At 47.8% G+C, this 144,179-nt stretch overlaps 2 protein-coding genes across 2 annotated transcripts in view; one reads left to right on the forward strand and one right to left on the reverse strand.

Moving 5' to 3' along the window:
- The window catches only part of LOC144146292 (membrane metallo-endopeptidase-like 1), an 11,681-nt gene extending 958 nt beyond the window's left edge, over positions 1 to 10,723 (forward strand). Inside the window, exons 2-3 of the mRNA XM_077678253.1 lie at positions 8,954 to 9,859; positions 10,304 to 10,723. Coding sequence (XP_077534379.1) covers positions 8,954 to 9,859; positions 10,304 to 10,723 — 1,326 coding nt within the window. The remainder of the gene's footprint in view (positions 1 to 8,953; positions 9,860 to 10,303) is intronic.
- Positions 10,724 to 42,978: 32,255 nt separating this feature from the next.
- LOC144146293 (endothelin-converting enzyme 2-like) lies at positions 42,979 to 70,260 on the reverse strand. The gene is made up of 7 exons (XM_077678254.1): positions 70,191 to 70,260; positions 67,362 to 67,593; positions 60,527 to 60,698; positions 50,636 to 51,025; positions 48,884 to 49,768; positions 47,229 to 47,537; positions 42,979 to 43,101 (listed from the first exon to the last, which is right to left on the reverse strand). The coding sequence occupies exons 1-7, from the start codon at positions 70,258 to 70,260 to the stop codon at positions 42,979 to 42,981; spliced, it is 2,181 nt and encodes a 726-aa protein (XP_077534380.1).
- Between the last annotated feature and the right edge of the window lie 73,919 nt (positions 70,261 to 144,179).

A 144,179-nucleotide genomic window follows, 5' to 3' on the forward strand; every position in this document is an offset into this window, starting at 1 on the left:
TGCCTTGTAGCCAACAAAGGGGAACCAGTGTTTATTTTTGTAGCTCGGCAAATAGTTTTCTGGTGTCAGAATAAGTGTGTTTCTGCATCAGAATTACATGGAGCATTCCACGTATATGCATTATTCCATTGTACGTACTCGCGCGAAATATAAAGAAATACGTACTCACCCAGGCGAAATATAAATAAAGCTTTAAAACGAAGCCACCAGAAACGTAAATGTTTACGCTGCACAGCGCGCCCCAACAATAATCAGATGGGCAAACACGAGCCCCAATTAGAATACTCACATCTAAATTTTTATTGATATGGCACTCAAATATCTAAAACATATGGTCATGTAAAACTTGTAGTTTGCGTTTCTCCCGCAGTAGTTCCAATGAACCCGCCGCTGTGGCTCAGTGGTTATGTCTTTGGGCTGCTCAGCCTAAGTTCGCGTGTTTGGTTGCCGACCACTGCGGCGACTTTTCTTGTGGAGGCGAAAAGCAACAACGCCCGTGTATTTCAGATTTCAGCGCACGTTAAATATCTCCCGGCGGTTTAAATTATTCGGGAGCCCTCCACAACAGCGCGCCTGATAACCTCTGTAGTTTCGAGGGGTTAAACCTCCCAATCAACCAATCGATCAATCAGCTCCAACGAAAGGAGTTCAAATGAAGCATGTTGCACAAAATATTTTTTTTGACCAGGTAACAGGCATGAGCACAACTAACTGCGTTGGCATGTAGTTACAAGAACATCATGTACAACTCTATCAGCTTTGAAACGATCTCTGTAATTCCAAATGGTATTTTTTTTCATAGGAACTACGAATGCGGCGGAAACCACTTGTTCAAAAATATAGCTTTCGTTGTGCGCTCTACCATGTCTGAGTCCGTGTCTATGTCCAGGAATACAATGGTAAACAACAACTTAAATAAACGTATCAAATCTTTTGCGAAATCTTCTTCACGGGCATCTACGTCCAAAAAGATTCACACGTTACGTACGTGTTTATCAACCTATGAACGCATTAAAAAAAGCTTCAAGAGATTTTTTAGCCCGTCCAATTAACACCCATCGTAGTTTCAGCAATTTTAGGTCGTTTTGCTGCGCAGTTGTATTTAAAAAAAAACCTGCATCTACAAACCTGAATCTGCCGGCTAGTGAAGCCGTATGTCGCAATATACACGCACACAACGGACATCAAATCCCTTCGTGGCATCCAGAAGGCACAGCGAAGTTTACGCAGGAGAAATTCGCTACCGCAAGTACCGCGAAACTAGCGTCTGCGGCCTTCTCTTCAATAAGCAGGGAGCCCACTGCTGGGTTATGCCGTTTATGCCCTCATCAGCCTCTAAAGCTGAACAAACAAAATCCATCACAGTGTTGCCGCAGGCGTTTCGATTAAGGGGGCCCAGCAAAACACGTTACGTGGTGCAGATATCCTGGGGACGTCAGCAATCGACATTGCAGATGCCCAGGAGACGTACCGTTGGGGTTGAAATTACATATATTCAACGTTGCTACAATTACAAAAAACCCATCCAAATCACACGAAGGATAACGTAGAATAGACCTCTCATGGTACTTTTATATGCTGTTTACGGGATGTTATCTTAATGGTACAACTTACGAATATTGTAGTGGTACGTATGCAAGACGTATATATATGTCTGTTCTACTTTTTTTTTCTCTTTGGCACAAGCATTGGTTTGTTATGTTCATGTCTAGTGTACGTATGATATTGTTGACATGAACCTGTATGCTTGAAATTTACATTTATTATACTATATTTGGGAGTTTGACAAGCCTCTTTTCTAAGGTTTCCTACGTGTTGTGGGCATTTATACTCCAAACACAGGTTTTTCTAGCTATTCAGCACTGTTTGCTGTTACTTGGCCCGTGGTTTTTAGATTAGCGTGTTTCCATTTTTGAAGTGCTGCATACGGCATGAAGTCTCATATGTGAAGTGCCAAGCTGACCACACACTCTTGCAGAAGCACACGAAGCACAGCTCTAAACAAGAAATGTCTCATCGAAAACAAGTGGCAGTAAGTAACAGCAAACCAGTCCTGATCAGCACAAGCGCCCTTGACACTAAGGAAACCACAGTAGCGTCATCGAATTGTACCACACAGCACGGCGGTACAAGCCTTCTGCAAATAAACTATGAGAAACAATTCAAAAATTAAACTAATTAAAATGATAGTCTTGCCAACCTAGCTGAAAGTAACTGCAGCTGGGTAGTAAGAAAGCTTTCAAAGTACACATAAAACACAAAAGAGTTCATGTAAAACCGTTTATATTGACTTCCAAATTATGTAATTTGCTTTCACAGCACGACTTTAATTTTGATTCCTATCTGCCCTGGCCTACAGGGTGCGGATTGTATAATTACAAGAATAGTACAAATAAGTCACACACAGCAGAAAGGTTGACAAAAAATAAAAAAAGCAAACATGTAAACCCAGGTTACAAGCACAAGATCTCTATGCAACTTTAAATATCTCACATTAAGTGAAATGGGTGGAAAACAACGCAAGAAAGTGTGGAAACAAAGAAATGATTGAATGGTGGTTACAAAAACAAAGAATATTTACGAAACTAAATATTTCACATCTAGTGAAAAGTTTGGGGAACAATAAAACAAAAGCACCTTGGAAACTCAGAAGTGGTGTTGAGTGGTGGTTGTGAGTGCCATACAAAGTTAAGCTACTTTATTCATGCCAACATCTAGGGAAATGGTTATGAACTCTAGAAAAGGTGGGCATACAGAAATGACTGTACGGCGTTTACAAGAGCAGTAGAAATTTACGTGATGAAATGATTCACACTAGGTGAAATGGCAGGACAACAATAAAACAAAAAAAAACTTCAGAAACAACTCATTGAATTGTGGTTAGGAAAACAATACAAAGTTACACTATTTCAATATTTCATACAAAGTGATATGACTTGGGAACAAAAGAAAAAACGGCGAACACGGAAATGATTGAATAATAGTTACAACAAAACAGATTTACACGACTACGTAATTCACACCAAGTGATACGCTCAGAGAAAAATAACACAAAATAAAAATGCATGGAAGCACGGAAATGATCCAATGGTGGTTCAATGATGCATGCCTCCATCATCAGTTATGGTAATGATTCTTGAACAGTTTGCGTTCTTCGCTGTGGTGCCAGAAACTGCCAAATAGTTGCAGACTGGATTGGTTGGAAAGTGAGTAAAAATTTCATGGTCCAAAGGCTGAAAGAATTTTAATAGCTTTTCTAGCAATAAAAACTAAGAAGCCGCAGGTTGTCGACAAAGCTGTTATTTGCACGGGATGTGACTGACAATAAAAATCTGGGAAAGCATTGTCTGGCGAAAGAATTTGATGTCTGTAACTACACGAAGATATCCAGTTACACACAATGCAGGATGCCACTCGGAGGTGGAAAAAAGCGTGCTTCTCTTTTTCCCAAACCAGGAGATTTGCTTCCCCAAGTTGACCGTCAAGAGTAGCTTGAGCAGGTGCGTTGTGCAGACTGTTGAAGTAGCACCTCCCTTGCAAGCCATTTCTTCAATCTAGGTATGGGTACAGGAAGATATGTGTTGTTAATACAGCTTTAAAGACTGGTATAATACAGAATGGCCGCCTACCATTGTCCCTGAAAAAGGCAGTGTATGACAGCTGCATCTTACCGGTACTCACCTACGGGGCAGAAACTTCGAGGCTCACTAAAAGGGTCTAACTTAAATTAAGGATGACTTAGCAGGCAATAGAACGCTAGATGATGGGTGCAACATTAAGGGGCAGGAAGAGAGTGGAGTGGATATGATTTAATGTCAGCATTTGCACTACTAAGGCAACCTTAAAACTAACTATGACTGCTAATGTGATGTACCACTATTTATAAGAAATATATTTCGTGAATGGGGACTCTGAGGACATTTTAGACCAGCTACAGGTCACATCTGAACTTGGAAAATGTTTTTCTGTGTCTATTCTAACCGCTTGGTTGATTTAAGTGACAATATATACACGGATGAAGCCATGCCTACAAAATCTGGCAGAAGGAAACGTGCACAAACCCGGACAGGGTCACTGCCATGGACGTAATCCTGCAGCAGAATGGCAAGGTGGGCTATTTGGTATATATGCATAACGAAACCATCAAAAAGCACATCACTAAAAAAACCTGTCCTGTTGTCCGGATTCTTGTCCAGTTAGGCCTACATTTTTAGTTGAAAGATACGTTGTACAGCAGTAAGCATCAAAGAAGTGCATGAACTTTTTACTGCACAATCACATTAAAACATAGCCTTCCCTTCATTTAAACTCTATGTAAAATTTTCAGTGGCCACTGTATTCGAATTGCCGACGTTAAAATTCGATTGTAGTCAGTTGTTTAGAGAGGCTTTCATTAAATTAAGTGCATTTTGCTTATAGTCTTTCAGTGGCCTTTACGTTTAAACAACGGCCATGTGACGGGGGTGGCTGCGGCACTGCTAAAAAACCGCGTGGGAATGAAACCAAAATAATAGATTCCCCCACTCACTTTGGCTACTACTGCACCTACTATACCCTGATCCCGAGCAAGCTGAATATTTTAGCAATTCAACTTTGCATCAATGCACAGTTATTGAGGCGTCATAAGAACATCTACCGCACAATTCCTACAATGCAGTGCAGGGTGGGGCATGAGATGGCATTGGCTTGCACCAGGAGCAACATGGGGAAAACAAGTTAACAAATCTTTGTTTCAGCAATGAAGCGCGTGCAAAATATAAGGACTTGGGTGGCATTTAGGCAAGAAACATGACTGACAGACGGAATAATCAGGACGCAAACAAGATGCACGTGAAGTAAAACATGATACAGGCAATCTGCAATTGATACTGGCTAAATTTTACGGCATAGGTGAGGTGACTTGACTGTATAGCATGCTATTCGGGGTAGGTCTTCCCCAAGTAAAAGTTGGCAGTCAGTCTTGTTACGAATTTGCTGTTGCATTTGCACTTCAGCGCTAGATATAAAAGAGACACCAACTTGTGCGAAAACAAGGTTGCTATATTCATCAGAACGGTGTGCTAAACATAGAAATGTCACAATTGCATTCTTTTAAGCTGCTTATGGTTTTTAAAATGCTGAAGGATTGAAAGTGAGTCATCATCATCACCAGCCAATCTACGCCCACTGCAGGGTAAAGGCCTCTCCCATTGATCGCCAGCTACCCCCGTCCTGCGCTAACTGCGACAAATTTACACCCGCAAACTTCTTGATCTCATCTGCCCATCTAACGTAATTTCTGCCGCCCCCTGCCATGCTTGCCTTCTCTAGGGATCCACTCTGTTACCCTTAATGACCAACGGGTATCTTGCCTTCACATTACATGCCTTGCCCACTTCCATTTCTTCTTAATTTCTACTATGACCTTAACACGCATTCGTTCCCCGATCCACTCCACTCTCTTCTTGTCGCTTAATGTTCCACCTATCATCTGCCGTCCCATTGCGCGCTGAGTGGGTACCATCGCACAAATTTTGTCATTCTACAGATTCTCCGCCCAAATCGCAGAAATATATACACGCAGGATAGAAAAATGGAAATGCCTGTCACTCGTGTTTATTACATCACTGCCACGCATCAGGGTTTCCCCGTTCTGGTGAACACTCTCTCGTTCTGTTTTTTTTTTACTGACTGTACAAAAGGCGCCTTCTATGCTGCGAACACAAACAAATCCTGAAGACACATCTAAGGCGTTGTGCATTTACGCACGAGTGGGAAACGAGGCTGCGCTAAAGAATATGGACAAAACATCCACACAGCTAGGCCACTGTGGCAAATCAGCATTGCGCCGCCAGTAGGAGCAACGGGTGTAGCTGGCAGTGCGCGAGATGATGTTTACGTCAGATGGTGTTGCCATTCCTATCGGATGTTGCCCGGTTGATGTCTTTCTTGTTTGAATAAAACTCAGCAGTTCAGCACTTGGTACTATCTTCTCTTCTTTTATGTCCTCGTCTACGTGCGCTGTTAATCCATTGAAGACCGCGTCGCCAACAACGGTTTTTGTTGAGGCACGCTTCACAAGCGTTTGAACTTCGGCTGGTTGGTACATAACTTCGAGAGAAGGCGGATGGGGCGGGAACTAAAGAAACAAAGCGCAAGTGTTTATCAACTTATCGCTCCGTCCCGTCTGTAACGCCACCGCTTTATTTCGAAGGCACGTTTCACACAACGCCAGCAACAAAGTACAACTTATATGCCTCTTCACAGATATTCTGGCAAAACTAATAAAGCGTGATATTTTATTAGTAATGACGTTGAAATGCACAATACTCCCGAGGGGAAGGCGATGAACAAGGTCCCAACAGCAACGGTCTAAATAGCGTTGCATCGGTGACAACTGTCGTCGCGCTTTCTACTCGCCGAGCTCTTGCAGACGAATTGAGTTCACAACACGATTCACACGGCTGCACACAGTCTTCATTCATTCACAGTAGTAACACCAGACATTTGAATAAAATTCGAGGCTCTCACCCTGCTATACACTTAAACTGAACTGCGTAGAACAAGCGTGAAAATAGCTCGTCGCTCCGAAGGTAGCATAGAGTTTCTTAGTAAGTATGCTAGAGAGGAAACTGCGCCTCGTAAGCCATGTCGTCGTGGGGGTTCATGGGAAGACCCCCTTTTTGGCTTGGGCTTGGCTTGACAATTGACTTCTTCAGCGGTTTTGGGGATTTGCTTTCTTCACTATGCATTAACACGTTTACGAGCTACAAGAAAGCCGAAATCCTCCCTGTTCTGTGGTAGCAGTGTTCGGTGAAGCAGCAGGCAGTGCGTGATCGCTCCTGACGTTGCTCATGCCGCAGTCGAAGGACGCACGACTAAGCGGGTAATATGCCGCTGCGAAATTTGTAGCCGACTAAAAGAAGAAACAAAACGTAGTTTGACGAAGACAAGATACGACCACGGGGATACGAAAGATACAGACGCTTGTATGCGTCCCATCTTGTCACCGTGCACGACTGTTTAACGCCACGTTTTCTTTTTTCTTGTTAAAATAGTTGCCGGTTGGTGCACCGGTTCACCACGAAGGCAACGTTTTAATAGGCACGATCAAAAAACTTTCCAAACTCTTCAAGTAACCTATTACTTGCAATAATGGTAAAATTAATAAAATCAGTCTCTAATGAGTCCCCCCCCCCCCCCCCCCCAAATATTGACCTTGTGCGTAACTACAACCTTGGGTTGCGGAATAGCAGTAACAATCGTTCCGGCAGAAATACGCTTTACTTCCTTTTTTTTAAAGAGCCTGTTTTTATTTTCCACTTACGCAATTGCACACTATTCTTCGCGTTTTTGTGGCACTTTGTTTAAATTTGCGGTCTTTAAAATGTTTCAATCCAAGCCAATGATGCAACTAAGGCGAGCGCAATGTATAATGGCGGTCCATGCCGACACAGACGGCCTTGGTGTGAGCCGCATAGACACTAGCGCCAGATTCCTCTCTAGTGTATATTGCAAGAAACTCTATGGAAGGTAGGGTGGCTAGAATACCGAAGGTCATGACCAGTGGATTGGATTGGCTCATATGATCTGGCTTAATAGCACCGTCGTTATTTTTCGGTCTCAAAACAACACATCAAACAATGTACTTTTCAATTGTTCAAACTGTAGCGTTATTACACATTTTGTGCATTTTATGTAGTTTTTATCTTAACAACGGGAGGAATTAATGCCCCACTTTGTGCATTGCGGGTATAATGAAGGAGAGGGTGCTCATGGCTCTGATACAAATAAATGAACATTGTTGGCCGCGAACCTCGAGCCTTAAGTAAAATCCGTTCTTTATAGAGAATTTTGCTGACTAAAATAAAATAAAGATGATTTATGTGCCTAAATCTTGCATTGCAAATTCGAGTAGCCCAACATACGAAAATGGCGCGAAATTCAAACAAGAGAATCAAAAGCGCGAAGGTTGTATGTTTGATATCTCGAGACATTACGTGCGCATAAGTTTAAATAGAAAATATAACACGTGAAGCTAACGTATTACTTCATAAACCAATTCTAGGCACGTCCATTTCCTATCCCAGCAGCTTATTAAGCCTCGCGAACGATCCCGACTGCAGCACACGTTCTTTTTTTTTCTTCAGGGAAGTGCGCTAGCTTCATTATCGGCTACTTTTGCTTTTAGAATTTGTGAAACAAACGCGTATGATGCTTAAGAATGTAGTACTTTTACACTGACTATTAAGGCGCAAAAGAACAAAAGGTGTCAGATTTTGGCGAAACACACATGGACACTCCTATTTTTTTTGTGGCAGCATAGACTTTTACTAAGCCATGTGAAATAGCTGAGCCCAATGCAGGGAGTGCATGCCGTCTTGACATGCACTTACCATAAAATGTTTGCTTCACCTCTTTAATAAGTGACCACTCCAGTTTGTGACGGAACATATTTTAATATTGGAATCAAGCTAAACAGTGGCGCACAGTTAGAAAACTTTAACACTCACACGGAACAATTTCAAGGATAATTAGCTTTCCAAAGTTGTGGTAATTATTGTGATGCTCCAGAAGAGGAATAGTAAAGCTGAGGACTAAAATTAACTCCATCGAATCATAAATGCTCTGAAGTTACAATTTTCACTGAATAAAGCATTACTTGCTGTCGGAGAAGCACCGGGGGCAGTATAAAACACAAAATCTTCCGAAAACAGCTAAGTTGTATTTTGTCTGCAGGGCCCGTTTAAGGTGGGGGTCAATGTCGGGCATATCCTTGTCGGTATAGTTTCGTGGTTTGTTCTATGTCCAGTTTATATTGTGTACATGCTTTAAGCTGCTGTTGTCGCGTGAGTGGTGTACGGGGACCAGTAAACACTCGGAATTTTCCCAACATTACATCTGCAGGTGGGCTGCTAGCTATGGCACAGTTGTATCTGATTTCGGTCTGTGTGGTCTCTTGTTCGTCCCCAAGGGCTTCGAGGAAGGCGCAGCTAACCAGGCCGAAGACGCCGCCATGGCGCTGTCCGCAGACATTCTGGAGAGCCTGGGGCGGCCGCTGCCGAGCAACCGACTGGTCGGTACCCTCGTCAGGATGTGCGTTGAAAACAAGGCGGGCCCACCAGGCAGCGCCAAGGGGTTCATCGACTTCGCCAGGGCACTGGGCCTGCCTGTGGACAAAAGCGATGCGTTCAGGGGAAACCCGGTCGCACAGTTGGTGACCCTGAGCACGCGGTGGAACGTGGACCTTCTCTTAAGTCTTCAGGTGGTAACAGGCAAGCACCGAACCGCGAGCCCTTTCCTTCTCCTGACGTCGCCCAAAAAGCAGCGATTACGCGAGGTTCACGAGGCCGCGGGCCGCTACGCCGAAAGGCACCTCAGAGGTCACCTCGACGCCTTCGTTGACTACTCCCCGCAACGGCTGCGAGCGGTGCAGAACGATCTTCTCGAGGCAGCCTCATTCGAGTTCGAAAAGCAAGAAACACTGCACCTAGCGGATATCGCCATGAGAAATTTTTCCGCCCGGGAGTGGTTATCCTTGCTAAACGATATTTACAACCCTGAGTTCGTCTTTGGCGAGGACAGTATTATTGTCTTAGAGAACGGTGGTGTGCTAAGTAGGCTCGACGCCGTCTTAAAGAAGTATACCCGGAAAGAGGTGGTGGCAACTGTGTGCTGGATGTTCGTGCACGATTACCTCTGGCTATTGACGGACCTTGACGTTGGCGGAGTGCGTGATACCGGCAGGAGCTCCAGCGCGGGAGAAAACGACACCAGCCTCCTGCTCAGACACAGACCCGCTGAATGTCTGCAGTATGTGGACACCTTCTTGGGAATTATCAGTGGCGCCAACTACGTTCAGGATGCGTTTTCTCCCGCCGTGAGAAGGCAGATTGATGCACTTTTTGGAACGATTGATACAGCTCTCGTTGAGGCCGTTCAATCTTCTCCTTGGATTGACGCCGACACCAAGACGAAAATCGGGGCTAAAGTTCAAAATGTTACGAGAGATGTTTGGCCGGCTAACACCCTCTACGACACTGACGTACTCCTCACACTGTACCGGGATTTGTCCCTGACAAGTCGGGACGTCACCGCAAACTTTTTATCGGCCACCAGGAAGGCAAGATCTCTTTTAGGAAGTGAGCTGTATTCGGATTTGTTCTTCAGGAGGCTTGCGACGACACCGTTTGGCGTGACTGGTTATCTCAACCATGCGAACCGCGTTCTGGTCGCGGCGTCAGCCCTGGGAGCGCCTTTCTTTTATCCGGACGCCCCCAGTGCTGTAAATTACGGCGGTCTTGGTGCCTTGTACGGCGCCCAGTTGGTGCGCCTTCTAGAGAAATCGGGCGTCGCATTCGTCACAGATCAATATAGGGTTCCAGTATGGCAAGCAAAGAGCCGTGCCGAATACTACCAAAAGGCGAACTGCAAGATGGCCGATAAAGACGCTGCCGGCCATGCCGCCATATTTCCAGCTCTGCCAGCGCTGGTGATCTCGTACGCAGTTGCGACGCATCAACGGGACTTTTACCGTGTCGTCAGGGGAACGGGGCTGAACGCCACATCAGGCCCCCAGCTGTTCTTCCTCAGCTACTGCTACGCAATGTGCAGTGCCAACGGGAGCCGTGCCTCCAGCCAATGCAACCTCCCCTTGCGTCACTTCAGCCACTTCGCGAGAGCTTTCCGTTGCCTGCCGGGTTCCGCGATGACAACTGAAGGGTGCACGTTTTTCTCGGCGTGACTTACTGCTTTTACAGTGTCCAACGTTCTTTTTTTCTTATCTTTATTACTGCGTGGCTACTGCTTTTTCATCGCATTGAAAAAAAAAATCCTCCTTAAAGATTACCTTGAAACTAAGTTCTTGTGCGTCGATTTTTGTTTGCCACAAGTTGCCTTATTGGCGCTCAAAATATGTATGCACACGTTTGCTGTTTGTCTAAGTTATGAACATTTAGGGCACACGCAGTAGTTTACGTGTGCAGATTGAGGAGTGTTGTTTTTATGACTTAGAGAATCTTTTCTAGTAAAAAAATATGTTTCCAAGAAAGTCAGCACTTTAGTGCCAATATTTTCAGCCCCGAAATTACATCATGGCACTTCTGAAGGCCGTGTAATTTTTTTGAGCTGTTTTTTCGGCATTGTTTTCACGACGGTACATCCTCCGTAGTGAGCCTGAATAATGCATTTTTATGCCGTTTGCTGGCTGCTTTTGTAACTTTACGCCTTAATTTTTTTTGGAAGTCTGTTCTGCAGAGAGAGCTGATCTGTAGAATTTATTCCCTTTCCCTAGGTAATTCATGTGGGACATAATAAATGCCATAGAAGAAAGAATCTCTCACTATCTCTCGTTCCCGTCTTAAGCAAATGGGCCTTTCTCAAAAGTACAGGCAATAGGTACATTGTATACAGTTTGTTCTAACGTGAATATGAGATCAGTCGGTTTATACGAGGGATTTTAAACAATATTGTTCTCTCCCTTTTTTTCATTTTTTAATTCCTGAGACCAGAGCGTCGTCTCGTGTCCTTACTTATTTTGTTGTGGCGTCTACTTTTTTGCTCATATACCTGTAACTTTTTCATACCCAAACTTATAAGAACTACGCTACAATCAAACCAATAAACACAATTCTCATTTTAATATGCGAAGGAAAATCCTTGCACACTCCAATTAGTATTCTGGCGTATACAGGCCGAAGTCGGCCCTTGAGTTTGAATTGAAAGAGTACAAAAATTATCATCTGGGCCACTTTGTATTCCCTTCTATGACCTTATTATTGCCGTGCAGAGGCCCTGCTGAGCTGGTTGCCTCGTAATTGCCTAAGCCACAGTATTGTTAATTCTTTTTTCATTTGTTTCCGCATATCCGACTGACTTCGGGTATGGTCGTGGAAAAGAGCCGCAGCTCATGAGTGCGTGATGTGATTTGAATTTCAGGGTCATTTTATTCAGCTGGCGCGTGATAAGTGCAATATATTGTAGCCTGACATCAATGTTCGTTTCACATTTGAGAACTCAGTTGAGACCGGTGATATTCTCGAGGACCGAATAAAATTGCGGTGCGGTGAAATCGCCGTGTATTAAGATTCAAGCGACTGTAGAAAGAAGGCACGTTTTTGTTGAAATGACAAGAGGTCGCTCTTGGCAAATGATCTATTTCCTCGATGCCACAGCTGGCTACTCTCTGGAATGCTTAGGCAGAATCAAGTTTCACTGCTGTTATGTCAACTAGAGACTTGGAAATTGTTAAGTGTGCCAGGGAAACGAAGGGACGGGTACAGCGAGTGCTCTCATATCACAGCTTAGGTGCCCGGTACCACCCTGCTCTGGGGTTGGCTAGTCGCATGCAACGCTAGGTTGTGATTAAAATACCATTTTGGGAACAGGCTGGGGCCTATAACAAACAACATTTACTGGCAATAGAAGAAGAAAAACGACGACATGAAAGCAATTCTCCTGTATCCGCATTTTATAAAACTGTCGGGCAGTCTATCGGGGAGTAATCAAGCCACAAACATCCTGGATTCCGAATAAAGAGAGTTTGCAACTCAAAGTAAGGATTAATCGCAGAAGAGGGCATATTTTCAAACGAAAATGAGCCTGAAGCCCCACCAATATGTTCGTCCAACATATCAATGATAAACGTCTAAATGCGTGCAATTAGCTGACTTAATTACTAAGAAACGTGGTGCGGTTAAATGGAAGCGTATAAATGAGGAAATAGATCTATAAAAATAACGATAATGCAATCATTCACCCACACTCTAAGGATGGTCCATCCAAAAAGCAGGAGAAGCGTTTAAAACAATTTTTGTCCCACTGGTGTCAGATATTCTGCAGAATTCCTTGCTTTGATCTATGACGTGGATAAAATATTCGGGCTACTTCCGGAGACTTCATAGAGCTATTTTCGATGCATGGAAACCACAGGAGGGGAAATCAACATTTTACTGAGGGAAGATCGGTCCATGGTAAGAAAAAAACCATCGGGGTTTGGTTTTAGCATACAGTGTCGTTGAAAACTAAAAAAAAAAAAACACAGAGCAACACAACGAAGAAAGGGCGCTGACAAAAAATAAAACCTGTGAGTATGTTGAGGAGGCTACATCGGAAGCTTGCTGCAGCCTTCTTTCTAGGTCCCCGTAACTGCCTCCATTCGCCCAGATTGTAATATCATTTACGAACCTTCCAAACAGGAAAGAAGAAAAGTCCCAACCATTAAAGTCTACGTACAGGCAACTTGATACCACGCGTAGAGGGCATTCGCGATCTTGGCCCCCGATCATGTTCAAGCAAATGAAGCCAACACAGCTACTACGTCGACGTTGAGATCTCGTGCGGAGCAAATTAGCCGACTTATTGCCCGCATAGCAAACAAACACCATGGCCTCAAGGAGGCAAATTTACTGCGCCACGTTCATGCTTTAATTATAGGTCGCATCATATACCAGGCTCCTTTTCTGAAATTCTGAACTTCCCCAGGACAGAAATATAAAAACTTCCGCGCATCATCCGGAAAGCCTACACGCAAACTTCAGGAATACCCGCCATGGCATCCATGGAGCGCTTCCAAGCAAGAAGGTACACAATATCCTGGAAGCGCTAGTAGAAGCACAAAGGATGACGCAGCCGCACAGGATCTCGTGCAGCGAGACTGGCCGCGTAATTCTAAGGTCCCTGCGCATCCTCTTCGCCTCTTAACACGATATCAAATGCTTTCTGGATGACTGGACTAGATCCTACATCCCTATTCTTCCATGCCACGAAATATGCCACCGGATGATTATCAAGACAGAAGAACCGCCAGAGCACTTCACCGGCAGCTGTGAACCCACATGCCCTCTATGTGGATGCTGCCGGCTAGACCATATATCCATGGTACACCAGCAAGGAAACGCATTGACCTCTGGCACAATCTTGACGACGCACCTGTGGGTGGCAGAAGAAGCGGCTATTGCGTTCGCAATAGCTAGCACGGAAGCCAAAATTATTGTGTCTGACTCCAAGACAGCAATAAGAAACTTCCTGGCCGGACGAATATCTCTTCCAGCGGCCAAAATCCTGTCGACGTTTTGCAACAGATGCAGGCACGTTCGCCTTGTATGGACACCGGTACACTCGTCCCTGCAGGAAAATGAACCGGCTCACGAAGCAGCACGAGGTTTCGGCAACCAGGGTGACTTCAACGGAGACAGCGTGCATACGTTCACGTGGAGCAGAGACAGGCTGATCCCGTACAGGGAGATTACGCACCATTTACAGGCTGAGCCGCCTCAAGTACCCTGCACCGCACTCTTCCCTCGACAGATGGCAGTCGGTTGCGTGAGACGAATACAGTCAAACACCTCCATCCCGTTCTCTACAGCCGATATTTCCCTGACGCATATATCGACAAGTGTTGTGCAGACAAAGCCGCCCTACAACACATAATATGGGCATGCCCACAGAAAATCTACTCACATAATCGAGAATTAACGTCAGGAATCCAGAGCAATGGGAGGCCGCCTGGCCCAGCTCTCACCCCGACTCACAGCAACTACTCGTCCAACTTCCAGAAGATGCGACTGGGGCCCATGGGCTCATGGCCGTTATCTAACGGGGAGGGCCAGGTGACTTCCTCCCTGTTGCCCGCTTCCTTCTACCAGTTTGAGCTTAAATAAAGCTTCTTCTCTCTCTCTCCCTCTCTCTCTCTCTCTCTCTCTCTCTCTCTCTCTCTCTCTCTCTCTCTCTCTCTCTCTCTCTGTTTTGGAGAGGCTCGGAATCGTTTTAGCATATGCTTCATTGCCTGCTTCCTTCTACCAATTTGGGGTTAAGTAAAGTTCCTTCTTTCTCTCAATCTCTCTCGTGGGGAGGGTTGGAATCGTTTCAGCATGTTTCGTAGTGCTGAAACCATATGTGTTCGTTCCAAGCGCGAGACAATGCCCGAGCGGCGAGAGCACACGATTGGCATGCGACTGATCATGACGACGGTCGCACAGGACCGGGTTTCGCGTCGTGAGCTAGTCGTACGTACTTCACGACGTGCTACTGGTGAGCCAGATGCAATCGTGCGATGGTTGCGACCACCGCAACCAAGGAGAGCATGAAGATGTCGTCATAATGACGTCGCTGAGAAAACTTCTTTCAAAGCTTCGAGGAGGCGCTACTGGCAGTTCCGAGTATTTTAGGGGGAGCAGTGCGGGGCGCATTCGCGCGCTTTGCGGCGACCCTCTTCTGTGAAGGAAGAAGGGACGGTCCATACAGCGATTCTTTTCTGCCTTTTACATAGTTGTTCAGGAGTGGTTTGTCTTGGTGGGTGAAATGGCTTATCGTTGCGCGAAGTTGGCGGTGACAAGAAGCTCCAGCGAACACCCCAGAATGGCAGAAAAGATTGAGATAATACGGCACGCCTAGTGCATCAACAGTGACAATACAACTGGTAGACACATGTTGCCAGCTGTACCAACAGCACACCCGAGTGGAATCATGGGTGCTAAACCTTGACACACCATTCTACTGCACATATAAGATGCGGTGGATAAAGTAATAGCGCTATTCATTTTTACTTCAACTTAATAAATGTTTCCTTTTCATGCTAGTATTTCTCTTGCACATATATAAATCGACCGGAGTGGGCCTAACCGGGAGGCAACCATGGAGCAAAAACAGTGGGCGGAGCGCCGCTGACGAGGCATCGCATGCACACATCGGAGAATCTGTCTAAAATTGACACGTACGGATAGTCGCGGCAGCCATTTTTCCCACCAGTAGAGCATCGGCATTGGACGGCTCCGCCGTACATGTGTCTCGCGTTTCAATCCAGTCAGGAACAGCGCTGCTTAAAGACGATGCCTCAAGCCTTGATGCATCCAATATGAACCTGAAACATTTTTCAAAGCAAAGCTTTACTAACCTAGTGAAGCTAAGTTTTACTTTTGTTGGCAATTTCACCTTCATTTGACCACAGCTGTACCGTAGACTTGGCAACGCTTCCCGTGAGTCCCCGCGCCGAGCTCTGCCACCTCCGCCGGCGCTTGTGCATGCGCTCTCCGCATCCGGGTCGCTTCCTGACCATGTAACTCGCATCACACCTGGCTAAATGGCGTAGCCTATAAAGCGCTTTCTGCCCGCCAAAACGCGCACCGCATGTTACAGGCGAGCTGACGCAGCCGTGAATAGCATCCGCACGGTGCGTGCGGCCCGACAAGCGGCGGAAACATGGCGTCGGCAGTGCAGTGAAGTGGTGCAGGTAGCTCCGCTTCTAAGCGCTCGTTTAAATGTGGCACGAGGCGCCAATGAAGTTGTTCATGCCAGAAGAGAGCAGATAGTATGGTCTAATAGCGCTCTATGAAACGTCATCCGCGGCGATTGTGAAAGCGTCCACCAAAAGCGCCGCGGAAGTAAGCCTAAACATCTCTGGCGTGGTCAGCCGGCTGCCCCGAGCGCTTCACTCCCGCCACAAGGAGCGCATATCCCCATTGGCGAAAGCCGACAGGCTCGCTCGGCGCAGTGCCCACGTGCGGGACCCCGACTCCTGCGGAGTACCCGTCTGAGCTCATTCTCTGCCTCCAACAACCCTATTTTCAGCAGGCTGGAAATAGGCCGCTTCAAATAAAGTTCTCCCACTGTCGCGCGTGTAGCGGTCATTGTTTATGTTCGCCGTTGTTTATGTTCGCGATACAACAAGAGGAGGGAGGGATATATACTCCTTTACAAGATCTACTACTGAATCGTGTAAGGCTGAACGACCGATTCCTTAATTAGCGGTGTGACCCTGCTTTCTCACGAATGGCGATGTTGAGAGCGACAGTTTCCGAGGATAGGTAATGTAGTGAATGAGCGTCATGAGGACCGGAACAAAATGTGTGCTAAATGTTGCGGGGACTGCGCCATGCCTAACAGTGCTGGAGGGCCGGGAGGTTTAGTATTCGATGGTTAGAAAGGTCGAACGGCAGCGATGTATGGTTAGTTGAATTGAATAAAATTTAATTAATGATTACGTGATGGGCATACCTTATAGCTGCAATATCTAAGAACGCCTATATGTTCAGTTGGATTGAGATACATTCATTATTGAATACTATGCATACGCTATACAAAAAAGCAAGAAAATAAGCTTGAAGAAATAGTTCGACATATCCTGCATGGTACCCTTAGTGGACGACTTGCAAACAAGCAGCTTGTTTGCAAGTGGACGACTTGCAAACAAGAATCGAAAAGCAATATCAATACGAAAACCCATTATCAATACATGAAGAATTCTACGACCTATAAAGTAACAGTCTGACCTATACAGTTACTGCATGATTTATACAGTACAAACATCAAACAGAGTGCTTAGAATAAAACCGAAGGTGACACTAACTCAATTTTCGCAGCACCATGTTCGTCTCCGTGTAACACGCAAAAGCCCGTAAAATTCCTCAATGTACCCCGTTTACGTATTCGTTGTTGCAAATAAGTTCGTGCATATTTATTTTTGCGTATAAAGCTTCACTCAGCGCGCCCTCTCGTGAGAGGTCTCTGCAGCTCGGGTAGCCTTCACTGCGTGGACACCAATATTTGGAGAAAAGATACACGAAATTTATTAACTACGCTTTAAATTCCCAATCGGCAGTGATGTTATTTTCTCGCTACTAGGAAGATCCAAATTTTAAAGCCTTTTGATAACCTCGATCATGACGCGACATTGATGCCGATTTTTCGTTCAGACTTCGAGACCGGGAAGGAGACTCATAATCTGAAGACGTGTATGCCGACCGCAAAGGTTTACCCACGTCTGCCATTCTTCCCTGCGTGGTTTTCCTTTCACGCTACAGTAATGTCAGCTGGAAGCTAAGAAGTTGCCTTAACCATTAAATCTCTCATCATCTTCAACAAGCAGTTATCGCCAGGAAAAGCGAGAAATTGGAAATGGAGCAACTACCGAGGACAGTTATGTTGGAAGCAAAAGAAAGCCAGACTTGTCAGTTAAGGCACTGTGAGCGATTTCCGTAGGAGCAAACAAAGAGACCATATGTAAAACAAAAAGACTGTTAGCCTTCAGTGCGAGGCAGCGCGAACATTCACGCTTAGAGCACACGTTTGGCTGCAAATGCCCCCGCATTATCGGTAGTCGGCGTGAAAGGATCGCAGAACGCTTCGGCAATTAGGGTCATTAAGAGAGCGCGGTGCAAATGCTCCGCGTTGCTTGTATATTTGAAAGGGACAGTGTTGGGCTGGCCACACGTCGCCATTCACTACCGCGGCATCTGCAACTGCCGACGGCAGAGAGATGAGAGAGAGAGGAGAGAGAGAGAAAGAGGGAACCTTGGGGAAGCGCTTTAAGTGCCCGGAACGGCATCAGTCCGGTAAGCGTAGAGGTTTAGTTTAGGATGCCATTTTGTTTATTAACTAAGATCGAGGCCATGGGAAGAGTCTTGCGCCCGCTATATTTCTGTGCTGTTAATGTGCGTGCTCATTTTAGATCCCACACACACGGGATTAGGCCAGTCAGTTGTAGTTTAAGGAAAAGCAAGGTGGTGATTTGGGCTAGTTGGTGCACTTGCATCTTGGGGAACAGCGCGAAATGACGGGGACACAAAGAAAGAAGTGAACAGGAAAAGCACTGCCGACGTTTTACGATAAGGTCGGTAATCTCCCACACTATGAGTGAAGAGCACACGAGTTGGTCACTGAGTTGGTGGTGTTTATTCTGCGAGTCGAGAAGTAGGAGTCACGTAGGAATGGTGTGAAGTACAAACGCGGTGCCGCACATTGTAGTTAGTAGCTAGTCAACACATTCTCCAGTGGCACAGCTAGCACATCTCGATCAAATTCCCGCATCGTCCTCTAGCACGTTTTTTAAGTTAATGTGCATGCAGGGAGTCCCACATTTCGTCGCAAAGATTTAGCGGAATTTAGGCTTCTCGTAGGAGTTTCTGCAGATGCGCCGCTCCTGGCCAGTCTCAAGCTTCTCCACACTGAGTCGCACCTGCAGTTGGAAGAACCCAATCCTGCATGCATTGTCTGGAAGCACGCGAGCCTCTTTTCTCGTGAAGCGCCTTGTAACTGTGCAAAACAGATTTGACTCTAACGATGACTCCGTAGTCGCACAAGTCGCTGTGTCCTGTTGGGTCGAATCATAGTGCCACCCATACTCCCAGCCGCGACAAACTATTCCCGAGATGAACAAAGTTTCCGTAATACAAACAGGTATTTTGTCGTTACGTAATGTCCATCCTCAAAAAGCTGCCGAGAAATGCCGTCCTCTTTTGTCTCCAATGGTGCATCCGCTGTCTTCGTGCAGCATTCACCACAGCCTGGCGTCGCTAAGGCGAAGCGGATAACAAAAGTGTGTGTCCATATTACCGAGTATTTCCAGTGTTTAAGTAATGTGGCTATTATTTGAAGCTGATGCCGGGCAACTTTGAATGTCTTCGCATCGGGGGGTGTTCTCAGATTGATTTGGTTCCTACCTTGGGTTGGTTGGATGTTTGTTGCTTCTGGTAGCGACAAATTCGTTTTCGTGATGGGTGTCAGGTCAATTCACTGTTCTGCTGCCTCTCTAACAGGACTTACTGTTTCGTCACAATTACTCAAAATGATGGGCAAAAGTGGTTGTACATACTGCCGCACTACTTCAAGGATTCGCCCTAGCCGGGTGTCAAAAAGTTCCAATAATGATTCACCCTTCATGAATTCAGCAACAAAGACATACTCGAACTCACACGGTGGAGGCTGTATATTTTCTATCACGTACTGGACTTCACGTCTTTCTCCGTCGGCTTGAAGTGACGCTGAATCATCTTTGTCCGCGACTGCGTAACCTTAACCTTCGGTTCTTCGAGCTTGTCGTCTGTTCGTCCTCTTGACGCTACCTCATAGCTAGCTTCTGCTAGCGCATCCTTGTGTTGAGCCTTACTTTTGGCATTTTGGAATGGTGAAGCCGTGGATGCAATGACCGCTTGTTCCCCGACGTAGACTTGATATATCAATAAATTTGTCTTAACCGCTTTTTATTTTTGCTATAGGGGCAGGAAGCACTCCCTCGTAATGCACGTCGTGGTGGATGAATCGTGGTCTTTGACCGCCATCCTGAAGCAGTTGCACTCGATAGGAGCTCCCGACCTCACGCTAGCCTGTCTCGAGGTTGCGGACGTCGGAGTGTGCGCAAAGTAGTATCATCTGTCCTTGGCTTGTTCGATCTACGTCATGGACGTGAACGTCAAAATATCTGCCAGCTGTGCCGAGGGACCATTGATTCACAGCAGTTAGCGCTCCAAGTGCTCTGGAGTGATCCTTACGGTGGCGTTGACAGAAAAGCCCGTGTTGCCGTGGGTCGCCACGCCAAAATGGCTCCCAAACCCATGCCATTCATGTGGTTCACCGTTGGCTCTGTAAAGCTGCAGCTGAGGCAGGACCACTCGCAAAGTCGATGTGCGTGAGTCGCCACGAGAGTCGTCGTCTGGATGGGCGGCTGGGAAGACGCCGCTGGACACGTTAATTGATTCTTTAGCTTAATTTGGATTGCATGAAGTGCCATGTGTGGGAAGTGTCATGCCGGGCCTCTTCGGGTAGTTCAAGGCATAGTGAAGGCTGTTGAGGGCACACCATATGATTCCTCGCTAGGCCAATGCACCAAAGTAATGACGTTCAACGTTGTCGCGTTCACGCAGCTCAATGATTTTCCTCACAGTTAGTGATCGAGCAGTTTAATTCCTGTAAGTGGGATTTAATTATAACATTAAGTGTGAGCTCGATACACCTAATCTTTGAACATGTGCTGCCGGAGGAAGATATTTTCACGCTTTTAAATAAGCCGTTGCTTTGAATAAACAACAATATCACAAGTAAAATGCTTCAAGAATTTTACAAAACACAGCTGGTTTGAGGTCAGCGGGTGAGAAAGATATAAATTTTAGTAGAAATAAAAGAAACTGAAGCTATAGGCAATGCTTCAGAGCAGCGTGTAAACGATATTTTCCAGCACCCGTAGCGGTTTAATAAATACTCCAGTGTTACATTAACACACGCAAATTTATTTTCGAGGGTGGTCATCTAATGATGCAAGGCTGATGCCGTGCTAATGTGCGAATGCACAAGTAAATAGTAATACCCCACAATAAAATCAACAAGGCAACAGATCTTCATACCAAATATGAACAAGATATATTCAGGGTCCACTAGTTGATTGACCGTGAATGTATGGATTTCAGATGAAACAGAGAGTGTAGAGCCTGTCGTTGCTAAGCCACTGACGCATAAGCTAGGTAGTTAAAAATGGGACTGCTCATCTTCGTTGAGTGACATTCTACAATTCAGAGCCCAGCAGTACAATAAAAAAAAAGATGAGCCTGGCATACTTGTCCTCATTTTATTATAGTGTGCGCATAACCCCGACCTTCCACCCTTTCCTACCCCCTACCCCTCTATGAACTGTGGGCGATTCTGATTACCAGCGACCACTTTGACGTCCAGCAACTACTGGCATCTGTGGCGTCGGTCATTGGTCATCACTTGGATTCCCAGACTAGGGAACCACTCCTACTTTAAAAGTCTCTTTAAAATTTTGTACTAATACTACTACTACTACTACTACTACAGAACAATCTAGCACATATATGCACCGGTGTTTATGCACATATACCACATATAGGCACATAGGCACATATAGCACGCATAGGCACATATGGGCACAGATATACAACACAAATTTTGGTTCTCGTGACAGAGTCAAGAGAACCGAAACCTACTGTATCTGCTATGCACCATTGCCAGCTGATATGGCTCTCGACGGTGCAAGCCCTCTTTCCCTAACCTCAACCTGGGCACTTTTCTATGCTGTACGCAGTCTATACTGTAGCCTTCTATCAGAGTTGCCAGACCTGGCGATTTGTCGCTAAACTGGCAACTTTTCGAGAGTCGTGGCGACGGAAATTTCAGTGCGGTGGCTTGGCTACTTTTTCCCACGTTTGGACATTGGTGATTTCGTATATTTCCAGGAACTTCCGACGCCCCAATACTCAAAAAAGGTCTTATATGACCTTTCAGAGCATTTCAGCGGTTGAGACAAACTGAACAAACAGATCAGAACAAATTTTCAGGCAGACCACCGTGATCTCTCAAAGTGTAGAATTGGCCCCAACGAATCAGTCACTCAAACACACCATCGTACAGCGCTACTTATCGGCACAAATTGAAATTGGCCTTAAAATATCGACACTTTTGATGAAGGCCCAAAGCGGATACTCCCGTGGGTACAGATTTTGGCGCACGTTAAAGACGACCAGGTGGCCGAAATTAATTCGGAGACCTCCACTACGGTGCTCCTCCATGCCCAGTTGCAGCAACGTTGCGTAAAACCCCCAAAATTTAAAAGCACACGCCACCTCTTCCTTAGCACCAACTCAATGTCTCAGGGCTGAAAAAAACGGCTTGTAGGCCACTTTCGTGCTCAAATATGGCTCATTTTTTTCTTACACCTTTCTTTGATTTGTTCCTTACGCCTTCTTCCCCGCATGACTATCAGCGCCAAATATTAATCCTTGCTACAATTTTTGTCGCACCATAAAAACATGGCAAGAGTCTTTGTTCTCCTAGAAACGTCCTTACTTCAAAAGTATTGTTTTTGGCGGGAACGCGGGAAAAGCCCTTTGTGGGGCGTCAATTAGAGTAATGAGTTTCGCAGCGCTAATCGACTTATAATGACTCTATCACTGCTCAAACTTACACCGCTACCAGGAAAGGGCCGACGAAGGGGACAATATGAAGGTAGGGCGCAAGAAAATTGAGTTCTTGCCCGCCCTTGTTATTTTTGCTAAACTTTCCCTTTTTTACTAATTAGTCCTCCTATACTGAATGAGCGGCTTAGAACACCCAGTCCTTGATTTTATTTTCCCCAACATGAATTCAGGAAACTCAAGGTAGTCCGGTAGTAACACTGTTCAAAATACAATTTGCGCAAAAAGGTATAATACTTTCCTACCTCGAACTCTCGAAAGTTAACCACAACATTTACGAGTGCTACATTTTGAAACAGTTTTAAGCATATGTCAGAGCATATTTAGAGCTGTGTCAGAACGCAACCTATTTTACGTTTTTCTAGACTAATATTGGTATTCAAAACAAAACGATCGTCGAATTTTTCATTTAGGCAACTCGGTTTTCTTATCCGCTTTGATTGATTGATTGAATTGTTTCCGCGAAGGTAATCCAAAAGTACTTACTAGCATCGCCTTGCTGAATAAGGCTGCTTTTATGGCTCCTTTTCAAACATTGACTTTGAAGTGGCGAGCACGGCCAGCATCTCTGTTTCGCGCATCCTCAAAACATCGTGTACTTGATCAAGGTGAACATTTATTGCACTTACAGGCAATAAATTTGATTGATTGATTGATTGATTGATTGATTGATTGATTGATTGATTGATTGATTGATTGATTGATTGATTGATTGATTGTAGGGTTTAACGCGCCCACGCAACGCAGGAGATGAGGCGCGTCCTAGGAGAGGGCTCCGGATTAATTTTAACCAACTGGGGACCTTTAACGTGCGCTGAAATCTGGTACACACGGGCGTCTTTGCTTTTCGCCTCCATCAGAAAAGCGGCCGCTGCGGCCGGAAAGAGATAAATTTCGTTCGTATTGAACGGATCTTCCCATACGTTCAAACTTGTCGTGGTCGACGTGGCCGCAGGCGGCTATCGCGGATCGCTTGTCGGAACATTTATTTCGCGTTGCCTAAACAGGGTAGGCATTCATTGTATTTTCAATACACTACATCTACCACGTCAAATCATGACAATATTTCTCAGCAGAAATTTTCTCTGGTGCTGCATGATAGCAGATGGTTGAGGAACAGCATCATTTCATGGCACGAATCAGCGCGGGCTGCCAATGTAGACAGTATGACTGCGCTTTGAAGAACAGCTGAAGTTCGAGAATTTGAAGTGTTGCTGTGAATAGGAGCAGACCATGTCGCTGCTTTGGCTGCCAGCCTCTTGGGCGCCTTGCGCGCATCCACAATACCCGTCGAATGTACCTCTTTGGAGACGCAGAAGAGTCTGATGCCTCTGATTTTGCTCGCACGATTTGGGTAGCCGAGAGCAAGCAGGCTACCGGCATCAGAAAAGTGAACACATAAACGAAAACTCTACTTTTGCACGGGTCTAATGCAGCCTAATTGCATGCGAGCCGGGCGCTGGTCTGAATATTTTGCCAACCACCCTCCCGGCCACACCTAGCACGTGCGCTCGCCATGATGTCACGGCCACGGCGTGACGTACCCCGGAAGACGTCCATTTGAAACCTATGTTTTAAGCGCTGAAATTGTTTGTAGGTAAATTGGAGGTACAAAAAACATGTACACGAGCATATATTTCAGTGGTGGATGTAAAGTTAAACACGGCCAGGCAGGTTTACGACTGCATATTGTTGCTTGGTCACGTTATCAAGAGGACCGGAATAAGCAGTCGTTGGCACAAATGAAAATCGTCCTCCTCGGTATGATAGAAAAATATATATAGTTCCTACACCTGGTACACAACTACCAGGCATGAAGTCGCCTGCCTGGCGGGATGCCTATCTGGCTGCCTACCAGGATGGCTTCCGGCTAGCTGGTAATCCCTCTAGTTATGCCGCCAAAGGCTAGATCCCATAGCACGCTATCCAGATGCGTCGCAGAATTAGCAGCAAGCACTGGATCCTCAAAGCCGCAAGCCATAGGTTATCCAGGTACGGGTGTCCAACCACACTCGGTCTAACTCAGCTGAACCTATACGTCGTTCCTATGGCATGCATGGTTTCCTGAGCGTAGTTCCGGAGCTTGTTGCGAAATTCAAGGTTCATCTACTTCCTCACGGTTATTGCTTGGCAATCCGGAATCGATTACGTCGACCAACTAATGCTGCTGAGGTCCCTAGGAGGATCTCAACGAGCATAGCTAGGCAAGATATGTGGCAGGGATTCCGCCCTACGAATCAAGGCATTCGGCCAGCGTGAAAAGTACCGTTTGTTCCCCCATGGCCCCTGACAGACCCCTGGCGGTCGAAACGTGGGAATCGAAGCGTGTTCTTTTTTAACGCGTAGCATTCTTTGCCGAGGAACTCCACACCGAGGACGTTGTAAGACCCTCCATTTCCACAAAAATGGAAGTATCGCGGAAGTTCCACCTGTAATCGATATGATAGCCTAAATAGAGATAACTGGCCGCAAGAAATTTTGAGAACGTAAAAAATTAGAAAAAATGCGGAAAATGTCAAAACGCATAACGCATGGCATTTCCACAATAATGCAGACATCGCAAAAGTTACACTTGTAACCGTAATGATAGCGTAAATGGAGAAATTCGTCGGACAGGATTGGGAAAACCAAAGAAATTACGCCATGTTCCCGTGGGGGAATCCTGAGCAGCGCGAAAAGCAGCAGTGGGGGTTGGTTGGTGTGTAAGTAGAGTTGAAGTAGCGTCAGTAGAGTAGGTGTGTGGTGTTAGAGTAAGGAGCTCAGCGTTTACGTTGTCGTTCAACCATAAATAATACTTCACCTTCATACTTGACCTCGACGTTGCCTGGCACAACACCTGCGAGAACCTCGGCTCGGACCACCACGTGATCGGTGTGACTGTTAAGTTCGGGCTCCGCATGTAATTAATGAAGGCCGCCGGTGGCCCATGTATTGGCGTCGCCTCCGCTGGTGGCTACTTTCCCGTGCCCCTTTCATGTAGCCGCGCGGACGCCAAGTTCGGAGCCGTGGAGAGCTGTTGTGCCCGTTCTTTTGTGTGTCAAAGGATGGGGGCGATTAGCCTGAGTGCCTCTGTCGCGTCGAGGGTGGCAGGGTCATTCGGCATAACAAGCTGACGGGCGGCCAGATGATCGTATCTCTTAGTGTTGAAAGCGCGCGCGGTGTAAGTTTGGAAAATCTTCGATTCCGGCGGCGGGCGCTCTTCGTCGACGGGTCGTTCGCCTCGACGATGGTCGCCTCGGCTGGCAGCGTCTCTCCCCGTGGTCTGTTCAGGTGGCCGGCGGCGCCCCTTTAGTCTGGGAGGGAATTAGCAACCCTCATTGTCACGCCGCGCGCGCAGACGCCCGACGTCGTGGGAGGCGTCGCGCGGAGGGAGGTCAGCCGCGCGGGGACCGCTCCGGGCCCTGGGCTCGGCTGTTGTTTGTGCAGATGCCGCCCGCTGAACGTAATGAATGGTTCACTTTAGGCCGCAGATGTCCTGTGTTTTCTGGCCGGGTGCAACAGCGTGCGTAGGAAACGCACTTTGAGTGCATAAGAGAGAGGGTTGGGTCACGTGACCGCAGGTGGGGACGTGTGTGTGATTGGCTGATTCCTGTGGCCAATCAATGGTTTGTAATAATTGTTTTGAAAGGTTTTTCTCTCTTTCTTGAACGCCCCCTTTTTGGAGGCGGGGTTTTTGCTATCAAAACCGGAGTGTTGGGTTTTGTCGGGGGTCGGTCGAGAGGGGATCTAGTTCAGCATAGATCTCGGCCGAACAGGCTGCTGCAGTCAGAGTGACAATGTAACCGTCACTCTGACGTGATGTAAACTTGGAGTCATGTAAATAATGTAAATAAACCTAATATCCAGCAAGGAAGGCAGTCCTCATCCCTCACCTGCTCCAAGCATCGGTCGTCGGTCATCGGAGCGAGTCGAGATCATCCTCTCGGATCGCGCATCAAAAGAACATCACTATTTCGCCTCCATCAGTTCGCCAAGAAGATGGAGAGGCGAAATTTAACTGGCGCAGCCGACAGGATGACCACGACCATCGGCTGGAGCTGGTGGGGCATTGCGGAGAGACTCCTTCAACGCAAGGTTCGGCTCCGACCAACGACGAGCCAGACTCCAAGCATCGACGGGGCGACACCTCAGCGGGAGGCCTCGTGAGTTCCGGCTCAGTGCGGCAGCAGCCGCGATTCAACGGCAACGGGGCGACACCTCAGCGGGAGGCCTCGTGGGCTTCGGCCCAGGGCGGCGTAAGCCGCGGTTCAACGGGGCGACACCTCAGCGGGAGGCCTCGGGGGCTTCGGCCCAGGCGGCGTAAGCCGCGGTTCAACGGGGCGACACCTCAGCGGGAGGCCTCGTGGGCTTCGGCCCAGGGCGGCGTAAGCCGCGGTTCAACGGGGCGACACCTCAGTGGGAGGCCTCGTGGGCTTCGGCCCAGGGCGGCGTAAGCCGCGGTTCAACGGGGCGACACCTCAGCGGAAGGCCTCGTGGGCTTCGGCCCAGGGCGGCGAAAGCCGCGGTTCAACGGGGCGACACCTCAGCGGGAGGCCTCGTGGGCTCTGGCCCAGGGAGCACGGCCCCATCCCAGCGGCGAGAGCGGCGCATCGGGTCCACGAGCTGCTGCACCAGCGACACTGCGACCCGGCCGAACCCGGAGCGGGCACAGGTGGGCCCTGATTTGTTTTCTCCGGGTTCACCATGGCCACTATGCTAACGGGATGTCGCGGCACCGACCGGAAGGTTAGTGCCATTGTGCTCGAGATCGAGGAGTTGAGAGCTGAATTAGCTCTCAAAAATGCCCAGCACGCTTTGGAAAAAGCAAGGCTAGCGGGTAGCAGGGGCGCGGGTAGCCCGTCCGTGTGGACGGGTGAAGAGCTCAGTGCTCAATTAGCGCAAGGAAGAGCGGAGATCGCTTACGAAAAAGCGAAGCTTCGCAGGATTGGTAGACTCGAAGACGATACCAATGTTTTTACAGTGTTTGTTCCCTCGTGGGCGCTTCGAGCGCCACAGGATGAGGAGAGTGGGAATGTAGTGGAGGTGGCCGAAGCCACCCCAGTTGTTGAGCGACACCGTAGCATTCCCACTGCTACCGATGAGATCGTGGAATCTCGCGCGGCAGATGTCTTAGCTGCCGAACTTCTTTCTGTGGAGGCGGACAATGAGCAGCCGTCTGTCGCCGAGGCAGCACAAGGGGCATGCAAGGGCAGCGGAACGGCGCGCCCAATTGTTGAGCTTCCGTGCGCAAAGCATGAAAGTGCAGGCGGCCCGCGGCGTCTTGCGCGTAGGGCAATTCAGACGGGCCCAAGAACGCGGAACGCGGGGGCAGGTGTGGCGGCGCAGGTGCGACATCGTCGTAGGCGTTACCGCCGGGTAGGGTGTTCCTTCTCTCCCGGGAGCAGAGGACACCGCGAGCCAAACCAGGGTTCGTGTAGAATCAGCTGGTGGCGCACGAAACGGAATCAGTTTCCGTGCGACGGTCGGTGTGTTCCACCGTGGAAGGGGGGTTGCGCTGAATAGTGTGCAGTGCTAGGCAGAACGGGTCAGTGTTGTTTGCCGCACACGTAGTTGTTAGCGTTTTTTTTTTGTTTTTTTTTTAGGTGTGTAGGGTTCACCCAGATAAGGATTACTGTTAACTTTACCTGTACTGTCGTTCTTCCCCTTGTTATTATTCTTTTGTGTATGCGTATGTTGGTTGCGTTCAACTGTCGTAAGACGTGTGCTTTGCAAGTAGCGCAGCTGGGTGGTTTTAACGCTTTATTCTTGAGGAGTAGAGCCGCTGTTACAGCGCGGTAGGGAGTTTACCTCTGGGTACAATGGCGAGTGCATTCCTTTATTTGCGCTCGTTGGCATGTGATCATGGTGGGCCATGGAATGTGCAGGTAGGGCCCCCTTGTGGCGCTTGCGTGCGAACTAGTGTCTGAAGTGCTGAAAAGTGAACTTTCAGAACATCGCATATGGACAGCAAATGAACCGCAACCGGGATGAACAATCTGGTGCATTCTGAAAGAAAAGGCGTCTGCGAGTGCGTGAAGAGGCGCTGAACTTCCTTAAACGTTTTTTTATTTGTACAGGAGTGGCCTCTTTTGGTACGTTTGGGTTTTGTTCGGGTGTTGTTTTTTTTCTTTCATTAGAGTGAAAGAATGTTCCTACATGCGCTGAACGGTTAAGGATGGATGGTGTCATTCATCCAGTTGTCAAGTTGTAACATTTATACCCTTCGTGGGGTTGGTTGCCTTTAATGGTAGAGGGTGCCACGAGTTTGTTCTCACGGGCCACGGGCCCTGTAGTTGAGCGTCTTCGTTTATTGTTTGATGTTGCGCAAGCCATGGCTAGGCAAAGGAACTGAGTATGCCGTGTTGTATCCGTTTTTGGTGCAGTTGGCCGGCGCGTTGTGCTGTTTGGGTAGGTGTGTAGCGGGTTAAGTTATTTTGATGTACTGTATTGTACCCGCGTTGTATTGTACTTGCGTAACGGCTTGAGTGTGTTTTTTTTTAGTTCTGACTCTGCCGTAAGACATAACCTGCAGGAGAGTTGATGTTGTACGTACAGCTAGTGTACGGACAACATTCTTAGTGCGGAGGTGTTAAGTTCGGGCTCCGCATGTAATTAATGAAGGCCGCCGGTGGCCCATGTATTGGCGTCGCCTCCGCTGGTGGCTACTTTCCCGTGCCCCTTTCATGTAGCCGCGCGGACGCCAAGTTCGGAGCCGCGGAGAGCTGTTGTGCCCGTTCTTTTGTGTGTCAAAGGATGGGGGCGATTAGCCTGAGTGCCTCTGTCGCGTCGAGGGTGGCAGGGTCATTCGGCATAACAAGCTGACGGGCGGCCAGATGATCGTATCTCTTAGTGTTGAAAGCGCGCGCGGTGTAAGTTTGGAAAATCTTCGACTCCGGCGGCGGGCGCTCTTCGTCGACGGGTCGTTCGCCTCGACGATGGTCGCCTCGGCTGGCAGCGTCTCTCCCCGTGGTCTGTTCAGGTGGCCGGCGGCGCCCCTTTAGTCTGGGAGGGAATTAGCAACCCTCATTGTCACGCCGCGCGCGCAGACGCCCGACGTCGTGGGAGGCGTCACGCGGAGGGAGGTCAGCCGCGCGGGGACCGCTCCGGGCCCTGGGCTTGGCTGTTGTTTGTGCAGATGCCGCCCGCTGAACGTAATGGATGGTTCACTTTAGGCCGCAGATGTCCTGTGTTTTCTGGCCGGGTGCAACAGCGTGCGTAGAAAACGCACTTTGAGTGCATAAGAGAGAGGGTTGGGTCACGTGACCGCAGGTGGGGACATGTGTGTGATTGGCTGATTCCTGTGGCCAATCAATGGTTTGTAATAATTGTTTTGAAAGGTTTTTCTCTCTTTCTTGAACGCCCCCTTTTTGGAGGCGGGGTTTTTGCTATCAAAACCGGAGTGTTGGGTTTTGTCGGGGGTCGGTCGAGAGGGGATCTAGTTCAGCATAGATCTCGGCCGAACAGGCTGCTGCAGTCAGAGTGACAATGTAACCGTCACTCTGACGTGATGTAAACTTGGAGTCATGTAAATAATGTAAATAAACCTAATATCCAGCAAGGAAGGCAGTCCTCATCCCTCACCCGCTCCAAGCATCGGTCGTCGGTCATCGGAGCGAGTCGAGATGGTCCTCTCGGCTCGCGCATCAAAAGAACATCCCTATTTCGCCTCCATCAGTTCGCCAAGAAGATGGAGAGGCGAAATTTAACTGTGACCCTCAAGGAATACAACATAAAGGAAATACTGGGTCACTCCAGCATCAGGTACTGGGACAACCTGCGCTCAAAACCTGTAACAGAAGACGAAGAATACGAAAAAATCCCCGACGAAGTCAGGAGGTATCGGGCGGGGGCTGAGAAACAACGCGAACTAGTCGAGAAGTACACGCAGAACATAGTCACGACAACGCAGGTTCCCTTCGTGGACACCAGGCTCACCCACATGTGGACGGCCAGGCGCGGACTCACCCGAAGGTGGAAGAGGCAGAGTCAGAACGAGAAGCTGCGGAAATGGATCCATGACATCAACAGACAAGCGGCCAAGTACGCGATCCAACTATGCAGGTAGAACTGGATGGAGATCCGCGACTGTTTCCAGGACATCCTGTGGACGAGGAAGATGTTGAAACTGCTGAGGCACCTAATAAACCCACTGAAAACAAGAGCTCGGGCGCCCGTATCTCGCCCAAACGATCAACAGCTACGGCTGGGACAAACAGACGCGGAAGTACCTGAAAACGAAAAAGAGTGGCAAAGGGATTCTCGAGTACGACGGGCGAGCAACAAAGGCATGGACTCGGCCTTCACCGAGTTGCGGCCATAGACGAAAGCAACCAAGACAGCACGCCGAGCATCAACGCCTTTACCAACAAGGTGCAAAGAAACATGAGCGACAAGAGTCGGACGGAACTCCTGGACCTCGCCAACGTAGCATGGGAGAAGGGAGTGGAGGTGCGCTTCATTCCCAAGTAATGCAACTTCGGGGAAGCCACCTCACGTCAACAACCTGCTACCTATCTTTCTCACGTTATGCGTGGGGAAGATGGTCGACCGCGTGGTATTTAAGAGACTCCAGAGGCACCTAGACACCACCCACTCGATGCCACCGACCCCGTACTGTTTTCGAGGGCACCTCAGCACGCAAGACGTCCTAGTGCAGCTGCGTGAATTGGTGATCAAGAATGCCAAGAGGAGAGCACGACACCGATGGCGGTGCTGGCACTCGACCTGAAGGGTGCGACCACCTAACCCACGGCAGCATAGCACGTAACCTGCGAGAAACGGTATGCGGCGAGCGATTTTCCCAGTACGTCCGGCACCTTCTCAGCAACAGAACAGCAAAGATCAAGATGAGGCACGGGTACTCACAACCAATAAAGTTTCTTAACACGGGCAACCCGGAAGGGTCGGTTCTGTCACCCCTACTCTTCTACCTGGCGCTACTTCCGGTCCCGGCGCAGTAAAAGCGAACTGTTCCATTCCTTTTAAGATGTGGCGTACCTGGTCAGCCTCGGACATGTCTTTGTTGATCTTCCGGCAAAGACCTAATACGTCTTCAATATACAGGTATCCTATACAGGTATCAATATACAGGTACAGGCGAGTCCTAGGATTCCTGAGGACTCGCCCCTCTAGTTTCTTCTTCCCGCTGTCCGAACGAGCTGCCGACGATCCGAAAATTCGGTGGAGGTGAGCGACGAAATCGGCCCGGTCGGTGATTTTATGCTTGTGATTAAGATAAGAAGTCTTGGCAACCTCGGTGTGCTAAAAAGAAACGTTTAGCTGCTTGAGGTTGTCATCGTTGCGGTTGTCATCGTTGCGGTTGCCATCGGTCTGCTACTATGCAGATCTTGGTTAAAATGCCATCTGTTTACAGGTGTGTCTTACAGTGACTTGAGGCTTTCACTTTAACAAAGATAGTACAAAACCCAGGTGCCTCCGCCGACGACTTATAGCACAGCAACTAGGGAGGATTTATTACGACCCTAAAAGAAAACAGGGTCATCCCAACGAGCAATGGAAAGAAGTATGCTAGGATTAACGCTTGGAAATACAAAATGAGCGTCTTGGGTTAAAGAGCACACTCTCGTGGACGATAATCTTAGCTCAAATTGGGAGGAATGGAGAGTTGGGGTTGACATGGGATCGACATCGGATAGCTGGTGACCGGCAGATCGTTGGGGAGGGGGACTGCCAACCGAGTGGTTGGGGGAGAATTGGGGAAAGACTGATAACTAGATGGGGTCGGGTGGGGATGAGATATGGAAATTCTGTGGCAAAGAATAGGAACGAGAGTGAGGCAGTCTTTAACATTCCAGGAGCACTCTAGGTCAAGAGGGGAAGGGAGAGTGTACGGTAGGGGTGTCAGTGGTCTAAAGCTTCTTGAGTTCTACTGCAGTCCCTGCAGTGAATCAGGTGGGCCCCTGAGAAGGCCGTATAGGCTGTGTGGGGTGAAGACCGCCGACTCACGGCTCTTACCTTCTTGCGCTAGACCGCTCTCTAAAGGTAGTGTGAGATAAGAGACACCGTGGAGGGGCTGAATGTATGAGGATCGATGTGCGAGACAAGCATAGGTACGGACAGCGCAAGATAGGAGCAGTTGAAAGTCAATGGGAATGGCTTTGATCCTGCAGTGGACATTTTAAAATAGGCTGATGCCGCCGCCGCCGCTACCGATGATGATCATGACCCGTTAATACCTGTTAGGAGCGGTTGCTTCAAAATGGTGACAAATATAAAATCTGTAATAAGAATTTCTGTACGATATTTTTGTAACCTGTATTCAAATAATAAAACGCGGCAAAAACCCCTTGCTTACGCATCACACCCCCTGAGGACAGCAAAAACTTATGGCTTGGAGGAGGGTGTGGCGGCGAAATAACCGCGGAAGAATAATGGTTCGGGAAATAAAACACGGGGCGAGTTTCACGGAGATTTTTTGCTTATTTGCATCGGTAGGGGGCAAGAGAAGTTCGTTTTTAGTAATTTGGTCGCAATTCTTCAACCAATCAGGATGTATTTTATTTAATGGTGGAGGATTGGTTAACTGCACTAACTGCGGCATCCAGGGCACACAAAATGGCCGCTTGCCCAAAGTACAAAAACAGGTTAATGAACGCTCGAAACGTCACTAAATTTTAGAGAGAAGCTCTTATGAACAAGGTATCTCAGTAAGTTTAGAGAAAATCGGATAACTGCGGTAATGGGTGGGGTTCGAATAATGTTCCTCCGGAATGCAGTACGAATACGGAACCCCTTGAGCCCTCACAGGTCGCTGATTCTTTGCGACTTAAAATGGTCATGGTAAATAGGCTGTGACCTGCTACTCAGAAATGAATTTAAAATATTTCATGACAGCTCATGGAAGCTGTCATGAGGCTCACCGGTACTTCCCATAGGAACACAACCACATACCATCCGCAGACCAACGGTTTGACTGAGCGCATGAACAAAACGATCGCGGACATGCTCTGCATGTATGTAGATGTCGAGCATAAAACTTGGGATACCATTCTGCTGTACGTAACTTTCGGATACAAGGCGCGACAGGAGACGTCCCGAATGTCGCCCTTTAGGTTACTCTACGGTCGCGAAGTGTCGACCATGTTGGACGCTATGCTACCAGATGCTGACAGCGGCGACCATGTCGACCCGGAAGAGTTTACACGGCGAGCGGAAGAGGCACGGCAACTTGCTCGCGTGCGCACAAGCAATCAGCAACGCCATGACGCCAGCCACTACAATCTCCGTCTCAGGCGCGCGTACTTCCAACATGGTGACCGTGTGTGGGTGTGGAGTCCTGTTCGTCGCTGCGGGCTCTCAGAGAAGCTGCTTAGACGATACTTTGGACCATAGAAAGTTCTGCGTCGGGTGAATGACGTTACGTATAAAGTTATCCCGGTCAGCACTGTACCCGCAAGACGTCGTAAACTTCAGCCTGAAACCGTTCAGGTGGTGCGCATGAAACCCTACTATTCAAGATGAGCCAACGTCCACGACGTCACATTCAGGGACTGTGCCCATTCTCTACCATTTTCTGCGTGTAGCTACTACCCTGATCATCCGGACGATGCGGGCAAATGTCATGAGTGCGTCTGCGATGAGGTGGAGCCGCGAAGACGACGACAACTAAAGGCTCCTCCGCGTGGCGCGTGTAGGAGAGTTCGTGAAACGGCTCGTGCTTTAGAAGGCTGATTTGGCGGATAGGCGCTTCGCGTGAGACCACGTCTTTTTGGTGGCTTTCTTTCGGGAGGCACAAGTTTCCCTATATAAACATCCGTTTGTCTTTGACGCCAACTTCGCCTGTTGCACGTCTTGCAACGGAACAATATTCTCTTTCAACTCGGTGTGAACAAGTCTTGAGGCAGGTAGCGAACGCCAATTAGTCTGCGCGAACCGAACCAATCGCTGTTCAAACTCCGATACTTTTTTATTGCGCCATTTTGCCACAGGGCATAGGTATCAGGAAAACGACGGACAAAGCAGAACAGGGGTACGACACAGAAGGAAAGCAAAAAAAAAGACCCCACACAATGTGATGCGGGCGGAATACACAAAACTATAAAGTCCAGTTGCGGAAATGAATTGCGACGGATTCTTGTAAATTGGGCAGTGCGTCCCACGATGAATATCGGGAGGGTGCCCTGGGCTATGCCCTGTGGGCCCGATGTTTCGAGCTCGGTCTGGTTGCAGCCCTGGACGCGTCCCTAGCAAGTGGTTCAATGTCGCCTCAACAACAGAGCAGGGCAGAAGGGGCAGGTCGGGAAGGGATCCGCTAGGCTAGAAGTCCACGTTGCTCGCACAGCTCAGACATCAGTGCGACGCAGAGGCGAATTCTCCGAAGCACGACCTCTTCACGGCGGGTTAAGCCGCCAGGAAGGACACACCCACGCGGAGAGAGAAGGTCATGATTGGGGCGCCGAAGAATATCTTTCTTGGTGAGTAGGGTGTCTTCCAGTAAGAGCTGCAGAAACGGGAGTGGGTACACCACTTGCTGCGGGTGAGCGGCTGAGTCGGCGAGAGCGTGCGTGGTCGTCCTCCGGCGGGTCCAGAGGACGCGAACAGGGCACGGGAATGATTGGAGTATCTGGTGCATCTAGCATATAATGCCCAGTGTACTGTTTGCGCGCAGGAGCTCTTGAGAAGCCGGTGTGGAATCGGTGTATAATACCAATCGCGGTGGTGGGGTAGCGCAGAGCTCAGAAGCTAAAGCACACAGGCCATCACGAATGGCAACCAGTTCCGCCAACAGACAAAGAAATGGCGCCTCTGCGAAATACATGCATGCCTGGTTGATGCATGGCATAGTGGGGCAGGCAAGGCTTGTGTGGAGGATGCCGTCGGCTACCCCTGCGTTCATGTGCGCTTGAAGGCCCTCTGGCAAGTCAAGAGTTAGAGTTAAGTTGAGTTGACTTGCTTCTCTGCGTGCTGAATGCTTTTTATGCACCCTAGAGGACGGCTGTCCGTAGCTTGAGGTCGGTGCCATGGAGGGGGCTCCACTGAGCGAGGCAGCAGAGGCGAAGCACGATCATAGTAGTGCTGCCGCGGCGGGAAGCGATTGCATTTTTAAACGACGAGCCGATCGACGCTGATGTACAATTTCATCCAGCGTGTTCAGTTGCGCCTTGGCTTGAAGTGCCCGTACAGAGGTCATGTGAGGGAGTTCGGTGATAACTGGTATTGATTTTCTATTTTCAGTTTCTATGCGATTCTAGTCGCGCAAGGTAAGGTGTTGAAACTCGGCTTGGTAAACGAGTCGGGGCTGGAAGATAGCAGGCACTAGCGTACGCATGACTCCAGAGGAGGCACCCCTTGACTTCTGGGCCGATTCGGCGGAACAAGTGTAACATGGTGGTAGCTTTTTGCTGGTGACCCTTGCGGATTCCGGCCCAGCTGCACTGATTTCCAGCCCAAGCATACGCATATGATTAGTGGCGGCAAGGGTTTCACCATTCAAAAACAGGGATATCGGTGTCTGCGACAGCCGTTGTTGACCCTTTCAATTTGTGATAGACATGGTTTTTTGTGGAGACAATTTCAGGCCAGTAAGTGAACACCATTGTCAGGTAATGTCCATGGCAGCCTGTAGACCTTCTTCTTCACGAGACAACTTGTCGTGCACCGACCACACAGTTATATTGCCCGCATAGACGTGGAAAAACGTGTCCAGTATGCTATCCAGCTGCCACGCCAAGGGTAATAGGGCCACGTTGAACAGCACAGGCGACAATACGGAGCCCTGAGGCACGCCTCGCTCCGAAACAAAGTGTCCCACGCGCTCCTTGCCTCTGTGGATAGAAAACGAGCGGTTGTGAAGGAAGGACTCCACAAAGTGGCATACTGCTGGCGGAAGGCGGAGCCTCTGCAGCATACGTACCGATGTGAATGTTTAGTGTGCATCGATATTTATATTTCGTCATTATGGCACCGCTAGACGAATCAACATTAGACACTGGATTACACGCGCCGGAGCATTGCGGGAATCCGATTATAACCTCAGGCGCTCGCAAACCATGCGAACGAAACCGAACGGGTTGTCAGCGAATCGTTTGGTGAAGTCACAGTACGCTACTGCGAAAGGGGCATAATTTGCGGGTCGGCAGCAGTCTTGTGGGTGTCCTTGGTGAGGATTACAGGTGTAGTCCTGAACGAGCTGCCGACGATCCGAAAATTCGGTGGAGGTGAGCAACGAAATCGGCCCGGTCGGTGATTTTATGCTCGTGATTAAGATAACAAGTCTTGGCAACCTCGGCGAGCTAAAAAGAAACGTTTAGCTGCTTGAGGTTGTCATCAACCTACTTGAGGTTGTCCTTGGTGAGCGGCGTCGTGCTTGCGGGTTGCTTAGGCAAAGGTGCGACAACATTGGTCCTGCTCCGTGGCGTGTACGCCAGACGCTTGCGTTGCGCCGAGATGAGCTTGTGGAACACGGCGTCGGCGTTCCACAAGCGGAGTGGCGTTCCACATGGGTGGAGGACGGGTAAAAACAGCAGTTTTCGCTGCTACACATGGCCCTATCGAGGCGCCAACTATAGGCGCTCATTAGCGTCATGATGCACTGCTTCGCTTCACCTCTCCTGGACGGCGGCACCATCTGAATGGACAAGTTAGAAGGAGGGACATAAGGCACGTTCGTACAGGTACCGGGCCATGACTTCATGCCTAAGTCGGGACAGCGTTTCACACCTCCCGTTGCGGCCAGAGTGATCGTGGGCTCGTAACCTAGCGCCGCCGCGCCAATTTTTGTGGTGATGTCATTTGCGTGACGGATACGACGTCGGTGAGATTTGTGTACCCCGGAATAAAACACTTTCGTGCTAAAAGCTAAAAAAGTTCCACGGAGCTTCAGAACTACCTTTAGCAAGCGTGGTCAGGTAAGGGGAGATTTATCTTATGTTATGGACGTTTTGCATTCAGTATACTAACGGGAAAGCGTTTGTTTTCACTGGTTTCGGTAGTCGGGAAAGTCCAAACAGTCCAGCACTACGATGGGAGGTCAGCCGACGGGCGGGTCATTTCTCAATTCGCTCATTGATTGATTTTAGGGTTTAACGCGCCGACGCAACGCAGGCGATGATGCGCGCCGTGGTGGAGGGCTCCAGATTATTTTGACCACCTGGAGATCTTTAACGTGCGCAGAAATCTCGTACACACGGGCGTTTTTGCTTTTCGCCTCCCACAGAAAAGCGGCCGCCGTGGCCGGGAGTTTAACCCGCGACCTCGTGCTCAGCAGCGCAACGCCTTAGCTACTGAGCCACCGCGGCGGGTTCTCAATTTGTTGAATAAGTGGTGCCGAAAGCGTTAGCGTGCCGCTACGCAAAATTGATCAGACGCTCTACTAAAACTCCTCTCGCAGTTTTGACGTAGCGTGAAGCAAAAACTTAGCGTTCAGCGTACGCAAAGGCAGCAAACGCTATACGCCTCGAGCGCGGCCTGTAGGGGCGCCACTGAAATCCCCCTAGCGGCCCGTTTCGAAAGCAGGAGCGGGAGTCCCCGGCCTGCTCCCCCCTGTCGCCGTTGCTTTTGGGGCTCGTTCAAGACAGCGATTTACCGTTTGTCCCCGTTCGAAATACCGAATAACGTGGAGCAGGCACTCTGTTTGCAAGCCTGGTGGGTTCACGAGAGTATAAACGTTTATGACGCGATCTTAGAAAGATCTATATGAGCGCCGGGCGTGTGTCACAGGCCAGCGTCCCGAAGCGAGCATTTGCATGCAGCTGATTGCAATTCCGCTGCCCTGAAATTTAGTGGCAGTGTCTCTGTAAGCAGTGTTTCCTCCGATGGTCATGTTGCGGCCATACACACTATGATGTAAATCGACTTTGTGCACTACAAAATCTAGCGGAGCACTCATACCTGACAGCACGCAAGTTACGCCTGCCAATATCACATATCAGATATTGCTCAGTACCCTGAACAAGCCAATGCGGCATAAATTTCGCAAACATTGTACCAAAGAAGTACGATGGATAATGCAAAATTACACTCCGGAGTCAGCACACGACGACAAATTTAATGCTGGGTCGTCTTGTCCCGAGGTGAGCGCTCGCAAAGATTCATCTGTTACATTTATCCTCCACGAGAAGCGAGAGTATGGGCTTATAGAGTAATCCGCGACCGCGACCAAACGCTTCTTCGAAACATCGTCGTGTGACACAGCGAGACTGCAGAATCTAGCATAAACCGAAATCAGAGACCCTTATCATATACGACACTCTCCAAACGAGCCCGTGTGTACGAGATTTCGGCGCACGTTAAGGATCTTCAGGTGGTCAAAATTAATGCGGAGCCCTCCACTACGGCGTGCCTCATCGTCTCCGTTGCGTCGGCGTGTTAAACCCTGCAATCAATCAATCAACTCTTTCAACGACACCTCGTATTTCTTGTGAACTGCCTACCCTGTATTCTTCGAAAAATGCGTCCGCCGAGTGATCAGCCGATCGTTGAAGGCGAAAAACAAACGAAAAGTGAACACGCAGCTTGTGTGTGTGATTACTAAAACGTTCATTCGTTGATTTCGCTCCGCATTTGTAAACAAACGATAGTTGAGCGCCCTCCTCCTCACCCCCCCCCCTTATGTCTAGCGAAATATCAGTGCATTTCGCATCTAGTTGGTCTGGTAAATACTACCTTGCTCAAACAAACGTCTTTAGCATTTCAGAAGCTGCTCTCGGTTTTTTTTTTCATTCCCGTACGACTATTCTATTTATTCCTGACTTGCAGACCATTCATTTTCCCGTGGTTTCATTATATACCTTGGTTCTTACTATACGGCATGAGTGGGCACATATCTGACAATGCACAGCCTTTGAGTGTACTTAACATTTTCGCGTGGCTTATATTCCCATAAAAGGCACAAGTTTTTGTCAGCTATTGGGTTATCACATCCCCGAAATATATTTTTCTACGACGTACATATTCGAAGCAAAGCCGCATTTGTTGTTTGCGCTGCGAAACGAACCAACCTCTTACAGTGCCAATGTCAGGTCTAAACGAGGTGACAATAAATAGAATTCACTTGTGCTGACGTGTTAGAAGGCGACAGCGGTGATTGCTGCTGCCGTCGCCGACGACCGCAAGAGCGGCCAAGAAGCGCGCAGAACCGCCTCCCCGGGTAGCTCTTGTTGGCGTTCGAGCGCTCTACCAAGACGCAACTGTTTTTTTAAGCGCCCTAAACGTTCAGTTAGCTTACAGACGTCACCATGACAAGTTATTTAGTGCGCGGTAAGGCAAAAAGAAGCGAAAGAGAACCAAAACACTGCATGACCACCTATCAGCCACGCAGCGCTAATCCCGCAAACGCCGCGGAGAAGCGGCGGCAGGCGGCGCAGCGATCGCGAATCTCGAGGCGTATACTAAAACTCGCTAATGTCGTTCCCGTGTGCGAACCATAGAGTTTCTTAGTAAGTATATTAGAGAGGAAACTGCGCGTGGTAATCCATGTTGTCGTGGCGGTTTATGGATAGACCGCCTTTTTTTGGCTTGGGCTTGGCATGACAATTGGATTCTAAAGCGTTTTTGGGGATTTGCATTCTTCACTATGCATTGCTACGAGGAAGCTGAAATCCTTCCTGTTCTGTGGTAGCCCTGTTCGGTGAAACAGCAAGAAAATCGCGTAATCGCACCTGACTTTGATCATGCGCCGCAGCCGAAGGACGTATGACTGAGCGGGTAATATGCCGCCGCAAAATTTGTAGCCGACGAAAAAAAACTTACTTCGACGAAGACAAGATACGACATATACGGGCACCTGAATCCGTTTTATCTTGTCATCGTCCACGAATGTTTAATGCCACGATTTCTTTCAGATGCGGAGCAGCTTATGGTCACGCCTGTTCCTACCGCCGTTGTGCGGCGTCCAGACGGTCCAGACCCCCACTCCGCATGCGGATCCTCCTCCCTCTCCTCTCCTGTCCTTGCCTAATCTCCTCTGCTCTGCGCCGTTCCTCCTCTCCTCTCCGAAGTTCCTCTCCTCTCCGGGATTGCGCAACGAATGGCAACACCTGCGGCTCCACGCGCGATCATGCGAAGCAGCTTAGGGTTAGTAGCCGCTGCATACTCCGCTGGGGGCGCCACTGTAGCTCCGCGGTATAAATGACGCGCGCTCGTGCTCCGCTCCCCTCATTCTCCTCCCGCAACGCCGCCATCGAACTGAAAACTAATGGGAACTTGAGTCGACCCCATGGCTGCTTCGCATACTACTCAGGTTTCCCCATTTTTTTAATATTTTGCCATGTCCCACTATTTGTAATCAGAAGTGTTTAGGCTATATGGCTTATCTACTGCGCACCTGCGAAATCCCTATGGGGCTGCAGCATATAGTAATGAAGTATCTGATCTCCCCACACGAACTTATTTAATTGGCCTCACTACATATATTTTTGCCATGAGCTCGGCAATTTAGACCAAAATCAAGGAATTCCAAATTTCCTAAGCAATTTTATTTAACATTAATCTGCTGTGCACACAATTGTTTATCATTATAACAATGGTCGCCAGACTTCGAGCTCACCCAACAACAAGAATCAATGCAGTGTTCTCAATCTCGTTTGTTTAAAACATTCTGCATAGAGAGCACCAGAAAGGTTGGTACACTTTATTATGTGCTTGCCGTCCAGTTATAAAAATTCATTTAGGTGTTGTGGTTCTGTACCAGAGAAATATGCAACATTTATGAAAATTACTTCTACATCTTAAAAGTTAGGGTATTTCCTCCATTTGCATCTCTTTCAAAAAAGAAATGAAACACTTTACGTTGCACACGGTACAAAAGAGCTCAACCGGAAATATTTTTTAAATTCATTAAATTCATTAAAGCACAAAAGTAGAAATCAAATAGTTTGTAAACAGCTCAGTTATTCAAAATACGCATACCCTGCATAGAGGCACGAATGGCAGACGTAGAAGTGCAAGAGATTGATTGATTGTATGGTTTGGCATATATTGTATGGTTTGGTATACATTGTATACATTGTATGATTGTATGGTTTGGCATACTCATCGCCTGCGTTGTATGGCAACGCAGGCGATGGTTAATTTGGCCACCTGGGGATGCGCCGAAATCTCGTACACCCGAAATCTCCCGAATCTCCCGAAATCTCCCGAATCTCGTACACACGGGCGCTTCCTCTTTTTGCCTCCACCAGGAAAGCGGTCGCCGCGTGGGGGAGTCGAAGCAGCGTCATAGTGCAGAAGCACAGAACCGCAACAATAGCAGTTACTGAACGACGAGATCACGAATGCGAGACTCTAAAGCGAGAGACAAATTAAATCATTATTGTTCCACGCATTAATAGGCGTAACCAATAAGAACGAAGAAATGCAATATCTCTCAACATGGTTACCCAATGCATAAAACACTATAGAAGAATAACGAATTCACTGGTTCTGCGTAAACAAAACCGCCAACACTACTTGCATAACCGGCGCAAGCATGGGCAGAAGGGGTACGAGGGTTCTTCCTCTTCTGAGGTAAAAAAGCTGACCTGGTTCCTGACGCTAACATATTTTGAGGTATAAAGTTATGACACCTAGGAAAGCAAAGGTTAGGAGAGACCATAACGTTACGTTTTGTCAAGCCAGAAACACCGTCCTACGGCCGTCTTGAGTGATAGAGAGTGGTTTCCGCTGGCCGGCTCACGGAAACCAAAATGTCCCGTAATTCCCGTAATCCAGTAAAATGTACTGTAAGAGAGAGAAAGAGAGAGAAAGTGTGTGTGTGTGTGTGTGTGTGTGTGTGTGTGTGTGTGTGTGTGTGTGTGTGTGTGTGTGTGTGTGTGTGTGTGTGTGTGTGTGTGTGTGTGTGTGTGTGTGTGTGTGTGTGTGTGTGTGTGTGTGTGTGCGTGCGTGCGCGTGCGCGTGTGCGTTTGCGTGTGTGTGAATGCCTTTGATACATGCAGGAGAAACATACTTATCCCACATTTGCGAGAACACGAAGCAATATATACATTACTCATGATAATACCATCAGTGCCCACACATAGATAGGAAAAATGGTAGCACGCTGGCGGGCTCACGGAAAAGAAAATGTCCCGTAATTTGTGCTCTCACCAATCATACTGTTAAGAAAGGTAAAATGTTTGGGTATATGACCTCTGTCCGGCCATGAACATTTAAAATAATCTTTTACATGAGGGTGTACACTTTTCAAGAAAGAAACGTAGGGCGGAATGTTTTTCGCGGCGTTTGTGTGTCCATAAAACTGTCACCAAAAAGGGGCGGGATCGCCAGGTGCCCAGTGACCACCCTCGTGGGTCCAGTGGTGGTACCGAGAAAATGCCATCCACTGAAAGACACCAGCTGGGAGTATTCCCCAGCGGTACTTCCTTCAGCGGCCTTCGCGCGCAGTCTTCCTCCAGGTAAAGTTGGACACCAGCCGGTGACGTTTGGTGCACCGGAAAGCCCTCCGGAAGCCTGGCGCCGCTGGTAGAGCAACGTTGCAGAAGGTCCTCTGTTGAGACGCAAAAGCGAGGAAATCGTCGCGTTGGTTTAGAGGGTGCACCAACTCTCTTAAGCGTCGACTGAAGTGAAAATTTCGACGGATAATGGTGTGAGCGTGAAACTCACATGCCTCTTCTTAAGGCGACAGCTAAGCATTGTGACGAAACTTGAACGGACTCACGCATACGTAGACAGACCCTTCCCGTGCCCCCAAAGTATAACGGGTAAAAAACATTTAAATTGTATGTTTGGATATAAAGCCGAAAACAAATGTAAGCAAGTTAATTACACCTGATAATTTCACAGAAAATAACTCAATACCGAACACCAGATAAATATGCAATATCTAAAAGATATTATCGCGTTATTTACCGCTGATTTTGTGTCTGCGTGCATGTGTGGGAAATGGTGACAAAATATTCGAGGGGTGAGTATTGTAGAATATTACCGTTAATTGGGATTGTCATTTCTTCTGAAAGTGTAGTATTTCGGTATTTTTATTAGCTCAGGTTTTCTTCTTGCGAGATTATTTGAATAGACGTTAAAAAGTTGCTCTCTGTGGTCTTTTGCTATGCGGCAGTCCTGTGAACAGTGGTCGGAGCTGTCTGCTGGTAGGTTACATTTACATTTGTTGTTGTTTGCAATGACAAACCTGTGAAAATAAAATGCAAATCTACCGTGCCCACTCACACACTGCGATGTGTAATACCTTGTGGGGAAACTGGGCCGGAATTTTCTGAACATTTTTATCCATTTAGAATGCGTACCTTTGATTTCCTTATGGTTGCCACACACAACATTAAAATCTTTTCTTACGTTACTATCGAGATGTTTTTTTTAGAAATTGTAGTAAAATAGGCCAGTCGATCTTTTCTGCATATTTCGCTGCTTTTTTAGCCATTTCATTCACCACTTATTTACCGACATTGCCACTGTCACCTTTAATGTCACCTAACATTATTTTGACCTGGTTTTCTATTTTGTTTAGCATTTCTTTAATTATACGTATAGTTGGTTATTGATTATTTGGATTGCTAATTGGTATTAAGGTTGATAGGCTATCAGTATACAACTGTACGTTGCCTCCTTTGAAGCTAGTTTGGAGGTATTCAATTGCTTTTAAAATCGTTATTCCTTCTGCCTCATAGCTATTGTTGTACGCCAGAAGATTGTATTGTTTGGTTTCTAATATTTCGACTGCTTTATCTAAAATTATGAAAGCTGCTCCTATGTCAGTTTTATCTTGCCAGTAGTCTGTAAAAACCTCAAGACTGTCTGTGAAATTGGTTAAGTAAGGCACGTGAATGATTTCTTATCTGCTGGATGCAGCTGTCAAATATCTCCTTTATTGCTTATCTGGTCTCTGTAAAAGTATGGTTTTCCAAGGGGAACATTCTTCCCGCAAAGAGTGTGTTAAATCTTAGATTTCTTTTTCGATCGTTACATGAATTGGTGGGATATTAGTCATGACGTTTAATGCCGGATTGTATACTGTTTTAAATGCTTTGGTAATTTTAATGAGACTTGTTCTTTGAATACTGACTGGCCACTACTGCTTTTATATTTCGCCTTCGTTTATGCACTGTGGCCATCAATTATCATCACATCATTCTTCAGCTTTTCTGAAGCACCATCATCACCATCATCGGAATTTATCCTGTTCTGGCTAGTGTACCACTCGCCGGATAAGCGTGGTCCGTCAAACATGGTTGAATTGCCTCAAGATTTTGAAGCCGAAATTGAGAAGGGCGTGGTCATTACGGTGAGGCTGAAATGACGTTTCAGACGGCCAGCGGGAGACCGATCGGCCAACAGCTCGGACAAAAGCGCGCACGCAACGTGTTCCTGTTTCGGTGGTTGTTTGGGTGTTCCCCGGCAACGCGTTTTCTTGCCAGGGTAGCATATATGACCTCGTTTGAGAGGCTTCATACTCCGACTGATCTAAACTGCCCAGCAATTCTGTTTCTTGAAAGCTAAAGATTGTTTTGTCCCCTCAAGTTTCGGGCGCACTGCGAACAGTTATGGCGAGATCGTATCTCCCTTTCACAGTCCCCTTTTGATCAGGAACTTTTTGTTTTTGTTGTGGTGGACTATCCTAGCTGTACGTCGCTTTTATATGCATTCTAGGAGTGCGATGTAAGTATCCACTATTCAACGGTCAAACTCACTTTCTTAGTCTATAAATGCCATGTTTAAGGGCTTGATATAGGGCGCAAAGTTTTATTACTTGATTGATGACACGGATGTGATATATTGTACAGCATCCTTCCCGAAACCGAGCCTGTACTCGGTGTTGTTAAAAATCAAGGCTGTCGCTTATGCGGTTAACCATTACCTTGGTAAACAGCTGTGTATACCCCAAATTAGGTGAATGGGTCTGTATTTTTTTAAAACATTGGTATGTACCTTCCTGGGAATCAGAAATATGCTACCGTTTTTTTCAGCTTGTGGGAACCTTTGACGTTTTTTTGCATTTGGATAGTAGGTCGGCAAACGTTGGTAGTACAATTACTATTCCTTCCTTTGAAATACACACAAGTATGCCTTCGTCACCCAGAAGATTTTCTTCATTGATTACTTTGACGGCCTTTTCTACTTCATCTTTTCTTACTAGTAGGACATAGGTAGCTAAGCTTGTAGGCTCAGTGATTTCCTCGGGTCTAACTTCATTGGTGTAATATGTAGTGTAGAATCGTTCCGGTAGTTTTATTACCACGTCCATGGTGTAGTAAGGCTGCCCTGTTGCTGTAGAAGTTATAAAGTTTATATTTTCTAATAACTAGCTGTTTCTTTGTTGCTTTTGAGCTTCCTCTCCTCTCTAGAGCTTCCTCAATCCCTTTCATGTTGTGCTCTAGATGTCGCTCGTTTTACTGCTGTTACTCATGTCATAAGGCCAAATGACACAAGGTGGACCACCAGGGAAACAGAGCGGATAAAATGAGACGTGTCTAAAAGAAGGGGAAGGTAAAATTTCAATAGGGGGACGAAATAAGGAAGTTTGGATACAAAGAATGGACTCTAGCAGCGCGGGTCGGGACCGGTGAAGGCCAGTGGGAGAGGGCTTTGTTCTGCAGGCTCGAGAAGAAGAAGAAGAAGAAGAAGAAGAAGAAGAGGAAGAACAAGAAGCATTCTTTAATTAGGTGGCCTTGACTTAGGGGCTTCAGATACGACAGTCCTGATTTTATGAGGTGGGGTATGTAGTGCGCCCTGATTAAACATTTCCTCTTCGCAGAGCTCTGTTGTAAGGAGAATTGACATGAAACGGCTGTGGTTAAGCAAATTAACAGCGAAACTGAGGGAAGCGGACCGCCCACTTGCAAAAACAGGGCTGTGCGCTGTTCCGCTAGGTGTCATGAATGTCTTAGGAAAACATGAGGGTCCACGTTGACCTGTGGGGCCATTCGACCACTCCTCTTGTAGCTGGATTATGTGCTGGATTATGTACAGTACAGCATGCAGCTTACGTTTTCGCAATGTCTTTTCGCACAAAGGCAATGTCTTTTTGTTCAAGAAGGCCGAGCAGTATTTTGTTTTTTGGGGTTCTGGCAGACTCGCCTAGTTGTTGTACCGAAATATTTAGTCTTCAATGCCTGCGTGACATAACCATGGTCAAACACCCAAGTAAATAAACCGCAATTCTGTGTGGAGACGCACTAAAGTTTCCGTTTGGCAAAAAGTAAAAGAAGCAGATAAGGACACTAGTGAATATCTGTGAACTACATTGAAAGATTGTCGTGACGCCGATATGTTCAGAAAAAACTTGGCAGTCAAGAAAAAATTGCTCTTTCAAACATTTCTCACATGGCGACATCCTCTGTGCATGGACCAGCATGATCATGGTGCAGTTGTCACTGTTATTCACCGCATCGCGAGTACGCCATCACTCGAGGTTTCTGCACATTCGTACAAGAATTTGCAAGTAAGCCTGAAAAGCTGCAGCAAGGGTCTACACCTGTCTTTCGCACGAGGGTATCGTTGTAAAACGGGTACGGACCGGGGTGCGGACCGGTCGTACCGCTCGTACGGACCGGGCAGCACGTGTTAAGACATTATGACAACAATCATAATATGCACGTCACAGCCTATTTTGTTCTCCCGAAGTCTACCGAGATAAGGAGGCCACAAGGCCATGCTTGCCTGCAAGAGGAGCTGCCGTCCTGTGGCACCGCACTTCGTGTAACACGTGAGTATGAAGAAGAGCCGGTCGAGATCGAATTTGAGGAAAGCGGTGACCCGGCTCTCCTCCTCGCAGGCCTCGCTGCCGGCTGGAAGGTCCGCGAGAGCCAGAAACGCAGCGTCGGCGGCCATGCTGCGACGTGCCATGTCCTCAACCTCGGTAAGCGTCAGCTGTTTAGCAGGAGCATATCGCCGTAGCAGCAGGGCGAACTTATCAATGTCCTCCCGCAAGGGCGCAATCTCTTCTGAGTTCCTGTCCCACGAGTACGCCTGCGGTTAGGGTTGCAAGAGGATCACATAAGGAACAGGACTCTCCAAGGATGGAACACTTGATAACAAAGAAGAAATGTCAGGCAGATTGATGCTTTCGTCGCACCTGATTGGCTACCGACCGTGCCGGCGTAGCAAGATAGTGATAAGGTAATGTGACTCAAGCATCTGCGGTTTTATGGACACAGATGCTTTCAGTTCGGGACGTACCCCTCGTTTTAAGCCATCATTTTGGCTTAGCCATACGGAAAAACATGGCTAGAAGCCTGTATGTTCTATGCGGTGTTCACGACTCGCTGGGCACTAAACGTGGCCTGCTGCACACACGCAAGGCTGTGACGATAACGAACTGCTGGGCGCCCTTACGAACGGGCGGGCGTTCTTCAGAAGAGCTATGATGCGGGCTATCAACACAAACAGGTGGGACCACAGGAAAAGAATTCTCCCATCGACACATCAAAGCGGTGCTTTGGAATAACGTCTTGGAATTAGCAGCCCGGGCCTGCATGCATACTTTTTTGTTCCACAACTGAGTTGAGTGATGCGGCAAAAGTGGGCAACGGTGTGCCCTCTGGAACGTCCCGATATTGTAGCTGTCGCCCTTAGGTTTACTACACCGCTGTTTCCACAATCTTTGTTTACTAAAGTGGCTTCATGTAGTTACGCCCTAAATATTGGCGCCTGACCCAACTACTGCTCGCCAAAAAAAAAAAAAGAAATGACCCAAAAGTGAGAAATGGGCACTTTTTAAAGGGACGGCGAATCGATTTTTGGGTAGTGTCTACTTTGTATCCGAAATGTAAGGGCATGATATAAAGAACACGTGCACCGAAACTGTGTTTCTGTTGTAGCCATAAGACGTTTGAATGTGGCGTTTTTAGATCTACCATGTTTAGGTATGGCGCCAAAACAAATCCTGGCAACCACCGGGGTCAGCCACGCGGCAACCTTCATTTAACAACGTGAAATAGATGTATCCCGAAATTTGCACCCAGCTGTAACAATAACAAATTTCAGTCTCCCATATTCCTTAACGTGGTTTTGGAATCTCGCATTAAAAGTGCCCCAGCGATTCGTGTTCGAAGAGTCACGTTTAAACACTACAAGGATGGGACGCACGATCGATGGGACGCACTTTTAGGGACGATTTGACTCACTCTTAGCTTTCGCGCTTCTCTCAACTTTCTTTAGGGAAGGGATGGTAAATTTGTTCAGTGGGCCATCACTTGTGAGGAAATATGATTGCTATTCCAAAGCAAGAGACCGGCCCTGAACGAAATTTTTTGATGTGCAACTGTCCTGCAAGACGCTCCTTTTTAGCGTATCTCCGCAGATGAAACACTCACCTGGAAGCGTTCGTCGGAGAGAAAGACCAGTTGCAGCAAGGTGAGCATGTGCTCCCCCAGGGAGTTGCCAATGGCGGCGACCACGACAGCTATCGGGTGCCCCGGATCGGCCATTGGAGGGGCCATGTAGGAATAGGGCATTATGACCTCACGGGTTACCAAGAGCCGGTAAACGCGCTGCGCCGAGACGCCCGTAAGGTGAACGAAGCTGTCCCTGGGGGACCGTAGTGACTGCTTGTGCTGTGCCACGACGGCCCTTGCAACTGCTCTGTAGAGGCTGTAGTACCCCTGCTGCAGGTCACTCACGGGCACGAAGTCGTAGATGCTGTCCAGCAACTCGTCCGAGATGCTCATGTTGAGGACGTTTAAGCCAAGAAGAGAGATGATTGGCTTGGCCTTAGCTGCGAAAGCTTCGCTGTAGGCGGCCATCATTTCGATCATCGATTTCTTGACCATACTCAACACGCGGTGCCCGTAGTGTCTTCCCGGCGTGAGGTCAGCCTGCAACTTCCAGCTGGCCGCTGGCAACAGGGCATAGATGTTATAGAAGCAGTCCTCGGCAACCCGCCTGAGTTTGTACCGTACCCCGAAATAAGGCCCGCTGTAACCAAGGTCATCCAGTAGGGACGAGGCTAGGTAGTCGGAAGCGATAGGCGACAGCAGCCAGACCATGTATGCGCCAAGGTACTGGACGAACTTTGCGCGGTTATTCTCCGACAACAAGAACGTCTTGTCCAAGGCGGCGAACAAGCCTGGCTGCATGTCGATTACTTCATGGTTGGGCCACAGCTGTGAGTCGTCCGGTAGGTGGCTGTTCAGAGCCCATCGTAGCTCTCTGTCTTTCATGCTCACGAACTGAGGTTTCTTGAAGATTTCCCAGCATTCCTGCGATATCAACCTAGTCAGTGGCACCCACAACGAGATACACATTTAAACAGAATATAAAGCTTGCCATATAGGTACTGCTCGTGCGGAACACATTTCTGACCAACTACTGGAATAAATAGTCAAATAAGTGTGAAAGGACATGTATTTAGAAGGTTGATTTCAGTTGGATTTCGTAATGTAGACCAAAATACCTGCAACTCTCAGCGTAGGAGGAGTGCGTGGCAAGGTCGAACTATAGCTGAGGGGAGTAGCCTTCCCTTTTGATCCAGTGTGAGAGGAGACCGGAATGTCAAGTTCCGCGGTGACTGAGGTATACCGCGCTAAAGTTACAGTACCGTAAATGTCACTACGGTACCAAATGTACGGCACTGTAAAGACGCCATGCTACACTGCTAAAAGAGGCGGGGTGATAAAGGACTGCAGGTACCACCTGGTGAATGCCAAAACCACGCTGTCGTGAGCTTCTTGTCGCGCTGCTTTTATAGTACCGGTGCTTAACCAAATAGTTACACGCCAAAATTAACTTGAACAACATACTGTAGAAATAGGATGTCTTAACCGAGACTGCAGGGAACCCGAGAGGAGCACATCGCGCCTAGATAGAACGGAAGAATAGAAGGCCCGGGAGATATGATAACCCTTTCATGTAGAACTAAACATATGGGCTATGTACATGGGCCGAGAGGCAATGAAGTCAACAAGACGGTAACTACATTGCGATACCACCAACCCGTAACTGACATCCGTTCTTTCGACGGGAACACATTCTCTGTATTTTGCGGTTTGTAAATAGCGATGATAACGGTGACATCTGTGTAGGGTACTCTATAAAAACAAAGTCCAAGTATGCCGGTATACACGTACGGTGACATGGCGGGAGAAGTTCGTGTGCGATTCCCACACGTCCTCTATCATGCTCCGGTAGGACTCTCCCTTGCCTCCGATCACCTCTGCACAGCGGCGCAAGTAGACATCGAGCACGCCTCGTTCGTCCAGTCGCTGTACGTCTTGACGCCACTGATCCCAGCGCGTGTCGAGCGCCATGTACAGAGTGTTCTGCGTGGGCTCGAACGGGTGGCGTCCGACCATGAAGCTCCACATGGCTGGGATGCCGACGTCCAGCGAGAGCTTGGCCAAGGTGTTCAGGACATGGAATCGGCCGATGGGGCGTCGGTCGGGCCAATACGGCAGGCCGGCTTCCACGAAGAACTCCTTGATAGCATCGCCTCTCATACTGCCTGCCCGGCTGAGAGTCTGTGGGCGTCATAAAGAAGCGACATGTCGATGAGTCTCAAACATGTTACTAAGAGGCTATCGTTACTAGCAATCATAATAATGCGTAATCTGCAAAATTAACAGCATATGAGCAGTATCTCAGCCTACCGTCTACTGCCCGCCGAACCATAACCCCTTTCATTCACTACCTACCGCTGCGGTTGTGCGTCAGCGGAAGTCATTAATTCTACCGAGTTTTCTTATTCCATCGGTTCATTACATCTCCCCCAACTTCCCACCACGTTGCTACACAACCATTTTGCTTCTCAAATTGTCGCGTTTATCAGCCTTAACTTCGGTGCGTGGAATCATTGATTCCGTATTAGCATTTCGAATGCTTTGGCAACGCAATCACGGTTATTCCGTAGTAGCATTAGCTTTTTGATTACATATACCTGTCCGGGGAAATTGAAGAAAGGCATCCACATGAGCGTAGTCGCAGTGGTTGTAGGGATCGTAGCAGTAGTTCTAGTAGTAGTAGTAGCAATAGTAGCAGTAGCAGTAGTAGAAACTTTGTAGCCAGAGAGACTAGTTGGTCAGGGGGCTCACCAGGGGCCCCAAGTTAGCTGGTGACCAGAGCAGCTCACTTAGTGGTGGTGTCCTTGGCCTGCCCTGCCCGAGCTACCTGGCGCTCCCGCTGAATTCTGTCCATTTGTGAAAGCAAGAAAGTGGGTTAGGGGGCATCCCAATATGCAGTGGTTTTGGGGGTCCAGGAAACCTCAGACGTTTCAGTGAGGGGGATACACGGAGGGGCATAGAGAAGGTGGAGACTGTTCATGGAAGTAGTAGTCTGAGTCTGAACGGCACGCCAGATGTGCCCCAGAGAAAATAGGTATTAGCGGCGGCCGAGGCTGGGGTGTAATCTCTTGAAAAAAGAGGAGCCGATCGCAGACTGAGTTGGCCCATGGTGACTAGCGAGGTCCGGAGTGTCTCGTACGATGAGATCTCGAAAGGCCAAATGAGCGACCTCATTGTCTCAACACCGGGGGGAAGTGGGAGGATCATGCTAGAGAATTTCCAAGAACGGAGCTAAGATGAAACCTTTGACGCAATTCCGAACGGCCGCCTGTGAATCGAAGAAAATAATGGAGGGGGATGGTGTGAATGTTAGTGCGGGTGTTTTAGCCGCCTCTTCCGCGGTCACCGAGAGATAGGAAGAGTGGCAGAGTTGCCGCATTGGATGACCGCAAGTGCGTAGGCGTCATGGTGGCGGTAACTGGTGGCATCTATGTTTAGTGTATGGACCTTCTGTGGGCTCAGTGATCATACGGCTCCGCTGTTCCCTGACTCTCGGAAACGTAGGTGGTGAGCATGTTTTGGGGTGTAAATTGTACCATGTAGGGATCGTGGATGGAGAGGGATGGAAACGAAGGGTTGTATAGCCGGGTGAAGTGGATCGGTAGACGATCGAGAGTATAGTGGCACACTGTCGGTGGATGGTATTCGCATATACTAGCACGTTATATGCGTTTCAATGAGTACAGCAAATGTATAAATTATCAGACAAAGCGTCTCTGGCAGCAAGGAGCGCTGTGGCACGGCCACTCCATCACCACCAAAGGGGGAAGTCATATGGTCTGTAAGCTCTGGGGTATCTGTGAGCTGGTTCAAAATTTTCATACGACACGTAACATCTTTTGAAGATTCCTACCTGTAAGTTGAGTGTAGGAGACGGAGAAGTGGTACGGCTGATTGAAGGGACACTAAATGGGGAATGAACTTTCTTTTTAATGGAAAGATTATACGTTTTGTAGCTTTCTCGCATTTTGTCCGACGAGCAACGATGCGTTATTTGCTGAGAAATAAGTAAATAAAACTGGCATTACACCCTCCCATTTCTCTTTCATTTTTTCGTGACTAGTCATCCCGTCACAAAGTAGCAGTGAGGCAGGTGAGCGGTCTAGAGCGTAAACGATTGGCTCTAGGCGCTCTCATGCTGGCAATGGTAGCTTTGCAATCTCCAAGCCACGGTCGACATCGACAACGTTTCTCTGGCTGAGGGGGCTGGATTGGATTTTCATGATTTCATCCGGATGGTACGAGAAAGGCTTTTTGATATATTGTTGGTGCCCATGAGAACGACACCGCATCAACCACTTCCAAACTTCACGCACCTGGGAGGGGATACGTGAAACGGGTACGCCGCGCGAGCTATATTCGACGCAGTTATGGCGAGCTCCTGGTGGCGCTTTGCCGGTTCGGTAAACAGTGCGCCAGTGAAAAACGAACAGCTGCGACCGCGCTCTCCGCTTTGAGCAGTCGATTTCAAGAAGCGAACACTGGAGGCCCTCTTTTTGTACGCTCTTTGAACAAACCGCCGGCCACATAATACGGCCTGTGAATATTACAATCTAGTAGTCCTGCCAGGCTCCCCGGGGCACAAACATCAAGGGTAGATCTATGCGACGCTTGGGGATTATTCATCAACAGCGGCTTGCGGCACAAGTAATAACAGCCTCCCCCTTTCTTTCCGTAACGGTAGAACCGGGCGCGGGTACACTTTACCCATTGCAGCATCCGCGCGCGAGGAGGGAAGAGTACAAGATCAGGCTGTGTTCCTTTCCCAGCTTCCTGCCCCCGGGTTTTTTCTTGCACAAGCACGGGCGCTCCCCGAAGTCGATTATTGACTCAACTAATTTTGCACCAAGGTAAAGCACGTCTTTTTCAAAGCGAAACTGAAAGCATGATGGCCTACTCTGAGGCGTTAGGGAGACATTGTCTCGCTATGTGCAAAAGATGTAGTCGGTAACACCTTGGTAACACCTTGGTAATACCTTCTATTGGTAACACTAATAGAAGGTAACACCTTGGCGAACCCCCTCGCTGCTCAGCCCTGCAGTAGCGTGGTGGAGTAATTGACCGTGCGGCATTGCTAGACACAAGGCGTCGCACGAGGCAGCCACCGACCGACAACAAGAAGAATGACCGCCTTAACCACAATCCGCAACGAAATACTCACGGGGACCACGCCGCCGTATGAGGAGGCAACGAAAGGGGAGACGATACCCTCGGGCCTCAGTGCTCTTCACGTGGTTACAAACCCCCGAATTGCTTCAACTGCAACGAGCCAGGACATATTACGAGGCAGTGCACCCGTCCCAAGACTGCAGCAACTATCCGTGCAGTAGAACGCCGATGCGGCAGAGCCAACAATCAAGGTTGACGCAGCGGAACGAGAAGGCAAGCCAACTGTTTTCTGAAATCTACGGCAGGAAGCTTGCCCATTGTGACTGGTTTCGTCAACAACCACCCTGTTCGTGTTCGCATAGACAGCGGTGCCAACGTGTCTATTTTGAGCGAAAGCGCTGTTAGCCCAGGCATCCGTTCACACCCCTGGACTACCGCGGACGAAATACAGCTGCTCAATCACACGATCAATCTGGAAAAAAGCAGCGACACTCCTCATAGCCGTCGTAACCACACACGTGCGTCTCCAGGACGTGGTGATCACGCCTTTGCCTCGGGCTATGGACTTCATTCTAGGATCCGACTGGCTCCTCGCCGTGAACGCCGAGGTAACGTTTAACCCCACAAACGACGTTACGCTCGTACAAGTCGGTCGGAGGGCAAGCAACGAAGCCCACGGCGAACGCGGCTCGGCTAAACCAGCTTGCGCGGAAGAAACGCTGATATCAGCGTTTCGCAGCCGCCTTTCCACTGACGACAGCACTGCCTGCGACAATGCGTGTCCTGATGGTGACTTTCACCAACTTCTGGATGGGGCCGTTGACAAGATGGCAAGGGATGCCAGCCCGCGCCAGTGAGAGGAGCTTCGCACAATTTTACTACGCCACCACGATGCCTCCACGTCCAAGAACGACGCATCGGGACTGTGCTCGCACGCAGAGCACAGCATTGAACTCCGATACGACATCCCGGTCACTTCGAGACCCAATCGGTGTTCGCCCTTGGACCGTCAGTTCATCAGGCGCCAAGTAGATAATTACTTGTCCCACGGCATCATCCAGCAGAGCGAGAGCGAGTATGGCGCTCCCACTATCGTGGTGGACCAGCCGCACCATCCAACAACGCCAAGAAGAATGGTACACGACTACCCTAAACTAAACGAGAAGACGGTCAACCCTCCGTTCCCGATGCCAATAATGGAGGATGCCATTCACGATATCACGAGAGAAGGCTCAAAATATTTCTCTGTCACTGACGTGAAGTCAGCGTTTTTGAAAGTACGAGTAAAGCCGGAAGACCTCCACAAAACGGCGTTTGTGACACCTGAAGAAAAATGCGAATATCTTCGAATGGCGTTCGGCTTCTGTAAGGCTCCACAGACCATCGAAAGAGTCATACGGCATGCCTTCGATGGCCTGAGGGGGACTTCAGCCTACATGGATGACGTCGGTAAACGTTCAGCAACTTAATCGCAGGCTCTGACTTTCCTTGACGAGGCCTTGAGAAGGGTTGTCATCAACAGTCTGAAAATTGACATTAGAAAATGCCAATTAATGCGAGACATAATCGCTTTTCTTGACTATATCATCTCATACGATGGACGAACCCTGTACGACGCGAGGGTCGCTTCCATCCACTAGTTCGAATCACACCTCATTATCAATTATTACCGCAACTTCATCCCAGAGTTATCAAAGCTCACGCACTCTCTACGAATACTCGTCGCGAGGGACGCGCCACTCGTCTGGTTTAGCGATCATCAGGATGTCGTTGACAGGCTGAAGCTCATGCTAAAGAACCCCCGATACTGGCTAACTTCTGCTCTGACTGTGAGACCCACGTGTACGTACGGGACTGGGAGCTGTGCTGTCTCAAGTACAGAATGGGAAGGAACGAATCATCGAGCGATCCGATAACTGAGCAAGCACGACAGGTGTCTCTACTCGAACATGCTAGAATGTGTGGCTCTAAGCTGGGGCCGTAACTAGAGAAATTCAAGATATATCTTCGAGGAGGCCCACGTTTCACGGTCCACACGGACAATTTCTGCTTTTCGTACTTTGTTCAAAAGGGAGCGATCAATCGCCGGTACGCAAGGTAGACTCCTGACCTCGAAAAGTACACTTTTGACGTCAAGCACCGACCGGGACGCAAGAACGTCGCAGCAGAGGCCCTCTCCAGGCAGGCAGACGACACCGAGCCCCAAAGCAGTGATGAAATTTCTCCCTGCAACCTGTCCTGCCTAGCCGTCATTGTGAGCAGGCACAGTCGCCTTCAAGAGCTCCAAGAACAGGACCCAGACTGCCAGTGGTTTCGATCCGAGGGGCCTAACGAGAGCTATAATTAAGAAATTGATAACGGCATCGTGACCAGGAAATTCATTGAAGGAGGTCATAGACGCAAGAGAGTCGTAGTTCCTGCCGCTCTCACGGGCAGCGTCATGACAACATTTCATGATAACGATTGTCATCTCGGAATCGAGAAAACGAAGGGCTTAATCCAGACGAAATACCGGTGGACATCCATAACTAGCGACATACGCCAGTATATCGAGTCGTGCAACACGTGCCAGAGGATCAACTCCCGCACCACACAAAGCGAACGATGCCTGCACCAAAAAGAGGTCCCCAATGAACCAAACGTAATGATATCCTTGTACGACATGGGACCGCTCGATGGCGCTCACGGCTACGTTCTTGTGTCCATCGACCACCCTACAAGGTACATGGACGCCGTCGTTGTGTCAAGCATGTCTTCAGTGCATTACATCGACTTCCTCACGAAAAGGTGGATTCCACGATTTGGAGTGCCAGCTGTAGTCATCACTGACCGAGCCAAAAGATTTGTGAACAAACGGACAGCGCAGATTCAGCATAGGCTGGGAATTGCTCATGTAAACTACACCCCGTGCCAGCCCCAGTGAAACGGACTAATCGAAAGGATGGTTGGAACTCTCAAGCAAGTGCAGAGGAAAATCATAGCAAACGGCAACGCATGGAAGAAGGAACTTCCCAAGGCAATATTCGTGATAAATGTAGCAAAACACCGCCACGGAGAGCACAGCCCCTTCTGGCTCATGCACGGTTACAACTTCAGGACACCTGGATAATTGAACCTTGGAATGGTTGAGGCCGACATCGAGGAAGGATAGCCACTCCACGAACTCGCGAAGGTGCGCGATAACATGAACGAAGGCATCGAGAGCAGCCAGCAGCAGGTTACTAGCCGCTACCACACCAGGCGTTGAACTCCTGAATTCCGTGAAGGAGATCTCTTACTCCTCCACATTGGCGCGCGAAGCACTCTCGACGCTTGATATGAGGGCCCATACAAGATAACTGCCTTAATCGGGACCAACATGGCAGCAATAGCTAGAGTTCCTAACATCCAAGGGAAACGCAATGAGAAAATCGTTAACGTCCAGCAACTGAGGACATACAGAGAAAGTGACCTCGACACGGGTGAACTAACGCCGTTCGACGCGGACGTACCGGGCACAGTTTTAAGGATGGACGTGTCAGCCGTCTCCGAAGCTTCGGATAATTCTCGCGCCCAGAATTCTCGCGCTAAGAGGCGAAAACGAAAGCAGGCGCTTGCTTTCAACAGACGCCTGCTGAGGGGACCAAGGCCGAAGCACGAAGCACTTGAAACCACCACCGCAACAGCGATCGCAGCCGGATGTTTATACTATGAGCGTGCATGAAGCGAGCTTTGGACTCTTGCGTGGTGCGTGTGTGTGCTGCTCGCCCATGCCAGTCGCCCTAGCCTGTGCAGCGTGTCAGGCGTTTTCTTTCACCGTGCTCCACTTTCCTGATAAACCGTAACCTCAGTTTTCTCAATTATTCAACCTTTTAAACACTCAAACCCAAGTTTCTCCTACTCGATCTTCATTCGAGACACGACCTAGCTGACACACAAAAATGCAGATATCGCCGAAGTTCAACCTGTAATCGTTATAATAGCGTAAACGGAGACGATTGGTAGAACGAAAATTTTGAAAAATAAAAATATAACAATAAATACGGAAAAGGTTGAAACGTGCAGCGCCCTACATTTCCAGAAAAATGCAGATTTCACGCCAGTACCACCTGTAATGATTATAATAGCGTTAATGAGCATAATTAGTCGAAGGAAAGTGTGAAGAATTACAAAATAAGAAAAGTATAAAAAATAGCCGAAAAAGGCAAACTGTATATAACCCATGGCATTTCCACAATAACGCAGATTTGGCGAAACTTTCACCTGTTATCGTTATATTAGCGCAAATGGCGATAATTGGTAGAGCAAAATTTCGAAAAATAAAAAAGTAAGAACACCGTAAAAAAATTGCGGAAAACAGCAAACCGTACATTGCCCTCCATTTCCACAATAGCGCGATATTTGTGGAAAGTCCCAGGAGTAATCATTATAATAGCGTAAACGGAGATAATCTGTCAGACAGGGTTTAGAAAATAACAAAAATTTGACTGTAAACTCACACTCAAGACAAGCGCATAAGAATGGTACGCATTAGTATATAATGCTCTGAATTGCTGCAGAATTAAACAAAATACCAGCTCAGGTAAAGTTTTGATTTACATTTAGTGCACATCATTGACCACCTAATAACTGTTTATGTCAGGAAAACCGTTATATATGTGCTTCTCCAATCAGCTCTCGCCGTGCACAAATTTTGTGACGTAATGAACCATAGTACCCAAAAGTGTATGGGTGTCGAAATCTGTTTTTCTTTAGTTTCAGGCACCTTCTCGTTTGTTAAACAACTGCTAGTTGCGACAACGGTGTATTTAGATTCCTGGCGTTTTTTAGCATTTTACCCTTTGGTGTCCGTTTAAGAATATTTCCACCAGGCACAAGCAGTCCGCCTCTCGCAAGTCATGACGTTGATATGATACGGGGCGGAAAAGGTTTATAGTATGTTATAACACTCCCTACCGAAACACGACAGCTGCACAGGATGCACAGAGAATGAGAGCGACGACAGCGACCTCTGGGTTCAAGCTTATGTGGCCTCATCTCCACGCGGGTGTGCAAAGTATCACTTCTATAGTCTCACAGTTATTAGTTGAAGAGAAGTAACGTGCCAAGTTCTTTGACGGTGAATATGCTGAGCATCGCGCTCGTTGAGCTGAAGAGTGTAAACAACGCTATGCTCAACGCGCGAAATTTGAAACCATAGTGACGACTAAACTAATGAGGAAACAGGGAAGGAAAACATAACCAATACAATACGAATCTCTCGCCCCGCTGGGTCACCCCCATTTGAATTCACTTCAAAGTAAAGCGACTCTCTGGTTTTCTTTTGCGGCATCCAGGTTTCGGAAAACAAACGCGAACGCTACATAAGGTAAGACACCGATGAGGTGTGGCCGTTGGAAGTAACGCTGCCCACTAAAATTTTAATGGTTCCTGTTGCGTGCGCAGTCGTTCTTTAACTGCTGTTAACAGCAGTTAAAGAACGACTGCGTAATTACAAATTTGTAATTACAAATCCACTCTGTGGGCGCCTGTTGATGCGGTGCGCGAGCTTCGACAGCACAGTGAACTATCACGCGACGAGATAGATAATTTCCCACACAGCACGGATGGTCGAACGGGAGGACCCCTTGCGTCATGTGCCTCCGAAAATACGGATTGGCTGGAACCCTTTTGAACAGCCGTTTGCGGCGGCGCATACGGCTGACTTATCACCTCGATCCCTCTCTTAACAGTCTGCCCTCTTCAGCAACAGCATGCACCGGGCATGTGGGGCGCATCACGGGGCTTGTGTTTAATGTTCCTTTTTTAAAGTGCGAATGCACTTCTTAAGCGAGCCTGAATCGTCCGCCGCCGTCGTCCGCATAGCAACAGCTGCGGGTGCGCGCGCTCCTCGTCTTCCTCCTCGTCTTCCCTAGCAACGGGGGGAGATGGGCGCGCGCTACTCTCCTCCTCCTATCTCCGCTCAGTGACTGCGGGTGTTGGGCGCCTCCTCTCCACTTCGGGCGGGAGAGCTCTCGCTCGCGTAGCGGGCGCTCCGCATTCCGACGCGTGAGGGCGCTCGTGTAGCCCTCGCCGTAACGGCGGGCGCTACTCTCCTCCTCCTCTCTCCGCTCAGTGACTGCGGGTGTTGGGCGCCTCCTCTCCACTCCAAGATCACGATAGCCACCGTAATCGCGCAATCAACAACCGTGCATTCGCACTTACACACTCTCCCCCTCGGGGAAGTGCGAGGGAATTTTTCTTGTCATGCGCGAAACTGGAAAGGTTGTTTGTTGGCTCTTTGTGTTATAAATACGCGTTCCCCTCGAGCGGCATTTATTCAGTCGGAGCCATTGGATCCTCGCGCTACCCCGCTCGAGTCATGTAAGCATGCCAGGGTGCGGCTCCAGTAATCGTGGCTTTCTATGTCGCCATCCAGTAAACCTATTAAGTTTCCCTCTGGGTTCATTGTAGTCAAAACCGAGGCAGCTCCACTGATATCCGCTCGTTCCCCACGCTACCATTACATGGCGCAGGCGACGGAGCTCGCTACGGGACGCCTTTGCCAATGTAACACTGGGTAACAGAAAATGCACGGGAAAGACGGGGCCTTACTTCCTTAATGCAGCGCAGAAGCATGAAGGAGATCTTGTCGGACGCCTTCTTCGGGTTGGAGAGGATGGGACGTCGAAGAAGGTTCCAGAAGAGCAGTTCGCTAATGTGTCTAGTGTAGCCTGCGGTTGTCGAGACACCGCTGTGGTGTTCGTCCCAGCGCCCGCACACGTGTCTGCAATGAAACATTCTTGAAGCAGGACACTCAACGGGTTGAGCCTGCGCGTTCGCCCGAAATAGAACCAAAGGTGGAAGATTTAACGTTCAAGCTTATTCTCTTTCTGTCTGCTTACTATAATGTATATATATATATATATATATATATATATATATATATATATATATATATACATATAGGGAGCAGTAGAACTTTGAAGATGGTAGCAAACACAAGAGAAGAAAAACTTCGAACAAGGTAAAAGCCTGATTGTGGCCTACGTTTCCGCAAAGAGAAATATATATATATATATATATATATATATATATATATATATATATATATATATATATATATATATATATATATATATATATATATATATATATATATATATATATATATATATATATATATATATATATATATATATACAGTAAAAGCTCGTTAATTCGAACGTGTCGGGACCCAGAACGGTTAATTCGAACTGGGATCCCTTGTCCATCGATACTCGCAGAAGAAGTCGGCCCCGAGTGATTACAATGTGTTGGATATCCAAGCCACACCAAATTTACTAGACATGCATGCGAATCAGCGTGGAGGCTGGATGTTGAAGCACATTATTTCTCAGCAGATGACAATTCTGACGCTGTGCTGGAGCTCTTCGGCAAGTTCCAAGCGATGCACATAGAGTAGGGGCAGAAGAAATGCAAGGCAATGCATATTACCGGTGAATTTCATTTTGATTGCCTCGACCCTGCATAGAAAATAAACTCGTTTTCGCGCATGGACAGGGTGATTATTTCGACATTACGGCTGAATGCTCGCATGAATGCAATGTGGGTGCCTGTTTCCGGCGTATAACTGACTGATTCATTAATTGAGATTGCTTTTTAACTATATTTTAATATTCAGTATATTTAACATTTTTTAGTAATCCACTGCCACAAACGTGTAGTGGCGCCTAATTCGCTACAAGTCCAGAGGGGGCTTCTGTGTGTTCTTCCCGCGCAGTGTGGCGCGATGTCAATTCATTCTAGCCCCCCTCCCGCTAATTCAAACTCCGCTTAATTCGAGCAGGTTTATGGTCCCCTTCGAGAGCGAATTAACAAGTTTTTACTTTGTGTGTATATATATACACATGTATAAATGAGCAGAGAGATCGAAAAAAAGAGAGAGAAGGAGGGAGAATTACAAAGACATGTGCAGGGGACAACGCCATCACCGTGGCGTTACTAAAATAAATTTGTACCAGGAAAGTTAGCAGAAATATTCTCAATACACCCCGGACCCTGACGGAACCACTGGTCTGTTGAATTCCCGTACAGTTCGAATAGAAAAGAAGGTTGATGCCAAAAACCTTAAAATGACGATGAAGACAAAATTCGGCTTTGTTGAATTTGAAAGAACAGGAAAATCGTAAATCGTTAAGCTCCATTAAAGCCATAAAAATGCTTCATTAATTTAAAAAAAAACGTGGAAGATATTGAGACACTTAAACACTTTCAGGTTTCGTGTTAGAGGTACGTATAATGGGCAAGAAAGACGTAATGTAGGCCAGCACTAAGAACGAAGTTATCAGCGTTTTAACTGCACGCGAGCAGTCACGTGATATGATAGGCCGCACTAGAGGCTCCTTTACAATCATCCAGCCATGATATCTCATAGCGGAGGTTTTAATCAGCGGCCGCCTGTCCCACAAACAGGATTCTGTGATGTCATAGAAATATTTCCGAAAGTGGCTGGGAGTCACCACTGCTTTATCTGTTTTCTTCAACATGTCTATTATTCCTATCAAATTTGGGATAAGATTGGTATTATTGTCACCGGGAGAAAGGAGGGTTTTTAATAACCACAAAGTTATCGACTTATCTGCCTACTCTGGGCTGTATGCAAGTTGTTTACAGAATATTTGTTAACTGCATAATACTTAGAAGCTCATCAGAAACAGATAACATTTATGCCATCAATCTGGCAATGGCGGAATCCGCGGTGTCTTATAAAGCTTTTCACATGGACGGCATAGATAACTAAAAAAGTTGATTAAACAGAAACTTCAGTGGTGAAAGCACAGTACAGAAAGTATGTGAGGCGTACATATATACGTCTCCTTAGGATATGTGCAAGAAATTTGCGGCAGTATAATGGCTTAAAAAAAGCGAGGGAAGTTCACTATTTGTATGTTCGACACTCAAGATCACGCAAGAAAAGATATTTAGGAGGTGTGATTTGGGGCGTCGCGGAAATGGAGAATACCTGATCGAATTAAGATTTGCGGATTTTATTGTATTGTTCACTGATTCCCGACGAGCCCTGCAAAGAACTCTCCATGAACTGCAATTGGAAAGCTTGGTCGTAGGTTCAAAGAACTGTACGAATAATTTGAAATAATGAGATCACTTCGTGAGCCTAGTTTGTGAATCATCCAGAAGGTGGATTAACACGCTGTGAGTGCCGATCCAAACCACGGGGAAAAAATGAGACTTACCATTGCTGTTGACTGCAAGGAGCTCGGCAAGCTCTCAAAAGTACTGAATAGGCTATTGTCAAGTAATGGTATTCAAAAGTAAAGTATTCAAAATTATTCAATAGACTATTGATGTCATTAAAAAGGCAGGTATTCAAACAAGGCATAAACCACGCGTTACCTTTTTGGCAGCAACATAAGGACTCACTGCCCCGCGCCACTTCAAGGAGGGATATGAAAAATCCCGCGACAACAGCAACAAAAGATGATGATGATGATGTCCTCAAAGATTTCAGCACGCACCCACAAGGGGGGATTGACCAGGGCTAAATCCGGTTGTTCCACTAGATGGTTCCACGTACTGCTTGGAATGCACGTGGACCACGCCCACACGGTTCTATAAACCTTGAAGTCGGCCGCCTCGATTCACGCGCGTCACCGCCGTACTGCAGCGCTGGCATCGAGGAACCCGGCTTGTAGCAGTGGAACGCGGTACATTCAAATAGCCTTGAGCAAACCCTTGGTGTGTTTACCTTGGGATGAGCGCGACGGTACAGGGACAGCAGGAGAGGTGAGCGGGAAAGTAAAATGGGGCATTTCCTTGGCAAATGTCTACAAAGACTGTCGTCGTTTGACGACATTTGCAACGAAAGGGAATTGGCTGCGTATCTGCTCCTTTCTGCGGCCTGCTGAGTGGCAGAAACGCAAATTGACCAGCGGTCAGCGGATGCAGCAGCAGCCTGCCGAACGGGAACGGCTGGAACAGTGAGCGAACTGGCCAGGCCAGAAGGCAGTGACTTCTACTGCCGCGTGCGGACGCCTCAGCGGAAGGAGCAGGATCACCCCTGCAGCCCCGAGAACGAGAAGGCCGCCGGAGCCACGTTGATATGGATCGCCCCCTCCACAGATCCAGGCCATCACAACAAGCACCAAACTGTGCAGGTCAGTGCCTCACTTGATCCTGGTTGTGTGGCTCACCATGACATGTAGGGGGTACTTTATAAGCAGCCCTGAGATGATTGGGGGCGGTTAGCTAGGTGTGGTGAGATGGAGCTGGGTGTGAGGGCTGACGAGGCAGCGAGCCTCAGGATTAGGTCAGCCATGTTTTTCGCTGACGAGATGGCCCTACGGCTGGCGAAATTGAAGATCGCTGAGACGGATTTCGCAACGGAACGTCTAAGGAGTGAGCGTTTGAGAAGCGCTAACAGCTAGATCGATGGGAGATTAAATTGCATGAGCATGATGCAAGGGATGCTCGTAGATATGCCCTCCCAGGAAGCGCTTTTGCTTGATTGGTTCGCTGGGGCAGAGGCCAGGCTAGACTCCTACTCTGTTCCGCCAAAATGGCGAGCAGGGGTAATTCTTCCCTACTTGAGCGAGAGGGCTATAGGGTGCCTAGCTGGACTCTCGGGGGAGCAGCGGAAGGACTATGCAGTTCTTAAAGCAGCAGTACTGTAGGGGCTGAGGCTGGCTTCAGTTGAGCGTGAGCCCGTCGTCGCACTGTGCGGAGACTGAGAACATTCCCTGAGCGTGGGCGAGCGGCAAGTTGCTTTGCAGGATGCAGCAGGACAGGAAATGCGCGAGGAATCGGACGCAGTTGGTGTCGCGCACATTGTGTCTTGTGTTTCTGGAGATCCCCAAATGTCGTATCACGAAAATGTGATTGCCATGGGGAGCTCTAGCGAATTGAGAGAGGAAAGTGTAAATCACGGTACGGCCGCTCAGGCAATGCAGCCCCACGCAATTAGAGGGAGGGCTGCAGGAGTGGCTGATAAGATAGCCACACCAGCATTGCATGTCAGCGTTAATACCGCTAAGCAGCCGTCTGCTGATTACGCTGACGAACAGCGCGTAGTGGAGCACGGCGCACCGACTCAGGATTGGCTGAACTGGGGTGTTCAGACAAAAAGGGGAGGAAGTGTCAAACAGCTTCACCGCAGTGCAGCACGGCTGCAACGCAGGCCGACGAGGCAGCAGCGGTCCTTTCTCGAGCGAGAAAGCGACGAGGAGAGGGGCCCCTGTTACTGTTGTGCGATGGGGTGTGCCGCAATGCAAGGGTGTTTTCGGACGACGACGGCCGGTGCGTACCGCGTTCTAAAGGCCGCTCGCTCTGAATGAGCTAGGTGAGGATTGTGGATATATACGTCGTCATGGTGACCTGCAGCCAGGGTCATGAGGCACTGGCCATGCTGATTGTTGAGTCGCCAATTGAAGGAACGATGGAGCACGCGCGAAAAGTGTGGGTGGTGTGTGTGTTTCGTGTGTGAAACATTCGTGAAGTTATTTCACAGTGGCGGTGGAGGTGTCGGGCGCTTCGACGCACTAACTGGCGCGGGCCGTCGGAAGAGCAGCGCAAAAATGGAAAGAACGTGTTGCACGGCGCTTTCAAACGCCGCGCATTCCGAGAAAGGCCCCGCCTGCTCGCACCGGATGTCCTAATGGCCACCATATGCGGATGGACCCCGACAAAAACGACTCGCTTCCCCCCCCCTCCTTCTCCCGGTCCTCAGCGGCAAGAGGAGGGGAAGATTAATACAAACGGACGCGGTCCGGGTGCTGAGAGCTCGGCCCGTCGTCTCCGGGCTCTGCCCGAGCACTGTTTCTTAGCCGCCCGCTGGGCTGTAAATAAATGCACAGTTTTTGTATCGGAAGCTGAGTTTGTCGGTTTACGATACCCGGGGTCAGATCGTCAGCACTGCTGCGGCTTGGAGGAGAAGCCCCGGGGAAAAGAACATCGTGAAGATAACTGTTGGGCTAGGTTAGGTTAGGTTAGGTTAGGTTAGGTTAAGTTTGGTATAGAAAGCGCCGTGAGAAACTTCTTTCGGTACTAATTCTGGCGCCACCCCTAGAACCGAACCCCCCCCCTTAGTTTATAGTTTATGTAAATGACATCATAAATATAGAAGGTCCGCAAGAACTTGTAATGTATGCGGATGACACTAACGTTTTCTTCACATCTGGTAATATAATTAAACTTCACTCAATGGTAAATGTTTACTTGGAACAATTTTCAAATTGGTTATCAGATAATAAATTGCAACTTAACGCTACAAAGACAACTTACATGATATTTAGGCCGTACAATAAAAATGTCGAGAAAGAAATCCCCATTATATTCAACGGAACCAAGTTAAACCGAGTGACAGAACAGAAGTTCTTAGGTGTTTGGTTTCAAGAACAACTTTCGTGGAATACGCATATTGCTCATTTATCATCCGAACTCTCTAAAAGTATGGGTCTCATATATAGAATCGGCCATTTGATACCACTATGGTTGAAGCAAAACTTATACAATGCTCTCATTTATTCGAAACTATGCTAAATGATTTTGGTGTGGGGGACCACAACTAAAACTAATTATAACAGGCTCATTGTATTTCAAAAAAGAATTTTGCGTATATATTTAGATTATCGTGGCTGTTACGCAGATTTGAAGACAAGTCCTTTATTTACGGAATATTCAATGCTTCGAGCTGACCAAACCCATTACATGAAGGTTCTGCACACCATTTATAACCAAAAGACGCACAGTCAAGTTAACAATAAATCTTCTGGCTACCATCTCAGGCCTACAATACGGCCCACTCCAAAAGTAAGAACGAACTATGGTGAGCAATTTTTCCTGTACCAGTCAACTGAAAAGGACAAAATTTACACTTCGACGCCAATGAACTTACGTTTAAGAAACCGGTCAAAGAAGTGTTACTTAAGCAAAACGCCGGCAGTACTGATATATAATTAAGGGTTCGAAGTATATGTCTACATGCTCCCCTAAAGGTAGAAATAAAAACAATTACAATCAAAATACATTCATACGTATTTGTGACATAGTAGTGTAACTAATGAAAGTTCATGCGCACGAATTACTGCGTTTATCTGTACATTGTGATCCCTTTGTGAATTTGAGACCTATGCTTTGTATATTACATAAGAAGTGTAGTAATGACTTTGCTTTGTGCTATTTCTCTATTGCGATTGTGTTATCATGCTGAAATTTGTGAACAGACGTGTTGTTATGTACACTGTAAATCGGGTGGCTGAGGCCTCTGTCGGCCACGTTCGCCTTTAGCCTCAGCCTCGCCTTGGTTTTTGCCAAGAAATAAAACTCAAATCAAATGCAAACGCAAAAAAAAAAACCGGCGCAGCAGAGTCGACAAGCATGTTCCCTAAGTGGCGTCGCTGGGCGCACGCAAACGCTTCCTCGTCGCTCTCACCCGTAGAAGTCGTTGCAGGGTTCCACGCTCTGGTCAAGGGAACGCTGTAGGTCCCTCTCGAGCGAGAAGCAGCCCTCCAAGACACGGCACTGACCGGGGTGGGCCCGGAGGGTGGCGGGAACGGCGGCAAGCGTCGCGGTTAGCGCGACGGCCAGGCTCACCACGAACGCGACGTAGCGGGGCACGCTGTGTAGGCCGGAGGTGTCCTGCAGAAAAGTGGTCGGGCGGTACCCTGGAAAGAAAAGCCTTTTCAAGGCTGAGCGGAAGGGACCCTCTGTGAGAGTTGGGTACGACATTTTAGAACCCCGACGACCACAGGGACGACGACGACGATGACGATGATGATGATGTCTTATGCCATCGTCTTTGTTTTTTTAAGTGGCTTTAAATTGGATTCGTCACGTTCTGATTTTAAAGCGGAGCGTTAGTGTTCTCACTGATGGTGTCTAAAACGCGAAAACGTCCTGCAGGAAAGCCACCTTTCTCGGACGATGATGATAAATGGTCGTGGGTGAAGTGAAAGAAGAAAACGCTTCAGTGATCGAATATTTCTTTTTCTGGTACGTGTAGTATCGGTTTTTACTTCAGTATGTTATAGTTTTTTTTCTTGTAGTCTCAAAATTGTCAAGATCACTTCTCTCACATTCTCCACAGCTCTATTTTACCCTTAGTTTGAATTCTTAACCAGTTTACCTAATCTGACTTGGCCAATCCCCAAAAGTGGGTACGCGCCATTGATTTTTGGTACCAACCAACCAACCAACCTGGGTCTCTCGCGTTATGACGCCGGCGTCTACCCGATTACTTCATTTCGACATGGTCGAAACTCAGCCCCAACTCAAACGAAAACAAAACAATCCGTAAGGAGCAAGATTTTTCTTCAACTATCTTGATCGTTAGACGGAATGATGCATAACATTTTTTTTCCTATGTTGTTCGGCTTAACCACTGTAATACATTGGTTGTCCGTTTCCCGGAACTCTACTGCCTTAGTGTATCTGTAGCGTGCGGCAGAAGAGAAAACACGTACCATGCGGCATACTCGGCCGACGCCCCAGCTACACTAAAGACTTCATATCTATTTACAGGCGTTTTCGTGCTATGTCAGCATTCCAAATGTCGATTTTCATCTTTTTCATGTTGTTACGAGTCAGTTGTGTTATGCTGCCTCGACGCGGCGCCTCTGCTTCAACTGCGCTCAAAGCGGCTCCGCGGTGAACTCTGCCACAAAGCAGGACTCTGTATCCCGCTGTTCCGATTTTTTATGACCATGAACCAACTAACCCGCACCAGACAGTTCCCGTCTTTGCCCTACGTGTTTTCTAATCCTCCGTCCAGTTTCATTTGCGCTCTGATGATTTTTTTCTCCCACAAAGGCTTCAGGTTTTGCGACTAAGCACAGCCACGGCACCATGCATGTTTATTTATTTATTTATTTATTTATTTACTCTCAAGGCCGAAGCATTGCAGAGAGGAGCGGGTATACATCGTACAAAAAATCAAGAAATATAGCAGATCAAAATTGTATGCACACAATGGCAGACTGAAAACCATAAAAAGAAAGACTGCGTGATGTAAAAAGGAGGCAGGGTGGTTGTAACAACAATGTTCAACATGGTTGCGTCTTTGAATGACGCGCACACACAAAAAAAAAGCTAACAAGAGAAAACACAGCGTAACTGAAATGGCGAATTTACGCGAAATGGTTAGAGAGGGAGTTTTTAAACAAAGTGACGTCAGTGATAGCAGCGATAGGGGCTGGAAGGTGGTTCCACTCATTTGCAGTTTTCGGGATGAATGATTCAAAGTACAAATTCGTGCGGGCGCTAGGAACGCCCACTTTAAACTGATGGTCGTTGCGTGAGGAAACGTACGATGGCGGCTGGAAAAGAATGTTGCTAAGAGACGGGATAGAATGAAAAATCTTATGGAACAGGCAAACGTGAGATACTTTACGCCGCAGTGAGAGAGTGGGTAGGTGAAGATTGGCTTTCATCGAGGTAACACTGGACGTGCGATGGAAGTTTGACTGTCCGGCGTCGCAGGAGGCAACGAGGCTACGGCATGGCTGAGGGCCCCTAATCCGCATGCGCGCAGGCTCAGAGTGACCCTGAGTGCCATTTGCTCTTGACTCAGTGGAAAGTGTTTTTTATTGTGTATTCCCTACATTTCTCTGAAACATGGGGAGGCATTCTCGACCGTTGGGATGAAAAATATAAAATGTTTACCCTTCGGCGAACCATGCCTACGTTGACGGACTCGGCTAGAGGGTGTTACCCATTCGCATTAATAAGTTGTCTCATTCTAGTGTTTTGCATAGTCGCCTTTCTCTTTTCGCCGTGGATTAAACAGTTTAAGTATGGCCTCCGTGGCTACTGTCCTAGTTGGAACGGAGGCAACTGTCATCTGCAGGGCGCTCGCGAGGAACCCCACCTCGATGAGACGGACCTTCTCGTTCGAATCGGTTTGATAGTGGTTATACGGTATTGTAAACTTTATGCTTGCTCGTTAGCAGGCTGTGCAAGTTACGCGCGAAAACTTTCCGTCAAATTTAACCCCACGTACTTCCCAGTGGGGCGTCATGGTTCGAAGTCTGCAATTCGTCGGGGAGGGTGGAGCGAGCATTATTTCTTTTGACCTATCCCGATTATATTGATTGCTACACAGCATTCCCGAGAAAGGTGGCCCTGTGGCAAGGCCGACAAAGGGGAGGAGATTAAAATTTTATGCAAAGGCAAAACACGGCCTGACGATATTGTTATGCTGTGGCAGGACAGAAGGGACAGGAACTATGGTTAAGAATAATGAGCCATCTATTTCATTTATTACGAGGCAGGCATGAGAGCGCCAGCGCGAGGTACGCGTCAACTACTTCTTCGTCGCTGTGGATGGTGGTCATGGCACCACGAGGCACTGTGCACCTGTTCCCGTGACGATATCAGCTCTAGCCAGCTATTCTGTGTGTGGGAAGGGGAAGGAAAATAAATCATAGATAGACGAAGGCAGGGATGAAGGTGGTGGAGAAATGAAACAGAAAGGCTTTATAATAAACATGTCCGTACTAATACAGTTCATGTGTTTAAATTCAGCAAGACGTGCCTTATCAATACAGTATCGCTTACAGGTCAGTGCTTCGTAAAAACGCCAGCGCTGCCTTGAATGCTTTGTGGGCACGCTGCGTGTCTTGCTAAGGACCCAATAGTACTTCCTCAGACACACCCCAACAGTCGAAACTGGCCATAGATCTGGCTAATTGTTCTCAAGGATGCGCGTAGCGGGACAGCTGCAGAGAACATGTGGAATAGTCTCTAGTACATGGCATGTTTCACACTGGCGTCACTCCCAACGCCAATGATGCTAGTAGCGAGCCTACGTCGAGCCTTAGTCGGTGAAACAGCGTCGCGTGGTTTGACTGAATACCAGGGGAAATCAAAACTTACGGTGTGGGTCAATCCAGTGTAATCTCTATGGGGGTTATCAGATTGGGAGCAGACTCAGACTGGTCCCACCAGGACTGGTCGTTGCGAGGCCTGAAATTGTAGACAGAAGTGCGGTCGTGTCCGGCCTTGCAACAGGTATACGTGCAGTCATGGACAAGCGAAACGCGAACACACAAATGTGAACAAGGACACGCAAAATTAAAAAATCCTCTTCGTGTGGCCGAAATATCGGCGCGCTATTGGCATTTTTGGAAAGCTAGATTTCCCAACTTCCTTACTGTTACTAATACACGTGTGAAGTTGACCTGTATGGAAAGAGAGAAAACGCTATTACTGTGTTCTGGTTCGTATTTTCGTGATCGCGTTTCAGTTGTCCATGATTGTACAATATCTGCATTTGCAGAAACCAGCTTTGTGCCCGCGTCAGCGTAAACCCGAATTTTCTCGAGAATTTTATTTACCTTTTTATTTAAACACCCTAACGTTGAAGACTACACACGAAGCTTGGGCTAGTATTCTGTTGCTATAAACGTGCACACACGTATATTTTATGTGCACAGTGCGCAAAAAGCGAAATCTTCCCGTGTTTACCAATCCAGGCTCGTTAAAGCAATTTCACCTAGAAAGTCAGAATGCCAGACTGCCTTCTGGAGGCTATTAACCTAAGAACTGGGCGCAAAGCAGGGAATGCGCTCGTGCGGAATTCAATTCAACAGAAGGATTTTGTCGAGAGCCGCAGTGGAGCGCCCCCATGGAGAGTATCAGTGTGCAGGCTTTCCAAAATCGGGCTGCCCCTGCTGGGCTGGTGCACCAAGAACGTGCCGCTCTTCCTTATTTTCCTCGTCTTTCGTAGCCGGCGCCAAGGCGCCAGCTTAGAGCGTTGACGAAGGGCCGCTACAGGGCCTTCCGCGCAGACAAATGCCGAATCGCACATGACGGCGAGGCAGGAGTCAGGTAGTTTCGAATATAGGCAGGTGGGAGGTTAGGGCTGTGACTTCTGAGCGGAGTTCATTGGGGGGCGCCTCGATGTAGGCTGGTTCGACGCGGTCAAAGGAGACGACTTCTTCGTGGGTATTGGACATGGTGATGGCGGGTTTCGGCGTCTTGTTATGTGCCTGGTACGGTCCATCGTAGGAGGCTCTAAGGGGCGCCTGTACAGCATTTCGCCTGAGGAAAACTTGGGTCGAAGACGCAAGGCCGGGATCCACAAAGTTGCTGGGGTCAGAAGATCGAGGCGGGACCGGACGCAGTTTATGAATGCAGTCCTGCAGTCATGAGAGGTACTGCAGCGGCTGAGGCGCGAAGGCCGAAGGGACGAACAAGTCAACAGAAAGTCCCAGGGGTGCGCCGTACAACTTCGGGTGTTGAACAGCCCGGATCCCGAAGGAGGACTCAGGCAGGCTAAGAAGCGCTATAGGAAGGGGATCAACCTAGTGCTCTCGATCTATGCGCGTAGTGAGGGCAGCCCTGAGCTGGCAATGGAGCCGCTCAATGACGTCGTTGACACAGAGATGGTATACCGTGGTGCGGCATGGTTTAGTCCCCAGCAGGCGGTTGAGGGACGTGGAGAGATCCCATTCAGATTGCCTGCCTCGATCCGTGGTAACAATGCCGGTGCAGCCGAGGCAGTTAACTCATGTTGAAACAAAGTGTTTGGCGACATTTTATGAAGTGATGTCCGGGATGGGCAGTGCTTCGAGCCAGTTGGTGAAGCCGTCAATCATTGTCAGAATGCACTGGGATACCAGTCCAAAAATGTAGTTATGATGGTTCCCTGCCAAGTTGTGCTCAAAGAAACAGCTCGAGCACTGAACGTTTGCAAGGCTAACATGGCCATGTGTTGAAACATCAATGTTTTGTTTGAAAGCTACTATGCTAGGAAATAATGGTGACTAAAGTATAGTTGTACGTAACGTAATAAGCATACTGGCTATCCTGCTGATCCAAACGCCACTTTTAAATGTCGCTACAGTCGAACCTCGTTAATTTGAACTCTGAGGGGATAGGAAATCTGTTCGAATTAGCCGGAGTTCGGACTAGCTGGGGTCCCTTTGATCGGTGGTACAGCGCACGTTCGAATTAGCCGGAGTTCGGACTAGCTGGGGTCCCTTTGATCGGTGGTACAGCGCACGCTACCAGTATTAGAAACGCGTGCGCGATAAAGTAGACGGTATTGGACGTCCTTCGGTGTGCACTTTCAATAACGTGCTGTCAAAGTACGGCATACGCAATGGTCAGTTCAAGAGGCGAACCCGAACAAGCAGACGCGCACTTCCGGAGAAAGAAGAATAGCGCGCCCCCGCAACCGCGCGAAGCGAATTTGCGTCGTTCATGCCAGCTGCTTCAGCGGACGCAGAGCAAGCACTCGGTTACGGGTTCGGGAAGCTGCGGAGGCTAGTGGCGCATTGAATTTTGGCCTTCGGCTTCCAATTACATCAAAAGTAGTCTCTGCTGACGTGGCGGTTATTACAGAAATTAGATAACCGTTTGCAAAGGGCGCATTCCCCCCAAAGTGGGTAGGTGCCAAGGTTGTGTGGGCAGCCTAGCTAGCCGTCAAGAAAGAAGAAGACGCCCTGGTGGACTACCGTGCGCAATAGCAGAACGACCTAGCTGCCTGCCTGAATCTGCCTTGGAAATTATCTTAAATAGAGTATATTCTCCGTTTTACTTGTAAATAGGCATTTTTCCTGCTCTGCAACATCTGTGGTGGTGGTGCTACCCAAAACGGAGCTTCCGAGTGGCCACCGCATCCCAGAAGGAACGATGTTGACTTCTGGAGCCTCTGGATCTGCGCCACCGTTCGTCATCATCTCCCACCCTCGTGAACCTGGCTTCCTCTCCGATGGCGTCGATGTCCAGGATCGGCTCAAGATGTATGATCGCGTCAGTGCCCACAACAGGTTGGACCCGACAATCATGCTGGCCAACGTAGGATGTTGCTTAAAGGGGACACCCCGGTCTGGTATGAAACGACCGAGCACATGCTTACCAGCTGGGATGATTGCAAGTCCCCATTGCGGGAACTATTTGGCGAACCAGATGATTGTCGAAAGCGGCAAAAAAGCAACTGGCGACGCACGCACAAACAACCACCGAGTCCTGCGTGTCCTATATCCAGGACGTGCTGTCCCTCTGCAGGAAGGCTGACGCCCAGATGAGAAAGGCCGACAAAGTAGGTCATGTGCTCGTAGGAGTCTCGAACGACGCCTTTCACTTGCTGCTCTGCAAAGACTGAACCACTGTCAATGCAAGGAATGCAAGAGGTTTGAGCTGGCCAAAGCCGCCGCATCGTAGTACCGTTCACTGAACTGACGAGAACAGCTCAGACATCTTCGTGAGAGGACCCCGTACCGACATTCCCCGACACTCGCCGACATTCCCCGTGTGGCGTTGGCCGAGATTCTCCTGAGGGTCTGACGCGCGCCATACAACGCGAGGTCGAGGCAATGGCACCAGCCTCCCTATTTCAGCACGCATCTGAGAACAACCACACGTACATCCCGCTTGTACAAGCCGTGGTTCGTCAGGAGATCGAAAACCTGGGCATACGCTCCGTCTGTGCTGTGAACCATCCCAGCAGCCACGAAACCCCTTTCCAAACGGCTAACCGAAATACTTATCGCCCGTTCAGTTACAGGAATCCAGCTGAATTGAGGACGGGGGACGACAGGGCGATCTGCTTCAACTACCACCGGGTTGGCCATGTTGCTAGCTACTGCCAAAGCCGTCATCTTCGGCCTACCCGCCGCCCCTACCCGGATTTATGGACGGGAGCGGAATGGTGTCGCGCACGAATAGATTTGAACATCTCTTCTCAGTACGTTGCGCAGAACCTGAAGCTGCCAGGGACGACACGGAGGAGGACCACGAAGCACCGGCGCGGACGTCGTCTCGGAAATGAAGGTCGGTGGGAATGCCACCTGTCTCTTCTTCAGTTTTGAAGAAGGGGATCAGGAGGCGATGCATCCGCTCGTTAGACCGCACACTCCTGGCTGTTGTCTTCAAACTGCAATCACGGACGTCCTCAAGCATAAAATTGAGTCACAGTGTACGGTGGTTATCCTCCACTTTCGCTATTTCGAACTTTCATTAATTTGAACTGAGACGACGCACCCTTGCGGTTCGAATTAACGAGCTTTTGCTGTATACTCATAAACATTCATTGAGAAACGTGTGACCAGTGGACTAAAAAAGATGTGAAAACGATCAAATGTAACCAGACGATCTGCTGGCTCGGCGGAGGGAGGGGCGGACTCGTGTATATCACTGCGACTTCACTGGCTGCCATCCCACCTGGACATCATGGGCAAGGAGGTTGCAGACGCCCTGGCCAAGGGAGCTGCTCGGAAGGCAGGGTTCCCAGCCTCCCGGGGCGTGGTGTCATTCGACGCTGCAAGGACTATCCTGGCCCGGGTGGTGGAGGCCCTGCATCCGGATGACCGAGTGGTCAGTGGGCGGGCCCCACGGGTCCTGCCCGGACGCATCAGCAGAGATGCACCAAGCCACAAGCTGGAAGGCTTCCTGTTCCCAACGGGTCCGGAAGCCTTCCGACGGGATGTCTTCCAGCACCTCCTCAACTTCCTGGTTGTGACAGGACTAGTGCATCGTTTGCAGCCTTCGCGCCTGGGACGAGACGAACGCGGCATAGACTGTCCCCCACTCACCTACTTCTTCCCTGTCTTCCTCTCTTCCTATCCCGAACCCCACTTCCTTTCCCTGGGCTGGGTTTTATAAGGGTGAATTGCACGACTGAGTTAATATCCCCAGTTCTTTTCTCTTCCGCGCTTTCTTAATAAATCAGCACCACCACCCCACGACCCGTCGTTAATCCTGCAGAACGTCGTCGACGGGTACGCAGCTTTACGTACTATGCACTTGGCGTTGCTTGGTGTGTCATTAGGCGTTAGCCTGAATGATAAGGTTACTTAACTTACTGAACGTCGGCGTAATAAGAGAGATTATCCAATGCCTTCAGTCATACTAAGGTATAGAAGAAGGAAACGACGCAAACTAAATAAATTATAATCATGAAATGTCAAAATGTCGTCTGTTAGTGGTCACTCCTGTTTCGGGATATCATACACTCAGCAACGCGACAGGATGTGCAAAACGAAACAAGAAACGGCTACGTATTCTTTCTCTAGCGGCGCGCTCAAGAGGAACCCATTTAAACATGTTGGTCATGCAAATAGAGTAATACGGACCGGAAAAACTGGCCGTTGGTGAATTAGAAGGGTGGTGACTGCACAAGACATCGCCAAGCTGCTGCGACCCATCGACTTTAACGAGGCGCATGCATACTTTTTCAATTCTCAGCGTGTCCGATGACATCAGCTCCTCGTTGCGTTTGGAGGTAACTCATCACCCTATTGAAAAATACTATTCAAAATCAAACGTCGGGAAATTGCAGGAATGAAATTGAACTTCGAGGCCATTCTAGAAATTTGATTGGGCAAATTTCGGGATTCCGCGGAATATGATGTAATTTAATGGCGGAAAATTCTAATTCCTCTGAATCGAATGCGAATGCAATAGGTCTGCCCACTCTGCAACACTGCTCTCGGATTCAACTAGCTTGGTTCCCGATCAACGGTCGAAGTTCGTTGGCGTTTGGTTCGTGGCACAATTGTGTTTAATTGAAATGCATATAACATTCATTTCCCGCACACACAGCTGGGTTTGAGCTGGGAACGAAGCAATTCCACCCTGAGTACTGCGGATATCTATACGCGAGAAGCTCGTGTTGATTTAACGCGACTTCATTTATGATCGAGGGGAATGTGACGCACCTCGGGAAGAGTTATGGGCCCTGAGCACGCCATGTATTCGTTTATTTTCACCCGGGAGCCCATGAGGCATGCATGTATCTTCGCTCGGGAACAAGAAAAACAATTTCAAGGCGGGCTAAAGCGAACATTTAACAATGGGCTCCCCATGATAGCAAGATGTGGATTGCGAAAACTTTGTAATTAGTTCTTGGCACTGAGTACTTATTTGATGCGTGATTCTGAATGAAAACAGAATTGCATATTCAAAAAATAGTCTCCATTGTGGTCCACCCCATTCCATAGGAAAATTTCTAATACAAATAAGACGGGATTTACGGGAATTAAATATGCCCGCATGAGACGTTTGTGAGTTTACCTCCCCCCCCCCACTCCTCCTTTCCCTCATTTTGCATGATAGCGTAAATCTGGTTGGAATTATTTGTTGCTTCAGATAAAAAAGGGCCCATCCGCGAGGGGGACTCGAGTAAATGCGTCGCATAGGGGCTGGGTGTAATGCGTTAACGTTTAGTGTTTGGTGAGTTGGTGGTAGTGAATGCGTTGTATCAGCAGCTTCTTGACGTAGTTTGAATGAGTCAAGGATATAAGGCGCGTTCGTAGCCTTCCATTCTGTGTCGGCTTTGTGGCGCAGTGGGTAGAGCACCATGTACCTTGCGTTCCGCCCGCGGGGTCGTGGGATCGAAACCAGGCGCCGGTAAGTATTATTTTTTTATATAGTGTAGGGGGAGGGGTGCGGACCTGTTGTTGAGAGCGAGGAGGGTAGCGTGATGCGGGAGAGGAGCAGTGGGGGAGAGGGTGCACCTGGAACGGCTCTTGCGGACGCCGAGGCACGCCAACGCCGACAACGCCGGGTGACATCGTGAGTTAAAGAAATGCTCTGCATTTAAAAAATGCACGGCTTTTTTGTTTTAGTTTTAGGAAACTATTTCTCATTTGGCAAGATGCAAAAAGATGCTGTGACCTTTGCTGAGAGTGTTCCTCGCTTTGTTTATAGTGCCGAAATTAAAAGCTAGCAAAATGCAGTAATCAGGGAAGAACTATTCGCGCACCCGCCACTTCTTCTCAGAGCACCCCAATTAAGAGGTGCTCAGGATTCGGGTACCACGTGAAAGAGAAGCGACAACGGGTGCCATCTCGTAACGTTTCGAGAAAAGGCGATTAACGATTAATCTCGACCTCGTCCACCCACTATGCCGCCGTGTCGAGTGCGGCCTTTCTTAGTCTTGGAGCGCCAGATGACCGGCTGAACCATCTGCCTCTCGAGTAAGATCAGCATGCAGGGGGATGTCGCTGGATTTGTCGCAAGGGTGCCCCGCTCATTTCCATTTCATTCGTTTTCACCCGCCTTGTGATTCGACCTTAATCGCGATTAGGAAAGACCAATGAGTTTTCCTCGGAGAACTGGTGTCATTCGTTAGCGTGGCTTAGAAGTTCTCATTTTGCTTTTGCTTTTGCCGTTTTCGTCCTCGAATGCGTTTGTGCGTCTTCGTGACGTACATTTGCATGCATGGGTTAAGTAGGACATCGAAGGCAAGGGTAAGTACTGTAATTAGTGCGATTTCGGAATGCGTTTTGAAGGGCCAAGAAAAAATTCGTCTCAAAGGCTTTTAAAAGATGTACCGCAACTGCATGAGCACCAAGTCATATCAATTAGACATAAGTTAGAAATCAGCTGCTAAAGCTCAGCTTGTATCTCGCGTGCTTTTGCTCTCTTCATAGCTCATAAATAGAAACAATAGGCTGCACAAGGTATGTTCAAATTTTTTTCACGTGTTTTGTATTAGTATTTATCAATATAACCCTCAACATCAAATCTGAAAATGTGAATTTTATTTTTATACCTATCTACAGGCGGCTTCCTGGCGTGGACCAAAGCTTAAAAAAAACACCGCATCCTTTAAAGCGACTTCAAGATCAACGACTTCGTCGACAAAATGACTTCGATCGATAAACGAGAAATTCAAAAATCCGGGGGGAGGGGGTATTTCATGAATTCGTGTTTCAACCGTAGGATGTTCGCGATGTGGTTTGTGGCTTTAAAATTATAGTAGAAAATTTTAAATCTCCTCATGCTCGACACCAACTAGCCCAAATTTTTGCCTCATTTCAATCCAGTCACACAAATTTCTGCTTTATGTGAACAACCACCATAGCTGTCTTTCGCATCCACTCAGATTCAAAAGGTATTCCCGTATCTCGTATACAACCCACCATTTCGGCTAGCTAGCACTTCAGTGCACAAAGTATAGTTATATACAAATATATTTCGATAACTGTACGCGTAGGCATCTACCCACGCGTAGCGCCTACTTCGTTTTAAAAAGCGAGTCGAACAATTCCTTAAGTCTTAATCGAACAGATTTAGGTGAAATCCCCAAGGTGGAGTAAGTTTCTGTAAAGGAAGTTTTACATCCACCTAAATGCAGCCATACGGCTACAAAGGAAAGCTATACAGCTTTCTCAGAAACTTCGCAGTTGCAGCAAAATTCGTCCTGGTCCAGGATTTGAACCCGGGGCCACCGCTTAACTGGAGCAGTCGCTCTACCAACTGAGCTAACCAGGAGGCTAGTCGTTTGTAGCGCGAGAGCGAATTGATCAACAACTCAAAGTGGACAGGAAAAATTCGTCCTGGTCCAGGATTCGAACCCGGGACCACCGCTTAACCGGAGCAGCCGCTCTACCAACTCAGCTAACCAGGGCTCTAGTCGTTTATAGCGCGAGAACGAATTGATCAACAACTCGAAGTGAAGGAGTCGTTTGTAGCGCGAGAGTGAATTGATCAACAACTCGAAGTGAAGAACAGGTCCTTCACTTCGAGTTGTTGATCCATTCGCTCTCGCGCTACAAATGACTAGCCTCCTGGTTAGCTCAGTTGGTAGAGCGACTACTCCGGCTAAGCGGTGGTCCCGTGTTGAAATCCTGGACCAGGACGAATTTTTCTTCAACTGCGAAGTTTCTGAGGAAGCTGTATAGCCTTCCTTTGGAGCCGTATGGCAGCATTTAGGTGGATGACAAATTTACTTAAGTCTTACAGCTACCCTGGTTCTCGAACGCTCGTCTTCACTCGGTCGACCCTGATTTGCAGCGCCACCTGCCTACTAATGTGCCACAATCGGACGTCACCTTACTTCGTCGCCTCCGGCTAGGTGTTGGATTCACCAGTGCTTACTCCTTCACGATTGGCGTGACCGACAGCCCTACTTGTGATGTGTGCACCACCGAAGAGATCATTGAACACCTTCTGTGTCATTGTGACCCATTAACAACTCCCATGCAACACCTTTCCACAACACTTCGCATACACGACGACCGCCCCGTTACAGCACAGGCTATTTTCGGTCATAGGCGTTGTACACCACAGGCCTTAAAAGGCTACAAAAGCCTTACTTCACTTTTTGAAGGACACCGGCCTATCTCAACGATTGTAGGGACATTACTACACTGCAGCGTCCTTAGTTCGTCAATTTTGTCGGTGTACCGCCTTAGTTTTGTGCATTTTCTTGTTTTGTGTGCGTGCTTTGTACTCGCTTTGTAATTGCCGTGGCTACGCCTTCTGTTTTTCTTCCTATTCTTCTTTCCTTTATTATGCACTGGGGTCCTTTATTTCTCTTTCAATTATCCGTATCCCCATCCCCATGAGTATGGTAGCCAACCGGACAGTACCCTGGTTAACCTCCCTGCCTCTCCCGTACTTTACCTTTCTTCCGTATCATGCACGTAACTGCGCAAAGACCTTGCAGGATGCAGCAGCCGTTAAAAAGAGGTCCTGTCGTCCAGAGGATTATTTCAAAACCTGAAGTCAGCGGCACATCTTTCGTTGTTTCAGGGGGACGTTTTACCTCGCTACTGGATTTGAAAAGGCTACTACCTAAGAACCTCTACTTGCACGCCTCATTACTATTTGCTAGGTTCCTGACAAACGCTACCAAAAGATTGCAGAAATCCCAGCCCAGGGCTAGTGCTGCGTCTCACAACCCCACTAAAATATTCACTGCCTTAAACCTGGTTAACGACGGAAGTTTACCCTGGAGTAGAAAACTTTTTTGTCGAGGTATCCAGGCAGCTATTTGCCCTGGGGCGTAGTAAGACAGGCTTGAAAGGAATGCAGAGACACGTCCCAAGGCTCAGAAGACGAAACAGGCAAAGATTCCTCGCTATAACGTTCGCAGGCCAGAATCTTCTCGCGTCGCCAACGGCAAACGCGTGCGTTATGCTTAGTCGCTGCCTTGCAGCTGGAGACTACTCTGGGATGATGACGTGCCCTCTTTATCCCCACTTGTGTACCGGATTCCTTAACTCGTGCAAGCTGCGCGCGACTTTTCCTTTCGCACTTTCGTTTATCTCGACGCGCGACGCACTTCAAAATCTCGTTACCCAAACGAGAACCAACAGGCCCCGTTTCTCTCTTGATAGCTTTGCCGACTGCTATGCTATGGTTTTCTGCTTCGGTTCATCGTCTTTTCTCTTTGAATCTTGCTCATTTCCGCCTGTACGCGTTTTGATGCCGTAGAATACTTAAGAAAATCCATAAATTCTCGCTTTACTATACCAGCGTGGCGTTCGCGCGAAATCATAATTACTAGGTTACTTAGAGCGTTTTTTTTACGTTTTATAAAGTGCAAACTTCATTCGTGTAGTTTATGGCATTATGGCTACGCGCGTAAGAGCTGCGGTACCCTGAGAGCATGTCGTTATACGGTTTCCTACGTACTCCTTAGCAACGAAGCGTGCATATTCAAAGCGTCAGCAGGCAGTTTATGCCCTACTGCATGACATTGCAAGTATGCACTTTTGTGCACTCGACATCCTCCCCCCAAACGGAAGCCGTTGAATTATTTTTAAATTTCGCCCCAAACGAGACGGGAGCTGGGTTGAAGGGAAGAGGGGACGATTACTCGGAAGAGAAAAGCAAGGCGTGGAACATGTTCACGACGAATAACTATAGTACTATTCTAATGAATTTATTCATTGCGTTGTGGGCACGCCATCGCCTGAGATTTGATGCAATTTAATATGGTGTGGGACATTGCAATGTACAGACCGGTGCCTGGAGGCCTCCCCGACAATAAAGCCAAGCCAAACCAAACTAAACCGAACCTGACTTTTACTTTGTCTTTTTTTATCAGCAAAGGCAGCAGGGGAGGGGGAGGTACTTCAAGGGTTACTCTAATAGTTCACAAGCTTCTTCCTTGCAACACTACAATGACTAGCTGAGCAGTCTGTCGCTACTCTAAATAAATTGCGACGCTAGTTGGCGAACTGCACAGCATATTCGGTTGTTCTTTCTTTGAATCTTGTAAGACTGCGTCACTGGGCTGACGCCAGCTGTAGTAACCGGATAAAAAAATTCCCCGCATTTCCCCGAGGGGAAGAATGTGAAAGTGCAAATGCACGAGTTGAATTTGCGCGGTTCGGTAATGTTCGCGAAAGGGAGATCACACACACACACACACACAACTACAAAGAAAGAAAGATGCATTTATTCACAGACACCTATTTGTGTTGTCGTTGTACTTGATTGCTAGAGCGGATCTCAGCTTTGAAATTTCGTGTCAGTACTCCTTTAAGCGGGTGCATTAGCCCTTCTCACGCCCGATTCCTGGCCAATCCCCCACGTGGGTATGTGCCATGTCAGCGGCCAGGCAGCGCGCGCCCATCTCCCCCCGTTGCCAAGGAAGACGAGGCGATTCCTGGCCAATCCCCCACGTGGGTATGTGCCATGTCAGCGGCCAGGCAGCGCGCGCCCATCTCCCCCCGTTGCCAAGGAAGACGAGGAGCGCGCGCACCCGCTGCTGTTGCTATGCGGACGGCGGCGGACGCTTCAGGCTCGCTTAAGAAGTGCATTCGCACTTAAAAGCCAACTTAAGAAGAATAGACATCAAAGGCCCTGCTTGCACCAATACCACGGTGTCCTTCCCTTCGAATCCTTTTCTTTCGTTTGTTTCGGTGCTACGACACGCTACATGTGGAAGTCTGAAAACGCTGTCTTTGTCCCTACAGTTATCGGTTTGTTTCGAGGCTTTGAAGTGCCGCACCTTGTTGCCGCTCAACGCGTGTCTCTCCGGATAAAACAAAAGCTTGGGCGTTGGTCTCGGGGCTTGTTTGTACGGATGGGAAGGCAACGGCACAGGAACAAACAGAGTAGTTATAGAGGAAAACCGTGGATTTTCGCAGTCTACAATAAACATTGCCACCGGCACAAATAATGCTTAAAAAGTCATGCGGAAACGATGCTGTCAAAGAAGGCGGCTAAAAGGCACAGGCGAAAAAGCAGAGAAAATCGCTTTCTTTTTGTTCATCATCTTTGTACATACGAGAGACGCTAGAGCTGTCTAACGCAGTTTCGAGAAACATATACGTTCTGCTAGTTTGCTCTTTCAACTCATTAGGTTTAGGGTTGAACCTAAATCCTTTGTGGCATATTCCAGAAAAATGACTATCAGTTCAATCCAATTTGTAGGATAAGCAAAAAAAATGAAACAGATGACTTCAAAGTTTCAGCGGAAAACTCAAAAATACGATAACAATAAAAATTAAGGTTGATGCTTAAAAGCTTACAAGAACATCCAGGCGAAATCCTAGTTGAACCTTGTCTTGATCTGCTGTAGAACTTTCGGTTGTGTTGCAATCATCGAGGCGCTGGCGCAAGCAGCGTTCGGCAATCGTGCGCCTCCGCGTGGGCGCTGTGTGGACGGCTGAAAGCACCGCCTGGGGCTGGCCGACAGCCCTGCCTGCCAGCACTGTCATGCAAATGTCCAGTCCCTGCCGCACCTGCTCTTCGAGTCTCCCGAGTATGCGGCAGGGAGGCCGGAACTGCTGGCCGCCCCCGGAGGAAGAGGAGCAGCGTCCACGAGGCGCTGGGCGGCTACCTGTATGCCTCAGGCGTATGCCTGGCACTACACTCCCTTGCTCAGTGACTTTCTACTTTTTCTTTTTTTTCCCTGAACCAGACTTTGTGCGTGTGAGTGTGTGTTAACTTGTAAATATGCGCCTCCTTCCCCTGAGTTCTGTAAATATGTCACCTCTATCCTCTGTCTCTCCTCTCTATGAATCTGTCATCCTCTGCCCCAACTGCCACACCAGCAGGCGTTCCGGTGTCCACCCATAGGTGTGACAATTTACGCCTGCTGGTGGTCTTTCCTTTCCTTTTCCTTGACAATAAAATCATTCATTCATTCTGGCGCAGCTTTCTACTTAACCGCTTCCTTCCGACAGTGTTTACGATATGCTCTTCCGCCGTGATATACTTTCTCGGTCATTCCTGCCCACAACTAGACCCGCTAGCTGAACTCAGTTTCTATCCCGTAGCTGAACAAAATCCGTGACACCCTGTGAGTGAACATCATAACGAATAGCCACTTTATACGTACCTTGTGTAAGGTTGTGGTCTCTCTACCTCACAATATGCATAACCCTAGCATTGCACAAGGCAGGCATTCATGCACACTGCGAGGAACCACCGTGGGTTCGAGCTAGTTGAGCACGCTCACGAAACTGAAACGCCGTCGTGCCAAATCAACACCGCCTCTGTTGGGCAGGTGGAGAAAGGGGCGACAAAGGAATATGCCCAGGGTACGGAGGGAAGAAGTTTATTTTATACTAACGTTCTAGTCACATATTTTACAGTCCCAATTACATAATTTACAGTACAGGTACGCACTTCCCTTGAGGTGAAAGAGGCGATGGGGCGCCACGCGCAAGTGTGCGCGTCGTCGGCGCAAATCCAGTGGGCTCTTCGGTCAGGGCAAATTCCGGGGTGCGCGCACGTTGTGCGCGCACGCATCGCCGTGCTGGCCAGATCGGCTCGCAGCAGCGAGGGAGACGGGGCCCATTCGCTCACAGGCGCGTACCGCACGGCGTTTTTGTCGAGTGGTAGGTACGGCCTTACTTATGCAAGCCTAGGGACAATAGGAGCAGCCTTAGGCACGGGCCGCAGCCGGAAGGGCTGGTGGGCTTTCGCCGGCGCAACCGGCTGGTAAAGAAAGCGTCACATACCTTCGGCCAACGCCTTCGGCGTCCTGGAAGCGTCTCCCCGAACGGACCCCCACGCAGGGCGCGCGTTCGCGTCGCGGCGAGAGCGGGGTTCGGGAATCGTTCAAACAGGCCAATGAGGTGAGGTTAGCTCCCCCACTAGGGCGGAGCGCCCGCTGCGTGACAGTGTTTTATCGCCGCAACGGTCGCTGCAGCCTTCACCTCAGTCAGGAGTTTGAGAAGACGAGCGGCTCGGCTGTACACAGTGGCGCCGAGACGAGCCGGCATTTCAGGGAGAGAGGGGAAAAGCGCCGCGCAATGGCCCAAACCTAGCGATCGCGCAATGGTCTGGGAGCCAGGGTCCCCAGAAGGTTTTTTAAGCATTTAACCGCTTCAGTCTTTTCAACGTAGTAGTCGTATGATGCGTGACTTTCCGCCGATATAGTAACTGCGACGGCTGAAATTCGTAGATACGCCGCTCTCTTCCGCCTGTTAGTCTTTTCCGCATTCGAGCTAGCAGCTGCTTCCAGCTCAACCGTCTGCCCTCTTGGCTGCCATTCCGGTAGACATCATGAGAGCGCGCCGAAAGCGCTTCACCTTGAAGAATGGCCACGGGCTATACATGGCTCAAGCCACGCGGAAAAGGCACTCGGAAGAGCGGTCACTGCTGCGCTCCGAATTTACAGTTTGCAAAAAGCACGCAGCGTTAAAGCGCTTCTCCGAGCGAGGATAAGTTTTGAGATCCGAGCCCATGTGTCAAGCCCGGAGACACGGGGCCATTAGTATGCATCGTTCTTTACGGGCTGAGACTCCCGCTCCATCTGCAACACCTAGGCATCTTCCCGCTGCAAGGCCAGGCGACCAGAGCTGGCTGTAGCTAAGCGATGCGCGTTCAAGTCTCGCGAGAAGCGAGCACGCGCGCTTCTTCAGCCATTTTCACCGGCGGCACAAAGAGGCAGGCCTCTCCACTTTTTCTCTCGCGCCAGAGCCATCCGTCCTAATTGAGTTCCGTTTTGCGTGCTCTTGTTCTGCGGTGCTGCCGGCTCGGCTGCCACCGGGGAAAGAGCCTTAGCCTCCTCTTGGCAGGCCATAAAATACTTCTGCAAGGCTTTGCGTGGAAGTGTTGGAAGGTGCATTGCTGTCTCGCGGAGAGGTCATTCATCCGCATTTGACCACCGTTTCGACCAACTCGCTTTATTTACCGCGCTCGTCAATTTAAATAAGCGCCTTTTTTATTTATTTTTTTTTCTTTTTGTGCTTGGTGCCCTCGTTTCCATGCTTCATGCTTTGAAAATTTAGCGCCAGGCAGTTATAATGCGTCTGTAATCTGGACATGTGTACAGCGATAAAGGGTGTTTTCCTTTTTACTGAGTTATTGAGTCATTATTTACCATATTTTTAAATGTGACGAAGGGAGAAGAACTGCCTGAAGAAAATTCAACTCGTGCGTTCTGGTTTCTGCTTATGTTTAGTGTGAGCAGGTGAGCCTTTGTACGTGAAGTATTAACCTATTTGTACTTTGCGCGCCGCTACATATGAGTGAATACTGTTAAACCTGGACGCAACGGAGTTGACAAAAGTTCGCAATTTTTGTTACATACAGGTTTTCGTTACGTGCAACTTTCGAGTTAAGGCTCGCGGGAATGAAACAGCAACCAAGACGAAATTCTAGACATCAGTGAAGGTTAATTCACCCTTTATACATTTATTTTACAGAGAAAAACTGCGTTCGTGCGCTTCCTGCTTTCGAACGAGCTTACGCACTACACGGCGCTCCAAAGAAGAGAGAATGACCGCCTGAAGAAAATTCAACTGGTGCGTTCTGCTTTCTGCCTGTTTTTGGTGTGAGCAGGTGATGTTTTGTGCGTGAAGTATTAACCTATTTGTACTGTGCGCGCCGTTACATGTGAGTGGGTACAGTTAAGCCTGGACGTAATGAAGTTGCCAAAGTTCCCAATTTTCTTAACATCCATGTTTTCGTTACTGCAGGTTTCGAGTTAAGGCTCGCGGGAATAGAAACAGAAAGCAAAACAAAATTCTAGACATCAGTGAAGGTGAATTCACCCTTCACGGTTTTATTTCACAGCGAAAAACTGCGTTCTTGCGCCTCCTACTTTCGAACGAGCTTAGGCACTACACGGCGCTCTAAAGAAGCAAGGTCGCCTACCACCGTATTAACAACGGTAACTTAAGTATCGCTTTTGCCTATTGATACGTTTCGCCGTCTTAACGCGTTACTTTGCTCTTTCGCTAATTTCATGGTCTTTACCGCACTCTGTTGAGAAAGGTCTAGATGGCATACAATACCTGGCGGTTGCATCCTTCTTTCTTTCCAGCGGAGACGGCATTTAAAATCGTAACCTTTTCGTGAAAAGACGCACCTATTCGTTTCCTAGCACCAGCACTTATCACCGACGAACCGATATCACAGATAGAAGCCGAGACGCGCACTACACGCCGACAGTATGGCCTGGCACTTCAGAACTTAAGTCTCAACCACACTTACACGTGGAAAGGCACGGTAGTTCGCGGTGCGGGCGAAAAATTAAAAAAAAAAAACGTGATGTGTAGTTCTCTTGCTAGCTGGTATGGTGTGGTACACAAGCGAAACCAGAAGTCAATGCTACGTTAGCCATGAAATGGTTCTAGCCTCTCCGTTCATCATCATAATAATAATAATAATAATCATCATCATCATTATTATTATTATTATTATTATTATTATTATTATTATTACTATTATTATTATTATTATTATTATTATTATTATTATTATTGCGGCAAGATGGCGCCCAGCAAGGATTGCTGTATTCTATGCTCTTGTGTTTTTTACGGTAAACAAAAGTTTTTCCGCTGCCTTTCCTGTAACAAACGCGTGCACGCGAAGTGTGTTGTGTGGCCGGACGCTGAGCTTCAACTCCTGAGTTCTGGCGCTCGGCCGTTCAAGTGCAACATCTGTGAAACGGCTGAAGCGGCGGCTAGGCCTAGCGGAGCCGGCGACGACATCGGCACGTCCGCAAGCGGGGCTCCTTCCCCCTGCTCCCTTCGACGAGACTCGCCGCCCGTCGTCGAGAAGGCCACGGCCCCGCCGTCCCAGCCGGTTGACCTTGACGCCGAAGCTTCCGGTCTTCGCGCACTCCTCATCGACGCGCTTGACGGAATTTCTTTCCTCAGCGACCAAGTGGCCCGGCTGCGGGAGAACAACGATCTCATGCGCCGGGAAAACGCGCTCTCTTTCGACCGTCTCCGCCAAGAGAGGGAGGGAGACCGCGCCCATTATGCGAAGGTGGTTAGTTCCCTGCGTGAGGAGGTGTGCTCCTTGCGTGCCGAATTGCTTCGCCGCCCCCCTGCCTTGCAGGATGAAGCACGTCGCAGCTTGGAAAAGCCTTCTTTCACGCAAGTTGTCTACAAAGAAGTGTCGCCGTCGGCTACGTCGGCTCCGCTGCAGTCGGTGTCTTCGGCTTTTCCGACACTGCCTCCCACTCCGTCCCCACTTTCCCCGGTGCAATCTGTGTCTGTGCTTGATCGTAACCCTCCTACTACTATTGAGAAGAAGCGCCGAAGCCGTGCATGTGTAGGTGCATCGGACACATGTGGACTCGTAGTCGTTCCGCAGCCGAAGCGCCCCAAAGCTATGTTCGTCTCAAAGCTTTCCCCATCCACCACCTCTGCTAGCCTTAATGCCCATCTGTCAACCTTAGGTGTCTCGTCCTTGAGCTGCCGACGACTGAAGACGAAGTTTGACACGTACGCATCCTTTTATATATCCGTCAGTGAAGAGTTTTTCGAGCGTTTAAATGACCCCGCTGTTTGGCCGAAAGACTGCCTCTTTAGGGAGTTTCGAGGCATGTTTCGCGAAGGCATGCTTCACAGCTCTGAGCGCATCCCGTAAGAAAAGCAATGATGACTAGTACTTTGGATGTGTTTTATCAGAATGTGCGCGGTCTTCGTACCAAGGCAACTGACTTCTTTGGTAATGTTCTGGCTTCGTGTTTTCCGTTAATAGCTATCTCTGAAACTTGGTTGTGCCCTGATATTCTGTCCAGTGATTATTTCCCTCAAAATTACCATGTATATCGTAGTGATCGTGCCTTGACGGGAAGCAAACAAAAAGGGGGTGGGGTCCTTCTTGCCGTCGACAAATCTCTCCCGAGTGTGCTTTGTAGTGATATTCAGAATGCAGATGAGTCTGTATGGGTTGAAATTCTTATCTCTAAAACTGAAAAACTTCTTGTTGGGGTTTTTTACATTCCCCCTGATGTAGCTCCTGACGCATTCAATCAGTTAGTTTCCTCCATTGAAAAAGAGCTTATTACTCAATGCAACCGCAAGGTCCTCCTTCTTGGAGACTTTAACGCTCCTGGCGTTCAGTGGAGCCATCTATCCTGTTCCCACCATAACCACCACATTGAACAGAAGGGTAATAGATTACTAGATTTTTCGTCTTTCACTTCCATGGCACAGCATAATCACATAGAAAACTGCAGTGGAAACATTTTGGACCTGTGTTTTTCGAATTTTGATGATGTTAGTGTGTCACACTCTGATTGTCCTTTAGTCAGACCTGACAGATTTCATCCTCCTCTTTCTATTTCCTGTTCCCTTTCCACAATGCTCCACCATTCCGTAAGTTCCTGCAACACGCAACCTCGCTACGCTTTCGCCCGGGGAGATTACGTTGGGCTGTATGATTACTTTTCTGCTGCCCCTTGGTCGACAGTCATTGACGAACCTGATGTCAATGAACAAGTTGACCGTTTTACTGAGATTGTACTTTTGGGTATGAAGAAATACATCCCGCAATATTTACCAAAGAAGTTCAAATTCCCACACTGGTTTTCTTCTGAATTGCGGGATGCCCTTAAACTCAAAGAACGTGCGCACAGAAAGATGAAGCGCTCTGGTGCGAACCAGTTCGCTCAGGAGTTTCGGCGCCTACGTGCCTTATGCAAAATATTGCACAAGCGTGATCATGCTTCGTACCTGGCGTCAGTAGAAGCTAAAGCAACCCATCAACCGGGAGCCTTCTGGAAGTACATTCATTCAAGATCTAGTAAAACTAAAGAATCTATTCGTTTACTAGACTCCAACGGCAATGAGGTTGCGGAGGTGGCCGACTGCTTTGCTCGTCAGTTTTCTTCTTTTTTTGGAATTAGCGGTGGCAGTGATAACAGTAGCGCCCCTTGTCACCAGGGCGGTAACTCTGGTTGTTTCCAACTGGACGAGAACATCGTGCGGACCAGTATCAAGCGGCTAAAGCCCTCGCTTTCTTGTGGATCAGATGGTATTCCTGCCGCCATTCTAAAAACGTATGCAAACATATTCGTTCCAGTGTTCACTTCAATGTTTAATAACTGTCTCCGGTCTGGCACGTTCCCTCGCTCATGGAAAATCTCTCGCGTATTCCCTGTATTCAAGTCGGGCCCAAAAACTGACGCCATAAACTATAGGCCAGTCTCGCTCCTTTGTTCTGCCTCTAAACTATTCGAGTTATCTCTTCATATGGTGTTGTCTTTCTCACTTAAACACGTCCTCATTCCTAATCAACATGGCTTTATGGGTGGTCGTTCAACTTCCACAAACCTCGCGTGCTTCATGGAGCAGGCTGTCCCAGCAATCGTTGGTAGAAGCCAGCTTGATGTGGTCTACTGTGACATGAGCAAGGCCTTTGATGTAGTCAACCACTCGTTATTGCTTGCCAAGCTCATTCTGTTAGATGTCCATGCTTCTTTGGTGGATCTTATACGTTGCTATCTCCAGCAGCGATATTGCTATGTAAGTGTTAACGGTCAAACTTCATTTAGGTACAAAGCAACCAGTGGTGTACCCCAGGGATCTGTTCTGGGTCCCCTTCTTTTCTCCATTTTCATTAACGATGTTGCTTCTGTAATTCAAAATTCTTCTTTTTTGTTGTATGCTGATGATATGAAAATCTTTAGAGAAGTGCGCAATATTCATGACTGTAAGTATCTTCAGGCTGATATTGCGTCATTCCATCGTTGGTGCACCAAAAACGACCTAATTTTGAACCCCTCAAAAACGAAAGTTGTCTCCTATAGTAGAAAAACTCAACAGCTGCAATACTCTTATAAAATTGCAAGCACTGCATTGCCGAGGGTGACTGAAATACGAGACTTGGGAGTACTATTTGATACTTCTCTGACTTTCTCTTCCCACGTTACACAAATTACCCGTCGCTCTCTTCGATGTCTGGGTGCTGTTTGCAGGTATTCTAGAGACTTTAAAGGTCCTCTTCCTTTTTTAAAGTTGTATTCGGCTCTCTGCCTACCTCTTCTCGAATACGGCTCTGTTGTTTGGAATGGAACTTGCAAGTCCAATAGTGACCGTATCGAAAGAGTTCAAAATAAGTTCCTCTTTATCTTTAAGCACCGCTTCCGTCATGTGCTAGAAGACGCTAACGGCAGTGTGCCTTTTCTGAAAAGTCTTCCTTTCCTTCGGTGTCGACGAATGCGAGCTGATATTATCTTTCTTTATAAACTTCTTCATGGGGATATTTTGTGTGACGACTTGGTTACACTTATCAATGTCAACTTGCCGAACAAACTTTTCTGAACATTTCGAACTTTTAGAACAGATGCTTTAAGTAGAAGACGCTCGTCCATCTGCAGAATACAATGTGCATATAACGAATATTCTGATCGTCTTGATATATTTCAGAGCTCTTTTTCTTTGTTCTCAAACGACTTGAAAACTGTTGTAGCTTAAGTGCCTTTAGTCATTGCAAATTTATGTGCTGTATTTATTTTAGGCAAATCATGTTCTTGTTTGTTTGTTTTTCACATTTCCTGGTTTTGCGTTGCTTGAATTGCTGTAGGTTTGAGTGCCAGTGCTTGTAATGCTGAACTTCTTTCAAAGTTGAAACTTCCGAACATTTTGTTATAAAACCTTCGTGTTATGCGTATAACTTATCTCTGTCATGTTCAGTGAGTATTTCCTGTTTGTCACGTGCCTTGAACATTTCGCTGTCCGAGTGTCATGGCTTGCAACGCTAGGTCTCCTGTTTCTTTTCTTTTTTTTTTTTTTTTGCTGTTTTGCTTTTTGAGATTACTGTAACTATCTTTATTGTTTCTTTCATGCATACGGTTTTGTGTGTTGTGTTGTCTTGATTTTAGTTTGTTTTTTTGTACGATTTGTATATGGTGTACCAGTACCAAGACCCTAGGGTTGTTCCTGGGCACCGAAAATAAAGGTTGATTGATTGATTGATTGATTATTATTATTATTATTATTATTATTATTATTATTATTATTATTATTATTATTATCAGCATCAGCATCGTCGTCGTCACACCCCCACCATAATCATCATCGTCGTCATGGCGAACTTCGTATTTAGGCGATTCCAGACCGTTTCATTGCTGCTGGCTCCTTACGGTAGGGCTAGTATTCGTTAAATTAGTTCATTTCTCTGGCCGATTTTTAAGTAAAAGTGCAAAAAACAATGATCAGCTCACCGACTTCGTTACATCAAGGCCTGCGATGTTTCATTACGTGGAGGCCGCAAACACATGGCCTTCAATGGGGGTGACAATGGGGAACTGAAAAACCGTTAAATCCAGGAATTCGTTACATATAGGTTCGTTACATTCAGGTTTAACTGTACTTGTATTTCTCCCCCAACGTGTTGTTGGCCAATGCCATTAGAACTGAATGAATGGATGAGGGTGCGAGTATGCTTACGGCAAAATTAGCTAGAGAAAAAATACGATAGGAAGCGCAAAAATTGACGCTTGCTTTATTTCATTTTTTGCGGTCGCCTATTTTTCCTCGGCCAATCACGCTTTTAAAGTCATTAGAGAGATTCAGACGAGTATAAACATTTATAAAAATCGAAATGTTGTGACATCGATCATGCAGAAAATATGCTTTATTGCATCGACATAAAACATACCTACTCCTTTTTTTCCGCGAGAGGTATCGAATAAGATGTTCCACAACCACAATTATCCTCCCTAGCTCCATCATCTTCGCTACTTCTGCTCATTTTTTTTCTTCCTCTTCATTCTGTAGTAAAAATAGCAAGCCTGACGTCAAACTAAAGTGAACATGTCTCAGCCTTATGAAGATCACAGTATTGGACTGTCTATGCGCAGGGTATTGAAGCACTCGGTGCATGGACTACTGACGCTAGCGAACAAAGCTTCTTTTGAGGTGCAAAGCTCGTCTGCGAACATTTCGCCACTTGCCCTCCTACTTCTGCATCTTCCACTACGACAGTCGCCACCAAGCCCCATTTGCAACGGCGATCCTCACTAACGGCGGCCTTTTTTTTCGGCAGAGCGGGAAAGCTGGCGAAAATCCGGCCCTTCTTCCTTTGAACGGCGGGAAACACGCCTATCAGCTCCAGGATTTCATCTATCGGGTTCTGTCTCTTGGTTCTATTTTTGGTTTCACTTAAGTAGAACGCGCACACGAAAAAAAAAAAACCGTGAAGGATTAACCCAGAAAAGGAGGTACAGCAAATGATAGGACCGGAGAGTACGGGGCAGCGGGGGCGGTGAGAAGAACTGGGCATTGTGAAGATATCTGAAAGGCGAGCGTCAGGCGCGACGAAGGGAGCTCAGGGTTTCAGTCCTGAACGAAATCAGCGTGAGCCGGAGGAACACAAAGGATCCGGTGTTTTACTTGCCTGCTTTCCGGTAAGAGGCATTTCGCGCTTCGCCTCTTCTTTCTAAGCGTTGTCACGTTGTCGGTATCAGCCTGCTTTCCACGGCTGATCCGATTTGTTCTCACCGTATTCCTTCTTATTCTGTTTCCCGAAAGTTGTGTGCCGCTTCGTCGACTTTATGGCGAGTTGCGAGACCTCTTTGTCGAAACGCTTCGTTTCGGTTGGGAAGGCGGTAACTTCATAGCCGGGCCCATCACCCGCAGCGCTCCGGTGTCTTACGCCACTGGACCAACAGCTGCCAATTAGCCTCCCGGCGCGTCGGGCTCTGTGGCTTGAAGCGTACGGTCGGCGGGTACCCCCCTCTCTGCCCCAGGGCTAGGAGTGTAATACCAGGGCTGGTTGCTGTACCGTGGATTACCCGGAATTAAACGAAGTTCTGAGGAGCTAGTTCGTCTTCGCGGAGTGACTGCGCGCGCGAGGCGAGGGCCGCCACGGCCGTTTACGGCTTGGCTCGCTCGAACCCACGGTGGGCACCTTGGCAGGCTGCACTGCATTACAGAGGTGAGGCCCACAGGGTCCTGCTATTACAAAATGCGCTTCATAGTCGTCAGCGGATGCGCTCACTAAATGCGTTCCATAAGTATACATGAGCCACTTGAGCCACACGAATGTCCCCTGCACACGTCGCGCATCCCTCCATCACGTTCGGTCACGTGATGGTGAAGCTCACTCAGTCTGTTTGATGGCGTGGTACAGGGCGGACGTGTGTGTCCAGCGGTCCGGTTGTGTGTCACTCCTGTGAGAGAGCTGATGCGGTAGGAAACGCGTCGCTGCGGGCAGAGGGCGTAAGTGCAGAAATGTTTGCTAGCAATGTGTCCATGGATCCCTTTCTGCTATCCAATGCTGACATGTAGTGGAACCCAGACGTTGGCTCTACTATAGTAGGGTGGGAAACTTGCGTGCATGTATAGTGTGAGAATTATAACTGCTCGCTGCGCCAGACTTCTGCGCGTAATCATCATCATCATCATACCATGTCATCTCTTTACGCAAAGCCTCATCCACTCCATCGGTATATGATTATAACAAACGCGGTGTCTGGTCTATATACGCCTGGAAGGCTTCAGTCCTAAGAGCTGCACAAGCGAGCAACGTCTGATGCTTCTGATACTGAAGAGGGCCTTGCAGAAGTACGTTTGCAGCGACACCGTGCCCCTGATCTAACATCGTCTTCACAACAAGGCGCCAAAAAAAAAAAAAAAAACGCACAGGCACTGCCAAAAAACGTTCTAGCTCGCTGATATACAGCCTTGAGACTGAAAAATTTTAAAGGAGCGAAGCTGCGTTTTATCCGTCCAAGCGGGCGTGGCCTCGCCATTGCATCGCAAGGAATGTTCAATCATTTCAAATGTGTTCCCAACGAACCCCTATTTTACAAACTATGGAAAAGCAGGTAGTACGCGAGGATGAAGGCGGGGCATTGGAACAAATACGTCTCCACTGCGAGCTTCTTAAAGCAAACACAGAAAGAACGCCCCGTGGGTACCACAAGGCGCCCGACCCTGTCAAGTCGTTAGCGGAGAGGTTCTATTGCAATAACGAGTCAACGAGCTTCGCCGCACCTGCGCTCCCCCTTTGGTATTTTCATGGCGGACGCGCTACCCGCAACTGGTTTGGAAGCTACCAGACGGTTCGTTCAAATCTTTTGATTTCAACGAGCGATCCGGTGAAGTGGGGGCCAGGGAACACAGTCTCATTTTCGTAAAATAAAAATGCGTGATGCATGCGGAATAGCGACGCACGCTTGATTGCATGCGAGGCTTCGGCACGTGGTACGACTGTGTAACTGACCACATTCGACGTTTCGTATTGCTTTAGAATTGCACTTGTATACTGTCCTTTTCGTCTTCCTTCGAAACTTCGGCTTTTAGTTAGGATGATTGAAGCTCCTCCTTGGTAAAACAATGCTTCGACCTCTATGCTCTTCGTGATAACAGATTGCAAAATGCCTATTAAATCACTAGTTGAGCGGGAGAGTGCATCTTTTATTGGAGCGAGGAGGACGTCTGCCCTACGATGGGGCCCGCGCTAAACAAGGACCGTATTCAAAGAGGGGTTTCTTGTTGAGGGGTCTCAAAGCCTTCACAGTGGTCGGCCTCGGCTAGAATACTCGTGCCAGACCACTATGAATAGCAAAAGCGGAATTCCTTGTGATAAAGCCTCGCTTAATTCTCTCTGTGATTCATAGTGTGAAGTGCTCGGACTAACGTTTCTTAGGCTTTTGGGGGATGTTTGGCCAAGTGCAGACACGTCACTACTAGGTGGTGGAGATCTGACTTTGCGCGACTCTTGGAGTAGGGGCATCATGGGTGTGTGTGGGGAATACTTTGCCCATTTCTGAATCATGTGCGGAGTGGAGGCTGTATTTGTGCGTAGTTTGTTGACGAAGACTTCTTGAGATCTTGTGCACTCCCGGGACAATGTTGACGTGATACCCAGGGGTGTAACGTTGTCTTTTAAAGTCCTTCAGCCGTAGAATTAAGGGGATGGAGAGTGGGTGTGGAAAAGAAAAGGCTGAGGATGTCCGGCGACTGCCGCAGAACTTCTGACCCCACGTGACTGCGAAGCCTTCGATAGCGGGGGCTTTGCGTTACAAGTCTCGGGAACAGGGGATCGAGGACGTAGAGGCGGCAAGTGACAAGGTCAGCCGTATCCCGAAAATTTGGGGGATGCGGGAGAATGAACGGTGCATTCGCTGTCGTGACCTAGCCGGGCAGCTTCATGAGCCAAATCCTTGGCGACAATTCCGGATTGTCTTGGCAACGAAAGAATTACTGCGTCGAGACTATTCGTGACAGCGTGTTGTAAGTGTTCTTTAACTTGTGACGCCGGTTAATACGGGAGTTCGTGGCGCAGTGTTGATTACTGAGTGTGAAGGATGCCTTAAGGTTCCGTGAAAAAGTATCACTTCAAAATTTTTGGTAGGGAGAGGGGGATTATCTCGCGTACCAAAGGGCACCACAAGCGGCTATCAGCTCAGAAGTCGTTGGTTTCGAGGCACGTGCTAACCAGAATCGTATTGGGGGGCTTTCTTCCGATGTCGACCACCGCACGTGCCGAGTTGGTTGGTAATTGTGTAATTCATGTGTGCTCGGTGTTCTAGGTCACTGCAGCGCTTAATTCATTCTTGATAACGTGAAACAGTTGCAGAGACGGTGGTTGCTCACGTCGGCTTTCGTGTTAATTTTAGTAGGGCCCCCGACACAAACCTACGATTACCCCCCCCCCCCCCCCCCAAAATGACAACGCAGTGTCCGCGCATGTTATTAAGGGGATTATATTTTATCAAGTGCATCTACTAACAAGACCAGCAACTGTGGCTTGGGATCAACGTTGGACTTTGCACAAGACGGAAATAGGCAGAGAGAGAGAGAGAGAGAGAGAGAGAGAGAGAGAGAGAGAGAAGAGAGAGAGAGAGAGAGAGAGAGAGAGAGAGAGAGAGAGAGAGAGAGAGAGAGAGAGAGAGAGAGAGAGAGAGAGAGAGAGAGAGAGACTTTGTTGGTTGAGGAAGTAACTCGAGGAGAATCAAGTCGTGATGGTGGTGGCGGGCAAAGGGCGATGGCCCTCTCCGTCTTGGCCGTCTTCTCTTTGAGGTTGGTTGGCGGGGGAGAAGGAAGCCTTTTTGGGTATCTGATGTATACAGTTGCAGCGTCTCAGCGGCCGCATTAAGTGTCATGGAAAGGTTTCGAGCCAGATATATAGTGCCCCAGTAGACGCGAACAGCGCTAATTCAAGACGTGAAAGGAAATACCCAGGCTAGGTGCCCTGAACCCACCAGAAAATTGATCAATCATTCTTGAAGTTCCTACAGGAACCCTTGGTCGGAGCTACTCGGAGCTAAAGGAGCTACTTAGAATAAAGAAAACCACCTCATATACTTTGCAATCCCACAAACGTTTCATTTTAGGGTTCTAGCCTCAATATTGTTTTCGTCGCGACTTACAAGTAACCCGTTGGCCGCTTAAGAGAAAGCATTCTCGAAGTATTTCTGCCATGAGTCTAAATCGCTTGACTAGAAATCTTACACAACCGACAGCCAGTTGTGGAGAGACCACTTAGGGAACGACAAAACAAGGAGGTGGGTTCGTAGATGACAGCGCTGCGCGTACTCTCTAAATCAGGAATGCTTCTCTTAAGTGGAAGCACACGCAAAGCAAGGCCAGGATAAAGGCTTCTACCCGAGACAATGGTGGCGAGGCGTACAGTGGACGGCAGAGAAGCCATGCAACATCAACCCGCTGGAACTGGACGTAGCCGGTCGCCCAACGAAATAACCAGCGGACTTCCCGCCCGCAGTTACAAAAACTGCTGCACTGTTGGTGCTATAGATGACGGTTTTTAATATTGTTGGACTCATCCCGAACTCTAGTCATGTCTTATTATCATGTCGTAGTCATATCTTATTATTATGGAGATTTTCGCTTTGCCTTGCTCACTTAACCCTTATTTTTGACTGTTTTCGTCACCTTTCACGTCTTGGGCGCAATAAAGGGCGCAATTGAAGACTCTTTTTTATTTGCGTTGTTTGCATTCCTTTTAATACTTTTGTATCGGGATATATAACCCTTCAAAAAAGTGAACGTTCGCAGTCGGAGGCCATTTAGTTACAATTAAAGGGCATCGAAGGCTCCTGTTCGTCATCGGGGTCTGGTGACACTTGTTGGTTATTAGTGTGAAAGCACTACTATGTGACAGCTTTTGCGGAAATAAGTCGGCGGCGTGAATACATATGAATTGCGTGCGCACGTAGAAACGTTCCCCTGCTAGGGGCAATACGGTTTGTGGTGTAAAAAAACAAGGACCCCGAATCAGGCCACTTACGCAAAAAAGAGCAGTGTTTAGAAGTAGCAAACTGAAATGAAATGAAAAAAACTTGAACTCATTTCGCATGGGTTCAGCTAAGAACAAGAAAATTGATTTGCCTGTCCGAAACAGCAATTAGCAGGTACTGCAACCCGCAAATCGACCTTCATGTGAAGGAGCCCTAACGACAAAATAGAACTTTGTTTATTTTGAAAAAAAAAAAACAAAAAAACTAGGCTGCAGTACCGCACTCGTCTTCATTCCAGCAACGAAAGAATTAAGAAAAAAAAATCCGAGCAGTATTGAAAAAAGGACTACGGCTTAGCTCAGCTAATCTTGGATATGCAAAGCAAAAGCTTGGCTTAGTCTGGCTGAGTATTGGTTTCGCTTGGTTAACCTTTGATGTAGCTGTATTGCCGAAAACGGCTCAAAGCCGTTCGGTACCGTGCAACGCTCACAGAAGGAGGCCCGGCGAACGCGGCGTTCATACACGGCGAACGCACCGTTCCTCTTCGCCGTGCGCGAGATGAGTCACGTAGCCCGAGACGACCCAGCGGCGCACGCGTGGGAAGCTGTGGGGGTGGTCGGCTGCGGATCAGCTGATCGGCCACAGCGGCGGCCGTGGCCGCCGCTCATATGACCAGAACGACTGAAAAACAGGCCTTGTGCGTAGCGCCGAAAGTGGGCCCGGCGAATTAAGCGACGCGCTTTGAGGGGTGTGTCGTCGGACGTGTGTGTCTGGTCAAAAGGTCAACTTGCGCATCGTCCTCGAAACCGCTGGACGAAAGTAGTGAATCTTTGCTTTAAAACTTCCAAATTTTGCTCTGCAGGTATGTGTTATCGGGCATGAGTGACGTAATATTGGCCAGCGCGAAAAACATAATTTTCAGTGTCTTAACTGCACGTTAGCAGTGAAGTGATACGATCAAACGAAACTATACAGGCCCCACTGCAATCGTCCGGTCATGTGTCTTAGCGACGGGTCAGTTCTGCGGCCTCCGATCGAACAAAGAAGGTTCTGTGACGTCATAGAAAAGTTGCCGGAAAGTGGATGGGAAATCGCCACTGCTTCAGATGTTTTCTTTATCATTCCCATTATTTTTTTTGAAGTTTGCGATAAAATTGGTATCATTATTATCGGGACCAAGCAGTCTTTCTAAGAACCAAACTTGTATTTATTTCACGGTCCCTTTAACACCGTAATTTCGAAAGCCGCCTTTAGTAAGTCGTTTATCATTCGAAGGAACATTAAATATTAAAAGCAGATGATGCGAGTACTACCATCCACTTAATCACTGCCGTTTTGAAGGAAGTGGGCACCTTCTTCTTCCTTTTCTTGCAATCTTTATCCGTTCAATAACTTATCAAAGTGGCGATGACCCTACCTGCTTTATGATTTGTAGAATTTAGCTTTGAGTGCCCTCACTCTTCCCGCGTACCGTAATTAGCGCCGGCGAACTGTGTGCCGCTAATTGTCCCCCCACCTCAATCTTCCGCAATCGTCAGCAGCCCGAGAATCGTTCACATCGCCGCTTCATTATTTCTTCCTCCTCACGTCGCCGTGCTTGCATCTGCAAATTTATTCACACCATGATTAGATCAACGTGCAAGTTTTTGTATTGCTTTGCAGGCATCACAATGCTTAGTATGTAGACAATATTTTAAGCCTTAAATGCTGACCACAACGCCGAGTTTTTACTTTGGCACCTCGGTGATTCCACAGACGACGGACATGTGCGTGCACATGCATTTTTGTTTCTTTTTATATTTTTATGAGCTATGGGTAAGCAAGAAACAAGCTTAAAACTGCAATCCGTTTCCCTCCAGCGTGCGAAATTTGCAAAACAAATGCAAAGATGGCGCCCGTGATGCGCGATTTCCGGCGGCTGCAGTTTTCTTCCAAATTGGGGCCTTTGCGCACGTCAAGGTTTGGTCGGTCTGACTAAAATTTGTTTGAAAACAGTAACTACACCGAAATGGCAAACCGGGCAAAACTAATTTTACTTTCTGCCATACACAAAAAAAAAATTTGAGAACACTTGTGAAATTGGGCCCGACACTAGATTATCGCTTGCTTTGACGCCCCCTATCTACGTATCTGCAGTTGTGACCAACTTCCAAGTGATAGCCAACGTCGACCAGATAGTTGTTAAAATATCTGCAAACTATCGCTTTTCTAGAAAAATACCAAAATGCCCAAAAAAGATTGACTGCTGTGCTTTGTCTAAAAATGCGTAACTTTATAAATGAATATAAAATAAAAACCGCACTCGATTTCCTTCAAAATTCCGTAAACGGCACTCCTTGGGAGGGCCAACAATAGTGCTGAAAAACATGTTGCATCATTTTGTTTGTACCGAAGAAATAAGCGGCTGAAATCACGCGTTCCAGACGCGCCTCCGTGCCGTGTGTTCCACTGCTGCCGCTGCTTTTCTGGCTTCCCGCTTTGATAAAAAAAAGTGTCTGCTCGCATACTGATGCCACACCACGGACCTTTCAACCTTTGAAGTGTCTCTAAAAGAGAAATCTGCGTTTTAATCTTTTTTTTTTAATTGCGATGTTTTACTGAGTGCTAGCACGGCAACGCTTGTGGCCAAGACCCGCCAAAAAGTGCGCCTCTGAGGGCATAACTTTTTTCTTAGCAAAGAATAAAGAGCAGGATAACAAAACAAAGTTTTTTTTTTTTTTTTGGTATGACGATTGCTCTATGTGACCCAATGCCGGGCGGGTGCAATAGAGGGGGTGCACTGATCTTCCAATGGAAACTATAGTGCAAACCTCACTGCCTCTCCTCGCCGGAGGCGTTTCCGCAGGCGACGCAAGTTCGGCGCGCTCCAACAAAGAAACGGCATCTGTCTTTACCGAGGGTACAGATATACCGACCAATGAAATACGCAATAACGTGGCGAGCTTCTGCTCTTCTGAGTGGTCGCGTGACCTTATCGTGAGGCTAGGTAAACAGTCGGTTGTAATCACGACCAATGGTTGTAATAAGGGACCAAACCGGTTTAGCTGTGTAAACTTTGTTTTGTAGTCTTTATGATGCAGCCCTGTCTACTTTTTCGTTACATATATCATAGCAGCAAGAGGAACCTTTGATATGCGTCTTACAAGAAATTTGGTGTGCTATGTTTGAATGTGCGAACATCCGAGTTGTAACGAAAATGTTGTAAGCATTTCACTTTAATTATATGGTTATGATTGTCTTCTGAGAGGCGTAAATAGAAAAGACGTGGTTTTGAATCTCAGCCACATCATCCGGCAAATTAATAGGCGTCCTCGTTATTTCACTTTAATCGTGCCAAAACACACTCCTACGGCTATTTCTGTCAGTTTATACTCCTGCTGTAACCCGAACTCTGTTTTAACTGAATTCTACAGCGGGCTTTTGCGCGCTATAGGCGTGTCTTGGTAAATGTCGGTGTTTTTCGGACATCCAAATCAATTGCAGATTTAATTTTTTATTATTTAAAAAAAGTGGTCCATTTGTAAGCAGGCTCCCCATTTTTAACAAGTGGCCGGCACTTCGTCAGTTACGGCAGTCGTCACAACAAGGAAGCCCTTTGTTTTGTAACTCTACTCTACGTATTTTGCTAAGAAAAAAGGTTGCGCCCTCAAATGCGCGCTTTCTGGCAGGTCTCCGCCACAAGCGTAGCTGTGCCAGCGCTGATTCAACGAAACATCGCAAATAAAAAATATTAAAAAGCCGTTTCCTCTTTTAGGATACGTCAAAGGTTGAAAGTCCCTGGTGTGGCTGCAGAATGCGAGCTGACCCTTTTTTATCAAAGCGTGAAGCCAGAAATGCAGCGGCAGTAGCGGGGCAGACAGCGTGGAGGGGCGTCTGGAACGCGTGATTTCAGCCGCTTATGCCTTCCGTACAAACAAAATGATGCGGCGTGTTTTTCAGCAGTATTGTTAGCCCTCTTGAGGAGTCTCGTTTCCAGCATTTTGATGAAAATCGAGAGCGGTTTCTCTTAATGTTGAGTTTTAAAGTTACGCATTTTTAGAAAAAGCACAGCAGTCAATCTTGTTTTGCGTATAATTATGCTTTTCTAGACAAGCGTTTTTTTTTTGCGCATATGTTTACAAATACCTTGTCGACATTGTCTATCACTTACAAGTTGGTCACATTTGCAGATACGGAGGTAGGGGGCGTCAAAGTAAGTCACAATCTGGCGTCAGGCCCGATTTCACATTTTTTTTCTAATTTATTCGTTCATGGCAGAATGTAAAATTTGTCTTGAACTATTTGTAATTTTGGTGTAGTTGTTTTTAAACAAATTTTAGTCAGAACGACCAGACCTTGCGGTGCGAAAAGCCCCAAATTTTGAAAAAACTGCAGCCGCCGGACATCGCGCGTCGCACGGGCCACATTTGCATAGTTTTTTCTCGCAAAGTACGCACTCTAGAGGACAACTTATTGCAGTTTTAAGCTATTCTCTGGCTTGCGCATATCTCACAAACATATTGGAAAAATAAGAAATGCGCGTGTACACGCATGTTCATCCTCGCCGAGAAGTCCTCCGCCTGATATTTTCCCCACGGTGGGCTGACTGTGGCTGCCACTGAAGTCAGAGTAAATATTTTCCAGGGCGATCTCCAACCTTAGCTCTCCATGGCTTTATTATTTCCTTTATTGCTCCGTTCTCGTTTGGCTGTATTAGGATAATTGAATAGAATGATTCCTCTCACATCCATCTACTAATTGAGCAGGCGTATATGAAAGATGATCAGGTTTGCCTAATTTAATTAATAAGATTCGCGTTTGTAATTCCGCGTAAAAAATAAGGAAGACGTACACAACGGCCGAAATGCTGCACAAGCCCTAATTACTTTCGGTATATTGGGGCGTCTGTTCCGTGGCCGAAACAAACTAAACCAAGACCGAGCAGTATAACCTAATGCGATGCGGATACTGAGGCAAGAAATTCAAATATTATGCCTTCTTATAGGCTCTACACGTATTAGACCCCAATGAAAACAGGAAATAAAAACCAACGGCGAGGTATAGCGGACAGTAATTTCTCTTCTTTGTCATTTTTTCTTCGCGAAGTCGCTGTTCTTTGTGCATACGAAACGACCCTCAAGATTGGACTGCTGGGAAGCATTTGAAAAATACTTGCAAGTAATCGCGCTACATAGGCTACCTCTGTCACTAAAAGGAAAATACTGCAACCAATGCGTACTTTTTGTGAGGACGTACGGTGCAGAAATTTCGGAGACTTACTAAGAAACTTTAAGGAAAACCTAGGTCGGCGAAAGAATTATTATAGGAGTAGCACTTCAAATAGGGAGGGAGTGTCTTGGATTGAGAAGCACATTTCAGTGGAAGATAGCCTAGGTCAAATCAAAAGGAAGAAGTGGAGTCCGGCTCCACATCTAAGGGGAGAAGTGACAAACCGTAGAACGTCGGGGTAGCGGAGGGGATGCTGAGAGGCGGGACGAGAAATTGGGAAAACCGGTAACTCAATAAGGGGGTGGGGAAAGGGGGTGAGAACGAATTTTTGGGGAAAATATGTTCGGACAGCGCAGGATAGGCGCCGTTCAAAGGTAATTGGAAAGGCCTTGACCTGCAGTGGACCTAAAATAGGCTGACGACGACGATGATGATGGCAATGGTGTTGGCGTAATAATAACGATGATGATGATGACGGCTTACTACCAGTTAAGCTTAAAAATGGTGGAAAATGTGTAATCGGTAACGGCAATTATTGTACGATGTTTAATAGTACTGGTCGGGGGACTCTTAGCGCGAGATGGTGCGTAAAATGCAAATGTTGTATCAAATTAGGTCGGAGAGGGCCGACATTTTCTAGTGTTTATTCAAATAAGGAAAACCGGGAATATCTTGTTAACGCATCCCACCCCTTGAAGCGCAGCGGGAAGCTATGGTTTGGGCAGGGTATCGGTAAGAAATAGCCGCGAAAACATAATGAATCGCGACATAAAACACCGGGGAGTGTCCCGTACTGATTTTGCTAATGTGAGTGGTTAGGGAAGAAGGAGGCGATTGTTCGAAGAATTCCGTCGCAGCTCTACAAGCAATTAAGAGAGCGTTATTTAACTATGATGGCTGAAGATCCGGCATTCATAGCACGCAAAATGGCCGCCTGCTCGAAGCACAGAAGAAAAAGTTACTGAACGCCCAAAATGACGCCACATTCTTCAGAGAAGCTTTTGTATACAAGGTAACTATAAGTGCGTTTAAAGAAAGCAGGATAAATGTGGTTGTGGGTGTGATTGGAACAAGGTTTCTGAGGAATCCAATACAAACCCGGAACCCTAGGCCCCCACCACAGCTCACTGATTCTAGGTGACGTAAAGTGGACGTAGTGAAGGGGTTGTGGCCTTCGACTCAGAAACGTGAATCTAAAACGTGCACTGCGGCACACAAGAATAATTTTAACGTACGAATTACAGAACTACCCAGTAAGCGACAAGCAAAGGGGCCGTTTGCGCTAATAGGGCGATTAAAGAGCCTCTGACTTATAGTAACGAAGAAAGAAAGAAAAGAACTTGGAAGGAAACAAAACAAAGGAACAACAACAACAATGATGGTCGCAATATTGAGAGGTGATCGCCGCATTACCGCCCATGTGCCGTCGATGCTGATTCGAAGGAGGTGCATGGCGTCACTGTAGCCACAACCACATTAACGCACTGTCATGGACCAATGAAATGAGAACGCGAAAATATAAACCCGAACCTGCAAAATCAAAGAATATGAATAGTGAAGATAAAATAAGGCCTCACCAGAGGTATATTTAGAAGTACACCTTTTCAATCTCGGTTACTGTAATAAAAGCACGCGACACATCACTTGCGTGGAAAGAAACCACTCTATTTGTGCGTCGGGTTCATATTATTGTATTTGTGTTTCAGTTGCCTATGACTGTACATAAAATGAGCGCGCTACCCTCCATGGAAGACCTGTTCTTCGAATTTCATCCCTGTAGTTGGAACCGTCCACATCAACGGCAGCTACGAAACGGGGCTTAAAAGGAGCGGCAGCGCCGGAACGCAGAGAAGAGAACCACACCTGCGGCCAGCCTTGCGCAAAGTAAGGGATGCGATTCCGCCCACGACGAAGAAAACCGAGAGAGGAGCATCGGAGACCGTGGGAAGTGGGAACCAGGAGGAGCCAGCGAGGAAGCCGAATCTACTTGACGGCAATAACAGCGCTTTAACGGGACGCAAGAAAGATTGACAGGCAAGGCGCTGACTAGCAACAACAAGGTTTATTTCATTGCAGCGAAATATATACTCTCGGAGAAGGAAACGCAGAGAGAAGGAACAGATAAAGATAAAGAGATTGTGAAGAACTCATAAGCACAAACATAGGCACGCGCAAGGAAAGTTGTCATCGGTCAAGATAATCATGCTCCTTTTGTAGCAAAACAATAGATGGCTTGCTGACGGATGAATCCTTTCGCGTGTGGATGACGTGCGCCTCGAAGATCTCTCTGGCGCACTGATCTTTGTATTGAGACATTGTTTGCTCCAGTTCGAGTCCGTGTCCTTCAATATCGAAGAAACATTGGCGGAGGACATCGACTGCCGAAAGGACTTCATTAAGCGTCGGATGGCTTTCATTCGCGACATCCTCGGCCTCCTCGGTGCTTTTCATCAGCATTACGACGGTGCTGCTGATGGTGCCCGCGTCCGAGGGGCTTACAGTGACGGACACGTCGTCGTCGACACTCAGGAAATCTTCGAAGGACACTCCCTTCGTCACAGCATCGGGAAAGTTGGCGAGCTGCCGCCTTGGTCCGGACTCACTGACTGGGAGGGTTCCGTCATGAGTTCCGCGCGTCGGAAACAATTACGGAAAGTGTAGGGCGTCATGTCACTCCATACGAGGCGCAATGTCTCAGTAGGGAACTTTGCTCAGAAGTCGCGACCGTTCAAAATCTCAATCGCCGCTCCGATACCATGCATTTTGGCGGCCATTCTAGGCACCCTGAGTTCGATATATCAGATGTGAAGTTCGTTATAAGGAATGTGTTTCGCGTTTATTTTCGCAACTGATTTATTTTTGTTCGATATATAGATTCTATATCGATATAGATTCGATTCGCTCTATCCGGGTTCGTTATATTCGGGTTTGACTGTACAACATGACGGTGCCCACAATGCCCGCATACATGTTCGACAATTTAACACTAATACCTTCGCATTCAGTACATTATAATGACTGCTTCGGTGTCCTAGAGTTTTCGGTTAGGACTTGTTGCGAATAGTAAGGCTTAAATATGCTCATAGATGTGGAAATGCAGTACCAAAAGAAAGGCCTCGCTTAGGCGAGATAGTCGTGCACGGCTAAAATGTTTAATAGTGGTTAGTAGTAGCTGCAGGTACAAAAACTAACACGTTTTTCTTTTTTCTATTTGGTGTGCGTACGCCGTAGCGTTTAAAGCCAAGAGCGTCACGAAGTCCGTCTAGTCAGGATGAGTCCACGTGTTCAGTGGAAAATACAAGAAACAGACATAGAAGCGGCGGACCGACGGTAGAAAACTAACAATAGGTGCAAGACGAAGTGTAGAGTGCGAACTTTGAGAATATGTTATGGCCTTCCAGCGCGAGAAAGTAAGAAATACGCTACGAAGAGGCTGGGCAAGAGCGGTCAGATTATAAGGGACTAAGTTGTGGGAGAAACTCCTTCTTCGCATTTGGCAGTCCGCGTGTTTTATGGGGAGAGGAGACAAAAAGAAGATACAGAAGAAACGCGAAAACCCGAACAGAGGAAGAGTATAGAGAGATCGAAATGGGAAGAGGGGGACGGAACCAGTGAACGATGCTCAAAGTGAACCCGAGTGACGCGTATATGTGCCGGTGCGGCGGAAGACAGAATGAGAAATGAGGGAGAGAGAGAAAGCAATATTCAGAATAGCAAACCGAAATGCTGGAAGGGTGAGAAGTGCGAAAGAAACAAAAAGAGCGGCCACCGTTGTTCAGAAGCTGTCGAATACGAAACACGGGCTGGTTCATAGAGGGACGCCAGAAGACGCGCCTATCCCCGGTGGCACTGGGTCGAAATAGTGCGCGGTCTTCATTTGAAAACCAAATGACTTCACTTTGTGACAGGAACAAGTCGAAAATTTTTTGTAGCTTTTTTTTTTTATTTTTTGCAAGAAAACGTACAAAAAGCCCTCCAATGGGCCTGCCAATCGCTGCGCAAGCGCCAAGGCAGTTTGCTGGTGGTTTTCGAGAAAGTTTTTCGGTTTCCACAACGGTTTGCGTCCCCTGAGCCCCGACACCAGATCTCCAGTGAAGATTCGTTTATAGCAATTCTGGCGCAGCGCCAAACATCAGCTCGAACAGGATGAAAGAACGAAAATGTACCTTTTCGATCGAATTTGGTCTTTCGTCTTTTGGGGTGGAGCTTGCGCACTTGAATCATATGCAACCACCAACCAACTAGACCACGAGTAAGTATTGTCCTCGAGAAAATGTGCTGCCCTGTTGCCAAGGGGCAGCGGGAGCCTTGCACGAAGCAACAGAGTGTACTGGAAGAAACACGAACGACAGCCTGACATGTTTCTTGTTTCACGCCTGCCTCAGGCGTTTTTTTTTTTTTTTTAATGCGGAAACATAGGTGGTTCCTAGAGCGAAACACGAGGTATGAAATCGACACTTGCGGGAATTAAAATGTGGACCCGAGATTTCGCTGCTACGTGTTGTTACTGAGTTAAAATGGGGCTGCGACAGTTTCAGTGTTTGGAAGTGTATATTGTCTGAGTGTCAATCTGTATATTGTGTGCACAATCAATGAGTGAGTGCCCCGCAGGTGCTTGCCCGCGTGGCACCATTGATTATTTGACTGACAGTGGTTGTGGCGGCCACAGGGCTATGGTAGATTCGAAAAGCAGTTTGTGAATTCGTGTAATTGAACGCTATTTTCTCGTTATGTATTGTAATGGACCTTTTTCTAGTAGCGTAGCCCTCTTGCGGCGGCCGCCCGAACCCCACATGGGGGATTATAAAAGAACACACCCCATTTTTTTCCGCCTACCTTACGCAGTCGAGGAAGCTGTCCCACGTGCCACGCTTGGTTTCGGAGGCACCGAATTTCTTCGAGGGCAGCTGTAGCGCCTACCTGTCGGCCGCTTTGGAGGCTCGGGAAACGGTGCAGCACTTAGCTGGCTCGGCGTTCGCGACTGGCTAATCCAATATGGCGTCATTTTGTTTACGTTTTGCCCTCCACCCCCCCCCCCCCCCAATAATGGTGGATCTGTCGCTGGGAGCGAGAGTAGGGCATGCGCAGAGCGCTACTGAAAAAAGATCCATTAGGACACATTTTAGTTCGTATTTGTCCATATTCAAGGCCATTGGTTTTTGCAAGACCAGCGTCAACGTTTGCTACTTTTCGTGGCAACGCCACGCTATGGTGGCGCCAGCATCAGTTCCGGCGGGAGAGGCGCTTTGGTGTGATTGGGTCAGTCCCGGTCACGGCTGGCTCCCGTGTCTGCCGCCTACCGTGCGAGCCCCGACAAGGTGATAACCCACAGTGCTCGAAATGCCTGGGAGTGCTGGACCGGCGTCACCTATTCGGCAACTGCAACAAGGGACCAGGCGAAGAAACCATCGTGGGACTCTCGTCACGTGAAGACCAAACCGCCCTCACCGCTTTCATCAAGCAAAACCTGGAACGCCAGTGCAAGGGACGTCAACAAGCCCCCGACAAGGACTCAAGCTAGTCCACATGACGCCGCCTAGGAAGCCACGACAGGCAGCCTGGAGGTTCCCTGAACAGAGGGGACCTATACCGGCAAAAGATATATAGTAATAAAGCGCACAGGAGCAGTGCTTGCTGAAGTCATGTATGCTTTCTGTCTTCGTCGTAATATCATTGTTGGCGAGCTCACCGGCATGCCTTCTCTACTCCACAGTCCAGGTGTCGCTGTGCCCGCTCCCAGCTTCAGGCAAGTTCTCACTTCTGGCTCTCACGTCGTCGTTTCCGGTTGGCGGTGATGACGACCTTGTGCGGGCGCCTTATGAGCCCTCCTGATAACCGTGGCAGCTTTGAACTGCTAGAGCCATGGGATAGTCGATCAATGAGCTTAGTAACGCTCTCTCGTTAATATCAATACCGACAGCCATTTCTTCCGTAGAGCAGAGAATGGTAGAAACGTTTATCAAATAACACCAGAGTCGGCGACCAGCACGTACACGGTGGCTAGAAGGTAAAGCATCTCTTAACAAGTGAACAGGAAAGAAGCTTTAAAGGAGCCATGAAGAGAAAACACAAGTTTGGTTCATTCAAAAGATTGTCTCGTTAGAATCATACTGACACCACTTTTAACGTAAACTTCGCTCAAATAAGCTACATAATTAGGAAAAACGGGAATGGTCATGCGACCCACCAGCTCATTTCCCGCAACAGAACCTATGATGTCACATGAGCTAAGCTCTGCGATTGGCGGAGGCTGGCAGAAGCAGACGCAAATTAGGTAGAGCTTACAAACTAGACGAACGAGCAGTTTGCGTTTAATTTAGGGCACATTCTTTACAAAGCAATAAGAATGATGGGACAAACAGTGGAAGTTACGAAAGCACATGTAAACATAGAAGCGATAGAAGTACTGATGCGTTCTGCTGTTCGTACTGCGCACAACATGCTTGGTTTAGCTGCACAGCACTACGGGGCTTGGGGTTGTCTCAGACGACACTGGCCGATTGACGCAAGCAACGGTGTCTTACGTGACCCCATTTGTCGAGCGAGCACTGTTTCAGGGAACGAATATTTTCTCCCAGAACAAAAACAAGCCAGGTTTAAATGCGGGCAAAAACAAACCAAACGCTTGCCACGGTATGGTGGCGCCATCTAGGTTACGGAACGTAAAGAAACGCGGGAACAAACCAACACCGCTGTACAGGGTGGAGACAACCTTTGAACGGTCCCGTGCCGCCGCAATTGGGCCAACGGGCTCAACGCGTTATTCTTTTCGTTTCCCACGAGACCTAGCAACGCGAAACAGACAATATGATTCAAACTTCTTCAGTAAACCGCGCTGCGGCGATAATTTTAGCGTGGTTTTGACACAATGACTTGCTTCGGCGGCGAGCGAGCAACCGAAAATGGCGGCGCCAGCGTATACGTGTCTCTACCCTGTACGGCGGATGCGTGAATGAAGGGATTCTAGGCTGCAGAGCGGTCGGTTCCTGTGATGCATTTGGGACCACGAAAACGCACGATTGAGCGGGAAAATCAAAATTTTAACCTAAATTGTTTAATTTCTCAGTGAATAAAGCACCGTTTGTATCCGGACAAGCGCTGGGGGCACTATAAAACACGAAATATTTCGAATAAAACCAACTTGCATTTTCTCTTCATGGCTCCTTTAAGGAACGCGCTTCTGCGCAGAACTATAGGCGAGGCACAACGCGCGTTGCAAACAACTGAACATAATTCTTTTCCAAATTGGAGTGGACAAGTATTGAGGCAGGTAGCGAACGCTGATTGGTCTGCGCGGACCAGTGGGTGTTCGCACCTCGGTACTTGAAGCATTGGTCCAAGTTTCGATAGCGCAGCATTGCGTCACAATATGGCCACGTGACGTTCGGAAGCTCTCAACACAGTTTTTGCTCCTCAGGTTTCCTCATCCTCAGTATGACCAAGCTGACTGAAAAAAAAAAAAAAAATACACCCGCCTGAAATAACCAGTGCTTCCCTAGTTTTATTATTTATCCACTAAAACAGAGCGGCGGCTGTAAACCTAAGTGCATAAAATGTAGAGGAGGAATAACTTTATTTTAGATTGGTTACGAAAGCGTGTCGTTTGCTTGAGGAGGAGAGGTGCCCCTATTCCAGGGCCCCTGTAGCTCTGGCTGTGATCGTGGCCCGTTGTACCAGCTGTCGCTGATCTTCCGTGTCCGACCTGAGGAACGCAGCTTTCCACGGCTCAAGATTTGGGTTGCTATTCGGGGAATGTTTGGAATGTCGGGGCAGGCCCACGTAATCTGGTAAAGGGAAGCATACTCAGTTGTTCAGGAAGGGCATTTGTTTGAAGGGTGAATAGGAAAAAAAAGGTGCATCACTAGCATTGAAAATTTTTCCTGGCTCTGTAAGTTCAATTTATAAACGGGTGATCAGGGAACGCACACCCACGAAGACACTTTGTAGCCGAGTCTTGTTTACCAAAATCTTCTTTGGGAGAACTTGTGAGCATCCCATAACACTTACAAAGAAGCATTTGCCCGGCAACTGTGCAGCCTGCCGGTATGCATTCTAAACTAGTTACGCGACAGCATTTAAGAACCTTTAATCACTCTTGACGACCCACAGCACTTTCGAAACTGGCTTCTTACCACGAGTAAAGCGTTTACAGCATCGTTTTTCTGGGCGCATTAGACGCATCGGTGGCTTTATTGCCCCGAGTCAATGGCCTGTCAGGCCATAAACACCGCCCAGACGGTACGTGATGAGGTTCCGCTGGTCGAAGTGCTTCAGTACAGCTGAGAAACTCCATTCTACTTAGTTTGCTGTCGCGATGTCGCTCATATGGCGTTGTGAAGAACGGCATCAAGTAGCCATCAGGAACTGTCGGGTAAAGGCCATTTCAACGTAAGTGACGCTTGTACATGGCGAAAATTTTACGGGCCTTGGTAGAATCGCTATTATTGTATCAGTCACGACACATTGTTTTGAAAATCGTGAAAACTTATTGGTCACTGCTGCGATAGAATGATGGTCCTCCTGGCGTACGTCGTTGGAGTTCAGCTGTTTAGCAAAAGGACCAGGTTTCAAAGTGGTTTGCTTTTATGATTTCATAGCTTCTGCTCCCGTAACAGGCACTGTTTCCTATCGATGCCACAGAGCACTCATAACATCTATTCTGCAGATTGAGATATTTTAAACCGCTCACGTCATTCGCAGAGTAAAATCTTGGTCTTTTTGTCCCGGTAAAACTGCATAATGTACATTTTATTGTTCTCTCAGACGAAATGTATGTTTTTATAGTTTTTGACCTGTCTTGTTGGGTTATCGATATGAAGGATCGTTGCGTTATGAATGATCCGTCTAGATTCACACGCTAGTCTGAAGTGGGTACATATTCTGATTCAATTGTGAGACGACAGTATGTTTTTTTCTGTGGTAGTGTGACAGTAAGTCCATAAGAGCCTTTACTCTAAGCCCAGTGCTCCATCTTTTCAAGTAAAAGTTATACTAAGACTACCTTCCCATAGTTAAGAAAAAAACATGATTTAATAAGACTTGAGTTTTGTATCGCTCTTAAACATCTCTTTATTACTCACCGTGCACGCCGGGAGCACTAGCCGAGCGAAAAAAATTGCGTTCGGCTTACAGGTCTTCGTCCCAACGACCTCCCCCGGTTATCAAAGACATTTCGCTATAGATTACTCAAGCACAAAACTCTACTCCGAAAGAAAATATCGCCAATTTCCGTTAAAAAATCCTTGAACGGTTGTGAGGAATGCATTTGTGACGAGGGGCTGCTGCTGCCTTCTGCCCCATCGTGTCCACCTACCGCTGTCCGTATCACGCACGCATTATGGCCAGAGGAAGAAGTTGACCTTGACATTCACCGAGGAACATCATCACCATCATCATCATACCTAAATGCGCAACAACTACAGCAATATGTCACACAGATTAGCAAGGGTGTCGAAAACAAGCGCAAACATCGCCATCGCAGGAAGAATCACTCCAAACATACCGAAGCAGTCACTGCCGAGCAGACCGGTAAGCCGACTGAGTTCGTGCAGACGCAGATCTTGCGCGCGTTTCGTGCCCAGCAGGGAGGCGCGGTTAAGCGCGAGACACATGGACGATTGGTGCATGCGATTCGCATGCGACTGATCGTTACGACGGTCGGCACGAATAGTCGTACGCGTGAATTTGAGACACATGGTTCGATGCGAGCGTGCGATGCGTCGTCTGCGCCGCTCCGCCAACTGTTTTTGCTCCATGGTTGCCTCCCTGTTAAGGCGCACTCAGGCTGATTTAGATATGTGCACGAGAAATCCAAGCGTGAGAGAGAGAGAGAGAGAGAGAAGGAACTTTATTTGAGCCCAAACTGGTAGAAGGAAGGGGGTGACAGGGAGGAAGTCACCTAGCCTTCCCCGTTAGATGGCGGCCATGAGCCCGTGGGCCCTAGCGGCATCTTCCGCCAGCTGGACGAGTAGTTGTTGTACGTCGGGGTGAGAGCTGAGCAAGGCGGCCTCCCATTGCTCCTGAGTCCTGATGTTTAATGCTCTATTAGGGGAACGAGGTTTCTGTGGGCATGCCCATATGATGTGTTGTAGGGTGGCTTTGTCTGCACACCACTTGCATCTGTCGGAATACGTGTCTGGGTAATATCGGTTGTAGAGAACAGGGTTGGGGAAGGTGTTCGACTGTATTCGTCTCCACGCAACCGACTGCCATCTGTTGAGGGAAGAGTGTGGTGCAGGGTACTTGAGGCGACTCAACCTGTAGTGGTGTGTGATCTCCCTGTACGTGGCCAGCCTGTCTCTGCTCCCCGTGAACGTAGGCCCGATGTCTCCGTCGAGGTCACCTGGTTGCCGAAATCTCGGGCTGCCTCGTGAGCCAGTTCATTCCCCGGCAGGGACGAGTGCGCTGGTGTCCATACAAGGCGAACATGCCTGCATCTGTCGCCAATAAACGTAGAAAGAATTTTGGCCGCTGGCCGGGATATTCGTCCCGCCAGGAAGTTTCTTATTGCTGTCTTGGAATCAGACACAATAATTTTGGCTTCCGTGCTAGCTATTGCGAGCGCAATAGCCGCTTCTTCTGCCACCTCAGGGTGCGTCGTCATGATTGTGCCCGAGGTCACTGAGTTTCCTTGCTGGTCTACTACGGCTACGGCCGCAGCCGGTCGGTCGTGATAATCCGCAGCATCCACATAGAGGACATGTGGGTTCCCGCACAGCTGCCGGTGAAGTGCAGTAGCTCTGGCGGTTCTTCTGTCTTGATGATGATCCGGGTGCATATTTCGTGGTATGGGAGAACAATGGATGTATGATCGAGTGCTGTCATCCAGAGAGCATTTGATACCGTGTTGAGAAGCGAAGGGGATGCGCAGGGACCTTAGAATTGCGCGGCCAGTCTCGCTGCACGAGAGCCTGTGCAGCTGTGCCATCCTTTGTGCTTCTACTAGCTCTTCCAGGGTATTGTGCACCCCCATTGCTTGGAAGCGCTCCGTGGATGCCATGACGGGTATTCCTACAGCTTGCTTGTAGGCTTTCCGGATGATGCACTGGAGCTTCTCTATTTCTGCTCTTTTGAAGTTCAGAAAAGGAGCCACGTATATGATGCGACTTATAATAAAAGCATGAACCAGGCGCAGTAAATTTGCCTCCTTGAGGCCGTGGTGTTTGTTAGCTATGCGGGCTATAAGTCGGCTGATTTGCTCCGCACTAGATTTCAACGTCGATACAGTAGCTGTGTTGGCTCCATTTGCTTGAACACGAAGGCCGAGTACGCGAATGCACTCGACGCGTGGAATCAGGCTGCCCTGTATATACACTTGAATGTTCGGGACGTCTTTCTTTCTTCTTCCCTGTTTGGGAGGTTGGTAGAAAAGGATCTCCGATTTTTGAGGTGAGCAAGCAAGACCTCTCGGGGTGATGTAGGCGTGGACTGCATCGGCAGCTTGCTGCACAAACAAAACATTTATCAACTTGAAGTGGAAATGAATAGTGCTAATACGTTATACATTACATTTTTATATGTTCAGTAAAGCGGTGGGGGAATATTTATCACCTATGATTCCGCTGGCAACATGCTCTGATATCCACCACGCGGAGAGCGCACGGGTCGGCGGCAGGTGGCCGGGCGAGCGGCGGCCGCGAAGTGGCGCAGGCCGGCGTAGGTAGCTCGAGCATCGCTCCCCAAGGCGCAAACAAAGCTGTACATGCGAGAAATTGGGTAATGATGTCACGGAAAGTTGCATCAAAAATCGTCATCTGCGCCGCTTGCGAGAGCGGCAATGGAATATTCGCTGTAGTGTTAAGCCTAACGTATGAATGCGGGCCTGTAGGCAGACCGGCCGGCTTCTCCCGCGCGCCTATCCCAAACCACTGCGTCGCGCGCCGTTCTCTACCCGCGACAGCGCCTGCATCGCGTCCACGGCTGACAAAATCAGTACGTTAGGCTTTAGCAGAAATTGCCGCCGTCGCGGAATCGGCAGTGCTACGGCAGCGCTGCTTTGGAGATAGGCGACTGCAAACACTGATGTCCGTCCGACAGTAGCATCCTTCGTGTGAGCGAAGGAGCTGGCCGAGCGGAGGTGCGCCTGCGGTGACGTCACGACCTCCCTCGGATTTCTCCGCGGAAAGACTCCGTCGAGTGAATACCGCTTTAGCCGGCTAATAGTCCCTTGAAGGCTAAGGAGGTTAATGCGCCCAAAATTATTTTAGCCCTTTTTCCCATGGCGAGCCGCAATTTTGGGTTGGAGTTCGAATTCTCAAGAACGAAAGTCTGCATACTCAGTGTTAAAAGCTAAAAAAAAAAAGAGGCATGTCTACTTAGGCTACTTAGGAAGCGTGGTTCATTGCAACTGAAAAGGCGGAAAGGCTCCTTACGAGTATATCTGACTTGAAATACGTGCAAGTATCCGCCTCGGTGACTTAACGGCTATAGCATTCTGTCGCTGAGCCCAAGGTTGCAAGTTCGATTCCGGCGCGGAGGTGGGCACGAAAAGCGAAAAGGCCGGCTGTCTAGATATAGGTGCAAGATCCCCAGGTGGTCACTATTATCCGGAGCCCACCACATCGAAGCGCCGCGTAGCCCAGGTGTAGCCTTGGGCGTGTTAAACACCCAAATTATGTTTTTTTTTTTTTTAAAATAAGAGTCAGCGTTTGCAAAGGGTCTGCTAGCGGTTCTTTCCGGTGCGCTGCCGTTTAGTCGGCGTGAACGATGGTGGCATCATTGAGAGCCGGCTGTTCGCGCAGGCAAGGAGAGCGTTCGCCACCGCAATCATCGCTGCCCACCAGCCGTTAAGGCGGCATTTCTGCGAGCGAGCGAGCGAGGCGGAGCGACCGGGGTTCTCGGGAGCGGCGTACGCCTTTCGGGAACAGAGGCCGAGTCGCGCGGCGAGCAGCAGAGACTCTCCGCTTCGGCAGTGCAGACTGCGGCGCCGACCGCCACCTCCGTTGCTCCGACGGCGTATACTCAGAAGAAGCGGAAGAAGACGAGGTCCCGCACGAAGTCAGGGAGTAGTTCAATTGGCTGGATGGGTTATGTGGCTAGGCGGCGCGCGAGAAGCGGGGAAGGTGGATAGCGAAGGCGGCGGGAGTGGCGCAGTCCTGTTGAGTTGCTGGCGTCTGCGTTACCATGGTTGTCACTCTCGTCCATCCGGCAGGATTCTTCCGGCCAGGGAGCAGGGCTGGTCGGTGAAGTGTCGTGGGGCACGGCATCGGCCCTCTCGTTTCCCAGTATACCCTGGTGGCCGAGGACCCATATAACAGAAGGATATTGAGTAGAGGCGTTGCCTTATATATGTGTTCAATAGCGTGTGCAACCAGAAGAGCTTTGGTTGCACGTGCTTTGTTTGCACGTGCAGCCCAACTCTCCCAAGGAACCAGAACAGCCCTGAACTTAAGTCCCGCATCAAGCGGCCTGCACAAATGGACCGAGAGTTTCTACCTGTGTATGATGTACTTTGAACACATGCATATTACATGATGGATGTCGTTTCGTGTGTTACATGTGGAGCAACGAGGTCATGATGCCTGCTGGAGTTTGTGCAGGGAATGTCCTGGATAAGCCACATAAAAATTAGTCGATGTAGAATGGCTTCTTCGGGCTTGCTGAGCACTGGTGGCATCGTGAAGGCGCACTCTGGGTCGATTAGGTGCAGAGGTGCGTATTGCTGCTTTGAATCAGTCGAGATAGACATATGTCTTTCCCATGCATTGGACGATGCGAGTATTGCGCCTCGATTCTCGTGAATGCGCAGGTCGCTGTTAGAATTCTACAATATTTAAAAAAACTTGTTCTATAATATCAAACAGGGCAAACAAAAATTTACTAAATAGGCGTGAAATTGGTAACCTGCCGCGATTGGTTGTTTCTCACTGCTAAGAAGATGGAAATTTTTACGCCTTGGGATAACGTTATGACGTGACCTCCATGCCAATTTTTAGTTCGGACTTCGGGGCTGGGGATCCAAGTCACAATGTTCCCCATTCTTCACGGCGTTGTTTTCATTTCGGGCTATGCAAATGTCAACTGAGGCCAAGAAGTTGACTGTACATGTAAATTTGTGTCACAGCTTCAACCAGCAGTTAGCATAACGGAAAGCGAGTAACTTGAAGCAACGGAGTTATCAAAGACAGTTACGTTGGAAGAAGAAAAAACTAGGCTGGATAGTTAACGCGCTGTAAGCGCTTTCCGTAGGGGAAAACAATAATGCCACGAGTAAAACAGAAATGGTGGGTGCGAGGCAGCGCGAAAATTCACGCCTCGCGCACACGTTTGGCAGCAAACGCCACCGCATCATCGGTACTCGGCGTGAAAGGATCGCAGCGCGCTTCGGCCATTAGGGTCATTAAAGGAGCCATGAAGAGAAAATACAACTTCGTTTAATTTGAAAGAACTAGGATTCAGTATCTCACTCAGCTCCATTAGAGCCACAAAAGCTGTTTTTTAACGAAAAAAACGCAAGAAGTATATAAAAACTTTCAAATTTCGCGCCACAGTGACGTGTTATGAGCAACAATGACGTCATACGGACCAACAATAAAACATAATTTTCAGTGCGTTAACTGCACGTTAGCATTCAAGTGATGCGGTCAAATGGAACTAGAGGCCCCATTACAGATGTCCAGTCATGTGTCGTCGCGACAGGTCCGTTAGGCGGCCGTCAATCGCACAAACAAGGTTCCGTGACGTCATAGAAAAGTTGCGGGAAATTGGCTAGGGGGTCGCCTCGTCTTTACACGTTTTCTTTAATATCTCCGTTATTTGTTCGAAGATTGCGATGATATTGGTATCATTGTTATCGGGACTAAGCAGTCTTTCTAATAAACCCAACTTGTAATTTGTCTTCATGGCTCCTTTAAGAGAGCGCGGTGCAAATGCTCCGCGTTGCATGCATATTTGAAAGGGACCGCGTTTGGCTGGCCACACCGCGTCGCCCTTCATTACCGCTCCATCTCAACCCGCCGACATCAGTGAACTGGGATAGAAAGCGAGAGAGGGAAAACTTCGGGGAAGCGCTTTAAGCGCTCGGAATGACATCAGTCCGAGTTAGTTTAGGACAGGGTTAGTTTAGGACGCCATTTTGTTGCTTAGCTCAGATCAAGGTCAAGGGAAGAGGAGTGCGCCCTTTATGTGGGCCTGTTGTTAGTGCGTCCATTTCAGATCGCCACGCTGCATTAGGCCCATTAGAGTGAGTTTTCGGGAAAGTTCGGTAATCCTGCCGCACAATTTGCGAGACGCACGCGAGTTTGTCACAGGGTTGGCGATGTTTACCGTGTTACTCCCGAAGTTTAGTCACGTGGTGTGGTCTGAAGTTGAGGAGGCTCTGTGTAAGAGCTCAGCTCCGGTACCGGGTCTCATCGGAGATGTTACATGTCCTTGTGAAACATACTGGCGCTGCAGAGATAATGTTTATTGCTGCAGGGCTGGATGGTGCCCACGATGTTCGTCCGATCATGCGGCGCAAACGTGTTGAAGCTTGTGCGGATCCTGGCGTCAGAGCCATTGCGGGAGCACTCGTTTAGTGCCGTCAGCGCGGCGCTTTCCCCCCCTCTCCTCCCCCCGAAGGGCCAGCTCGCCCCTGCGCCACTGCATTGGGCCGAGCCAAAGCTTCAAATTCCTGACGAGGTGGAGGCGACGGCGGCCGTTGCGCGATAAAACACTGCCAGCTCCACGGCCGCCCAACCCTGGTTCTTCCTTAACCTCATTCCATTGGCTTGTTTGAACGGCGCCCGAACTCCCCCTCGCCGGGACGCGGCCTCGCGCCCTGCGCGGGGGTCCGTTCGAGGGGACGCTCAGCAGGACAGCCTAAGGTGCGTAACGATTTCCCTCACCGCCCGGTCGCAGTTCTTTTGCGTTGGCTCTAAGCCCGCAAGCCCTTCCGGCTGCCGGCCCGTGCCTTAGGTTGATCCTTAGTCCCTTCGCTCACATATTAGCCGTACCTGACACTCGACGATCACGCCATGCTGTACGTGCCTGGGAACGGACGGACAGCGTATTTTCTATTGCGAGCCCATCGGCCAGCATCCCAGATCTTGCCCTTACTGCTGAGCACACTGGTTCAGCGCGCCGATGACGTGCACACTTGCGCGTGGCGCCAGATCGCCCATCCCCCTTTCCAACCACGGGGATGTTGAAATGTAACCGAAGGGGTTGGCGCAAATAAACGCTTTCTTTTGACGTACACTGGGCATATTCCTTTGTCGCCCCTACTCCACCTGTCCAACAGAGGCGGTGTCAAACTGGCGACGGCGTTTCACTATCGTGAGCGTGCTCAAATAGCTCGAACCCGCGGTGGTTCCTCGCAGTGTACGCGCAGCGAGCAGAAGAGCTGGCCGTCGCCCTGGCCATCACGGACCCAGAGACGACGACGGTGCTTAGCGACTCAAAGAGTGCAGTGCGCAATTTCGCCAAGGGTTGGCTGTACTGTGAAGCGGTGCGGGTGCTCTTGCGGGTGAACATCGATGGACGCAAGGTGACAATCAAGTGGTTTCCCGCCCATGCGGGGAATGAGGTATCGGAACTCGCCACCAACCACAACGAGACGGCGAACGCAGTCGCGCGAGGATTAGCTGGCCGCGCGGCAGCAGTTGAATCGTCTGCAGAGTGGTGGACCGAGACGAAAGACAGGTACGATACCTTTCAGGGTATCACCAAATATTATAGAAATTGTAGGATGGTGCTGGCACCGCCTCACCCCGACCTAACCAGGGAGGAAGCGTTCACGTTCAGACAGCTGCAGACGAATTCACTGATGACCCCGGTCGTCATGAAGCACATACAGCCAGAACTCTATACGGACGACACGTGCGTGTTATGTAGCAATGCTAAAGCCTCGACCGCCCACTTACTCTGGGACTGTGCAGTGCGACCTAACGAGGCGGCAACCAGGACAGACCTACCGCCGTGGATCCAAGAAGCAGTGCGCAGTTGTGACAAGGACACTCAACTATCAGCCGTCCAGCAGGTCCTGGCGGCCCTCGAAAAGCAGCCCCGGAGCGAAAGCTGCGGGGCGACGCCCTCCCTTATGGGGCAGCGGCGTCCAACCCCGTAGGGAGTAGCGAAGGTGTGGTCCGAGTAGGGGTGACGTCGGGAACAACGAGTGGGTACGTCCGGGCGCAGTGTACACACTGTGTCTGTTGCAGGCACTCAACAAAGTCTTTCTTGCCTTCTTTCCTCGCAGTGTGCATGAGTGCATGCCTTGTGCAATGCTAGGGTTGTGCATATTGTGAGGTACAGAGACCACAAGCTGAACTGAGATCGTTTTCCGGCGCTCGTTTGCCTTTCAACGATATTAAAGGTTTCAATGTTTAAATCATACCCTCCAACGATCTCAGTTGCTGCCTGCATTTTTTGTTTTATATGTTTTTTTATTCGACGCTTTAAATGAGGGGTCGTAAGTTTTCGAGTAACCTTTTTGGAGGGCGCACGTTTTAAGCTCATGCTGAAAGCGCCAGGGTGAAGGCCTAGAACTGTGGAATGCATGGAACACGGGTCCCTACGTTCGCCATGCACGGCTTCTTAGTCGATCAAGCAAAAGCTCCCTCGAACCCTTTTGGGTGCGTTCAGGTGTTTGTGCTGGCTCCTGCCACTGGTCCGCTTCGTCCCGTTTGGAAGAGAGAATTTATGTTAAGTGGTCGGAGTGCGCTGACCTCTCTCTTGATTGCCATAAAGACATTAGGAGGGAAGACGAAGTCGCTTTTCCGTACCGGCGGCAACGACGTCAGTGAGACATAGGTACTGCCTTACCGGCAAACGAACACACACCGTGTGTCCTCAACAGCGTAGCGTATTTATTTGTATGCTTTCACAAGCATGCGTAAACACGCATCCCTGAATCCTTGTAATGGTATCCACTTGCATTAGGAAGGAAGGAAGCCGGGCAGATATGCCTCTGAAACTGCACTGAGTAACTGAACAATCCTTCAGGTTGAGAACTACGGCTCCCCTTGAAATGTTTCCTCAAGGTCGCTCCTACTCTTACGTCTTGAGAAGAATTGGTCACATTGAAAGGGTGGCAGTCAGAAGAGCAGGTAAAGGCAGAGGGAAGAAACTTCGGCGAAGCATCCAAAAGGAACCATGATGAATAACTACAAGTTTGGTTCATTTAAAAGACGGGCTTTGTTCCAGCAACAATGGTACCAGTTGCAAGACAGACTTGAAACAATTAATCTAGATATTAAGGAAAAAAGGTGAAGCGCAAGGCAACTTGCTCGCCACTTTCTTTCCGGGTCCTCCTGACGTCACTGGGGCTTGCTTGTGCGACTGATGGCCGCCGATCACAGCCAGCGCCAATAAGCACGGCTGTGTGATTGCAGAAATGTATCCAGCTCTGTTTATTTGTATACACTACATCGCTAACACTAGGACAACGTACCGATAATTCGTTTTAGATATATTCAGTTAGGTCACTGTTGATCATATGTTGCGCGATATTGGAAAATTCTTCAGTAATTCCCATTCTATTTTATTGAAAAGAATGTCCTTCGGGGTTGTAATGGAGTCGAGTGAGTGAGTCGAGTTAGTAGACAAGCTTGCATATTGTCTTCGTTGTGCATCTGAGGATGGGTGCTAGAATACTCAAATGACGTTATTCTCACAGCGAATACGAAAATCAGTAGCCCGTGCCTTTTACCTCGCATTTGTCTTACCCCAACTTTTTCATGCCATGTAAAAAAACTACCCAATAAAAAACGACTTGGAATGCGGAACATAGCATACAGCATCTAATCAAATGTGGTTACTCATAACGTACAAAGAAAAGTAATGTTGTGCGAAACCAATTCCAGAACACGTTACGTCAGTGATGGCCTACCCAAAAATAGCTTGGCAGGAGGGGGGGGGGAAGGGGGGAGCAGCTAAAGTGGCGTCCCTAAGGGGACCCTTCTGAGTGCACTGGCAACAAATAGCGCCACAAGGAACGCCGAAAAAGAGGTCCTCGCCTGTGATCGAGCTACCTACTCTTAGTTTCGCGGCGTACTCCTGGAGTTCCTAAGCCCGGTGCCATGTGTGCCAGAAGCAAGAGCACGAAAGCGCTACCGGTGGTAGCGGCTTTGCGAACTGAGTAGATCTCGCCTGGGACACGGCTGCCACTCCCATCAGCCCGATATCGGTCATTAGAGGTTGGCGACAGAGCAAGCCTTAACGAACCCCCGCATTGGTAACGACGTTACGGGCCAGTTCCCGAACGAGCGGGCTCACTCAGCGAACCCCGCCTATACGACACCGAGCACTGGGTCTTAGCGCCTTCGTTAAAGTTTGTTTATTGAGTCGTAGACGCGTAGTTGTGCCGGGTTGGTCAGGGTCACGGATTTCACTACTGTAATCGTAATCTTCCTTTTATTTACTGTCTCTCATGTCACTATTTCTTTCAGCACGCACACTTCCTTAATTTTCGTGACACGTTATAGTTGCAGGTACAACTGCACTCAGGCGAGGCTTAGGGACAAACTACTGTAATCGTAATCTTCCTTTTATTTGCAGGTACAACTGCACTCAGGCGAGGCTTAGGGACAAACTACTCTAATCGTAATCTTCCTTTTATTTACTGTCTCTCATGTCACTATTTTTTTCAGCGTGCACACTTCCTTAATTTTCGTGACACGTTATAGTTGCAGGTACAACTGCACTCAGGCGAGGCTTAGGGACAAACTTCCGTTTTCCACGCGGCCTCAACAAGCGGTGTGAAGGAGTTCTGCACCGACTGCGCCTGAATGTGGCGTTTACTGGGAGTTTTAAGTTTAAGATTGGTTGGGAAGATTCCCCCCTGTGCCGGACTTGCGGTGTGTGCGAGACTGTAAATCACTTGTTGTGCGTCTGCCCTCGATACGCTGCTGCGCGAAAAACTGCAGCGAGCTCCCTCTCTCGTGTACGTCATGGAGGCAGCCTCGAACTTTTTCATTTTCTTGGGCCCTGGGCCAATAGTGCTCACAGTACCTTAGGTACAAAAGTTCTGCTCCAGTTCCTACGAGAGACTGAACTGGACAAATCTCTCTAGATCAGAGACAGAGCAAGTGTGTCACGATATCTTCTCTTTCGCACTGTGGCGTTCATCTATTTATTTTCTTGGGTTGGTGTTGTTACTTTTTTTCCCGTCGCTTACTTTTCATTTTGTTTCAGCGTTTCCATTAACGATTTTCTTTTCAATTGTATTTTTTTTGTCCGGACTCTGTTGGCAGCAATCTCTTGTTTTTCTTGTCCTTTTCTTTCCTTTTTTTTAACGCTTCATGTTTGTCTTCTTCCTGCTGTAACCCTGATGTCTGATATGCACCACTCATCAACGTAGTCACCCCCCCATCTGGTGTAGCAAGCCTTGTCCCTAGCAGGGCTGACCTCACCAGTTCACATTAAAGGGCATTCTCTCTCTCTCTCTCTCTAGGGACAGGATACAAATAACTCGACTTGGAGAAGACAACGCATTACGCGTAAACACGCAAGGTTTAATGATGGCGGCAAATTTTACCACGACAGTGAACAAAGAGCATGCAATTAGGTTGAACTCGCGCACTAGACGTAAGCCACATAGCGTTGGAATATTTGCTGATACAAACGGTTGCGAAATTTCCAATAACGGTTACTAGTTTAAAGATCGTTTTCTTACTAAAAATATTGGTCAGTGTGTGAGAAAGTGGTTTCTAATGGTACGATGTGTTTCGCAAATAAGTACGTACATCACCCTGGTCTTCCATATGCTACACAACATTTTCGCATCTTTGCATGCACGTTGTCATTATTTATTTATTTAATTTTGTATTTATTTATTTATTTATTTATTTATTTATTTATTTATTTATTTATTTATTTATTTATTTATTTATTTATTTATTTATTTATTTATTTATTTATTTATTTATTTATTTATTTATTTACATCTTGCTAAAGATACCACCGTTCGCTTAATGTTTTCTTTTGCATGCGACGTACCCGCAGTTAAAGCAGGAAGCAAGGATCCCCCAAAAATGTACGGACGCCCTTAAACTCCGGCATTCGGTTGTAAAACAACGGACCCGCGTTTCCGTTATTTCCATATGCTTTGGGTGGATCACCTTGCGGAGGCCAACATTAACCCTTCTATCTCCCTTTACGCATCTCAACAATAGCCCTGTCCCGGGAAAAGAATCCCATTCATGACCTTGAAAATGGCTCCCGCGGGAGCCATTCGTAGTGGTTCAAGGAATAGAACATCAAACATAAATGAGAGCACCCATTCTTTCTCTTGGATTTCACCTGCATGCTGCATCGTCCAGAATGACTCCAATGAAAGAAACATGTCGATGACCTTCTTTACTCTCTCGAATATAAATGGGACACCGCCAACGTAGTGGTCTAACGGCGACAACTTATGGGCTGCTCTTTTTTGTCTTTTATGGCGGCTCTAAAGCGTGCTGTAGACGGCTTTTTGTTCGTAGGATATGAAAGAAGCCTTGTTGTAGGTCATACTTGAAAATTATTCACCCCAGGGGCCGGTGGGTCAAAGGAAAAGGCAACAGCCTGGCATGTTTCGAAGGCATTCTCACTGCCTTTAACCTCGAGACCTCGAGTCGATCGGTGATCTGTCCTTTACATTCCTACTAACGACCATATTTCTTGCAGCTCTGCCTCTAGTTGGCAGTTTTACTTTTAAACATACATTTGCGGAGGTCCTCATACTCCAGGATTGTCGAATAACAGCATAAACAAACAAATATACCGCCCCCACCCCTTTTTATAAAGCAGTTCTGCCTACGCTAAAGCAGGTGCAGTGGCACGTGCAGTGCAGTGCAGTGGCACACATGGACATCAAGACGCACAAACACAAGCACACGGAAAGGCGTACCCTGTTCCCGTGCGTATAGGAGTTCCAAAAATTAACACTTTCCAATCTGGACCCACCATGCACAGCCTCCAAAAACACCAGGAAAGCGCGTTAAATAGAGACGTTTTTCAGAAACTTTGCAGACTCTGTCACTAACTTTGATATTGTAAAACTGGGCGTAACTTTTTTTAACTGCTCATGGAGTTTTTTCCTTGTTCCTCTTTTAGTTTCATCACACATCCTTGATTTTAGTTTATTTTGCAGTTGCGCATAACTATCCCTCTAACAGAGAAACAGACCAGCCTCTTTCGCGCCAAGGCGGCTAAAAAGTTGATTGGATTGCATGGTGTAACACGCCGACGCAACACAGACGATGAGGCGCGCCGTAGTGGAGGGCTCCGGATTAATTTTGAACACCTGCTGGGGATCTTTGACGTACGCCGAAATCTCGTACACACGGGCGTTCTTGGTTTTCGCCTGCATCAGAAACCTTAAAGCTGGAGCGCTCGGCATAACGCTACCATGTGTACAAGTCCCGTCAGTTCGTCTTGCAGACGTTTTACCCTTTCCCTTTCAGCAGAGTTACCGCTTTTAGTCATTTCTCTCGCGGTCTTTCTTTCACGCCCATTTAAGCTAGAAAGTTTGAGCTTTCATGCATCCACGGTGGAAACTGGGCGAGTATACGCTGAGGACTTTCAGTGCTAATAAATGGCCCAGTGTGCTGGGCTCTCACACTTTCTTCCGCGTGTGTAAGTACCTCGTGCAAGGGAGAGAGCATTGCCGCGTGTACAATTTAGGATCGCCAGAAGAGACGGGCCCTGAGTGACTTTTCCTTCCCAGGCTTTTAGAGGCGTTTATAACAGAAGCCCATAATGTCAACCTGTGGAAATGAAAGTTTTATTAAAGAGCCGCCACCTAGTTAAGATGGACGGCGTGCCTGTTTTGCGCTGCCTGCCACTTAGTGGTGGGTCTAGGCTTGAGCGCAAAAAAAATGTGACCACCCCTAAATTTGGGGCAAACGCCGCACGGCTGCGCTGTTCTTAGCATGACGTGTTTGTTATTCTTAGACGTCAACTAGGGCACTTCGGCCGAATAAAGCTTCTTTTCTTAGCCAACTCGTACGCCCTGTCGCCCGTGACACTTTCTTTTGTGGGGAGGCGAGGAGTAGTTAGAAAGTTGAGCCTTCGTTGACAGGTCATAAGTATCGGGGCTTCTTCTACATGCGCCGGCATAGCTCGAAAGGCGCACGTGGCAATTACTGCCTGGCTAAGGGTATAAATTCCCGGGCCGGATTTGCACAGGAGTTTTGATACATCGCACGCTATACTGACTGCAAGCCGAGCGCCTCTTGAGCTCTTAGAAAACTGTTTTGAGATTGAATCCTCAATTTATTAGTGTTGACCTAGCTGGTTAGCGTCGACCGCGCTAAAGCAGGATTGATTTGGCTGAAAGCTCCTTTAACTTGAGGGGCCTTTGGCATTTAGTGAACGTAAATAGGCTGAATAATAAATACTGGATTCACTACTAATCATGCCAAAGCACACGACAATGGCGTACAAGCGCTGTCCTTGTGTATATATCGGGCCCTTGTTTTCACGCTATAGGCCTACCTATAGCACTGTTTTGCCGTGAATTGCCGGGAATTGCCGTCTTCTTTATTCCAGTTTTTTTGCTGGCCTTGACTGCTGTAATTTTGTTGCTATTTCCTTGTTATGTGATTGTTCTACACCGACCCCGAGGAAAATCTGCTCGCTAGTGGCATATTTACGATAACTCGGCAGTATTTTGTTACCAGCGCAACGGACCAATAGCGTACTATATTTTAGTGGTGGCGTGTCTTCAACGCCCACAGCACCGCCCTTAAAGATTTTGGTTCACGATTTTATCCTCGCAGAGGTGATAGGAAAGTTTAAATTCTAGGTGTAGTAAAATTAGGTAATGGCATAACTGTGGTGAACACGAAGAAGAATGAATGAAGGACTTTATTGTTTCCTTTCACCTTCACCAGTAGGTTTTTCGGTTCGTGAGCACTGAAAGGCCTAGGGAAAGCTCTGATTTGATGTCGGTGCATTGCTAAGATTTTCAAAATGATTGCTTTTGCGAGGTATTCTGGAAATATCCTGCTGCTTGCGCAGAAGTACAAGCAGCTATCTTTATACATCATCCTTTTGCTAAGTGGCCAATTCTGGTGGCTGTAAAACTAGTCCAAAGCCGCTACGAAATGGCTACATGATATAATAAACTAGGAGCTGGTGCTTCGGAGAAACTTTTAGGACAGAGGGAACTTGTACTATTGTGCACGCAGAAGGTACTCTTTTAATTCATGGCTAGAAGATGAAGCTGCATTATTTTGCTTAGCGTTATCCTGCGCCATGAACCAGAATTTTGGGAATATCACAGAGTGGATCAATGGCTCACGCTTTCTTTGGATTCCTGAAATTATTCTTGTGGCCCGGAAGCGTCACCACAATACATTAATCCACCGGGACTTGTCTTCAAGGTCATCCAGCCACGCAGGTAACAAGGCCAGTTGGGCAGTAGACGTTTTGATTGAACTTCGAAGTGCGATCTTTTCCTGGTCGCGGTTGTAAAACGCTTTTAAATTGTTTTCAAGTTCAACAAGTTCTCTTTTATGAATTTCTGACTTCGTTTGATAGCATTTAAAAACTTGTGCGAGATGGGCACGATTCTTAATTGACCGAACAGAACGCGCAATACCAGCACGCGGAACAGAACAAACATTTGTTCAAATGTCTCGCAGAGCACTGGAACGAAGGAGTTTCGGGCCCAGGTTTCATTTCCACGTCCCCGGGAGCGCAAACGTAAGAACATCATTGTGAAGCGACCTTAAAAACTTTCTCGCAGAACTCCAGGCCACAGAAGTAAAGTAACCACTGTGGCCTTTTTTAGCGTAAAATGAATACCGAGGCGAAACTAGAGGATGGTGAAAGTTGCGTATGACAAGAAAGCCAGGAAAAAAAGTTCAACAAAACTTACCCCCACAAAATGTTGTCGCACGTCGAATTCATGGGGAAAAAACGATTTCTTTTTTTTTTTTTTTTCACTTTTGCGAGTGCCACGCAGCCAGGAGCCCATAGGCGAAACAATAATCGAATTTTCACTCCGTTAGCACTTACAGTGTGCGCTGTCCTGAAATGACACGCAGTGGCGGCGGGAATGCCGCCTGAGAAACGAAGAAGCTTCGAGAATCAGGGAGAGACAAGTAAAAGCTATGCGACGAAAGAACTTGTCGTCTCGAGATGAAAGCGGACGGCGGGGATGTAGGTTCTCGCCGCTGCAGAATGGGGCGGAGTACCACCCGCCGTGGAACTGCTTCCAGAGTAGTAACTAGGCAGCAAGAATAAAACCTCTTCCCGGGGGTGAAGGGCGAATGTTCCGCACTCTTCGTGTTGGTGTAGTTTTGGATTAGAGCCCTAAGCTTATTTTCTCACACACCGTCCGAAAATAGGGAGCTTGTGGGAGAAAACGCGAGAAGCGTACGAAGCCGGTGTTGTAGGTTTTCTAATGAAGTGTGGATGGAAAGAGGACAGAATCGGACAGAGCTTTCAATTGCGGAGACGAGAACAGGGCCACATTTGCGAAGATACAGGAGGCGGAAACAAGCGCAACGCACCCTGATTGAATATATCCCATCGCACATCCATTATAATTTTTCTTTCCCCCGCCTTTGGTGGTCAGGTTAGTTTTCGTGTTCTTAGTGCCTCTGCCGTGGATTCGCAGTGCAAGCGCGATTCTGCGCTACTAGCGTTGTTTGTTCTGTTTCTTGTCTCCTACGTTTTGTTTTCGTTCCAGGAGTTTCATATGAGAGAAAAAATACGGTTGGTTTAATGAGGTGCCGAAATGTTAGTAGGCGAGCGAGTGTTCTCCGTTTCGAGAAGAACCCGACCTACTTATCGGCTGGTTTCCCTGTTCTTCGTAAAACCGCCGGAGGCGACGAGCGCCGAGCGATGGTGATCCGATTAGAAGTTTCGTAGAAGTTTCCGTGGCAGAAGTTTTTAGTCGACCGACCTTTTCTATTTTTTATGGTCAACTGACCACGTGTTTGTTCTTTTTCTTTTCAGCCCGGAGTGGGAAGGTTTTATTCGGTTAGAGGGAGGACGGAACAACTGTATTCCTTCTCAGTAGAAAAAGAAGAATGGCGTGAACCCCTCAAAACCTAGCTATCACGAGTGAAAGCAAAGACGATGCACACCGTGTATAATGACAGTTAGTATTTGCTTGAAATTTCACGGCTGAAATTCGTCGCGCTATAAGTACTGGATGATTGGATTCATAATTCCGCAGTGCGCGCACACACAGCACAAGCGACGCACCATCGATTGCGAGAATGAGGACCCAAGCACCGGCGAAGCATATAGGTGCCTTCATACATGCTCTTCATATTGCTATCCTATTGACTGTAACGCAAACTGGCGTCGCAGAACGTCGACAATAAGGATTCGCGCATACCCATGCCTACTTTTTCTACTCTTTGTGGGACAAGAAGACGACTGATGTAAGGACCGGCAATGCTGGAAGGGACCCGCAACACTGCCGGTAAACGCTTTCAGCCGTTCTTTCGTGCCTCGAAGCACTGCGAAAACTGTAGTTATCGACAGCACAGAGCGATACAACGCCATTTGCTCGTCGAGCAGATAGGTCTCCCACTTTCTGTTTTGCGTGTGTTGCGTCTTTAACGCGATAGCGTTAGTAGGATCGTTTTTTTCTATTTTGACATGGATTTATTCATCCGCTGTCAGCCGCGCTCATGAGGCATCCGCGGAAATACGTCATCGCTGCCAACCGGAAGCTACGACTGAGGCGGCCAAGTGAAAGGGCTCAACCACGGGCTCAACAAAATCGGAAATACGGCGCGGCGGCAACTGGAGTATGCAAAGCAGGAAAATGATACCGCCGCGGCCATACAGTTTCTTTGTAAGTATACTTGAGAGGAAACTGCGCCTCGGAATGCATGAGGAGCTTTTTTTTTTAAATGAGTCAAATATACCTGAACCGAATGGCAGAGACAGGCCAAAATTTGTGACCGGACTTAAATGAAACGCAGTCAAAGCTATTATATGACATGTTCCATATCTCAAATAGGGGAAGTTAATTTTCGATTGCTTCTGAAATTCTGTTCAAATGGATTTGACCCATTTCGAAAATAAGCTCCTCACATGTTGGTGTGGTGGTTTATGATCTTATGGGACGATCATAGCTGCCGGCTTGGCTACGGATACTTAAAGGGACACTGAAGTGAATTTGTCAAGCTCCCGTTTTTGCTTGCATTGCGTAGACTGGCTCAAATTAGCACACTTTTCATCGTTTATCCGGTTGACAAATCGGTAATTATTTTACAAAGTGCGAAAGAAGAAAAACTACCATGCGCGGTTTGCGGCGGCCGCACCAACTAAGGCTGTGACGTTGGGATGAGGGGCACCGTGATTGGACGATGCCCAAGGTTAGCAATCAAACAAGTTTCGGTTCCGGTTTCGGTTCTGTAAAACACAACCAATGGCGTTGTTGGATGGGCATTCTCAATATCTCAGTAATCATCGTACCGCGCTTCTGCCATGTTGTGGCTGTAAAATGCATAAGATAAGCCTCCCAGGACGGCTTGGAATCGTAGCATTCACTAGCCGAGGCCTACGCAGTGCATGAACGCCCTCCGCGTCCCCGCAGACGCTCAAATGTCATGCGCTTTTCCCCTATATTTGGAGCTTGCCTCACTCATGCCTGTATCGTAAAAAGCGTGTTCGCACCAGGCCAAGGGTCTGTTGATTCTGGCCTGTGCCCACTGCCCGCAAGCAGTCGGTGCTTATGGCAACAGCACGCCAACGAGAACTCGCTAGCGCGCCAGTGCCAGCCTGCGCGCTTTCTGTGAATTAGTTCGTGGAGCAATGAACATTGTGGCCCAAAAAAAGGTGAACTCAGTATAGAAAACATCGGCGGAAAACGAAAAAGTGAACTTATAAAAAAAAAAGCACGTACCCGAGGGGATTCGAACTTGTGACTTGTAAAACTTGCGGACTTGTGCTCCGGCCGAAATGGCTGAAAATGACTTCGCTTCTTTCGTTTCGCTTATTTCGCTTCACTTGGAAACTCAAAATTCGCTCCATTAGTTCATGATTGGGCAGCTACACTTCATTAAAAGCAAGTGGGGGGAGGGGGGGGGGGGGGACTACTAGCCGGCGAGCGACCATCAGTGCATATTTACATAAGTACAAGCCCACAATGTAGACACGTTAGTTTGTGATAAGGAGAGTGCGTTTGCCAGTTCTTTTTGCAGTAGCAGTAAATAAGTTAATACCACCCGGACACCTTGCCTGAGCAGCTAATGTGACGTGCGAATGTTTTAGCAGACGGTCTGTTACTAAAACATGAGCGAAACAGCGCGAAGGCGATGTACTCTTTTTCATGGGGCTGCGCATAAAACGTTTCTGAGCTCTTCAAACAATTCATTATATGAAATGTCTGCAAAATAGGAGTCTTTAATAGGTTTCTTCCGAAAGTTTACATTATTGTTAATTACCAGCTTGGTCTGCTGAATTGTAGCCATAACCGTTCTGGCAGATTCTGAGTGAAAAGAACTCGCTTATTTTTTATTTCTTTACCTTTAATGCGGGGTGTTTTTTTATAACTAGATGATTCCACACTCTACTTTCCATGTCGTCGCATATTATTCGAATTTATGGCCACTAAAACGTTTCAATCCAAGCCAACGATGGAACTCAAGCGGGCGCACGGTTTATAATGGCGGCCCCTGACGACACGGACAGCCTTGATGTGAGCCACAGACACGCTAGCGCCAGAGTACTCTCTAGTGTATTTAGTAAGAAACTGTCTGGCTGCGGTGACGAAAGAAAGAATGCGTGACTTCAACACGTGTCGCGCCTGCGCAGTGTAGTTGGCACCTTGGCATTGGTAGCATGCTCGGCCGACACGACCGCCAGCTGTTCCTCAACTGACACCATCACACCAAAGTGCCTCGGCCTGATGCGGAAACCAAAATACGGTCTGCTATAGATGCAGCAAAATATTAACGCCAGTCGCTCAAGAATAGCCTTGCATTATGAGCAAAATCGAACAAATGTGTTTCCTAACAAGAAAAATAGATCTAGTATATAGCGTGTGATTACATGATTACACTAATTTATTCAAACTTAATTTTAATTTATTTAACGATTTTCCGCCTATTTTATCACAGCAGCAAGCTATGTTTTGTGAGCGATGAATGGCGCCACCCGGCTAAGTAAAAAAAAAATTACGCGAAAATAGGTAACGTAGTCATTCCAGAGAATAGGCACGTTGCACCGCACAGAGGCCGCTGTGAGCGCAGCACTTTTCCTACTACAGTTGTCTGCAGAGCACGCTAGGGCATCGACGAAAGAGCGGCGATTTCTCGAGCAGTTATCGCTCACTGTCTGCAGCATTCCGTGACAACAATATGTGGGGTCGACACTGAGACACGGTGTATAGAAAGACGGCCGTGATGAGTGCATCGGTTCCTCTCTGCCATTTGTATTATCTGCAATCCGACTGGTCGGCTACAATGTCAACAGCTAACGCATTTTCGTCGGCGCCACTTGACCTGTTCGTTCTTCTTGGCCTTGTTATCATGCCGTTACACTAGATACCTACTTCGTGTGGGCGCCCGTGAGTGACTCGTGATAATCCCGGCTGTTGCTGTCTAGGACAGGGCGTCGGCACTTACGTAATATGAATGCTACGAACCGAGCCTGTGGTATGCGTGGCATCTTTCCTACAAGAAATGACTCCCCGAACCACCACGATATAGAAAACTGCGCTGCTGCTTGCGAGGCAAACATCAGCGCAACGTGCCTATAGTACGTAACATGGGAATCCTCGGCATGAACGTACTGAGAAGCGGTACAGCCGGCCTCACAATCGCTTAAAAATACTGAATATCTTCAACTATATGTCCCACATTGCCAAGCAGCCCTAACGCTCGGGAAGAGCAGGAACGGGGGGAGAAACGCAAGTCTCGTTCATGCACTGTCCATGAGCTGGATATCGTGCAGGCTGCTATACCACAAACTTACCCGAACTGAAGAAATTCAGATTGACACAATTATCACGACAACATGTAACAGCGCCCTTGGCATCCCAATTTTCCAGGCCATCAAAAGGTAGAGAAATTGGGCCTTTATAACACCTCTGAAGAAATCACAGAAGCCTGTCGTCTAGCACAAAGGGAGCGACTGGAAAAAGCCAGATAGTGCGGTACAGTACAGTACCAGTACAGTTCATGACATCGTTTATACCCAGTATTCTATCTTGCAGTACACGTTAAATGAACGTTTTTCTACGACTTCTATTTGCGCATCCGCATGCAGGCTCTACGCTTGCAGGCGCTGGCGTTACTTGTGGTGGCTCGCTCTTATCGCACGCACTGCTTTTGACGGACGTCAGACACCGCGGCCCAACTCCTGATACTGGTTGGAACTCAGGGGCCGCTGCACAAGCTCTGAGTCTAAGTCATCGGACGGTCAATCAACAGCGTAAGAAAACGAACTAAACTTCGTCAGCAACGCACTGAATAGAGCACAGGGCAGTGCGCTTGCAAAGTAATTCCTCTTAGCTATTGTTGCGGGCATGACCCGTGATCAGCAATATTGGACAGCAGTGCCAACAACAGCCATGGCTGAAAGAGCTACCCATGGCCTCCGATGTCACCCTGCTCGCGTTTTGCTCTTGGCCCCCTTTCTCGACTGCACAAATTCACTGTAAAGTGTGAATTTGCCGGAAGTGTTTTCTGATTGGCTTTCAATATTGGTCACGTGCTTCCGGTTGACAAAGTGGTTGCGTGTGCTTTCGCCATTTTGACGTTTCGTGACTTTTACGGGCACCAATTCTAAACTTTGCCTTATTTCTCTTTACTGAGAGCGCAAAATTCTTGGGCGGCAATGAAAAACTAGACTAAATGCCGCGGACATGACAACGTAAGCCTGTCTTTTCTATTTAGCACTACGGGGCTTGTATGTCACGCACTCCCTGTGATTGACTGAAAAGGCGTGACGTAATTTAAACAGCTGGCAGGAACGATCACGCCACACACGAGGCAACTTTAGCATGCGTAAAAGTGACTTAATGTTACGTAACTGATTAAAATTGGCGGCTGCTGTCGCCGTGAAATAGGGCAAAAAAATTTCACGATCTACGGTGCCGTGAAAACCCCGTGAATTTACAGCAGGCGCGGTTTCGTGTGACGTGTGCACGTTAAGAGCATGTTTTCTACCGAAAGAAATAATAGTTTCGACTGTTTCCAAGTCGACGATCACATAGCATATAAATAACGGGCCGTAGTTTGCTTTTATGTTTGGCAATAAAACAAAAATTATTTGTTTGGCGTAACAGCAACATAAGAGGGCAGTACAAGCCTCTCCATGACAAAGAAAACCCAATGTACGCCATTTGTCCGCACTCCTTATAGTAAGCTGCTGGGTAACATGATCGAACCCAAGAGAGAAAAAAACAGAAAAGTGACTGTTTTATGCCTTACTGTTATGAATTATGATTGCAGTCGAGCTTGACGATTGAGTCGTCGCGACTGTCTTTTTTCTGTGATCACGCCATCAACTTGTGACATGGCAGAAGACGACAGCGTGGCGGCGGTGGCGACCGGGAAGGTGATAACGCAACAAAGCTTGCATTGAAGCAGATAGCTCAACTATGTTACTAAAAGCGATTGAAAGAAATAAATAAATACGGTAAAAAAGATTGTGTGATGTTCTTTAGCTGAACATCCCCCGCGTTCTCTCGCTTTTGGATCAACGTTACTCGATCGCCTTGTGGTGTTGACGCCAATTTTGACCTGCAGAAATCGGTTTCCCTTGCCAGTTTCAGCTACCATCTTAAGTTTCATAATACATGAAAAGGGTTTTTATATCTTTGATGCGCAATATTTGATACTTTAATTGCGATCTTCATGAGTGAAGCGTCAAATTACACTGCATGTCATCATAGCTATACGTGCATCACGTCACTGATTAGTTACGTTGTCCTCACGCAAAAAAACATGGTGAATTCACTGTGAATTTGTGCAGTCTAAAATAGGGCCCCTGAATAGAATACTTATTAAGAAACTCTATGGGCCGTCCCAATCGCCACGCGCCCCAGCCAAATTTTGTAAGCGTGCTGGTTCCCCCAGGCACCGCCAGGCGGCAGCGCGCACCTATGCATCGAATGCATGGTTCAGCCCATGGTTCAGCCCGTTAAAGGGACACTGAAGTGAATTTGTCAAGCTCCCGTTTTTGCTTGCACTGCGTAGACTGGCTCAAATTAGCACACTTTTCATCGTTTATCCGGTTGACAAATCGGTAATTATTTTACAAAGCGCGAAAGAAGAAAAACTACCATGCGCGGTTTGCGGCGGCCGCACCAACTAAGGCTGTGACGTTGGGAGGAGGGGCGCCGTGATTGGACGATGCCCACGGTTAGCAATCAAACAAGTTTCGGTTTCGGTTTCGGTTCTGTAAAACATAACCAATGGCGTTGTTGGATGGGCATTCTCAATATCTCAGTAATCATCGTACCGCGCTTCTGCCATGTTGTCGGCTGTAAAATGCACAAGATAAGCCTCCCATGACGGCTTGTAGTCGTAGCATTCACTAGCCGAGACCTACGCAGTGCATGAACGCCCTCCGCGTACCCGCAGACGCCCAAATGTCGTGCGCTATTCCCCCATATTTGGAGCTTGCCTCCCTCATGCCTGTATCGTAAAAAGCGTGTTCGCACCAGGCCAAGGGTCTGTTCATTCTGGCATGTGCCCACTGCCTGCAAGCAGTCAATGCTTATGGCAACAGCACGCCAACGAGAACTCGCTAGCGCGCCAGTGCCAGCCTGCGCGTTTGTGAACTAGTTCGTGTAGCCATGAACGTTGCGGCCCAAAAAAAGGTGAACTCAATATAGAAAACATCGGCGGAAAACAAAAAAGTGAACTTCCAAAAAAAAAAAAAAAGCACGTACCCGCGGGGATTTGAACCCGTGACTTGCAAAACACTTACGGTGACATACCCAGCACCTCAGACAACTACGCTACGAAGCAGGACGGAAGGCCTCGCTAATATAGGGCATATATTGTACAACCGGTTTACACTTTTATTTAGTTTTGGCGTTTCAAGCAGCTTACGTGACTATTTGTTGTACTGCGCTCGTGCAGTAAGCGTCGCCCGAGTTTCCACAGTAGCTCACGTCTAGCAATTGCATTTCGTAGACGGAAAAGCGTTCGCAGGTGCGTAGTCGTGCTACTGACCGCTGTGCTTGTTCGCCCAGCGCAAAAAAGTGCTTCCCGCGCCCTAGTTTTACGCTGTACGGTAAAAATATCAGTTGATTTTAGGCAGTTTTAGCATATCGTTACCGAGTTTACGTTACCGTTTACCGTGTTTGCGGGAGTAGACTGTGCAGCGCGAGAGTTACCGCGAACGGTAACTTACCGGCACAGGCTTCACCGTCACCAGCGCTTCCGGTAACACGGTAAACGGTAACGCGAACGCGGTAACGATATGCTAAAACTGCCTTTTATTTCCTTAGTACCTATATTGACTTCGCTGACTCTTCTCCCGCCTTCAAGAGGCCTTATATTTTCCTACTGGCGTACCAGTCAGCGAAGCGTCGCATGTGCGCTTGTGCCGCGCTTGTGTGATTGACTTGGAGCTAGATACAGTGTACAAACAAACCAAGTAAAGAAAGGCACATTCTTCCATTCACAAACGTGTCCTGGCTTCGTTTCAACTAAGCGAACGAATTGCTACCAAGCAATTTTTTTTAACCTCCTGGACTGCGACGACCCGCCGGCGGCCGGCAGACGAAACGCTGGGCCGACTGACTTTGTTGGCCGGGGTGCCGTGCAGTAGCGCCGCAGCCAATTGCCAGCTCATCCCCTCCTGACGTCACACGAAAACGCCACAGAAAATGGGCGAGCGTAAAGAGAGGAGGACAGCATTTTCGAACTAGTTTTTCTACTAAATAAAATCGCTTAAACGCGTCTAGAGTGGTCGAAACATGGCCTGGGGACTCCGGACTACAATTTGCGCTAGTAATCCGGCAATGTTTACATATCACTTCAGTGTCCCTTTAAGCCGCCGTGTATGCGGCATTTTGTGGCATATCAACGTGGCAGATTTCCTGGTCTTGGCACAAGTGTCTTTGTGGGTTTATTTGCCGCATTTCTGCTTAACTCCTGCCGAAGATGCTGACACAGAACACCTGTAATGGATGTGTCTTTCATTGGAACGGGCGAGAACTCGACGCGGCGAGAAATTAAACGAGAAATCAAACGGTGAGAAATCAAATTCGTGGGGCCTCGTGTTGGGGGCTGTTACCTCCGGCGGCTTTCATACACCGTGGTTTGGGTCCCGCCGTCTGCGCATTGGGCTTGACTGCGTGGCGTAATCTGTTAGTTCCTCACGTCACAGAATAGAGATAATTAATCGAAGGTAATCTTCAAAACGCAAATGCGAAACGTAGAAAGAAATTATAAAAGTGAACTTACGAATTAAAAAAACATAAATTCTATACATCTCCCGCGTAATGCGAAGACAAGAAAAAAAAGCCTTGACAGAAATTAACGACTGAAACACGAATAAAAAAATCACCAGAACTGACCTAAGTCTAATACTCTGCTTGTGCGGAAAAATGTATAATTGGTGAAGTTAACACGTTTAATCGCTATAATAGCGTGAATTGACATAACTGGTCATACGGAATCCTAAAAGAACCCCCCGCGGTGGCTCAGTGGCTAAGGCGTTGCGCTGCTGAGCACGAGGTCGCGGGTTCGATTCCCGGCCGCGGCGGCCGCTTTTCTGATGGAGGCGAAAAGCAAAAACGCCCGTGTGTACGAGATTTCGGCGCACGTTAAAGATCCCCAGGTGGTCAAAATTAATCCGGAGACCTCCACTACGGCGCGCCTCATCGCCTGCGTTGCGTCGGCGCGTTAAACCCTACAATCAATCAATCGAATCCTAAAAGAACATGAAAAACAAAATAAATTATAAAAGCTAGCTTAAAAAATACGCCTCCTCCAAAAAAAGGAAGACTAAAATAACAAACGCGCTGAAAAGAACTACGGGAGTTCTTATCCCAACCTGAATAACGTGACTTGGTTGTACCATGTTTAGTTTTGTTTCTTTATTCTGTGCACTTCTAATATGATTCGTGCTTATGATGTTCTTGTCCATACACCGTTTTCTATCTTGCTGATTTAGTTTTCTTCCCTTGCATTGCTACTATGTTTCTTGCCTATGTTCTTTCATATCTACCGTTCCTTATCTTGGTGATATTTTTTTTTCTTTCATGGATTGCTAAGACATTTTTTGCTGATCATGTTCTTGCATATATACCGTAGTTTATCTTGCTGATAATATTTTGCATTTCGCTGATTGATATATTTGTTCTCATAACGTGTGTTTCCGTCTGTTTAATTAATAACAGGAGGTCCCCCCTACAGTCTCTGACTCTGGGACCTCCTTCTGTAATCTTGTATAGTACACATTCTTATTGAAAGACGTATAAAAATATCGTGAAAACGACCAACCGTGTAAACCCCTGCCTTTGGATAGAAGTGCATAATTGTCACGATAAGATGTTTAACATCTTTAAGATGGCGTAAATGGAGCTAATTAATTAAACGGAACTTGAAAACCGAAAAGCGAACAAAACTAAAAAATAACAAACTTGAAAGTGATGTTACAAAATAAACAAAAACATAGCCGAGTTAACACATTTAACCATTCAATTTTATATGAAAGCAGCAATCGAGCTGCGCCTTCTGCGCGCACAAGTATACAAGGAAAAAGCCTTCTTAGTGGCAAAAACAGACAAAAAAGTCGCACATCATGCGATAATTATGCACCTGCATATGCTGGGATGTATCATGTAGTTTTTACAGACCATGATTAACTTTTTTCAACTGCCGCGCATATGCGCTACATTAGTCCACAAGTCGCTCACTAAAACCTCGCAAGTACTCAATGGCACTGCATTTAAATGGACGGTGGTGCCTGAGAGTACCACGGTTGCTTTGTGACGGACTTGTTGGTTTGTGTCGGACTTGTATGCTTACAATTTTGTAATCTTGCCTTCAAGAGCCGCGGCAAAAGAAATCTATCGTGACATGCATACCAATCAGAAACAATCTTAATATCGTGTTTATGCGACACATGCCTGTGCAAGTCGCCGCTCTTGTAGATAATACTTGGCTGAGGAGGTGAGCAGTTTTCCAGGGGCACCGCGTCTAAATGCACATCGAAAAATCTAAAAACTAAAAAATAAGGACGCGAAACCGCAGCAGAGAGCTCCAGAACCTACCGCAATTCGTTCGTGCGATCGCTGCTTGATCTTTGTACTTGCGCGCGTCATAATATTAAGTTTACCATAATAAAAGTTATTGGTTATTGTCTTGTACCTGTCATTTTATAGCTGGCTGCTCGACTCAATTTGACTGCAAGCTGCAAAAACTCGGGTTTCCTCGCTTGCTCCAATCTGCAGCGGAATATTTGATGCATAGGTGGCGAGCGCCGCGGTGCGACGAAAGACGCGGTCACGCCCCCTTTTCAACTTACGCTCTCTCCGGCCGATTGGAAAGGCCGGAGCAAAACGCGCGCGGTGTGGTCTCGGTGACTATGATCCACCGATTGTGCTTTCCGTATTCGCCGCTACAAGCGCTTTTCTTTGCCTGGGGAAGGTTCATTCTGATGCACCTGCAAAATCATGTGGGAGGGTCAATGGAGAAGTCACTTGCAGCAAATTGGCAGATATATGAAAAGGCCTCTTTCAAGTCACCTATCGATAGCAAGGCAGCTCAAGAATGATAAACTATAGGAAAGCTTGGCTCGCTTCTTGCGTACTGGAGACTTTGCGCTTGAAACAAATTACCAGGGCATCAGAATGGATGAGAGAATGAATAAAATGCTAATTAGTGCGGGTCTTATCACGCTCCCGTACACTAAACTGCCAAGCCCACCTCGCGGCACCCCTCTTTGCTTACAGGTTTTGTTTCATTACAGGTACGCAGAACGGTACAAAAATTTGTTCCTCAAATAGGGAACGGTGTTCTCAAAAAAAAGTTCTCGCAGGCGACGAAAAAATAGACACAGTCAAGGCAGCTCAATGTTTAGATTAAAAGCCAAGGAGCTTGTCTACATAGGAGACTCTCTCTTAATGGTGAGGTAACAAAAGGTAGACGTGTCAGGGAAACGTTAATTACTTGTCCTTTGGTTAGCAAACACTGAAGAAGAAAAAAATGCGCCAAATAAGAGCCGAAAGAGCGTTGATTCGCACCGAACAAAAAAGAGGCAACGGGCTCTCTTCATTACTGTGTTTATCAATGCTTATCTCCTTCTCCGGGTTTCTTGTCTCGTTACGCGAATCTTGCCGATACCACCATCTAATTACCAAAAGTATAGGTCACACAGCTTTAAAATTAATTAGTTACAAGATTCCGTACCCTCTACCCGTACATGGGTCCCATGATTCTATTACGGACATCCTATAGTCGACAACAAACAGACAAGCCTAATTAACCTTCGCAGCGCACAGATCACGGGACGTGTGTTATCCTCCCCTTTGTCCCGTGATCTGTACGCTGCGAAGATGAATCTGTACCAACTAGCCCGGTTTTCTACGTTACTTCAAGCCTAATTAAATCTCGTAACCTCAGTGGCTCAGCTTACGTATCGATCTTCCTATAGGAGAGCAAAACGAGATTCGTAGCTGTAGCTTTATCTCTCTTTTCCTTGCGCACTGGGGCAATATTTTTGTATTTCCCCTCCTTTTTTTCCCCGTAATTCGGGAGCGTCAGATCCCCAGTAACTTGAAGTGAAATTTTCTGTAGCGGTTCTCATCCAAGTTGGCTACATTTTTGTGTGGTAGCTGGGCTGGGCTCCGGCAGCTGAAACAGTGAGTACTGTAAACACAAGCACATATGTGTAGCCGTTGAGCTCTACAGCTGCGAACGCCAACTTTTCCATGAGTTGAGAGATGCGGCCGGATTGTGTCGCTTCAGTATTGTGCCCGATCTGAGGACAAGGATTTCGAGCCAACATTCTGAGGGTAGTCAAGACTGTTATACGTAACCAACTTCACATCTGGCGCCTTTTTTCCTGTTTCATTTCATCTTGTTCTCCTTCCTCACTGGAACATTTCGTGATCCCTTGGGCGAAGTGGGGTAGTGTTCGATCTGATTTCAAGCTCTCTCTCTCTCTGCTCTGTATATATATATATATATATATAGTAAGGAAATGAGGGGCTCGTTGAGGAAATACAGAAAGATGGGGGGTCGGCAGTCTACAACGCCAAAGGAGGCATAGGGGTGTCGTTAGGCTGTTTTTTTTTTGTTTTTTTTACTATGGTTAATGAAGTTCACTTTTTTTAATATACAGAAGAAAGAAAGAAAAACACGCGCCCAGAGTGGGGACCAAAGGCGTGGGTTCGGTCCCCACTCTGGGCGCGTGTTTTTCTTTCTTTCTTCTGTATATTAAAAAAAAAGTGAACTTCATTAACCATAGTAAAATAAAAAACAAAAAAAAACAGCCTAACGACTCCCCTATGCCTCCTTTGGCGTTGTAGACTTTCTGTATATATATATATATATATATATATATATATATATATATATATATATATATATATATATATATATACATACATAAAGATAGGTCAGCAGTCTACAACGCCAAAGGAGGCATAGGGGTGTGGTTAGGCTCTTTTCTTTATCACTACGGTTAATTAAGTAAACATTTTTTTTAATTATACAGAAGAAAGAAAGAAAGAAAAACACGCGCCCAGAGTGGGGACCGAATCCACGCCTTTCGATTACATGTCGAATGCCTTACCATTTCGGCTATCTGGGCGACTGTGTTCTCCTTCACTTTCTCGGCTATTTATATTTACTAGAAGTGTATCTGACGCTTGAGGGTGGTAGCCAGCCCCTCATTTCCTTACTATATATATATATATATATATATATATATATATATATATATATATATATATATATATATATATATATATATATATATATATATATATATATATATATTATATATATATATCCGGAACTGAACCGAAAAAAAGAAACAACGGTTACCGGTTCATGCTGAAACGGTTCGACCCTCCGTTGTTGATATTGCACAGTCAATGCAATTCAGGCCTTTTTTTCTTTCACGTGCCATCAACTTCGTACCCGCTCGCGCACTATCACGCTCTATGTAGCAATAGGGGAAATGAATGAGCACCAATGTAGCAATGGTCTGTTGCTGCTGGAAGCGCGAGCGTAGTGCAAGCTGACCAAACGAAATGTCATTCTCGGCAGCTTGCAGGCGACATAAAACGACTTTGCCCTTCCCTAGCTGCGACTTTATTGGAGCACAGGCTGAAGGAGTGCTCCACTGCGCAACAGCGAAAGCCCACACCCGATGTGTGCAAACTTTTTGCATTTCATAATTTGTTTAAAAGGTCCGACACCTGCAAATTGTTAATACTTGACAAGTGTGACCGCAGGAGCTGCTCAGTGGCTACGCCGTTTGCTGCTGACCACAAGTGGCCTCGATCTCCCTTCCCCACGACCGTTTTTATAAGGTAGATGGAAATCGAGAACGTCCGTGTATCAAGATTTTGATCTACGTTTAATATCACCAGCTGGTTAAAATAAGTCTACCTGTCTGCCAGATAAGCTGCGCCTCGGAGCAGAGATATAGCACGGGGCATCAAATGCACAAGTTAAAAAAAGTGTGTTTACATGGAAAACAACAAAAATAAAAAGACGAATCACGTTGTTTTAAAATATTACGCGAAAGTAAGTAAAACCGAATAAGTAAAAAAAAAGCACCAAAACGTGGGTATTGCTCTACACTTTTCTTTGCCCTGCCTTTCACAAGGAAACGTGTCATCAATGCGAAGGAAGTGAGTTGCGTGGTCAGTTTTTGAGGACAGTACAGTTAACAAGTTCCGTTTTTCACAGATACAAATAACAAGGGAAAATTGCAAGGGAAAATTGCAAGATATACAAGCGAAAATTGCTAAGGTGTGCACTTAATCCTTGAGAAGAAACTGCAGCCCTCGACTTTGTCTTAGAAGAAGAAACAGTAATAAAGGAGATGACACGTGAGGAAAGGCCGGCCGGTACTTCACACCATCCCATTCGTATAGCGATCATATTTTCTGCTTGTTCTGCAGTTTTCTCTCTTTCAGATCTGTTTTTTTAAGGTGCATTTGTACTGACTGCCCAACTTGCTACATTACTTCTACTGCTACTCGTTCCGGAGTGGAGTACTGCTGTGGACGTATTTAGGAGCGTCTATCCAAAAAATCCCATCTCATGCTCCCAGCGTCGAATTTCCCTTTCATTTTATAACAGCATAATTTTTAATAAGATTCCGCAATGTAGCACATCGAACGATGTCCGGGGGTCAGGCGGTACGATGATATGCTGATTGTAATGCACACATCCGGTACAGCTATCGCAAAAGAATTGCAGCGGTCAGAGCAATAATGCAGTGACTGAGCGTTAACCTTACTTTTAACAAAGTGTGGCTAACACATTCGATAAGGTGACAGCTAACAAATTATTCAGGGTGACCAAATAATCCAATTCATTGGTAGTGTTTATGTGCCTGTTGTAGGATTTTTCTGTTTTGTTGCAAATATAACAAATATGCGCCATTGGTATTAAGCGTTGGTATTTGAACGCGTCAGTACGCAGGCCTAAATTTAAGGCATCACGGTTAACGTGATGGGCGATTCCATAGCGACGATTGCGATTTCAACAAAAAAAGGAAAGGGCAGAAAATATATCCCACCGTCATATCTCTTGGCGGTGGCTTAATTAATAGTCGCTAGGACAAAATAAAGTCTGGGCGGAAAACTAGGTGGAAATCGTCGCCACTTCATCTGTTTTATAGTATCTCGTAATTGTTTAAAGTTTGCTTTGCAATTGCTCCACTGCCCTTGGGGAACAGCATCATTTTGAATTTTTGTTTGTAGTTTGATTTGACTTGTTTTGAACTACTAAATGTCTTTTTCTAATTTTAGTGATAATTCAACTCATCGAACCGGTTCGCGAACCGGAACGAAATTATTTCACCTGAACCAGAACCGTAACCGAGCCAGTATTGTTTTCGGTTCGACACACTGATATATATATATATATA

This window comes from Haemaphysalis longicornis, unplaced genomic scaffold (genome assembly GCF_048455015.1).
Source record: "Haemaphysalis longicornis isolate Haplotype H1 unplaced genomic scaffold, Haemaphysalis longicornis Haplotype H1 scaffold_7, whole genome shotgun sequence".
NCBI classification, from domain to species: Eukaryota; Metazoa; Arthropoda; class Arachnida; order Ixodida; family Ixodidae; genus Haemaphysalis; species Haemaphysalis longicornis.

Excerpts from the sequence above, each read along its gene's own strand:
- LOC144146293 (XM_077678254.1), bottom strand. The coding sequence starts at position 70,260 with ATGACCACCATCCACAGCGACGAAGAAGTAGTTGACGCGTACCTCGCG. Across the intron at positions 60,699-67,361 it reads CCCTGCAACGACTTCTACGG|ACACGTGTGCGGGCGCTGGG; the intron begins GTGAGAGCGACG and ends GTTTCATTGCAG. Across the intron at positions 47,538-48,883 it reads TCTCCGACGAACGCTTCCAG|GCGTACTCGTGGGACAGGAA; the intron begins GTGAGTGTTTCA and ends CCCTAACCGCAG.